The sequence below is a fragment of the Loxodonta africana genome, chromosome 9 (assembly GCF_030014295.1).
Source record: "Loxodonta africana isolate mLoxAfr1 chromosome 9, mLoxAfr1.hap2, whole genome shotgun sequence".
NCBI classification, from domain to species: domain Eukaryota; kingdom Metazoa; phylum Chordata; class Mammalia; order Proboscidea; family Elephantidae; genus Loxodonta; species Loxodonta africana.
The window spans coordinates 66,410,174-66,554,352 of record NC_087350.1 but is presented as its reverse complement, the minus strand read 5'-3'; the positions used below and the strand labels follow the sequence as shown (position 1 = coordinate 66,554,352).

The window sequence follows — 144,179 nt, the reverse complement described above, 5'->3', positions numbered from 1 at the left end:
CAGTATATCTTCACCATTATACCTCATGGTATTTTAACTCTGGCTCTGTGCCAGAACTTGGTAACAGTAGTAGTAACCGAAACAAATAATTAAATATCATAACTATATGCCAGAGGAGCCCTTGTGGCACAATGGTTAAGCACTTGGCTGCTAACCAAAAGGTTGGCGGTTCAAATCCACTCAGAGGCTGTTTGGGAGAAAGACCTGTCACTCTGCTCCCAGAAAGATTACAGCCAAGAAGACCCTATGGGGCAGTTCTACTCTGCCACATGGGGCCACTATGAGTTGGAAATCAACTTGATGACTCCTAATAACAACAACTATGTGCCAGACCTACCATACATAACACCTATGGTATGTGTTTTACCCCCAGACATGCTAAGGAAATCTACTACAAGAAGTGATATTTTCATATTATTATTTCAGGCAAAAGCACACTAATTTACAGGACACAATAGTTTCTATTCTGAGGATATCATATGGAATAAATTTGAATTGCATCTCATGATTGAGTTGGGTCAACAAACTTCTTTAGGTTGCAAGGGACCACCTATTTAAGTATCCAAAATAGTGTACTTCCCAATCTAAAAGTATCAATTAGTATATCTGTTAATATATCAATTAACAGATGCTTCTAAAGTGCTTAAAATTTTGATCTTTTCAGTAACTTTAAATATTTTGCTTGCAATGTTTCTGCATTTTCTCAATGGCTTCAACCCAGTCATAGGTCCATGTCATCACGTGTTGTGAATTAATGAGGTCTGAATTCGACAATATAAATACTCTAAAGGAGGTTGCAAATGTCTTTTATGCAATGTTTATGGTGCTGTCTAGTTGGAATAGAATTTTTCCCACTGAAATTAATGGGGTTTAAGAAATTTAATGGCCATTTACTTCATAACAGGGTTTTTAGGAATAAATTAATATCTTTAAGGAAAGGATCAGTGTATGTACATCCACAGGATTTAGGTATTATTATTATTATCAACATTTTAGAATAAGGAAACAAAAAAAATTAAGTTACTTGCCTCAGGTAATACAACCAGGATCCAAACACTCAGCGAAAATATCTGACTTTGTGATTTTACTTCCACAATTGTGACAGAGAGAGAGAGGGAGGACACAACCACCACAACAAAACCTGTTGCCGTCAAGTCGATTCCAATTCCTGGCGACTCTGGGTACCACAGAGCAGAACTGAGCTCCACAGGGTTTTCTTGGCTGTAACATCTACAGAACCAGATCACCAGGTCCTTCTTCCTCAGCGCCACTGGCTGGGCTCAAACTGCCAACCTTTAGGTAGGCAGCAGAGTGCAAGCCATTCACACTATCCAGGGACTCTGGTTTTATTTCCACAATTTCGACAGAGAGAACCCTGCCAATAAAAGGCAAAAGTACGGATTTTATTTAAAACTGTAAGATGACGGTGGATGACACAGCACTGCTTGGTGTCCTGTAGTCGAGGCGCCCAGTGCCAGCAGCTGGGCAGCCACAGTGAGATTATTTTGGCAGTTTAGGCAGTATCAGGAGATAGTTCCTTTGGCAGACCTGATGGCATTATTACAGCAAGCAATAGAAGCAGTGACAGTACTGAGGAACTTTCACAGCTGAGGTTTGGCAGGATGCCTTGTTGGAGGCGCTGGTGCAAGAAAGAAAGAAAATAGGAGATATGGGTATAGTAGAAGAGACTCATTTGTGAATTCAAGTGCAGGCCCCTCCCTGGGGAACTTCCAATGGCTATATAGATTTTGAAAAGGACCCGATGCCACATGAAGGGGTGAAGTTGAAAGCAGAAAATTTTGCTTACTTCTTGAAAAAATAGTTCTGCTTTTACCTCTCTAGTGGCATGGCCTTGAGAAAATATAGGATTCCTCTATAAAGGAGACACTTTATAGCTAGAAGGCAAAGGCAATGTAACCCATTTGGTCAGTTACATTTGCAAAATCAAGGGATCGGTTTACACAGTTATAGCTCATACTTGGCTTGCAATGTTCTATGAAGGCTGATTCCAGTTATCCTGATCCTGAGTCTGGTAGCCCTTTTACTAAAGCTATCTACAAATGATGGAAACTTAACAGGGCTCAAAGGAAAACTAATGTAGGATTGAGAAAGAATAATCCATGGGTTACACACCTGGTTTTTTTTTATGGATGGTTACTGAACCAGTCAGAGTGAATATCCAGCTTTACCTACTGCCTTGAGCTTTATGTGACCTGAGATAAAGTGTATATCTGATAAGCCTTGGTGGAGCCAACAAAGGGTGACCACAGAACTTTCCATATTCCAGTTTACACTTAATTCCTGTTAGGTAGAGAACAGGTGTGCCTCACTCCTGATGTTTATGTATGAACTCTATTTATACAGAGTTCCTGGTAATTTTTGACCCTTGTATCACTTCTTTCCAGAGGATAAGAATCACTTTAATCCAATTGATGAGTTTGGAAGGAGAATCTGGGCATATATTGCCCAGCACCCTTCCCATGTTTTTTTTTTTTTTTTCTATTTTAGGAGCAAACTTTCCTCCAGGGAGACAAGACAGACAAGCTCTTTCATGCTGTAACCTTAACAGGACCAGTTCCATATGGGAAGGCCTGAGTTGGTGCAAGGCTGCCTATAAGTGGGTGAGTGAATCTGCCTAATTCAGGGGCTATATATTAGTAAACTCACCTGTCCACACCTACCCAGCAATATCCTCTAACTACTTAGCTTAGTGGTAATAAAGGGTTAATCCGTCTATTGACACATCTAAATTTCTCAATTGGTCAGAAGTTGGTTAGAGCAGGAAAGTGCTATTGACTGGGCTCTTGGATCCCAATAACTTTCTTCTTTGCTTCTTAATCATGTGCTTTCTATAATACAAGATATTTTAGTTTTTGCAAAGTTGAATCTGTTGCTGTTTTTCTTTATTCCATACATTGATTTTATCCATAAAAAATCTTCCCCCATTCCAAGATCATTCAGATTTCACATTTTCATCCAACTATTACATAGTTTGAGTTTTTTTTTTAATATGCTATTTAAATCTGTGTGGAATTAACTCATGCATGTGATTAACTCTGTCCTATAGGGTCGCTATGAGTCGGAATCGACTTGACGGCACTGGGTTCTGGGTCTGGTTATGTGATAAAAAGTGAAGATTTCTTTTCCAAAGAGTTCAGAAAATGCCCTGGCATAAGTTTTAACAATAATCCTCTTTATTCACAAGATTGCAATGATAAGTTTATCATATACCAAATGTGTGCATGGGTGTGGATATGTGTGTGCCATTAGTATGTGTCAGGCCTCTGGGCTACCAATTAATATATTCTGCTGATTCTTCTGTTCATATTCTATTATTGTAATTACTAATGCTGCATAATATATGGAAACCCTGGTGGCATAGTGGCTAAGTGCTACGGCTGCTAACCAAAGGACATAATACATATTTTTTAATCAGGTAAGGAAAGTTCTACTTTGTGAGATCTGATTATGTGAGTCATGGTATAATAAATACCATTTTTCATCAATCAAGTTTGCAAGCAAAAGTTCAAATTAATTATCTACAATAAACTTATATTGTGGTATTTAAACATTGCTGGTATATGTGAGAAGTGAGAAGCCTGCTGCCTGTGAGTTGGGCCATGAAATGCGTTGTGAATTGTGTCACCAGCTGGCCTGTCGCATGACAGAGAATGGTCTCCACCAGTCACAAATTACATCTGTTTATGCCTCTATTTGTTAGACAATCTGGCACCAGGAACAGCTGAGAAGAAAGGTTTAGAAACAGCTTACTTGATTGATGTGTTTAGAGTTATCTCTAAATCCAAATAAAATGTTAAGTGCTATCAAGAAATCATAAATCAGCCCTTTCTCTCTTTCAGCCATAAGAAGGTCTTGCTAAAGCTTTTATGACACCCATTTGTGAAAGATGCAATTGGCTGGTATTCAAAAAGAGAATTTAGATCTGCTCGTATCACCCAACTAATTAGTTCACATTTTTAACCTGAGTCAGCCATGAGGTTGTTTGAATGGTATAGCAGGCCTAGCATTTAAGTCATGATGATGAAAATGATTGGAACCAGGGATTCAAACTGGTTCATTCTTGTGGTCAGAATGAACTGCTTCAAAGCCCTGGTCGGAACTAGGGTTTTCAATCAGGTGAGAGGAATATAACATCAAATAAGAATATGGAAGATTGTTGATACCTAGGAGTATGTTGGGAGAGCAGGTCTAATCCAGAATATTTGTTTATGGGTAGCAAGACACCAGTAAGGACTGGCATAAATAATACAGGGTAGCCGAGCACCAATCAGCCTGAGACCATCTTGGGGGAGATCCCAGCATTGAATCTTCATGGATTACGACTAGAAGTGTTCATACCTTTATTTGTCTCATTCCTTCTCTTGGCATTCATAGAGAAGTATGAGACAAAAGTTAATTAGGCATTCTCATAAAAAGACCAGACTTAATGGTCTGACTGAGACTAGAAGGACCCCGGTGGTTATGGCCCCCCCGACCCTCTGTTGGCCCAGGACAGGAATCATTCCCGAAGCCAACTCTTCAGACATGGATTGGACTGGACAGTGGGTTGGAGAGGGATGCTGGTGAGGAGTGAGCTTCTTGGATCAGGTGGACACTTGAGACTATGTTGGCATCTCCTGCCTGGAGGGGAGATGAGAGGGCAGAGGGGGTTAGAAGCTGGCGAAATGGACACGAAAAGAGAGAGTAGAGGGAGAAAGCGGACTGTCTTATTAGGGGGAGAGTAAATGGGAGTATGTAGCAAGGTGTATATAAGTTTTTGTGTGAGAGACTGACTTGATTTGTAAACTTTCACTTAAAGCACAATAAAAATTATTAAAAAAAAAGTTAATTAGGCAAGAAAAGAAATAGCGCATTTTCCCCACACCCCTGTGTTTTGGAGACATGTTTTCTGTGAGCACCACCCCTCTCTTTGCCCTAGTATATACATAGTTGTCAACTGTTCAGCTCAAAAGCTATAATCTTTGGGGAGTCTTCTCAGACTGCCCTCACCACTGCCTGACCCTAGTCAGAGGTAAGTGTCCATACTCTGCCCCCTCAGAGTGCTCTAATCATGCCTCTCGAACACTGATCACACTTTATCATAATTGTTGATGTATCCACTCATCTCCATAACCAGACTGTGAGTTCCCTGATAAAGACTTACCCATCGCTGTATCCCCAGGCTCAAGCTCAGTTCGTTGAATGAATGAACAGGTTCAGAGAAGAGATAGGAAAGATAAGAAGAAAAGTTTTCCTTAGAAATGCTAAGATTTTTAAAAACTGGTAACACTTAAGATTTCTCATGCTTTGTATAACCAATCTGGGAGGACAAATGTGAAAAATAAAGAAAGAACAGGATTACTGAGCTGATAACCAGAGTTGTTTCTGCTTTGTTAAAAGCATAGTGCATGTGTTAGAGGTTACTTGCTGTTTATAAGTGATTGCTAATAGCAAACAAAACAAAACAAAACAAAACAAAACAAAAAACCAACCCATCACCACTGAGTCGATTTCAACTCATAGCAATCTTGTAGGACAGGGTACAACTGCCCCATAGAGTTTCCAAAGCTGTAATCTTTATGGAAGTAGACTGCCACATCTTTCTCCCACAGAGCAGCTGGTGGGTTTGAACCGCCTACCTCTTGATTAGTAGCTGAGTGCTTAACCACTGTGCCACCAGGGTTCTAATAGCAAATAACTGTATAAGCCTATATTTTGATAACAGTTTCTATATTTCCCATTTTTTAATAATAAGTGCACTATTCTGCCTTAGTAGAGAAACTAATTGTTCACTATGAAAATGCTCCCCATTCGCATCACTATTCCTCAACAATATACAATCTTGTCTTTTATGACCTTCAGCGACACACTGCCTGAAGATACTTTAGACTTGAGTCAGCATTTCACATCTAACAAATGCCCAGTAAAGGACGCTTAGAATTCCAGTTGGACTGAATTTGCCCATTTTTTTCAGAGGGCACATAAATGAATAAATACAAGGAAATCCCCTCACGTTGCACACACACATATACACGCACGCATGCAATCCTAGGAGCAGCTGTGTTATATTATAAGTTGGAGGTCTTTTGTTAGTTCAGATGTTTCAGGTCTGCAAAGCCACTCTGGAGAAGAAATAAATATTATGAGTAAGTCTCGTTTCCATGCTTGTAGTGGGGAAACACTTACCAGCACAGTTTACTACAGTTTTATACTAAAACAATGTTGTAAAAGAATACCAGCATTACTCACTCAGCACATGACTGCTAAGACAAGATGGTGTCTGTTTTATTCCTTACATATTCAAAACATGATCCATTCAGACTCCCAGATGGACCTTCTTTTCAGTAAAACTAACCAGAATAAGCATGGATTGTGCCCTCACTAAATCTATCCTTTTTTTTTTTTTTTTTAAAGCATTCATCTTTTTTTCACTTTAGCAAATATTGTGTATTTAGAAAACTTCAAAAATGAGAGAGCTCAGATATAAGCAATTAAATTTCAAAAGGAAAGGCAGGTTGGAGTTGGGCAGGAACTCAACTTAGAATCAAGGTCATTCCGTTTGAGGATCTGGTCTTCTCGACTCAAGGTCTGAGGCTGACAGATTTGGTAACCAGAGGAGTATGTACTTGAGACTGATAATAAGAATGAATTTATGAATTTACCGAGAGAAAGAATTCTCATAGTAACCGAACTACTAAAAGTTTGCATGATCAGTGTCGAACTATATATGAAGCCAATTCATTATCAGAAGATGGCTTAGTGAACATGAAGTCAGAACAAGAGAACACAGTGATATTCATTTTTAGTGGCACTGGGCTACAATAGCCTGACATATTCCATCTCACTATAAGGTTTTGTCAAAGGGATTAGAAACACTGCCATGCTCTTCCCAAAGCCTGATACATTCCTTCCCCATTCTTCATTAACTTTTACTAATCCTTGTAATCTTAGCTTAATTGTCACTTTCTGATTTTTCCACATGAGAAAAGGCCCCCTGTTGTACACTGCAAAGGACTCTGTAATTTTCCTTTATAGCACTTACTTTAATTTTTACTTACATAGTTATTTGTTTATCTAAGTTCTGTCTCTATCTCTAGACTGAAAACTGCAGAAGAGCAGGCACCATGTTTGTTTTGAGCCCCAGTAGGTACTTAGCAACTAGCATAGTGCCTGGCATATCACAAGCACTTAGTATGTATTTGTTGCATGAACAAATGAATGTTCCTCCAGGGGCTGCACAGGGCAGTGGCTCTGTCTCTAAATAACTATGTGAACTTGAGAAAATTACAAAATGAGTTCCTTTATCTGTAAAATGAGGACTGTGGCAGTACCTGCCTCATAGGATTCTTATGAGGATTAAATAAGTTAATAGATGTAAAATGCTTGGAAGTGACTGGCACAGAGTAAGTACTCAAGACTTAGCTCTTAATATTATTACACAAAGGGTAATTGTAAGAAAACTGAAAGCCCTGATTGCTAAAACTCAAATTCCTTGGGACATTACTGCAATGGGTATGATTAATACTAACTTCTGAAGTTTTTTTTCTGAAGATCTCTGTTATTTATGTTCCATTGTTTAGCAGAATCATCGTTTTAATCAAAAGATTATGTGAATATATTAAAACAGGTTACACCCAAGCCTTTGAACCTTGGAATACCTTTTATTTTCTTTACACGATGTTTCATGTTTATGGTCTGATACATTATTCATATACTTCAGGGCTTAACTCCAACAGCAGCTGTATTGTTCTTATTTTTGAGTTCTTGGCAGAGACCTCTCTGTAACAATGAATTATGGACAAAAATATCCAAGATGGAAATCTTGTAAAATTTAGAAAACAAGAAAATAATGCAACTCTATAACAAAGGTAATAATTTTTGTGTTCACTTATTGTATTTTGTTCTAAGGGCTTTCCTGGTAAATACTGGGACAAAAGACCATAGTTATAATGTTTCAGGGCAAAACTTAAAGGTTCTTAGAAGCTTAGGCCCTGGTTCATTTATTCAAGATTTATTTCTTCAGCGCCTAATATGTGCCAGGAAGTATACTAGGGCTAGTCTATGAAGCTATGGGTTAGAACTAAAGAATGATTAAAGTAGGATTTGGTTACTTGACACATTTATATTTTGCTCATTGAACATTTTATAAATTATTTTTAAAATATTTGCCAGCTCTTATAGAATATGTATTTAAAAATATTACTATCTGTTACTTTCAATGATAAAATACTGGCAATGATAATGTGTAAGAGTGTATTGCTAAAGCAACTAAAGTGAGGGCAACCACTTTTTTTGCTCATATTATGTATACATGTGTCTGTCAGTTTTTCGTACTGTGGGGGCTTGCATGTTCCTGTGATGCTGGAAGCTATGCCACAGGTATTCAAATACCAGCAGGGTCTCCCATGGTGGACAGTTTTCAGCTGAGCTTCCAGACTAGGACAGACTAGGAAAAACGACTAAGCTGTCTACTTCTGAAAAGATTTTGCTAGTGAAAACCTTGTGAATAGTAGCAGAACATTGTTTGTTATAGTGCCAGAAGAGAGCACCTCAAGTTGGAAGACACTCAAAATGTGACCTGGGAAGGGCTGCCTCTTCAAAGTAGAGTCGACCTTAATGATGTGGATAGAAGGCATTTGACTGTGTAAATCATAGCAAATTATGGATAACATTACAAAGAATGGGAATTCCAGAGCACTTAATTGTGCTCATGAGTAACCTGTACATAGATCAAGAGGCAGTCGTTCAAACAGAACAAGGGATATTGAGTGGCTTAAAGTTAGGAAAGGTGCGTGTCAGGGTTGTATCCATTCATCATGCCTATTCGATCTGTATGGTGAGCAAATAATCCCAGAAGCCAGATTATATGAAGAAGAATGGGGGATCAGGATTGGAGGAAGATTTGTTAACAACCTGCCTTATGCAGATGACACGCCCTTGCTTGCTGAAAGTGAAGAGGACTTGAAGCACTTACTGATAAAATCAAAGACCACAGCCTTCGGTATGGATTACACCTCAACCTAAAGAAAACAAAAATCCTCATGACTGGACCAATAAGCAACATCATGATAAATGGGGAAAAGATTGAAGTTGTCAAGGATTTCATTTTACTTGGATCCACAAGCAACAGCCATGGAAGCAGCATCAAAAGATGCATTGCATTGGGCAAACTGCTACAAAAGACCTCTTTAAAGTGTTGAAAAGCAAAGATGTCACCTTGAGGACTAAGGTGTGCCTGACCCAAGCCATGGTGTTTTCAGTCACCTCCTATGCATGTGAAAGTTGGACATGAATAAAGAAGGCTGAAGAAACATTGACTTCTTTGGATTTTGGTGTTAGCAAAGAATATTGAACATACCATGGACTGCCAAAAGAATGAGCAAATCTGTCTCAGAAGAAGTACAGCCAGAATGCTCCTTAGAAGCAAGGATGGAGAGACTACATCACACATACTCTGAACATGTTATCAGGGAGAATCAGTCTCTGGAGAAGGACATCACGCTTGGTAAAGCAGGGGGTCAGTGGTTACGAACTATGGCTGCTAACCAAAAGGTCGGCAGTTTGAATCCACCAGCTGCTCCTTGGAAACTCTATGGGGCAGTTCTACTCTGAGTCGGAATCGACTCGACGTCAGTGGGTTTGGTTTTTGCTTTAATGTGCTCATGGGGATCATCAGTAATCAATGTTGGTGCTCCATTCTGATACCAGAATACATTTTAACACAGTGCTCTGTGCAGTCATCCTAGTTGCTACTCAAGGTATTTCCTATTTGCCTTTTCTTGCTCCATCATCTTATTGTCCTAAAGAATATAATATACTAACAAGATGGGATTTCAGATCAATGAAATGAATAAAAGATTGTTCAATAAATGGCACTGGAATAATTGATAATTTTTAACATGTCATATTTCTATTTTCCATCATATACTAAAATGTATGGATTGATGAAAAATTAAATGCAAAAGTAGTAAACTTTCAGGTAGGCTAGAGAGAATTTAGGTGAATATTATCTTTTCTTAGAATCCACAGAGCTTTTTTTTTTTTTCTTCAGCTCTTTAATCTCCTTTATTGCACACCATGGTTATATTATTAACTACTTTAATAGCCCCAACATTTAACTCCCTCATACCAGCTTTAAACATCTCTCATGCTCCTGCTTCACCTTTTTTTTTCTTTTTTAAAATAATTTTTATTGTGCTTTAAGTGAAAGTTACAAATCAAGTCAGTCTGTCCCATATAAGCTTATATACACCTTACTACATACTCCCATTTACTCTCCCCATAATGAGTCAGCCCACTCCCTTCTTCCAGTCTCTCCTTTCGTAACCGTTTTGCCAGTTTCTAACCCTCTCTACCCTCCCATCTCCCCTCCAGACAGGAGATGCCAATACAATCTCAAGTGTCCACCTGATACAAGTAGCTCACTCTTCATCCGCATCTCTCTCCAACCCATTGTCCAGTCCCTTCCACGTCTGATGAGTAGTCTTTGGGAATGGTCCCTGTCCCGAGCCAACAGAAGGTTTGGGGACCATGATCACCGGGATTCTTCTAGTCTCAGTCAGACCATTGAGTCTGGTCTTATGAGAATTTGGGGTCTGCATCCCACTGTTCTCCTGCTCCCCGGGGGTTCTCTGTTGTGCTCCCTGTCAGGGCAGTCATCGTTTGTGGCTGGGCACCATCTAGTTCTTCTGGTCTCAGGATGATGTAAGTCTGGTTCATGTGGCCCTTTCTGTCTCAGGCTCATAGTTACTGTGTGACCTTGGTGTTCTTCCTTCTTCTTTGATCCAGGTGGGTCGAGGCCAGTTGATGCATCTTAGATGGCCGCTTGTTAGCATTTAAGACCCCAGACGCCACAGTTCAAAGTGGGATGCAGAATGTTTTCATAATAGAGTTTATTATGCCAATTGACTTAGAAGTCCCCTTAAGCCATAGTCCCCAACCCCCCCACCCCCGCCCTTGCTCCGCTGACCTTCGAAGCATTCAGTTTATCCTGGGAACTTCTTTGCTTTTGGTCCAGTCCAGTTGAGCTGACCTTCCCTGTATTGAGTATGGTCCTTCCCTTCACCTAAAGTAGTTCTTATCTACTAACTAATCAGTAAATAACCCTCTCCCACCCTCCCTCCCTCCCCCCTCTCCTAACCACAAAAGAATGTGTTCTTCTCAGTTTATACTATTTCTCAAGAACTTATAATAGTGGTCTTATACAGTATTTGTCCTTCTGCATCTGACTAATTTCACTCAGCATAATGGCTTCCAGGTTCCTCCATGTTATGAAATGTTTCACAGATTCTTCACTGTTCTTTATCGATGCGTAGTATTCCATTATGTGAATATACCATAATTTATTTAACCATTCATCTGTTGATGGACACCTTGGTTGCTTCCAGCTTTTTGCTATTGTAAACAGTGCTGCAGTAAACATGGGTGTGCATATATCTGTTCGTGTAAAGGCTCTTATTTCTCTAGGTATATGCCGAGAAGTGGGATTTCTGGGTTGTATGGAAGTTCTATTTCTAACTTTTTAAGAAAACACCAGATAGATTTCCAAAGTGGTTGTACCATTTTATATTCCCACCAGCAGTGTATAAGAGTTCCAATCTCTCCGCAGCGCTCCAACATTTATTATTTTGTGTTTTTTGGGTTAATGCCAGCCTTGTTGGAGTGAGATGGAATCTCATCGTAGTTTTAATTTGCATTTCTCTAATGGCTAATGATCGAGAGCATTTTCTCATATGTCTGTTAGCTGCCTGAATATCTTCTTTAGTGAAGTGCGTGTTCATATCCTTTGCCCACTTTTTGATTGGGTTGTTTGTCTTTTTGTGGTTGAGTTTTAACAGAATCATATAAATTTTAGAGATCAGGCATTGGTCAGAGATGTCATAGCTGAAAATTTTTTCCCAATCTGTAGGTGTTCTTTTTACTCTTTTGGTGAAGTCTTTAGATGAGCATAGGTGTTTGTTTTTTAGGAGCTCCCAGTTATCTAGTTTCTTTTCATCATTTTTGGTAATGTTTTGTATTCTGTTTATGCCTTGTATTAGGGCTCCTAACGTTGTCCCTATTTTTTCTTCCATGATCTTTATCGTTTTAGTCTTTATGTTTAGGTCTTTGATCCACTTGGAGTTAGTTTTTGTGCATGGTGTGAGGTATGGGTCCTGTTTCATTTTTTTGTAACTGGATATCCAATTATGCCAGCACCATTTGTTAAAAAGACTATCTTTTCCCCAATTAACTGACTCTGGGCCTTTGTCAAATATCAGCTGCTCATACGTGGATGGATTTATATCTGCGTTCTCAATTCTGTTCCATTGGTCTATGTGCCTGTTGTTGTACCAGTACCAGGCTGTTTTGACTACTGTGGCTGTGTAGTATGTTCTAAAATCAAGTAGAGTGAGGCTTCCCACTTTCTTCTTCTTTTTCAGTAAGGCTTTACTTATCCGGGGCTTCTTTCCCTTCCATATGAAGTTGGTGATTTGTTTCTCCATCACTTTAAAAAATGTCATTGGAATTTAGATCGGAAGTGCATTGTATGTATAGATGGCTTTTGGTAGAATAGACATTTTTAGTATGTTAAGCCTTCCTATCCAGGAGCAAGGTATGTTTTTCCACTTATGTAGGTCCCTTTTAGTTTCTTGCACTAGTACTTTGTAGTTTTCTTTGTATAGGTCTTTTACATCTTTGGTAAGATCTATTCCTAAGTATTTTATCTTCTTGGGGGCTACTATGAATGGTATTGATTTGGTGATTTCCTCTTCGATGTTCTTTTTGTTGATGTAGAGGAATCCAAGTGATTTTTGTATGTTTATCTTGTAACCTGAGACTCTGCCGAACTCTTCTATTAGTTTCAGTAGTTTTCTGGAGGATTCCTTAGGGTTTTCTGTGTATAAGATTATGTCATCTGCAAATAGAGATAATTTTACTTCTTCCTTGGCAAACCGGACGCCCTTTATTTCTTTGTCTAGCCTAATTGCTCTAGCTAGGATCTCTAGCACAATGTTGAATAAGAGCGGTTATAAAGGGCATCCTTGTCTGGTTCCCGTTCTCAAGGGGAATGCTTTCAGGCTCTCTCCATTTAGAATGATGTCGGCTGTTGGCTTTTTATAGATGCCCTTTATTATGTTGAGGAATTTTCCTTCAATTCCTATTTTGCTGAGAGTTTTTATCATGAATGGGTGTTAGACTTTGTCAAATGCCTTTTCTGCATCAATTGATAAGATCATGTGGTTTTTGTCTTTTGTTTTATTTATATGGTGGATTACATTAATGGTTTTTCTAATATTAAACCAACCTTGCATAAAAAAAAATGCGTACCTGGTATAAATCCCACTTGGTCGTGGTGGGTTATTTTTTTTGATATGTTGTTGAATTCTATTGGCTAGAATGTATGTTCATGAGGGATATAGGTCTGTAATTTTCTTTTGTTGTGGTGTCTTTACCTGGTTTTGGTATCAGGGATATATGGTGTCTTCATGGAATGAGTTAGGTAATATTCCATCATTTTCTATGCTTTGAAATACCTTTAGTAGTAGTGGTGTTAACTCTTCTCTGAAAGTTTGCTAGAACTCTGCAGTGAAGCCATCCGGGCCAGGGCTTTTTCTTGTTGGGAGTTTTTTGATTACCTTTTCAATCTCTTTGTTTGTTACGGGTCTATTTAGTTGTTCTACTTCTGATTGTGTTAGTTTAGGTAGGTAGTGTTTTTCTAGGAATTCATCCATTTCTTCTAGGTTTGCAAATTTGTTAGAGTACAATTTTTTGTGATAATCTGATATGATTCTTTTAATTTCAGTTGGGTTTGTTGTGATATGGCCCATCTCATTTCTTATTCGGGTTATTTGTTTCCTTTCCTGTATTTCTTTAGTCAGTCTAGCCAATGGTTTATCAACTTTGTTAATTTTTTCAAAGAACCAGCTTTTGGCTTTGTTAATTCTTTCAATTGTTTTTCTGTCCTCTAATTCATTTAAGTTCAGCTCTGATTTTTATTGTTTGTTTTCTTCTGGTGCCCGATGGATTCTTTTGTTGCTCGCTTTCTATTTCTTCAAGGTATAGGGACAGTTCTCTGATTTTGGCTCTTTCTTCTTTTTGTATGTGTGCATTTATCGATATAAATTGACCTCTGAGCACTGCTTTTGCTGTGTCCCAGAGGTTTTGATAGGAAGTGTTTTCATTCTCGTTGCAGTCTATGAATTTCTGTATTGCCTCCTTAATGTCGTCTATAACCCAGTCTTTTTGAGCAGGGTATTGTTCATTTTCCAAGTATTTGATTTCTTTTCCCTGATTTTTCTGTTATTGATTTCCACTTTTATGGCCTTATGGTCTGAGAAGATGCTTTGTAATATTTCTATGTTTTGGATTCTGCAAAGGTTTGTTTTATGACCTAATATGTGATCTATTCTAGAGAATGTTCCATGTGCACTAGAAAAAAAAAGCATACTTTACAGCCGTTGTGTGGAGTGTTCTGTATAAGTCAGTGAGGTCAAGTTGGTTGATTGTAGCAATTAGGTCTTCTGTGTCTCCATTGAGCTTCTTACTGGAAGTCCTGTCCTTCTCCAAAAGTGGTGTGTTGAAGTCTCCTACTATAATTGTGGAGGTGTCTATCTCACTTTTCAGTTCTGTTAAAGTTTGTTTTATATATCTTGCAGCCCTGTCATTAAAAAAAAAAAAAATTGGATGCATATATATTTAATATGGTTATGTCCTCCTGATCAATTGTCCCTTTAATCATTATGTAGTGTCCTTCTTTATCCTTTGTGGTGGATTTAACTTTGAAGTCTATTTTGTCAGAAATTAATATTGCTACTCCTGCTCTTTTTTGCTTGTTGTTTGCTTGACATATTTTTTTCCATCCTTTGAGTTTTAGTTTGTTTGTGTCTCTAAGTCAAAGGTGTGTCTCTTGTAGGCAGCATATAGACAGATCGTGTTTCTTTATCCAGTCTGAGACTCTCTGTCTCTTTATTGGTGCCTTTAGTCCATTTACATTCAGTGTAATTATAGATTAGTACGTGTTTAGTGTTGTCATTTTGATGCCTTTTTGTGTGTGTTGTTGACAATTTCCTTTTCGCACTTTTTCGTGCTGAGACGTTTTTCTTTTTAAATTGTGTGTTCCTCATTTTCATAGTAGTCGAATTTATGTTTGGTGAGTCGTTATGTTTTTCTTAGTTTTTATTTTGAGTTATGGAATTGTTAGACCTCTTCCTGGTTACCTTAATATTTTTACCCTATTTTTCTAAGTAAAAACCTAACTTGTATCGTCCTATATCACCTTGTTTTCCTCTCCATATGGCAATTCTATGCCTCCTGTATTTAGTCCCTCTTTTTGATTATTGTGATCTTTTACATAATGACTTCAATGATTTCCTGTTTTGAGCATTTTTTTCTTTTTAAAATTAATCTTAATATGTTTTTGTGATTTCCTTATTTGAGTTGATATCAGGATGTTCTGTTCTGTGACCTTGTGTTGTGTTATTATCTGATGTTATTGAGTTTCTGACCAATTTCCTTTCATATTCTTGTAGCTTTGGTTTGGTTTTTGCAAATTCTCTAAGCTTGTGTTTATCTGTAAATGTTTTAATTTCACCTTCATATTTGAGAGAGAGTTTTGCTGGATAAATGATCCTTGGCTGGCAGCTTTTCTCCTTCAGTGCTCTATATATGTCATCCCATTGCCTTCTTGACTGCATGGTTTCTGCTGAGTAGTCTGAACTTATTGATTCTCCTTTGTAGGAGACCTTTCTTTTATCCCTGGCTGCTTTAAAAATTTTCTCTTTATCTTTGGTTTTGGCAAGTTTGATGATAATATGTCTTGGTGATTTTCTTTTTGGATCAATCTTATATGGGTTTCGATGAGCATCTTGGATAGATATCCTTTCGTGTTTCATGATGTCAGGGAAGTTTTCTGCCAACAGATCTTCAACTATTCTCTCTGTATTTTCTGTTGTCCCTTCTTGTTCTGGAACTCCAATCACACGCAAGTTATTCTTGATAGAGTCCCACATAATTCTTAGGCTTTCTTCATTTTTTAAAATTCTTTTATCTGATTTTTCTTCAGCTACATTGGTGTCAGTCAATTGCTTTATCCTCCAGCTCCCCGACTCTGCATTCCAGTTCCTTGATTCTGCTCCTCTGACTTCCTATTGACTTGTCTAATTCTGTAATTTTACTGTTAATCTTTTGAATTTCTGAATGCTGTCTCTCTGTGGATTCTTGTAGCTTATTAATTTTTCCACTATGTTCTTGAATAATCTTTTTGAGTTCTTCAACTGCTTTATCAGTGTGTTCCTTGGCTTTTTCTGTAGATTGCCTTATTTCATTTTTGAGGTCATCCCTGATGTCTTGAAGCATTCTGTAAATTAGTTTTTTATATTCTGCACCTGGCAATTCCAGGATTGTATCTTCATTTGGGAAAGATTTTGATTTTTTAATTTAGGGAGTTGTAGAAGCAATCATGGTCTGCTTCTTTATGTGGTTTGATATCGACTGTTGTCTCCGAGCAATCTATAAGATACTGTAATAATTTATTTTATATTTGCTCACTGAGTCTTATATTGTTTTGTTTTCTTTCAATATACGTAGATGGGCTACTAGATTGCGCTGTCTTGATTGTTGTAGCCTATAAATCACTTATGTCTTCTTACCAGCTGGTTTGGGCCATTACCAGAAATATAAACCTAAGAGTCCTTTCACTACTCTTGAGTAGAATCTGATTTTGGGTCACCAAGTGTGTGGGGTAGACTGTCACCTATTCCCTTAGAGGAGTAGTGGTGATAGTTGTGTGCACCAGATTCTAGTAGCAGCAGGGGGTCACATTCCAGTGGGGGCAGGATACTGACAGGCTTCCCCCAAGTGCCAGTGAGGTAGGTGTGTCTCTATTCCTAAAGCACTTTGGTGGGTGGGCTCTGCAGCTGTACCTTAGGCACCTCTACAGATTGGTAGTTGTTACTATCCTCAGACCCCTATGGCAGGAGGTTAGGTGGTTTGCGTGAAGCTTCAGCCCTCAGTTCCCTGTTGTGGGTCAGTGAGGGCTCTGTTAGTAGGTAGAGATATCAGACCTGGAAAGCTTGTCTTTCCAGTAATCCACTAAAACAATTACAGTCAGATCACTATCAGAATTGCCTTTGCATTGTAATAGCCACCTTGTTCCCTGTAGGGATGAAAGCCCAAGACTGTGGATCTCATATGCTTGGCTGGAGCTGGTTCTGTATTTTTAGTCCAATTTCGGGGAGTCAGGGAAGGATTCTTGGTCCCTGGGTTTTTTGTAGCTGCTTCTCTAAGGCCAGGAGATTGGGTTAGGAAAAGACAAAATGAAGAAACAAACAAACAAAAAACCGCAGAGCACTTTACTCTCTGGCCCAGGAAATTCCAATGTTAATGAAGCCGCCTGGGAAGGGGAGGGGAGGAATTAGATAGATAGAAGGGAGTAGCACCCAGGAATATAGACAACGTTACTTATGTTGCTTGGTGAGGACTGTTTTATTTGAGATTCCTGAGGGGCGTGTAGCCTGTGTGCGTTGACTGGGTTGAGATTGCCCCCGGGGCTCAGGCCTAGGTCTTGTGAATGTGCTGTCTCAGAAGTCATGGTCAGTTCCTCCGCTCCCGGTCCAAAGCCCAGCGCCACAGTTCCCTGGCTGGGATGCCACACTCCCAGCTCCAAAACCAGTCGCTGCCTCCTGGTGACTTCTCCTCCTGTTAGCAGTGTCGCTGCGTTGCCTGCGTGTACTGGCTGGGCTTCCCCCGAGGCCACTTCAGGGGGCTAGGGCTGCGACCTGTGTTTGCGCTGTCTCAGGATGCCATGCTCAGCTCCCCTGCACCCAGTCCAAAACCCGGCTCCACGGTTTTCTGACTGGGACGCTGGCTCCAGGCTCTGAAAACAATCACTGCTTCCCCGTGGTTGCTCATTCGTTCTCTTGTTAGCCCCGTTAGTGTGCAACCTGCTTGCTCTGGCTGAGTCTCTACAGAGGCTACCCCAGGGGGATAGGGGTTAGGGCTGTGTCCCATGCCTGCCCCACCTCAGCAAGCTGCCATCAGCCCCGCCACTCGGCACCAGGGAACTGCGAAGGCTCAAGGCTGTGGAGTGGGTTGCAGGTTCCAGAAGCAGTTGCTGGTTCAGGGCGCAGCTTTTTGCTCACCTGTCACTCAGGTCAACTCTTGAGATCTGTGTTTGATGGTCAGGGTTCGTAGATTGTCATGTATGTGATCTGATTCACTTGTTTTTCTGAGTTTTTGTTGCAAGAGGAATCTGAGGTAGCGTCTACCTAGTCAGCCATCTTGGCCCCGCCTCTCCAGGGAGCTTTTGAACCTAAAAGCAGGGGTTGGAGAAAAGGCGTAAGGAAAAATATGATAGGTTAGCTTTCATAAAAAGTAAAATCTTTTTTCAGTTATAAATGCAAATTGACAAATGAGGACTATGTTGGCATCATACATGATACTGAAAATTCTTAATATATAAAGATCTTACAAATTCAATAAAAGAAAGACAAATATCCAAGGGGAAAAATAGACTAAGAACAAATTCACATAATTTACAAAAGAAAAAATATTAGTGGCAAATACACATATTTAAAAAGGCTAAATTTCACACTAATAACAGTAACACAGGATACCTTTTTTTGCCTATAAAATTGTCATAGTTCAAAAATGATGTAGCTTTGATAGAGTGCGTGTTGGTAAATATATCTGGAAGGAAATTGAGAAACATATATCAAGGGCCTCATAAATATTCACATACTTTGGCTTGGTATTTCCATTTCTATATTTATTTGAAAGCAGTAATTAGAAAACCATACACAAAAAAAGAATAGATGAGATACTAATATTTTATTACTAATAGCTAGAAATTGAAATAACTAAAATGGGTGAATGATTACACAGATTATATATAAAATAAAATTCTTAATGATGGTAGAATGTACACAAAAACATATGCAGTGTGCTTTAAATTTATTTAACATATATTTTCTATGTATGGAATATGAAAGAAATTGAGAAATAAATTTACAAACATGATAATAATGTCTGTTTTCTTAGCCTTGACATTATCACTAAGTGATTGATCATTATTTTTGTTGTTCTTAGTATTTTAGGGATGTTTTCTATTTCTTTGATTTTTTTTACAATGAACAGCTATAATCAGAAAAAGATTTTTTGAAAGAAAATGTGAGAGAACAAAGAGTGCCTAAATATCACATCAGTTTATTGCAGTCCCAAATATTTCCTAATCCAGGGAGATACAATCAACAACTATCTCATCAAGATTTTGCCAGGAAAAAAAAATCTCAAAAATGTTATTTCACTCAGGAAGACAGAGAACTACAGAAAATTTCTCCTTGAGTACATACTGTAATAATTCATAAAGGCTTCTGTAAACCATAGCTCATATTCTCCGGAACTTTCCCCAGTCAGCACAACTCAGCCTGGACCCTGCCCTGGGTTAATTTAAAGCAACCTCTCTCTAGTTTGGCCTGTGGGCCACACGCCAAGGCTTTGAGAAAGGGTCAGAAGCATGGTTGGTTTGCCTATACTAATCCTGGTGATTACCAGGACACTACAAAAATAAGACTTATCTGTGGCTTTATATTTTTATTAAATCAAATCTCCTGAGAGCTTCAGGGTTATGCACAGACCACATTTATTAATCCTTGCATCAGCTCAAAAATATCACTGCAAAAATAGACTATGAATAAAACGACCACGTCATCCCCGATTCAGTTGTGCAGCATAATTTTCCTAGCTGTGTGTGTGAGCTGTTGGGCTGTTGAGGTGCTAAACTGAAGAATTCTCTGTCCCCGCTGTGGTATATTTTTCAGAACTGGAAGAGTCCTTGCCAGGCAGCCTTGACATTAGTATTACACACTTCCTGATCCCTTATTTACCCAGCATGGTCCCTGTAAGTGGACCGCACTATTTTAGATGATGCTAGAAGATGCCATTATTTAATTCCGTCATGTAAAGAAGCATTTCCATAACCTGTATGTTCAGCCAGCCATTATTGCCAGATAAGGGGACGAGAGGGCTGATTTTATTCGTTTTCGGATCTTTCAATTAGCTGGCAAGAAGGGCTAGTATTTTTGGGAAGCAATTTTCAAAGCTACTTAAAAAATGGTGTTAATAGTTCAATAATAGATTATGCTTTAGTTTTCTGAAATGATGATTCCATAAGTCAAATTAAATCAGACCAAAATTCGTCAGATGAAGAAATTCCGTAAGGACCCCATCGTGTGAAATTTCTGTAATTCTGTTTATGTGCTCACGTTAGCTCTTAAATCTGCAAGTATGAGCTTTTCTTGTCAAGGTTATTGGCAACCACCATGTGGCCAAATCAGGTGGACCCTTCCCATTCCTGAGCTCCCTCACCCTCTCAGCAACATCTGACCAAGCTGACCACTACTTCCATCTTGCCACAAGAGTGATATGCTTGGACTTCCTCCAGCTTTTCTGGAAATCATTTCTCACTCTCTTTTGCCTTGTTAACTTGCTCTTCTTCCTTAATACAGCCTCTAAAAGTTGGCATTACTAAAGGCTCCTTTGCCTCTCTTTTTGCTCCGTCTGTATTCTCCCACGATGATCTCTGCTGTTCCACTGTTAAATAGCATCAACACGTTGAAAATTCCCACATTCGTCCCCACGTCCAAACTTCTTTTCTGAGCTCCAGACGTTAATCTGACCTGCCTACTTGACATTTGAATTTTGATGTCCCATAGACACTTCAAGCTTAACATCCAAAATCAAAATCATGACTATGAATCTTTTTCTCCTCAAACTTTTTCTCTTATTCAATTTCCGGCATCTTAGTAAATGACACCACATCTCTCCAGTTATTCAGACCCAAAACCTGGGCATCATTTTTGATTCCCACTTCTGCCTCTTCAAGTCCTGTTGTCCTAACACCCCAGATGGAAGATGCAGTATTTTTATAACTTTTTTTTGGTTTTAATCTTAGAAGTGACATACCATCACTTCTGCCGCATCCTGTTCCTTAGCAGAGAGCCACTAAGTCCAGCCCACACTCAAGGAAAAGGTATTACACAAGGGCATTCCACATTGGGGGCCATCTTAGGGGCTACCCACCCCATACCACCACTGTAGGAGCAGGCTTGGTGAAGAGTGTTCTGATCTTTCTGAGGGTTCCAAGTCTTGTCAGGCACACCTCTCCTCGTATTGCCATATGGCCTAATGGAAGGAGTTGTCAGTGTTTCTTTTGGATTCCAGTGCCTGGCCCAGGGCCTAGCAATGATCTACTGAACTGAACTGAATTGAATTGTATGACTCTAAGCCATGGGAGAATATATAAACAGTACTGATGGCTGGGCCCAAACTGAGAAATAAAGCTCATAAGACAGGATGTTTCCTTTGGAGGTGATCTAGTTCAGTGCTTTCCAAACTTTTCCACAGTGCCCTAAAAACATATCTAATGTTTTTGAGGAATATGTGGAAGGAGTCTGGGACACTTCAGTTATTATAATGAAGAAGGAAGGGGACAGGCAGAGAGAAATACAGTTGGATTTGTCATCCTGGTAGAGACTTGGATGATGGTTTTCAGTCCATTCTGTGTCTCCCTAAAATATTTCAGGGAATTCTGGACAAGGTTTACCATTGAGGGAGGCAGCGGAGATGAGGATAGAGAAGGGAAGCTTGCAGAGCACTCAGATACCAATTTTATTAGAAGAGGAACCAAGGAAGGACATTTGCTTGCCATTGCCTCAGGTTTCTAAATGATAAAGGTCAAAACCCAGTGCCATCGAGTCGATTCCGACTCATAGAGACCCTATAGGATAGAGTAGAACTGCCCCATAGAGTTTCCAAGGAGCCCTGGCGGATTCGAACTGGCTACCCTTTGGTTAGCAGCCGTAGCACTTAACCACTAGACCACCAGGGTTTCCGATAAAGGTCAGGGAAGGCCCAAATAAAATGCATTCTTTTCTTGCTCACAGAATATGCCCATGAGCTCGGTAGATAACACAGATAACCCTCTTTATTTCTACCAAAAGCATCAACATCAAGCATCCAGCACTATGCAACTCCACTCCTTCTTTCTTCCCAGCATTATGTGCACCTCCCAAGCAATTATTTGGTGTAATATATGGAATACAAATAAAATTAATCTTTTTAGATAATTACCAGTTGACCTAATACAGTTTGTTGAGCAAGTCCTCTTTCTCTACTGATTTAAAATGCTATTTTTATCATTTATTCAATTTTCATTGATTTGTCTATTCATATTCTTGTATCATGCTATTTTAATTATTACAGCTTTAAAATATGTTTTAATATGTGCTAGGCAAATTATCTCTTGTAATGGTATTTTTTTCCCACAATTTTCTTTAATTATTTTTGCTTATTTAGTTTCTCTATATGCATTCTCAAATCAGCTTTCTAATTGCAAAAATGATATTGGGATTCAACTGGATTTATCTTAAGTGTGTAGACTACAGTCAGAGAGAAATGCAATAGTTCTGATAAAACTGTAGTTTGCCATTTTTCTTCTTCACAAACTGTACAAAACCCTGGAGAAGCTGAACTACAAATGAAATTCTTCTACAGGTAGTTCTCTGTTAGTGTCCAGATCTCTAGCTCTAAAAGAGAGTACAGTAATTAAGGCTATATGCATGGAGTTGATGTAAAATTGAGATATTCAGTAGTGATGGTGGTGGGAATATATTCTTCATTCTGACAAAACAAACACTAAAAACCTCTCCATAGCTTGCATACTTGTCCTATATCTTATGTACTGGTAGACCAAGGTAGACCAAGGTATCTGAGATGCTCATAATCAATGTTGGTGGCAGTAAGCTAAGTAAATAAAAGCCAGTAACTAAGTCTCCATGTCACAATATTGTGGGTGGTAAGGGCAATGGGTGTAACAGAAACAATATCAATTCAAAGGTGAGCTTCCTCAGGTTTCAAAGGTCAGTAATTCTTGACACTACCATCTCCTACTCCTGTAGGGCAGTCGTTGCCTCTTACATCTTCATAGTCAACAGGATAGTCTTGGGAATGGGGTTAAGTTTGAAGGTAGTCAGTCCTGAGGTTTTCTTTTTACTAGGCATCCAGGAGGTGGAAGGAGGGCTATGGCTTGGATGAAAACATTTTACAAATTATCTGGTCTTATAGAAGTTCAGGAATACCTAAGACATGCCTTCTGAGGGTAGTCACTCTTAATCTCAGAGAAGGAGGCATATTTTCCATGCCTTTTTAAGTTTATTAGACTTAATCCCACTAGAAGACTCTGCTCATTAGTAGGCATGCTGCACACACAGTGGGTCTCCATCTAAGTCAGGCTGCTTGCCAAATTTGTTCACACCACTTTGTAAAGAGCCTGTGTTGTGGCCTGAATCGTGTCCCCCAAGAATATGCGTAGTAAATTCTAACCCCTATACCTGTGAGGTAATCACATTTGGGAATAGGGTTTTATTTGTTATGTTAATGAGGCCATATCAGTGTAGAGTGTGTTTTAAGCCAATCACTTTTGAGATATAAAAAGAGTAGATTAGGCACAGAAGCCAGCACAAAGACAGGGGAAGATACATGCCATGTGGAGATCTCCAAGGAACCCCAGGAAGAACCCTAAAAAAAAAAAATTAGAGATGCTGATTCAAGGATTTTCTCCCAGAGCAAGCAGAGAAAGCCTTCCGCTAGGGCCAGGGTCCTCAATTGGGACCTCTAACCTCCTAAACTGTGAGATAACAAATTTCTGTTCATTAAAGCCACCCACCTGTGGTATTTCTGTTACAGCAGCACTAAGGAACTAAGACAAGCTGGATAACTCAACCAGATAAGGCAGGCCATGTGTCATAGGATCTTTGAAAGCATTTGTCTGCCCCCTTCTCCTTCCAGAGTTACCAGGTAACCAAGTTTGCTGTTTCCTTGATTTCTCAGTTGTACTCAACAGAGAAGATGGCAAAATCACCATTTATTTTTACTAGCCTAGATCGGCCCTTAAAATGCCTACCTGTGATATAAAGGTGTATATCTGCAGTATAAATGTAGTGGTTTGGAAAAACAGTTAAAAACCTCAGACTGAATCAGAAAGACTCAAATTAGAAAAACTTACTTTATTATTTACTAGCTACAGGACTTCGGGCATATTTTGTAACCTTTCAAAACCTTCATTTCCTTGTCTGCAAAATAGGTATTTACTGTTGCAAACAACAGAGAAAGACTCTGGTTAAGAGAAAACTAATTTATTGGAAGGATGTTGTGTAGCTTATGGAACTCTTGGGAACAATGGAGTGCCAGATAGGAACCAAAGGCCTCCAGGGGGCGAGAACTATAGCCAAGGTCTCTGCAGAGGAACAGCCTGGTCCAGGCAATGCAGCCCTCCTAACACAGCCACTGACATTGCTGTCACTGGATACTGGATACTGCTGAAGGCACCGTATGGCTGCATACTGATGTTGGCACCACTGCCACTGAACACTTGATGCCACCAGCATTAAAATGAATTCTAACTATACCCTTCTTTGCATCACTTGTTCCAGATTCAAAGTCTCAGCAAAGGCTTCTGATTTTCTGAGCTTAGGTCACTTACCCATATTTAGTTAGTAGAGTTCATAAGCGTATGTATTTGCTTTCCTTGGCTTTTGCATGGAGAACAGGGACCTGCCTTCTACCAAAACTCACACAAAAATAGGAAGAAGCTCAAATACTGAATTTTTTAAAAAGTCTACTATAGTGAATTATGCCTTTCTTGCATTAGCTGCTAAAAAATGGTGTTTTTATGATTAGTGTTTGGTCATAAAATAGCATTTGAATGGATAAATTTCTAGAAACACACTACCTACCTAAACTAACACAAACAGAGGTAGAACAACTAAATAAACCCATAACAAAAGAAGAGATTGAAAAGGTAATTAAGAAATTCCCAACCAAAAAAAAAGCCCTGGCCTGGACAGCTTCACTGCAGAGTTCTACCAAACTTTCAGGGAAGAGTTAACACCACAAATACTAAAGTTATTTCAGAGCATAGAAAAGGACAGAATACTACCAAACTCATTCTATGAAGCCACCATATCCCTGATACCAAAACCAGGTAAAGATGCCACAAAAAAAGAAAATTACAGACCTATATCCCTCATGAACTTAGATGCAATCCTCAATTCTACCCAATGGAATTCAACAACATATCAAAAAACTAATTCAACGTGACCAGGTGGGATTCAAACCAGGTATGCAGGGATGGTTCAACATTAGAAAAACAATTAAAGTAATCCATCATATAAATAAAACAAAAGACAAGAATCACATGATCTTATAAATTGATACAGAAAAGGCATTTGACAAAGTTCAACACCCATTCATGATAAAAACTCTCAGCAAAATAGGAATAGAAGGAAAATGCCTCAACATAATAAAGGGCATTTATACAAAGCCAACAGCCAACATCATCCTAAATGGAGAGAGTCTGAAAGCATTCCCCTTGAGATCGGGAACCAGACAAGGATGCCCTTTATCACCACTCTTATTCAACATTGTGCTGGAGGTCCTAGCCAGAGCATTTAGGCTAGATAAAGAAATAAAGGGCATCCAGATTGGTATCTCTATTTGCAGATGACATGATCTTATAGAAAGAGAACCCTAAAGAATCCTCAAGAAAACTACTGAAACTAATAGAAGAGTTGAGCAGAGTACCGGGATACAAGATAAACATACAAAAATCAGTTGGATTCCTCTACACCAACAAAAAGAACATCGAAGAGGAAATCACCAAATCAATACCATTTACAGTAGCCCCCAAGAAGATAAAATACTTAAGAATAAATCTTACTAGAGATGTAAAAGACCTATACAAAGAACGCTATAAGACAGTACTGCAAGAAACCAAAAGAGACCTACATAGGTGGAAAAACATACCTTGCTTATGGATAGGAAGACTTAACATTGTAAAAATGTCTATTCTGCCAAAAGCGATCTGCATTTAATGCAATTCCTATCCAAATCCAAAGACTTTAACAAAAGAGTAAAAAGATTACCTACAGATGGGGAAAAAGTTTTTAGCTATGACATTTCTGATCAGCTTCTGATCTCTAAAATCTACATGATACTGCAAAAACTCAATTACAAAAGGACAAATAACCCAATTAAAAAATGGGCAAAGGATATGGATAGGCACTGCACTAAAGAAGACATTCAGGTAGCTAACAGATACATGAGGAAATGCTCATGATCATTAGCCATTATAGAAATGCAATCAAAACTACAATGAGATTCCATCTCACTCTAACAAGGCTGGCATTAATCCAAAAACCACAAAATAATAAATGTTGGAGAGGTCGTGGAGAGACTGGAACACGTATACACTGCTGGTGGGAATGTAAAATGGTACAACCACTTTGGAAATCGATTTGGTGCTTCCTTAAGCTAGAAGTAGAGCTACCATACAATCCAGCAATCCCACTCCTTGGAATATATCCTAGAGAAATAAGAGCCTTTACACGGACTGATATATGCACACCCATGTTCATTACAGCACTGTTTACAATAGCAAAAAGATGGAAACAACCAAGGTGCCCATCAACGGATGAATGGATAAATAAATTATGGTATATTTGCACAACAGAATACTATGCATCGGAAAAGAACAATGAATCTGTGAAACATTTCATAACATGGAGGAATCTGGAAAGTATTATGCTGAGTGAAATTAGTTGCAAAACAACAACTATTGTATGAGACCACTATTATAAGAACTCGAGAAATGGTTTAGCAGAGAAGAAAATATTCTTTGATGGTTACAAGAGGGGGGAGGGAGAGAAAGAGAGAGGCATTCACTAATTAGATAGTAGACAAGAACTATTTTAGGTGAAGGGAAGGACAACACAATACAGGCGAGGTCAGCACAACTGGACTAAGCGAAAAGCAAAGAAGTTTCCTGAATAAACTAAACGCTTTGAAGGCCAGTGTAGTAGGGGCAGGGGCTTGGGGACCATGGTTTTAGGGCACACGTAGGTCAATTGGCGTAACAAAATCTATTAAGAAAACATTCTGCATCCCACTTTGGAGAGTGGTGTCTGGGGTCTTAAACGCTAGCAACTGGCCATCTAAGATGGCATCAATTGGTCTCAACCCACCTGGAGCAAAGGAGAATGAAGAACAGCAAAGATACAAGGTAACTATGAGCCCAAGAGACAGAAAGGGCCACATAAACCAGAGACTACATCAGCCTGAGACCAGAAGAACTAGGTGGTGCCCGGCCACAACAGATGACTGCCCTGACAGGGAACACAACAGAGAATCCCTAAGGGCACAGGAGAACAGTGCAATGCAGATGTCAAATTCTCTGAAAAAGACCTGACTTAATGGTCTGACTGAAACTAGATGGACCCTGGAGGTCATGGTCCCCAGACCTTCTGTTAGCCCAAGACAGAAACCATTCCCAAAGCCAACTCTTCAGACCGGGATTGGACTAGACTATGGGATAGAAAATGATACTGGTGAGGAGTGAGTCTTGGCCCAAGTAGACACAGGAGACTATGTGGGCAGCTCCTGTCTGAATGGGAGATGAGAGGGCAGAAGCGGTCAGAAGCTGGCCAAATGGACATGAAAATAGTGGAAAGAAGGAGTGTGCTGTCTCATTACGGGGAGAGCAACTGGGAGTTTATAAAAAAAAAAAAAAGGTGTATATAAATTTTTGTATGAAAGATTGAGTTGATTTATAAACTTTCACTTAAAGTACAATAAAAGAAAAAAAAAAGCATTTGTAGCTGTCACAATTTAACTACTTGAAAATCATCCTGGCAGCAGGATTAAGGGTCTGATGAGCATGTGGCAGTAGGTTGAGTCAATGTAGACAAAGCCCGATAGAATAACAGCGGCTCGGGCTCCACAGATTTCTCTAATAGGTGGCTGATGAAATTAGCATCCGAAAGCTTCTTTCCTCAGTTCTATTTAAGCCAAATGTAAGAACTTCAGGGACTTTGAACTGTAGCCATATTAGAATTTTCCGTAGGATTTTTAGATCTTGATACTGCCAGTGGCTCTCGATAAACCAGGAAGAAGTAGTGAATTAGGGAAGATGACTAAGAGATTAGAGGTTAATAGTTCTGCCTAAATTGGCCTATAAATTTGTTCCTGGGGAAGAAGTAAAACCAAAGTTGAGTAAAGCCCCAATAACACATTGGAATATTAAAGATGTTTATTAAAGAGGCAATCATGGTATGATAGAGAAACAGTGCTGTTAATCTTTGGGAGCAAGCAGCAAGGTGGGTGAAGATGTGACATTGTTAACTGAGCTGTTCCAGAAGTAATTGTTTTAAAGAATGGGGTATTGGCATGCCTTTCTTATCTGGTGTCTCATCGGAGATTCAGGAGACTAGGGCTCTTTAAAGAGGCCAGCTGGGGCGATCTTACATATGGCCTCCAGATGCTCTCTCCACCTTTCTCTCCCTCCTCTGTGTCTCTGGTAAGTAAGCTCTATGAACTCTATCAATGAGGCTCTTGCTCTCTAGTTTCCTGTAGGGTTTGTCCAGTAGGCGAGAACAGATCAGAAATGAAAGACATCCCCCTAGACTGGCTGAATTATTTGACCAGAGTTCTCAGTTTCTATTTGGAAGCTCCCTCGGGTCCTCAGTTGGTCCAGGCTGAAGTAATTTTTTTTTTTTTTTTGCCTCTCCCAGTCCTGGTTTAGAGATGGTAAAGAGTAACTGTTAGTGGCCCATAGGTTATGCACTAATTCTTACAGTTTCCGACATCTTGTATTGTTTTATATGTCCCTTTTTTCCATTTGAGTGAGCCATCTGTTTCCTTCTGGGACCCTGATAGTGGCCCAAGACACATAGGATATAGATTGATCCATTCCAGTACAACTTTTCCTTTTGGCAGTTCCTGCTAACATAATTTAAATACTCCATTTTCTACAACCTGTACTGAATTTTTCAGTCTGTAAATCTGGAATTCATCTTGACTTTATGACCAAGTCCTTCTGATTCCCCTTCCAGATTTGTCTTAAATTTATCCCTTCCTTTTCATCCACACGATCACTGCATTAATCTTCAGCCTCATTTTCCAGCATACACGATGACAATGGCCTCAGCTTCCCAAATGACAGATGTTGAATGGTTAGTTTTATTGTGGGGATTGGGGGAAGAAACGGTATTTGTTAGTGATACATTAGTCAAAGGATCAGCAGCCCAGGAGAGAGAATGAAATGTGATGCTAGGAAGTGAAGTGGCTGTATTGAGAACAGAGAGAGTCAATAAGCAGGTGATATCCCTGACAGGACATAGAAGGTAGCAAAATGGCCAGTGGGAGAAAGGACTCTAGAGGAAGTAATTCAAAGATGTGGGTGGGTTGAAGCCAGATTAGGAGTTTACTTTGAGAATGTCGTGGTAACCACAATCAATATCTGTCATTTGAGAACTTGTAAAATGCTGCAGGAAAAAAGATTACACATCCGGTGTTTTCTCTCTGTGTTATTGTGTGCCATAGAATCGATTCCAAGTCTTAGCAGCCCTATATGACAGAGTAGAACTGCTCCACAGACTTTCCTAGGCTGTAATCTTTATGGGAGCAGATCACCAGGTCTTTTCTCCCACAGAGCAGTCGGCGAGTTCAAACCACTGACTTTTGGGTTAGCAGCCAAACTCTCAATGATTGTGCTACCAGGGCTCCTCTCTCTCTATATTATGTGTTCAGTTATTTCAGAGAATATATATATACACATATGCATACATATATGCACACACCTAAAACATCTATTGCCGTTGAGTTGATTCTGACTCATAATGACCCTATAGGACAGGGTAGAACTATCCCATAGGGTTTCCAAGGAGCAGCTAATGGATTCGAACTGATGACCTTTTGGTTAGCAGCCAAGCTCTTAACCACTGCGCCACACACACACACACACACACACACACACACACAGATTTATGGCTAACGATCTCAACTGTGTGCTGTCTTGTTCTCCAGAGTAACTGTTTTAGAGATGACATTCTACTTTATGAAGACAATAGAAATCATTACACGAGGTTCAGTTAACTTTTGCCAATCTTCAGTTTATACCCCTTTGATTTCTCACCTCATTCCCCATCATTCTCTGAGGCTGCCTTTACCAAGGTCACAAATGACTTAGATGTTGCTAAATTGAATGCAAACCTTTCAGTTCTTTTTTACCTGACCTTGCAGTAGCACTCAACATAATTCTGGAAAACACTCTTTCTGGAAACACTCTCTTGCCTTCCTTTAACTTTTGTGATCCTCTACTTTCTTCGCGTTTTGTTTGTTTGGTTTGTTTTTCCCTTATATCTCTAGCTGCTCCTTGTCAAGCTCTTTTTCCAGCTCATTATCCCCTACTGACTTGTAAAGCCTGGGATGTTTCATGGCTCAGTTCTAGGTCCTTATCTCTGTCTATACTCTCCCTTTAAGTTATCTTATTCAATTTTATAGCTTCAATTACAATCTATATTCTCATGGCTTTCCATTGCTCTTAGAATGAAGCTCTAACTGAGACATATAAGACCCTGAATGAACTTCCTGCTTGTCTCTGTAGCTTTTTTCCTTTGTTTTCTATACAACAAAGACACTGACCTTTCATTTCCACTGTATTGCCTTGTTCATTCTTACCCCAGGACATTTCCACATTCTTCTGAAATGGTCCGTTACCATCCCTCCCCACCTTGGATATCTGACTCTTATTTCTCCCATAGGACTCGGCTGCAACATCGCTTCTTCAGAGTAGAATCCCTTGAGTCAGTAGACTAGATCTGGTTCACTTTTTGTGTGCTTTCACAAGTACAGTATATTTCTCCAGATTATAATTTAGTTAGTTATTTGTATAACTTTAAAATATTCACTCCTTCACCAGATATTATGCTCCATTGGTGTACATTGTTCATTATAACTGAATGTAATATAATTCAATATAAATTCAGTATCATTTATACATTCCTTCATTGAGCAAATATTTTCTTAAAGAGCCTCTCCCCAACTTTATAAGCTATAGGCCCCCACCTATATAATATCTACCCTAACATTTCATGGGAGATTTCATCTAATTTTTGAAAGTAGCTCCCCAGGTGTTTTCTGGAAAGGATAGTCCACGTGGCACTTCTGACCCACTGTCTGCTGACAAGTTAGAGAATTAGGTCATTGCCCTTTGTGGTAATTAGCAGGGGCTCCTTGCCAAGCTTCGCCAGATGTATGAGAGCAGGGTCCAGACCAAGAGCACTAACTTGGTGATATGCTGACTCCAGCAGGAATGGGGCTGGTCTTCTCAGCTGCTATGCAGCTAAATTCTGGTGTCTACTGCAAGATGTTGTTCAGAATGGTGCTACTTACCCTCTGAACCTACTTCTTAGGAGTTTTGGACAGTTTCTGAGATGCAGATGCAGAATACCAGAGGTGGGAAGGCAAGTTTAATTGGTGGCTGAGTGTATTTCATTCAAAGGGAGACTGGCCATCAGCCCTGTGTACTTTTCACATGCCCAGAAAAAAAAGCCAAATAGCTGGCTGGCACCCAGTCTCCACTTTCTGTGGCTGAGTGAATCTACTGTTGTAAGGAACAGACTTATTTGTATTGTAAGATGGAAGGCCATTTTGTATCCGGGTTCCAGGAATTGCTGCAAGGAAGTAATGGGCTGACAGCCTCCAGCTCCCACATCTTGGGAGCCGCTGTAGTGTTCCTGTGAAAGGCACACTCTTCCTGGGCTGCTTCTAGCTAATGACTGACTTATTTTGAACCACCACTTTCTCTCAAATTCTGGTTTAATTTTTCCCTCAGGAAATTTGTATAGCACTGCTGTCACCTTCAGATTCAGGATGTGATGGAATTCGAAATCCATGTGATGGATTCAGGATGTGATAGAAGATTTCCTGGTCTAGAGGGTACAGTTCTTGTTGGATTCAAAGTGGGCACCATCCATGTGTGTCCTATATTTTAAGGAAAAGGGAAAAGAGTATTGTTATGGATTCAATTGTGTTCCTCAAAACCATACAATGAAATTCTAAACCCTGCATATAACCCTGTTTGGAAATGGTGTCTTTGAAGATGTTGTCTGTAGGTTAATATGAGGTTATACTAGAGTAGGGTGGGTCCTAATCCTAAATGACTGGTGTCCTTATAAAAAAGAAGATGTACACAGAGAAAGAGAAACAAAGGAAGGATGCTATGTGACACTACAGCTGCAAGCCAAGGAATGCCTGCAGTAACTAGAAGCTAGGAGAGGGGCATGGGTCAGTTCCTTTCTCATAGCCCTCAGAAGGAATCAACATGGCTGATACCCTGATTTGGACTTCTAGCCTCCCGAACTCTGAGGCATCCTTAGGGCCATCCTAGGGAACCAATAGTTTGGAAAGTGCTCACTCACAAATTCTCCTCCTACAGGTTTAAATGAAGAGGTCCCTTGAGTGGCTCACCTTAAACTTCCTTTCATTGGTGACTGGTTCTCATCCTGACCTGACTTTTAGCTCACAGATTTGTAGCTACCCGGATTCTCAGGACACTGTGCTTTGCCTACTGCTACTAATGCGGATACTAGGTAGATGCACCGCTTATGCTACTGTGTCTAAATTTCCCACAAAATGGCATTCACACGATATTCTTAGAGCAGAAATCTGATCAGATCTATATCTTTTCTATTAAAATTATACTACTCAAGATTATTTTTATTTTAATTTAAGAAATCAAACGCATATTACTCATTAAAAAAAAGCATTTATTAACTTAAGTAACGAGAAGTCTAATAGATGAATCTGGCTTTAGAGAAAGTAGGATAAAATTGTTTATACATTATTTCTTGTGAATAGAGCATGAAGGCTTCCAACAGCCCTGCTTTACCTTGTACTCCAGGTAATTGAACTTCAGAATACATATACATGTATATATTAAATATTGTATATCACTTGTATACTTAAACAATCAATTAAGTAGGGTACTAAAGAATGAGTGTAACATGTTCCCATTTGAGTTAAAATGAACTACTTAATCATATATATGTTTTCATAAGAAAAAATTATTTCTGGAAGGATAAGTAACAACAAAAATGAGTAATAGTAGCAGCCTCAGGGAAGAACTCAGTGTCTAGGGGAAACAAGGTTACCTTTTCATGACATACCCTTTTATACTGTTTACTATGTTTTCTTTTTAAACCATGTGTATGAATTACATTAAAAAAATTTTTTTTTAAGTGGAGGTGGAGGGCTGTAGCTTTGCCATCATCACTGTGGTATACATGCATTAGTCAATACGGGATCACCATTCTCTTCCCAAGGTTGCCTCCTACTGGAAGAGCCAATGGACGAGACAGTCACATATATTTGGGAGCAGGAGCCTGCTATGGCCTCACGAAGTCTGTTAGGACAGTAAGAAGATTATTGCTTTCCAGGTGAAGTTCAGAAAGTTTGGGTGTTAGGCCATACTCTTTCTACCTGTTTTCTGTCTGCAAAGTTGGAGAGTCAAAGAAACAAATTCTGAAAGAACTCCTTGATGGAGTGATGGGGTTTTTCTTGGTTCCTCATGATTTTTAATAAACTTTATTTTTTTATTATTATAAGAAAAATGTGTTATCAGAATGAAAAATTTGGGAAATAAATATATTTAGAAAGAAAATATATTAATTTATATTTGTAAACATATCCACCAAATATCACAATAATAAGCATTTTGGTGCTTAGTAGTTTAGGGTATACACACACACACAGGCACATATATGTATACAATAAAACATACATATGTAATATATATAGTTACATGCAATAAAATATACATACTTAATATTCCCCTTAACTGTGATAGTAATATATACATGCTTTTGAAATTCCTTTTTTAAATTCACTGTTTGTATATCAAAATTATACATCAATATAGTTTTAAAAGTCAAATAATTTTATATAGCTTGTTATGAAAACCAAACCACCTATCTTCTTCTTTCCCCCATCTCTTATTCCTTACACCAATTTTAAATGTTCCTGCTTTTTTGTGTATTTATCTCTATGTTTCTAAATAAAATGCTTATATTACTATTCCTTGATTTTTAATAATAAAACATGCACTAAGAAAACGAAAGGTAGGGGGAAGGCGAATAGTGTGCTTATAAGCAGAACAAGCAGGGGGAGGCATGAAAAAGATAAATTATCTTCCATAGTAACCCAAACCAGATGCCTTTGAGTTGACTTGATTTATGGCAATCCCATGTGTGTCAGAGTAGAACTGTGATCTATAGGGTTTTCCATGGTTGATTTTTTGGAAGTAGATCGCCAACCCTTTCTTCCAAGGTGCCTCTGCATGGATTTGAACCTCTAACCTTCCTGTTAGCGGCTGAACATGGTAACCATTTGTACCACTTAGGGATGTCTTCCATAGTAGACCATACTAATGACTAAAACTAAAAAGTTAAGTAATAACCATATAAGCATATTGTTCAGAAAAATCAAGGTAAATACAAAAAGAATCATCTAAAAGAATTGAAGGTTTTTTGTTTGTTTTGCCTCTCGGTTTTTTTTTTTTTTTAACATATTACCAAACACTATTCTTGTTTTCAGCTCTTTTTGGAAACCCTGGTGGTGTAGTGGTTAAGAGCTGTGGCTGCTAGCCAAGAGGTTGGCAGTTCAAATCCACCAGTTGCTCTTTGGAAACTCTATGGGGCAGTTCTACTCTGCCCTGTAGCGTCGCTATGAATCAGAATCGACTCAATGGCAATGGGTTTTTTTTTTTTTTGGACCCCACTTCCAGAGGTAGTTTTTACCACCAAGTCCTCAGCCCTTCGAAAGTTCCGTGATGTGAATTGGGTTGTTTTTCATCTTTCTCCACTGTCAGCTCAGGTTTCAGCGTCATCAGTTCTGGGAGTCAGTTACCATTCATCCATATTCTTATTACCAATTGCCATCAAGTCGATTCCGATTCATAGCGACCCTATAGAACAGAGTAAACTGCCCCATAGAATTTCCAAGGAGCAGCTGGTGGATTCAAACTGCCAACCTTTTGGTTAGCAGGTGAGCTTTTAACCACAGTGCCATCAGGGCTCCTTGTTCTTATTATTATTGTAGTTATCTTGTCTACTGTTCTTTTAGTCTTTGTGAGTTTACAACATAAAAAATAAAATAAAAACCTCCTCATTGTAGTTTTGGTAGAGTTTCAGGAAGGACTAACATTCAAAGCACAATTTCCTCATCCTTATAATGGAAATAATTATTATTGTAAAAAATTATTTAATGACTTCCCATGCTATTATATATTTTTCTGCAACATTACTTTAAATAACTTTTTGATGTTCCATTATATAGATGTAATATTATGTATTTAATCTATCCCCTATTGTTAGACATTTTTGTTTCCAATTTTTGTGATGAAAAGGAACAATAAAATTAATATCCTTAAAGCTAAATTCCTGTAAGTAGACTCATGGGGCCAAAGAATGAGGGAAACACTAACAGAAGGAAAAAAAAAGTTATAAAAAATGTGGTCAGTGCAATGGTAGAGATATGCACAAAATATTATGAAAACCCAGAAAAGGCTGCCCTACCACAACTTGGGCGACACATGGGATATTGGCCTGAGAAGGCTCCCAGGAAGAGATGATGATCAAACTGAGAGAGATGTTAACTGGGTGGGGAAGCAGGGAATAGCATTCTGAGAAGAGGGAACAGCACGAGCATTTGGAGGCAAGAAAGCTGTAAACAGAACCACCACCTGCCGAATATTAAAACAAACAGCATGGATTGTAAAAGAAGAGGGTAATGAGGTAGGCAGAGACCAGCAAGACATCTTATGTTATATTAGGGAGATTTGAATATGTTTTTTGTGTAATAAGGCTTTTGATCAGGAAAAGCTATTTGAGAAGAGATTAAAGGCTAGGATAAGAGCTAGGAGGCTATTACCGTCATTCAGAGAAGATGAATGTCTGAAAAGGAGGGCAGGGTGGCATGATACTAGTTGGAATAACAGGAGAGGAAGAACTCAAGGAATATTTAGTTGATAAAATCTGTCAGAACTGGTAAAGTGTTGGATGGGGTGAGGTGAAAGAGGGGAGGAGTCAAGATTATATACACCCAGGTTTCTGGTTTGAGTAAAGAAGAGGTGATGGGCTGAATCAGAAGATTAGAAAACCTACACCTCAGGGGATATGGTGATGGTTGTAAAAAGCATCTGGTATTGTCCTTCTGCCACTGTCTTAAAAGGGATTCTAAAGGGATTTTCTATCCCTTGTTCCTCCAGCCCTACACTTGCGTTACTGGCCTAAGTAGATACTCACCAGCTGGCCGTGTCCATCATTACAGCCAAGTCTGAGAATTCCTGATTATACTTAGAGCCTGTGGAGCTGCTGACACAAACAGTCATTAGCAGACGTCTCTTTTGTAACAACTATGCTTTAAAATGTAAACTGTGGGGGCATTTTCCTTGCTTTGTCCAGAAGGAACTTTCTCCTGCCTGAGCCTGGATTAATCATGAGAGAGCTGGTCAACATTCCACTGGTACATATTCTGACTCTGGTTGCCTTCAGTGGGACTGAGAAACTCCCAAAAGGTTGGTTTGAGCCATCTCGTCTTCTTGCTGCCTTGTCAAATTTCGAAAGTGTGTGTGTGCTCTGACCACAACTGATTCAGACTATGGTGGGTGGGCTTGGGTTTTACTTGGTGAAGTAAAGGTGGGATGTATGGAGAGCAAGGAGACTGTATAAATAAGCAATTGGTTGATGGTGTCTTCTCTACCCGTATTTCCCCCCTTAAATTCTGCCATGAAGTGCCTGCAGAGCTCTCTTTTCTAGGGGAAACACTAGCAGGTAGGATACAAGTTATCGAGGTCAGTTTTGTTTATGTGTATGTCAAACTTCAGGGTGGTCTAAACTGATGATGAAAACCTTTTCACATCCGGTTTGCCGGGAATATAATCAACTCCCTTTCCAGACATCCAGAGTATTTGCTTCTGAACAACAACAAAAAAATTATTTTTGATTTTCAGTTTGGGTTTTACAAAACCCTTAATAAATATTTTTGTTTTTAAAAATCAGAGTGAGGGAAAAAGGCACACATTTGCTGACATAATTAAAGCTTAAGGACAATGGGTTCTCAATAACTTTGAGGCTGGAGTCATGATTTGACTTGGCAAGATATTGCAAAAGTTTTTTTCAGAGCCTGTGGAATGTACCGGAAATAACACCACCTCAGGGGAAAGGAAAGCAACTTAAGAAATTGACAAACACCTGTTGCGGTAGCAAGAATGTCCATAGTGATATGGTCTCTGGCCAGAGTATTATGAAACTGAGACCAGCATATTCCAAATTAGGATGAAAGATGAGAAAATATGTGATTTGCGAAGTGATCGAGGGCTTCATTGAAATCTTTTTCAACAAGGCCTCAGAAAGCAGATTGAATGGTGTCAACTGGGGTAAAGACTTTTCAAATTAAATGTATTTCAACAGAGTAAAAAGAATTCTGTTTTATGACACTGAAATTTTTCCTTTATTTTACTTTTACGAAGGACTGAAAAAATTTGAATTCGAAAGATAAGTATCTATATGTGGATGGGAAATATGTCTTTGGATTTTGTGGTTCACTAGAAATACTGGTGCCACAAGGTCAAAGCTCACATGCTAATAAGACATAGGCTTCTTTCCAAAAAATCTGATTTTATAGATTTCCGTTGTTTTGTTGCTTCTCTTTTCCCATTTTACGTGAGCCAAGTGGTACCTTCCAATGTGTTTAAAGGCCCAATTGCCAACTAATACTTTAACATATCTTCAGATGAAAAAGAATCTAGATCTCTTCAAACAGCTAATAATAGTCAGAAAGACTTAACGTTGGCTTCAGATTATTTTAATACTTCCTGATTTTACAACGGATGTCCGGTAAGGCAGCACCTGAATGTTCAGACTTATGGATTGTCAGAAGTCTTATTTGTGCTGTTCTAAACTATGCAGCTATAGATAAAATGTTGTGGTTAAGTACTAATATTTACTAACATTCAGTCTTATAAAGAGCACGATAATTAATTCCGATGGTTCTAAGTTCAGTCAGAATTTGGTGCACACATACAAAGAAACCTCTATGTGTGGAGGAGTCCTAATTTAACTTAAAGGAAATAAATCATTCCCAGTTTCTGAACTTTACAGATAAAACCCTTTATTCAAATGCATACTATCTATTTTGAAAACATCTGAATTTGGCAACATAAATATAACAAAGATTGTGTCATATATGCCAAACATTCTGGCTTTTAAATGAAATAATCAGGTTGTTAAGTACACTTTGTTTCTTACAGTTTATTTATTGTTATAATTAGGTTTTCAAATCAAAAAGTTAAAAGAACATTTTTGCCTAGTCTGCTGTATTTATTGTAAAGTCTAAATTAGTAAGGGTTTAACACCAACCTTAGCCAAAAACATCACGCCTAGGAAAGCAAACATTCGTTTATTACGTGCCACAGCTCTGAGAACAAACAGTGTTATGAAAACACAGCCATCCAAATTTTAAATGTTCAATTTCATGGAATACAGTGGTAGAAAATAACAAGAATATGCTATTATTTTAACATTATTGGAAGTGATGAAAATGTCCCATCCCCAGTGTCTCATAATTGTTTTCTCTCTTCTAGGCGGAAGGCAATTATAAAAAGAGCTTTCTAGATTGGCATACTTTTTCTAAGTCCTTTACCTTGCATTGAGCTATCTGTACACTAATTTAGTGCAAAATAAATTCACAAATTTAAAATAGTGCAAGAGTGTTCAGGTGATCTTTTTTAACCGTCTGTACTGCTTTCAAAATGAAATTAATAACTGATTTTGCAGAATTAATAGTTTATTGTTTTAGTTTTAGACTCAGTGTTCAAAGATCAGGAGAAAAGTCATTGTTTTTCTGAATCATTTCAACCAGTGATATTTTGAATAATGAGCTCCATGTCATAATCTCAAGGAGGAGAATTTTAAAATCCCCACGCATGAAAGTAGCCAACATTTTATGGAATGATTGGCCTTAAACACATACTTCAGTGACATTTAAGGCTTGACTGGGGAATATTAAGCATATTCTGGGGTGTTACATTCTGGAGGCAAATGGGAGTTAACGGAAGCGGCATTGGCTTTGTTTAATATGTACAAAAAGCTTCTGTCAAAACTTCATTTTTAAGATGACTCCATTTTCTACTACATCTAGAGCTTTCAGAGTCTAAGTGATTTATCTTTAGATATATTTGCATAACCTTCTCTTTTAATTTGTCTATATTCAGGGATAAGATTCACAGATTTGACATATGACTAAGTCAGTGCAGGCACAGCTGTCATTGAAACCCAGGATACCAAGTACTGGATGAATGTTTGATATTGATGTACAGTCAAAGAGCTGCTCGTTGCACATTTGGGGAAACACAATTGGTTTAAATATTATTGACCTTAAAGAACAGAAAGAGAAGAAATGTCCAGATTAATTTTTATCGTATAGTCCCAAAGATGAAGTGAGTGGCTTCTTAATGAAATGGGAAGTGAGATCGTTTGGGGAGGGTAACAGGTAAGGGGGAGTAGGGAACCTGAGGGGAGTGGTTCCATTCAGGAAGATTCGAGAAGGAGTGTAGCAGAGAATACAGAAGGATGACATGGACCATGCTGAGGACCCAGCTGGGGCTGGAGAGAGCAGCTTTGTGGTGACCCTGATCTGCACAGTTGTTTCGTTTCATCCAGCGATGCTATATGAGCATAGGGGTAGAGGGGACAGATGGTTGGATTAATTCAGGATTGGTGCTTTCCAGGGCCAGTGCAGCCAAGGGAGTAAGAGAATTGAGGTCATACAATTAACCAAAAGGTTGGTTAATGATGAAAGTGAAACAAGAACATTTAATACCTGGAAGAGAATGTAGAGATCAAGTTTCTTTTTCCCAGTCCCTGAGGATCCCTGGTGGCTCAGTGGTTAAGAGCTTGGGTGCTTAACCATAAGGCCGGCAGTCTAAATCCACCAGCTGCTCCTCGGAGACCCTATGGGGCAATTCTACTCTGTCCTATAGGTTCGTTATGAGTCGGAATTGACTTGACAGCAATGGGTAATGTGTTTCTGTGTGCCTTCCTCCTGTGAAAAATAAGAAATGCCTACCAGTGCTCAACATAAAAGGTTATGTACTATACTAAGGATCGTTAAATGATTGGTGTAATTATCACTTCCAGGTATCATGCACATTTTAAATGTTTCCCTAACATACAGTGTTTTAACCCAAAGGAATAATTCCAGGATAGGCAATTTCAGAAATTCTAACAGACTCAGCAGAACTACTACCTGCTTCTGCCAAGTCCTATCTCTGAAGGCAAAGTATGGGCTCTGTTGTGAAGAATTAATGACACAAGCATGAAGAAGCAACTATTGAGCATAATTACTAATGAACTGTACAAGCTACAGAGACATCATAATAAAAATTTTATTTCATTACACCCAGTGGAGCAATACTAACTAACTATCCTCTTTGGGGGCTTTGAAAAGTTTCCAACACCAGAAATGAAATGCTGAAAAAAAAAACAAAAAACTAGATTCGTGATGTTAGAGAAGCATGAATATGTTCCAAGTCCGAACGCCTAATTTTATGACAGAAAGGAGTGAATATACTTAGCTCCTTTATTTACTCTATCATTTGGTCAAATCAATCAGCAACTACTTAATCAGAAGTTTGTATACCAATGGCCACGTGCTAAACCAAAACCAAACCAAAAAACCCCTTGCTGTACAGTTGATTTCGACTCATAGCAATCCTATAGGACAGAGTAGAACTGCCCCATAGGGTTCCCAAGGAGTGGCTGGTGGATTTGAACTGCTGACCTTTTGATTAGCAGCTGAGCTCTTAACCACTGTGCCACCAGGGCTCCAGGCCATGTGCTATTCCTGTAAAATAGAAAGGAAGGGTAATATCAGGTCTTTCTCATCAAGCAGCTAGTATTCAAGTTGAGTTGCTCTTTGGGTCCAAAAAAATACTGTGGTCACTTTCATGTATTTGTTATTCATGTGGTCTTTGGAATGAGGGAAGAAATAGTGTCCTAGTTTAAATAGTCTCTGGCTGAGATGAAAGCTGGATAGTAGAATACAAGTAAATAAGAGACAGTCTGCTGAGTCGGCAAATATCATTAAATCCAACTATGTGATTGTATCAGTAAACATTTGAAAGAAGATTTGTTTGGAAAATTTTGGAATGAGGACAATGTGGACTTTACCAACTATATACTAACTATAGAAATTGACATTGATTTAAATTTTTCTTTTTTTCTGTGTGTCATCAGTACTATGCTGAAGACACAGTCTAGCTCAAAGAACTACGAACTTAAAATTTGCCTTGACTATTAAGTTCAACTCCACCACTTCTTACTTATATAATGTTAGACAAGTTATTTAACCATTTCTAGTGTCCGTTTTGTCATCTGCAAATGAGAATAATAATAGTGTCTATCTTTATGTTGGTTGTTAAAAATAAGTGAGATAATGAATGAAAACTATAATACATGGCACATAGCAGGTGTTTAATAAATTTTAGATGCTACTATTATTAAAAACAGAGTCCATCACCTAAGACTATCATGCCACAGAACATTATGGAAAGGTATTAATTTAATAAAGGTCTTAGTATAACCTCACATGTTTCTTCATTTCTAAGCTTGTCAAGACATTGTAAGATTTACTTCTTTGATCTTAACTGATCTCAACAGTCTGTGTGTCACCTCTTTGGAAAAATAATATTAAGTCTATTACCTCTATCACTTCTACATCTGTGTATTGACTAAGAAGAAACTAATGAATACTACTTACTTTTACTTTTAAAAATAATACATGGTTATTAAAGATTTGAAGGATTTTGGAAACATAAAATATATAAAAGTTTAAAATAGAAAAAAGTAACTCATACATCTGAGACTGTTAACATGGTGTAATTTCTGCCATTTTCCCCCATGTATCCTACAATAATGTGTTATAATAATAATGTCCATACAATTTTGCTGCCTACCATTTTTACCTAACAGTAAAGCATAAGGATATTCTATATTATCAATATGCTTCAAAATATAATTTGGTATCTAATATCCTGTTTCGATAGCAGTGCGTTGGTATATGTTTAACATCTACCTCTCTGAGAAAAAAGGCCCTGATTTGTAGCATTTGTTAATTTTTGCAGCATAAATACTTTAAACACAGCCGATTTCAAGCTACCGAAAACAAACACTGAACACTGAGTTGGGAAGAGATGCAGGCCTTTATGTACTATTTCTACTGTACAGATATTTAAGACGTACGTAACCATAAGAGCATAGATAGCAGTGAAAAGTAGTAAAATAATTAGGAAGTGATCAATTTTAAGCATGATTACTTTGTTTTTAATACAATTTATTTAATTATGAGTTTACGTAATTTAGGTGTTAGTAATGGCTATATTTAGCAATCATGTCACAAAATTCTGGAAAAATTGACAGTTAGGCCTTACAAACTGGTAAAAGCCAGCTCCAGCACACTACGGTTAGAAAGCAAAACTATACCTAATTCTTTTCTCCTTTTAGTACAATTGGTGCAATTTAGTACAATTAAGCGTTTGCATTCACTGAAAGTCATGTTTATAGCTCGCATATTTGAGATTATTTGAGTGGTTAAGTGACTTGATGGAGTTGCTGAGTGATGGAGCTGGGATTCAAATTCAAGTCCTGAGCTAGTTTGCCGCCCAAAGTATAGTTGCTTAACAGCCTTTCATTTTAAACAACGAAAGAATTCAACGTTATCAATTAACCTTTGGGGCCATCATTACCTGCACTCCACAAGCTGAGACTAATTTTGTTTTTGTTATCCTTTAATACCTATGCAATTAAAGAACTGATTGCTTATTTCAATCATTAATTACTTAGAAAAAATATACTCCTTTGCTTAAAGATTGATTTTCCTTCTTAAACTTTGTTTTCACTTACGAGTTTGTTTCCATTGCATTATCGTAGAAATTTAACATTCCTGTGGCATTCTAGTTTATTTATTGCTATAACCTTTTTTATTACATAGATAACACATACGTTATGTTAAAAACTCTAATACAGGAAAACAAAAAATATAAAATAGTATACATATAAGACTAGCACCTAGGGATACATTTAACATTTTGGTATTTATTCATTCTTCCATTATACACACACACACGTATCTACTCTTGTTTATATATAAGCATATATATGTATATATACATATGCATAATTTTCCTTACAAGTTTAGGAGCCTATCACTTGATAGAGAAAAAAGCATTTAGATCGAACCTTTTCAACTTCCTAATAGCAAATGGAAAACCCACCTATTTGCGCCTATCCTTTGCTCTTTCCCCCTAATTATGCTGCCAGAGGAATTTCTCCAATTTATGACCAGTCCCTCTACTTACTCTGAATCCCACATTTGTCTGCTTTCTCAGGGACCCGCTTCCCTCAAATATCTCCCCTTTCTCTCCTATCTTCAGCATTTTTCCTTTCTATTAGATCTTCCCATCAGCATTTCAGCACTGCTATATTCCTATATTCACCTTCAAGTGCTGCCCAGTTTCTTCCTTCCTTACCATAGCTAAACTCTCAAAAAGATGTCTGCCCTCCTACTTTCCATTTTCTTGATACCCAGTGACCTCTCGCCCACTGCAATCTGACTTCTACTATCTGACATCCACTGAGTCTGCGCACCAAGGACAACCGTGACCTCCTTGTCAGGAAACTCGGTGGGCACTGTTCAGCCCTTATTTTATTTGACTTGTTGGCAACATTTGACACTCTTGGCAGTATTTCTTTCCCTCCTTCTTGAAACACATGCTACTCTTGGACCCTGCCAACATACCGTGCTGGCTTTGCATACAACTAACTCTTTGGCTCTTCTTTCACATTCTCTTTTCTAAGCTCCTCTTCTCTTTCCTATTCCTTATAAATGTTCTTGTTTTCTTATTAATAGCTCCTTCAGGGCATCAATCTTCTTCCTTCTTCAGGCCTTTACTTATGCTATTTCCACTGCTTGGATCATTCTTTCCTCGCCTCTGCTCTAACCCAAATTTCAATCATCCTATATGTATGTGAGTGTATGTACGTATGTGGGTGTGTATGTAGTTGTCTTATTCCTATTGTTATTATTATCATGCTGAGTGGTTGAGTATAACTCCGAAAAACAGTCTTTATCATGTTAAAAAATACTATTATATCATACTTTACTAGCAGTATTTTTTTTTTAATCTAAAAAACCCATTTTCCTATAAGCTTTGGGCCCCACAAAACCTAAATCTTCCCCTCTTTGTTTATAATAAATTCTAAGACCTACCCTTCTGAGGGCCTTTTCTTTTGATTCTCAAAAACCTAGTGCAGAAGTAGAAACAAAATCCTCTATATAAGATCTTCCTTCCTTTTGGCAGTTTCTGCTCTGAGGAAATATAATTCCCAAGTAGGTATGTGGTGGCCTCTGACTACTTAGGAAGGTTAGTAAACAGCATTCCAGAATTTTCTCATTTGATTTCTCCTCTCATTTCAGCTCCTGTCATCACAACTCCTCTTGAAACGGTAGATGCCTTAGTGGAAGAGGTGGCTACATTCATGTGTGCAGTGGAATCCTATCCCCAGCCTGAGATTTCCTGGACCAGAAATAAAATTCTCATTAAGTAAGTATTCTGCCTTTTTCTGGTAAGAATTCCCACTGCTGCTTTATGGTATATCTCTGATATAAATGCAGCTGCAGCTTTTAGCAACATTGTGAAGAAAATTAAACTCTTTTCACCTTCTAGAATATAAAAATGCAGATGTCCTCATTTTATTAATGTAAGATCTGAAGTCTAATGAGGTTAAGAGAATATCGACATGGCGAAGTCAGGGCTGTTTCATGGATTCCAGGTGAGGACCTAGAGGAATCTTCACAGTAATTCGGAAACACGATGATACCCTAAGTCTGGGGGCGTATGTCCCAGGACATCCTGGGGTATTAATAGGAACAAACCTCATCTGCTGTACTTCTAATGTCCCAAAAAGGTGAGGTATGTTCTCTGGGAATCTGACCACTAGATCGCCATGACCCTTTCTTTTGAAAGGTAGAAGTGATTCCTGTTATATTTGAGTCAGTCTCTCAAACAGATAAATTTTCCATTTGGCAGGTAAAGACTATTTTATCATTTCCTCATTACAATAGTTAGCTGATAAAAAAAAATACTCTAAAAATCTGGAACAAAGTGAACCACTGGCTTCTTAGCAGACAATTTATCTTCCATTAGGATTACAGTCCTTAAACTAGGGTCAGTGAGTTTAGACGGGGAAAAAGTACATCTTTATGTTAATAATCTCTAACTGAAATTTAATGTTCTATTAAAAAAAAAAAAAGCCAAACCAGTTGCCATTAACTAAATTCCAACTCATGGCTACCCATGTGATTCAGAGTAGGACTGTTCTCTACAGGGTTTTCAAAGGCTGTGATCTGTCAGGAGTAGATCGCCAGGCCTTTGAGTGGATTTGAACTTCCAACATTTCAGTTAGTAGCTGAGTGCATTAACTCTTTGTGCCACCCAGGGACTCCTTTTTTTCTATTATGCATATTGTGATGTGAGAAATCACCATGTGCAATAACAGTAGCATTAAGTTCTCTACCAAGCAAACTATCCCAAAGGTCCTGGAATGAAAGCCACTTACCTATTTTTGAGTATATGTTACAGTAGCACCACACTTCTGGGTACCAAAAATTTATGCATTTCTTTTTGCTTTTATAACAAATGATGACAGATTTTTTGGCTTAAAACAACACAAATTCATGATCTTATAGTTCTGGAGGTCAGAAGTCTGAAATAGGTCTCTACCAGGGCTCCAAAATAGGCTGGTGATTTGAACTGCTGACTTTTTGGTTAGCAGCCAAGCTCTTAACCACTCGCCGCCACCAGGGCTCCAAAATATGTCTAAACCAAAAAACCAAACCCAGTGCTGTCGAGTCGATTCCGACTCATAGCGACCCTATAGGACAGAGTAGAACTGCCCCATAGAGGTTCCAAGGCGCACCTGGCGGATTCGAACTGCCGACCCATTGGTTAGCATCTGTAGCATTATGCCACCCAACTCTTTTGTTGATTACGCCACCAGAGTTTCCAAAATAGGTCTAGTAAGGCTAAAATCAAAGTGTCGGTGTGGCTATGTTTCTACTGGGGCCTCTAGGAGAAAATCCAATTTCTTGTCTTTTCTAGCTTCTAGAAGCTACCCATATTCCTTGGTTCCCGGCCCCTTTCCCCATCTTCCAATCCAGCAAATGCATCACTCCAACTTATGCTTCTGTGATCATATCTCTTTCTCTGAGTCTTCTGTTTCCTTCTTCTATCTTTTAAGGCTCTTAGGATTGCATTGGGCCCACCCAGATAATACAGAATAATCTATTTTAAAAGCCTTAATTTAATAACACCTGCAAAGTCCCTCTTACCAGGCAAGGTAACATATTTACAGGTTTTGGGGATTAAGATATGGATCTTTAAAAAAAAAAAAAACCTGTTGCCTTCAAGTTGATTCGACTCATAGGGACCCTATAGGATAGAGTAGAGCTGTCCCGTAGAGTTTCCAAGGAGTGCCTCGTGGATTTGAACTGCCGACATATTGGTTAACAGCCGTAGCACTTAATCACTAAGCCACCAGGGTTTCCATGGATCTTTGGGGGGGCTATTATTGTACCTACTGCATACATTTTGCGTAAAGAATCTTTATTTGGTTATAAAACCCATTCGTATATTGTCAAATTTCTCTTTTTTTTTTTATCCCAAGTCCCTTCTCAACAGACAGTTTGCATTTAATTAAATGAGATAAAATATGTAAAGTATACAGTTTGAAGCTGTTTTGCTTCCTGATGTATCCCAAGTAACTAAAACAATGCCTGGCATTTGTTAGGCACTCAATACGTATTTATTTAATGAATGAATGGCTAGTCCATTAATTGTTAATTACTACTTTAAGTGTTTAACCCTTTCTGCCAGTCACATTTATGTATGTTCATGTTCATTTTCTAGCAGTTACTTCCCAGTAATTATGGAGAGAAGACTCACATATCTTGGTTGCATTATGCTTTCCTAAACTAAGTAAAGTTTACGAGTTTACGTTTGGTTTTATCAGTAGACATTGTCTTTTGAAAACATTTTTGAAGGACTCTGTGATGCTTTGATTATTGGAGTCTAGGAAACATTAAAATATAATGTTAGTTTTATTCTACCAAATAATATTATTCTATTATTCAGAAGTCATTTGAGTTTCCTCTGAATCTGTATTCCATTTTCTCCATGGACAAGCCATCAGTTTGATCAATTAGTCATACCCAGGGAATCACAGATGAGGTCCTAATCTGCCCTTTTCCTCTGGAACCTGCAGGCTCTTTGATACTCGGTACAGCATTCGGGAGAATGGGCAGCTCCTCACCATCCTGAGCGTGGAAGACAGTGATGACGGCATTTACTGCTGCATAGCCAACAATGGCGTGGGAGGAGCTGCGGAGAGTTGTGGAGCTCTGCAAGTGAAGATGAGTGAGTGAGAAAGAGAAAAACCCCCAGATCCAGTGCCTTCGAGTCGATTCTGACTCATAGCGACCCTATAGGATAGAGTAGAACTGCCCCATAGAGTTTCCAAGGAGTGCCTGGCGGATTCAAACTTCCGACTTTTTGGTTAGCAGCCCTAGCACTTAACCTCTCATCTATGATTTTAACGTTGACTCAATACACTATGGACCAAGCACTAAACAGTGGCCCCCTCCTACCTGGAGGACCAGCAGCAAGAAAAGTTGAAGTCAAAACAAAACCTTGATACTCTGCTTTCTTGGAGATTTCTTTAACATTTTTTTCTATGTCATAAATTTGGTCTTCAGTATAAGCATTCTGTTATTTTGCCCTTCTATTGAGTATTTTTATCTTTAAACCCATATGTTTAATTTCTAAGAATTACTTCTATAACTTCTCCTTTTTCTCATAGCAAACTCTACTTATATGATGCAGTATTCACTCAGGTCTCTCTAAGGATATCGCTGATGAATTTTTTAAAACGACATTTTCTTCTGCTTTATTTCTGTTTCCTTGAAGATAAGTTTTTTTTTTTTTTAATTGTTCTTTAGATGAGGGTTGACAGAATAAACTAGCTTGTCATTAAACAATTAGTACACGTATTGTTTTGTGACAGTGGTTGCCAACCCAACGACATGTCAACACTCTCCTCTTTTCGACCTTGGGTTCCCCATTACCACCTTTCTTGTCCCCTCCTGCCTTCTCATCCTTGCCCCTGGGCTGGTGTGCCCATTTAGTCTGGTTTTGTTGCATGGGCCTGTCTAATCTTTGGTTGAAGGTTGAACCTCAGGAGTGACTTCATTACTTAGCTAAAAGGATTTCCAGGGCCATACTCTCGGGATTTCTCCAGTCTCTGTCAAGCCGTTAAGTCTAGTCTTTTTTATGAGTTACAATTTTTTTTTCTACATTTTTCTCCAGCTTTGTCCAGGATCCTCTATTGTGATTCCTGTCATAGCAGTTGGTGGTGGTAGCTGGGCACCGTCTAGTTGTGCTGGGCTTATGTCTAGTGGAGGCTGTAGCACTTGTGGACATTAATCATTTGGACTAATCTTTCCCTTGTGTCTTTGGTTTTCTTCATTCTCTCTTGCTTCCAAGGGGGTGAGACCAGTGGAGTCTCTTAGATGGTCGCTCACAAGCTTTTGGAAACCCTGGTGGCGTAGTGGTTAAGTGCTATGGCTGCTAACCAAAGGGTTGGCAGTTCGAATCCACCAGGTGCTCCTTGGAAACTCTATTGGGCAGTTCTACTTTGTCTTATAGGGTCACTATGAGTTGGAATCGACTCGACAGCACTGGTTTTTCTGGGTTCACAAGCTTTTAAGACCCCAGATGCTACTCACCATAGTCAAATGTAGAGCATTTTCTTTATAAACTATGTTATCCCAGTTGAGCTAGATATTCCTCAAGGCCATGGTCTCCACAGGCCTTGGCCCAGTAATTCAGTTCCTCAGGGAGTTTGGATGTGTCTATGGAGCTTCCATGACCTTGCCTTGGACAAGTTGCACTGGCTTCCCCAGTACTGCGTATTGTCTTACCCTTCACCAAAGTTACCACTTATCTACCGTCTATTAAGTGTTTTTCCATACCCACCCCTTCCCTCCCTCATAACCATCAAAGATTGTTTTTTTTGTGTGTGTAAACCTTTTCATGAGTTTTTATGTAGTGGTCTCATACAATATTTGATCTTTTGTGATTGACTTATTTCACTCAGCATAATACCATTCAGATTCATCCATGGGGAGATGCTTCACAGATTCATCATTGTTCTTCATCATTGTGTAGTACTCCATTGTGCGTAGGTACCATAGTTTGTTTATCCGTTCATCTTTTGATGGGCGTCTAGATTGTTTCCATCTTTTTGCTATTGTGAACAATGCTGCAGTGAACATGGCTGTGCATGTCTATTCGTGTGATGGCTCTTACTTCTCTAGGATATATTCCTAAGAATGGGATTGCTGGGTCATATGGTGTTTCTATTTCTACCTTTTTTAGGAAGCACCATATTGTTTTTCAAAATGGTTGTACCATTTTGCATTTCCACCAGCAGTGCATAAGAGTTCCAATCTCCCCGTATGCTCTCCGACATTTGTTATTTTCTGTTTTTTTGATTCGTGCCAGTAATGCTGGGGTGAGATGGTATCTCATAGTGGTTTTGACTTGCATTTCTCTAATGGCTAATGATCACAAGCATTTCCTCATGTACCCTCGTGTATCTCATGTCTCCTTTGGCGAAGTGTCTGTTCATATCCTTTGCCAATTTTTAATTGGATTATTTGTCTTTTTGTTGTAGAGGTGTTGGATTTTCCTGTATATTTTAGAGATTAGACGTTTATCGGATTTGTCATAGCCAAAATTTTTTCCCAGTCTGTAGGTTCTCTTTTTACTCTTTTGATGAGATCTTTTGATCAGCATAAGTGTTTAATTTTTAGAAGATCCCAGTTATCTAGCATATCTTCTGGAGTTTGTATGTTGTTAATTATGGTTTTTATCCTGTTAATGCCATGTATTAGGGCCTCTAGCATTGATCTTATTTTTCTTCTATATTCTTTATAGTTTTTGGTTTTATATTTAGGTCTTTGATCCATTTTGAATTAGTTTTTGTGTATGGTGTGAGGTATGGGTTCTGTTTCATTTTTTGCAGGTGGACATCCAGTTTTGCCAGCACCATTTGTTAAAAGACTGTCTTTTCCCCATTTGATGGATTTTGGGTCCTTGTCAAAGATCAGGTGACTGTAGGTGGATGAATTTACATCTGGGTTCTCAATTCTGTTCCATCGGTCAATGTATCTGTCGTTGTACCAGTACCAGGCTGTTTTGACTACCATAGCTGCATAGTAGGCTCTGAGATCAGGTAGTGCAAGTCTTCCTACTTTGTTATTCTTCTTCAGTAGTGCTTTACTTACCCGGAGTCTCTTTTCTTTCCACATAAAGTTAATGATTAGTTTTTCCATATTTTCAAAGAATGCTGTTCGTATTTGGAGTGGGATTGCTTTGTATTTGTAGATTGTTTTGGGAACAATTGTCATTTTCACAGTGCTGAATGTACCTATCCGTGAGCCTGGTATGTCTTCCCCTTTATGTAGTTCTCTTTTGGTTTCTTGCAATAGTGTTTTGTAATTTTCTTTGCATAGGTCTTTTACATCCCCAGTTAGATTTATTCCAAAGTACTTTATTTTTTTAGCGGCCATTATAAATGGTATTGTTTTCCTGATTTCCTTTTCATCATTCTCTTTCTTGCTGTATAGGGATCCAACGGATTTTTGTATGTTTATCTTATATCCTGTGACTCTGCTGAATCTTTCTATTAGTTCCAGTAGTTTTCTTGTGAAGTCTTTTGAGTTTTCTGTCTATAGTATCATCTCATCCACAAATAGGGAAAGTTTTTCTTCTTCCTTACCAATCTGAATGCCCTTTATTTCTTTTTCTTGCCTTATTGCTCTAGCTAGGACTTCCAGCACAATGTTAAATAGGAGTGGTGATAAAGGGCATTCTTGTCTCTTCAAGTTCTCAGGGGAAGTGTTTTCAGCCTCTCTCCCTTAAGAATGACATTGGCCATTGGTTTTATATATATAAAAAAAATAGATACCCTTTATTATGTTGAGGAATTTCCCTTCTACACTTATTTTATTTGAAAGTTTTTTTTCCAGGAATTGGTGTTGGACTTTGTCGAATGCCTTTTCTGCATCAATTGAGATGATCATGTGATTCTTTTATTTATGCAGTAGATTATTTTGATTGATTTCCTAATGTTGAACCATTCTTGCATACCTCGTTTGAATCCCACTTGGTATATTATTTTATTTTTTTAATATGGTGCGGAATTCTATTTGCTAGAATTTTGTTGAGAATTTTTGCATCTATATTCATGAGAGATATTCATCTGCAAATTTTTTTTTTTTTTTTTTTCCTGGTGTCTCTGCCTGGTTTTGGTATCAGGATTATGCTGACTTCATAGAATGCATTTGGAAGTATTTTTTCCTTTTCTGTGTTTTGAAATAGTCTGAGTAGTACTGGCGTAAGCTCTTCTTTGAATGTTTGGTAGAATTCTCCAATGAAGCAGTCTGGGTAAGTGCTTTTTGTCTTTTGGGAGTTTTTTTTTTTAACCTTTTTAATCTCTTCTGTTATTTGTCTGTTCTGATTTTTAACTTCAGTTTGTGTTAGTTTGGATAGGTACTGTGTTTCTAGAAATTTGTCCATTTCCTCTAGGTTTTCCAATTTGTTGGAGTATAGTTTTTCGTAATACCCTGTTATGATCCTTTTTATTTCAGTTGGGTCTGTTGTAATGCCCCCCATTTCATTTCTTATTTGAGTTATTTGCATCCTCTCCTGTTTTTCTTTTGTCAGTTTGGCCAATGGTTTTTTGATTTGTTTGATCCTTTCGAAGAGTCAACTTTTGGCTTTGTTGATTCTTTCTATTGTTTTTCTATTCTCTAATTCACTTATTTCTGCTCTAATCTTAATTATTTCCTTTCTTCTGCTTGCTGTGGGCTTCTCTGGTTGTTCTCTTTCTATTTGTTTGAGTTAGGTAGCTAATGTTTTGATTTTTTCCCTTTTTTCTTTTTTGATGTGTGCATCTATTACTGTAAATTGACCTCTGAGCACTACCTTGCTGTGACCCAAAGGTTTTGGCATGATGTGTTTTCATTCTCATTTGATTCTGGGAATTTTTTTTATTCCATCTCTGATTTCGTCTATTACCCACTGGTTTTTAAGCAGGGTGTTATTCAGTTTCCTTGTGATTGATTTTTTTTCCTTGCACTTCCTATTGTTAATTTCTACTTTGATGGTGTTGTGATCAGTGAAGATACTTTGTATTATCTCAAAGTTTTGGATTTCGTTGAGGGTTGCTTTGTGGCCTAAAATGTGGTCTATTCTCAAGAACGTTCCATGTGCATTGGAAAAGAATGTGTACTTTGCAGCTGTTGGGTATAGTGTTCCATATTTATCTATGAGGTCAAGTTCGCTGATTGTGGCCTCTAAATCTTCCGTATCTTTGTTGAATTTCTTTCTAGATGTTCTGTCCTTTACTGAGAGTGGTGTGTTGAAGTCTTCTACGATTATTGTGGAACTATCAATTTCTTTTTTCAGTGCTGTTAGAGTTTGTTTTATGTATTTTGGAACCTATCATTGGGTGTTTTTTTTTTTTTATATTTATTATGGTTATGTCTTCATGATGGATTTTCCCTTTAATCATTAGATAATGCTTTTCTTTGTCTTTTATGGTGGAATTTGCTTTAAAGTCTATTTTATCTGAGATTAGTATTGCTACTGTGGCTCTTTTTTGGTAGCTGTTTGCTTAATGCATTTTTTTTCCATCTTTGGTTTTTAATATATTTATGTCTTTGTTTCTAAGGTGTATCTCTTGTAGACAGCATATTGACGGGACCTGGTTTTTTTGTTTGTTTGTTTATTTTATCCATTCTGTCACTCTCTGTCTCTTTATGGGTGCATTTAGGCCCTTTACGGTCAGTGTAATATTGATAGGTGTTGAGTTTACTACTGTCATTTTGAGTGCTTTTTTTTTTTTTTTGTGGTGCTGACATTGTCTTTGTTCCTCTTACTCTCCTGTGCTGAATTCCTTTTGTTTGTGGATTTTTTTTTCATTCATTTTTGTGGGTTTTATGTTTACTGAGATTTTATGTTTTTCTTCTTTATTTTGATGAGTATGTTTGTTAACTTTCTTTGTGGTTACATTGAAATGTACCATTATCTTCCTAAGTTTGAACCAGTCTTCTATTACTTAGCATCACCTTGACTTCCTCTCCATTTGAAAGCTCTATACCTACACCGTTTATTCCCTCTTTTATTGTTCTGATGTAGTTGTCGTTTACAGATTAACCTCTCTGAGTCTGTGTTGTAAATCTTTTAGTTTTGTTTTATCCTTGAGAGTTCATTACCAAGGTTGATATCTGGCTGATGTGGTCTTGCTTCCTAGACTCAGGCTGTCATCTGATGTTGTTGGTTCTCTAACTGAAGGACTGCGTTTAATAATTCGTCAAAATTTGGTTTGATTTTTACTATTGCCTTAATTTCCATTTATCTGGAAATGCCCTGATTTCACCATCATATTTGAATGAGAGTTTTGCACGATACGTTATTCTTGTTTGGTAGTTTTTTTCTTTCAAGGTTTAATACCTGTCATCCCATTGCCTTCTTGCCTGCACAGTTTCTGCTGCATAGTCAGAGTCTTGTTGTTTCCCCTCTGTGTGTGACTTTTTGTTTTTCTTGAGCTGCTCTCAGTATTCTTTCTTTGTCTTTGGTTTTAGCACGTGTGATTATGATATGCCTTGGTGATTTTCTTTTGGGGTCTACTGTATACGGGGTTCTTTGAGATTCTTGGATGGTCAGCTTTTCATCTTTCATGACATTAAGGAAGTTTTCTGTCAACAGTTCTTCAATGATCATCTCCATGTTTTCCATTTTCTCCCCTTGTTCTGGAACTCTGGTCACTAGTAAATTTGTGCTTTTGATTGTATCCCACATTGTTCTCAGGGTTTCTTCATTTTTCTTTGTTCTTTTCTCTGATTTTTCCTCAAAGTGGTAGCATGTGTTTGTCTTCAATTTCACTGATCATGTCTTTCATTGTTCCAAACCTGCTCCTCAAATCTTCTATGACACTGTCCATTTCTGAAATCTTGTTTAAATTTTGGATTTCTAATTGCTGTTTTGGCATGATTTCTAGTTGTTTGTTTATTTTGACTTTTTGTTCCTGTATTATTTTCCTGAATTCTTTCATTTTTTCCCTGTCTTCCATGATTTTGCCTATTTTTTCCTAATTTTGTCTGCTTTTTCCTTCATCTCTTGAATAGCCCTGGGTAGTAGAGATTTGAATTCCTTATGAGGTAGTTCTAGTGCCTTTTCTACTACTGGAAAGTCTCCTGGTGTTTTATTTTGGATGCCTACTGGAACAATTCTGTCCTTTTTTTTTATGTTTTGATATTGTCTGCTGTTTTTGGAACATTCAGTAATTATTTTTGTCATTTATTAATTGCTTTTTGTTTTATTTGGTTATGTCTGAGCAGGTGGACTGGGCATTCTTTGTTTTTGCTCATCTGTGGACACAAATATTTCTTACAATCTTGACCAATAGGCAGGGCCAGTCACTCAGCTCTGGTGCAGCAGGACAGGTCCAGTGGAGGGAGAGAGGCTGGGATGGGTTATTTTCAGCACATACTGGGGCTGACAGGGTGGGGCCAGCTGTTAGTGCAAGCCAGGTTCCAGTAAACCGTGCCTGTGCCACTCTATGCTCAGTGCATGGTGCAGATAAGCAGGAGGGAGTGGGGAGGATGTGATGTGTGGACCTAAGTGGATGTGGGAAAGAAGAGAAACAGGAGAAAGAAACAGAAACAAACAAACAAAAAAAATAGTGCTGAGGGAGCCTACCATTGGAGTGGCACAGACCCAGAGAAGCTATGTGCTGGTGGCTTTCTAGCAAGTTGGTGTGGCACAGCTCATCAAGAAGTGACAGATACAGGACATATACCTACGTGGGTGGGAAAGAAAAGGAAGAAAGGGAGAGAGAGATAAGAAACTAGATTTTAAAAAAAGAGGGAGAGAAAGGCACATGCAGCCAGGTGGTCAGGAGAAAGGAAAGGAAGGAAGGTAGAAACAAGAAACTGAGGAAAAAAAAAAAAAAAAAGAAGAAAAACAAAATGCCTCAAGGGAGGCCACTGGAAGTGAGTCCTCAGCTGAGTGTCTCTGTACAGCCAATTAAGAAGGAGCAGAGATGGCACATGGTGCTAGGTGTTCAGGAGAAGGGTAAAGAAGGAAGGTAGTGAGAGACAAGAAACTAAGAAAAGAGGAGAAAAAAATGCCCGAGGGAGCCCACTTGTGTGGTGGTGTGGGCTGGGGAAGGGGCTCCCTAGCCAAGCGGCACTACACAGCCCATCAAGAAGAAGCAAAGATGATACATGGCAACAGGTATCCAGGAGAAAGGAAAGGAAGGGTGGTAAAGAGAGACAAGAAACCGAGAAAAGAAAAGAAGAGAAAAAATGCCCTCAGAGAGCCCTCTGCCGTGGCCAAGTGGACCAAGAAAGGGCCTCCCCAGCTGAGTGACACTGCACAGCCTGTCAAGAAGGAGCAGAGATGGCACACAGAGCCAGGTGTTTGAGAGAAAGGAAAGGAAGGAGATGAGAGAGAGAGATGAAACCAAAAGAAGCCAAAAAAAGCAACAACAGCAGCAAAGAAGTGGTACTAAAGGAGCTGGCTGGTGTGGATGGGGTGAATTCAAGAGGCAAGGAGCCAGTGTCTCCCTGGCCCACTGACCTATGCCCACCAGAAGACAGTGGAGGCTGAGCAGCAGGAAGAAGGGTGGGGGGTGGGAAAGTGTGTATTGCTGGTTACCAGGTGTTCTGTCTCCTGCTGAGAGCTCTGAGAAACTGCCTTCCTGTATTCCCTTGGCTGAGGGTTCCAGGATGGCAACACTGTGCCTAGTTAGCTGGTAGGGGACCTCTATTCCAGAGCTCTCCTTGCTCTCTGTTCTCTTGTCAGTTTCTTATTCCATTTAGTGGTTGGCTGAATTCTTTATCCCTTTGTTTGGTGCTTCAGCTTCTAGGAAAGACATTTGTCTCTGTTTTACTTAGTTTTACTGGTCTTTACTGTGGAGGGACCGCATGGTGCTTCTGTCTATAGCACCATGTTGGCTCTGCGCCCCCCCCCCACAAGATAAATTTTTATTTTATTTTGGTTCTTTTTTATTTTCATGATTTTTCTCAAAAGCCTGTTGATCTTTTATCATTTGATCATATGCATAAATGAAGTCCTAGATTAATTAGAATAGATAGCTAGTGGGGCTTTAAAGAAAGGCTGATTTGGGGGCCCTGTCAGTAAGTAGGTGGAGATGTACCCACAAGCAGGCTTTTCTTTCAGCACGTGAGGTAGTGAGAAAATCAAGTGAAGAAATTGGAATGCTCTTATTTGTTAAATAATGAAGGCTTGATTCTGAGAACAGAATGCATTGAAGTATTTCACTGTTTTGTGGTACTACCTTTCCTTTGAATGTTTCTCATATTCTCTCTGACACTAAATGGTCTTGATCTTGGTTCTCTCTTAAATTCTCTTCTCTTCTCTTCTCCACTCTTTTTAGGCGAGCTCACCCATTCAGGTGGATGTGATCATCTCAATTACTAAAATTTTGGAATGCTTCCATACCAGTTAGTAAAGAGCTGCTTCCAGGAGACCTTCAAGTTCTCCCTATTACTACTCCAACCTCTCTAACCCCTCCTCCAGTAGCTCCTTCCCCCAACTTCCTCATAATCTATCAACTGAGAGCTTAATGCTGGCACAGCAGGATAGTTCTAGCATCCTCCTTCAACAAGATAACCAGTATCCGTTCTGATTAGTCAGTGCTCATGGCTCCACCCAGAATCATGTTCCCCTAGAGTGGGGAATACATGACTTCTCATCAATACTCTACTCATTCCTATTTTGTTTATAATCAATTTCCCACAAATGATCTCTTCAGTCCTCTAACCCCACTCCACAGATGTCCAAGACACTTATTTCACTGAGAATATGGGAGATATTTGATTTAAACAAAGGTCTTCCACCTGAGACATTATCTGTGACTCAGACTTGACATACAGACTGAGTTCAGGAAACCCAAATGCAAGAAATGGGAAATACTTTCTTTGACTATGCCATAGGAATATCACCTCCTAACCTGAGCTTTTGCCAGTAGTCATATGACAAAACCATTTGCAATTGAGGCCAGCATGAAAGTGCATGTACTGTATTCATTGTTCATTGGAAAGAGAGCTGTGTGCTTTAGATAGTAGACGAGGTGACAAAGTTGATATTTTGCTATAATATGTTTTAAATCCTGTCTTGTATTTTTGCCATAATGTTGGGCCATACCAACGCTAAATGTTAATAAATGCTTGGATTGAAAACCAATAGGGCATGTAGTCTTTACAAATACCATTTACAACCATCAACCTCCCCTATCTCCCCTACACATATTACACAATTGAGGTGAAAGGAAAAAAATCCTTATTTCATGCTGTCCTCTACCAAAATAACAAGCTGACTGTGGTATGTGACCTGAAAGAAATAAAATGCTTCCATTTCTCAGTCACCTCTCCTGAGAAGAAAGTCCTCTGTTTTGTTGCTGTAATATAAGATTGCTAAGGAAAGAAATGTAGTTTAATTAATTTCAGAATGTTTCAAGTACGAATATAACTGGCATCCTGAACTTGTCAATTGTTCCATGTATTCTAAAAACCAAACCTGCTGCCGTCGAGTCGATTCCAACTCACACCGATCCTACAGGAAAGAATAGAACTTCCCCATAGGGTTTCCGAGGCTGTAATCTTTACAGAGTAGGCTGCCACATCCTTCTCTCATGGGGCAGCTCATAGGTTGGAATCACTGACTTTTCGGTTAGCAACCAAGCACTTAACCATTGCACCACCAGGGCTCCTTCCATCTATATGTTAGATTTAGAAGATTTTTCCTCTGAAAGCTTCATATTGAAGAATAAAAATTAGGTAGCAAGAAAATAGTTAGCTGGCATAAAGCTGTATCTTCTGAAAATAATTAAGATTATTTCACAACAGTGAAATTACCCGGGTATGCTTGGCAGAGTAGAGTTCCCCCAAAACTGGTATGAGAGAATTTCTTCTGATTATTCCTATAATAACATTTAGTTTATTTTCTAAGCAATAAATGTATCTCATCTTTAGTAATCAAATTTTGTTAAGATGGAAACTAAAGGCAAAGTAAGTCATAACTCTGAGAATTATGTAAAAAATATATAAAAATTTTGTTTTAAAATGTTTTCGTGTTTGTCAGTATGAATTAAATAATGTCGAAATTGTTAAGGTGACAGTTTATATTAATCAACATTTTACTAATTATTTTATAAAGTGACAAATGTTATGGGTAACTTCAAACACCAAATAAAACCCAAACCCTATGCCATCGTTCTGACTCATAGCAACCCTATAGGACAGAGTAAAACTGCCCCGTAGGATTTCCAAGGAGTGGATGGTGGATTCAAACTGCTGACCTTTTGTTAGCAGTCGAGTTCTTAACCACTGCACTGCCAGGTCTCCCAAATTCCTAATATATATCATAAATTTGTGGTTTGCAAAATAAGATTTTATTGAAACATAGGTAACAAAAACTTAAAAAAATATATTTCTATTTGATATCTGCTAAAATTTTGTCTTAGCATTTGGTGAATTTTATAATGTAATATTCCAAAGATTATTTTAAAATAGATATTTAGAATTAAATAGAAAATTAGAAACTCTAAGTTTGGTATGGTCACATTGCATTTTTAACTTTGAATTTTTATTTCCCTTTAGAACCAAAAATAACTCGCCCTCCCATAAATGTAAAAATAATAGAAGGATTAAAGGCAGTTCTGCCATGTACCACAATGGGCAATCCCAAACCATCAGTGTCATGGATCAAGGGAGATGCTGCTCTCAGGGTAAGTGATCATTATTATAAAAAATATACATAAAACATATTTTAAATATAGGTCCTTTCTAAACTCAGCTACACACTTACAAAATTGCAGTATAAATTTTTTTCATGGGCATTTTAACCATTCTTAAGTGTTCCCATTCCCATATATGCAAATTGTAAGGCACCCCAGTTGGGAATGGATGGGGGAAAAAAAAGAGAGAGATGAGAACTAACGAAGTGTTAGGGATGGAAAAGGAGGCAAAGCAAAAGCATAGCTAGAGTCTCTTTTATTTGTTAGTTGGTTGGTTGATTTGGACTTAATGTTTTTGTTTTTAACATCGAATCTTTGAGGCTTGGGGAAAAAAGATAGAAATAAAATTCGGGTTTTAGAACTGGCAGTTTCTGGGAGGATGGAGAGAAATGAGGTTTGGAAGAAAAGGTATGAGGGCGAACACTCTGGAGTAAAGCTAGAGCATGAAGACTCGGAACTGGTGAACAAACACCTTGGTATGTACCCTCCTCAGTTACTCAGAGTAGACACATTAAAAATTGATTTTCTCTGCTGATTTTATACTACCTTTGTATCTTATTCACAAATTTATTCATAAATTATTATACTGCATCATCATTGTCTCTTTCCATACTTATCACCTACTTACTGTGAACCCAATGAGGTCGCAGGCATTATGGTTTTCATCTTACTATGCCTAGCATATTCCATGCAGAATACATAGGCCTGAATATATGTTAATTAATTGAAAAAAGTTCAAAATGGACTACCTTTGTTTTATTGAGAATAAAGCAAATAATGTTAAAATGTTCTATGATTATGTAACTCTCTGGCCTTTTGTTATAAATATTGGATATATTTCTACAATGAAAACAAGAGTGGCTCTACGTATGCTACTGAATCTAGAGTCCAGAAAGAAAAAACAAATGTAATATTTTAACTTCAAAGTGACATCTTTATTATTGGTAGAATTTTCCAATTTTTCAAGGGACATGTATTCCCTTAAAGATACTGTAGAAGGTGTATAGTATAATATAGTAGTTAAAGCAGTGCATTCAATCAGACAGATTGGGTGTAATTTTTAGCAAGTCAAATAACTCTTGCCGACCTTATGTGACGAAAGAAAAAAAAAATAAATTACGTCTCATGGAGTCATTGTAAAGATTAATTTTGGTAATCTTGTACTATCTCATTTAACACTGTGTGTGATACATAATAAATAATCAATAAATGTTAAAATTATATCGATGATGATAACAATGATGATGATGACTTGCTAAATTATGGTAAAATGTGTCCTTGATTGAGCCACGATGTTTTAAAATTTATGTCCCTACTTCTGGCAGGAAAATTCCCGCATTGCAGTTCTTGAATCTGGGAGTTTGAGGATTCATAATGTGCAAAAGGAAGATGCAGGACATTATCGATGTTTGGCAAAAAACAGCCTTGGGACAGCATATTCCAAATTGGTGAAGCTGGAAGTTGAGGGTAAGTAACTATATTCCTCCCCATCACCATGTGAGAAAAGAGCCTCATATTTTTCCGTGAAGACTGTGTTTGAACTTTCAAACGCAGAGATGTGGGAAGTCCAGTTCCCTTAACTGTTCCAGCCATTGGGTCATGAGGTCAACACCGTGAGAATAGAAAAGAAATAATTAAGAGAGAGAGAAATTTTCGCTAATGTAATAAGTCACATAGAGTCCTGGTGGCACAGCAATTAAGAGCTCAGGCTGCTCACCAAAAGGTCGGCAGTTCAAATCTACCAGCCGATCCTTGGAAACTCTGTGGGGTAGTTCTACTCTGTCCTATAAGGTTGCTATGAGTAGGACTCAACTTGGTGGCAAGGGTTTTTACAGGTGGTGCAATGGTTAAACACTTAATTGCTAAACAAAAGTTCGTAGTTCAAACCCACCAGTTGCTCCGTAGGAGAAAGACCTGGGGATCTGCTCCCATAAAGATTACAGCTTAGGAAACCCTATTGGGCAGTTCTACTCTGTCACAGGGTGATTGTGAGTCTGAACCTACTCGATGGCACACAACCACAGGAACGACAACTGTACAAGACTTCCAGTAGCTCAAAAGTCCCTTTGAAGTGATGATTTAAATTAAATTGGAATGTTAGAAATTGAAGGGAATTTAGAGATCCTCTAGGAGAGTACTGGAGCACTGGTGGTGCAGTGGTTGGGAGCTATAGCTGCTAACCAAAAGGCTGGCAGTTTGAATCCACCAGCAGCTCACTGAAAACTAGATGGGGCAGTTCTACTCTGTCCTGTAGGGTTGCTATGAGCCGGAATCAACTCGATGGCAACAGGTTTGGTTTGTTGTTTATTTAATAGGTCACATATCATCTATTGTCCACAATCGGTAATTTGCACCAAAACAGACAAAATTTACTGTAACACTAAAGCAACAGGACACCATTTTAAAACTTCTTCCTTGGCTTGGACAATCCTCTCTTATTTATAAATTTGTAAACATTTTATTTTATTCAGCATATAGACTTTATGACTTTTGCAAAGATAAAAAATTTTTTAAAAAGTTATTTTATGTTTTTCAGATTGTGTTCTGTCACAAGAATTGAGAAAAATAAAACACTGACTAAAATATATAAGAAATAGTAGTTCTTTTCATTTTCTATACTGTTCTTTTAAAATAAAATAATTCAACTACTGGGAGTGAAAGACCTTCACTGAGAAATCAGAATCCAAGCAGGTGTAGGCATTCCATTCACTAGATGGTGGAATCCTTCTTGACCTAAAATTACACCTCATTTTGCTTAAAAATAGAAACTATTAGCACTCCTCTGCAAGTAGTAGAGTAAACTGAGTACAAAACTCTTCCCAGTCCTTCCTGTTACAAGCCTCAGAATTAACCTCTGTGTCTCTCAGTTTTCTCATCTGTAAAGTGGGATTTGTTGTGAGTACTTACTGAGGTAAGGTGTTGATAGTGTTTAGCAAAGTGTTGGCCCTTTGTAAACACCCAATAGATGTTGGTGATCAGAATTTTTTTTTTTTTATCACCAATTTTTCTGATTTTCTCTGATTGGTAAATAAGGTTGAACTATTAAAAAATATCGAAAATGTTAAAACATTAACAAGAAGCTTAGAGAGAAGAAAAAGGTGATTATGTAGGAGAGAGGGTAAATAGTCAAAGGAATGTGATGCTTCAGAATACAAAAGGGACGTATGCAAGGGACAAGTGGAATGATAAATCTTATTCAGAGGGTGACCACATGTTCCTATTTGCTCAGGACCGTTCTGGTTTACACCTGTTGCCCTGGAGTAATTATTAATAGAATCTCCCTTTTACTTTTAAAAGCATCCAGGCTTAGAAGATAAATTATATGGTCACCATACTTAGACAGGAAGAGGGAACTTCCTCTCCTAGGAAGAAAGGAAAAAAAAGGAATGTTTTCCAGTATAAATCCGTTCATAAGTTTGGTGGATGGCATTTGAGAAAGCTCTGCTCTGGAGGTCTCTATTCCCTCTAAGAAGTAGAAAGTAAGGCTATCTTCTGAAAGCACTTCTGTAATTGGAGGGGTAAGGTTTTAAAATAGCTGTGAGGAATGAGAGAGATGACTCACAAGGGAAACCAGGATTCCTGGGTAAGGTTATGGTTTTCATAGACAATGGGACCATGAATATGTAGCGATATCAATCTGCATGGTTGTAAGGTTTCTCCCTGCCCTTCCCCTACATGGTTCAGCAGTAAAGATATAAATTCAGAAAATGGAGAAAGCAAAAATCAAAGGCACGATATAACGGTTGAAGTTTTGCCTGGAAGGAAAATAAGGCAAAACAATACATATACATAAACTGATCAAACACACAAAAAGAGGGATTTGAAAAAGAAAAGTATATGAGGAAAATTATAGACAGACCTCATGAAGAACTGAATATGTTGTTGCTAAGTGTTGTGGAGTCAGTTCTGACTTAAAGCAATGCTACGTACAACAAAATGAAACATTGCCCAGTTCTGTACCACCCTCACAATCTTTCCTGTTTCAGCCAATTATTGCAGCCACTGTGTCAATCTATCTCACTGAGGGTCTTCCTCTCTTTCACTGACCGTCTACTTTACCAAGAATGATGTCCTTTTACAGGGACTATTTCCTCCTGAGAACATATCCAAAGTACGTGAGATGAAGTCTTGCCATCCTCGCTTCCAAGGAGCGCTCTGTCTGTACTTCTTCCAAGACAGATTTGTTCATTCTTCTGGCAGTCCGTAGTATCTTCCACATTCTTCACTAACACCGTAATTCAAATACGTCAGTTTTTCTTCGGTCTCCCTTATTCATTGTGCAGCTTTCACATACATATGTGGTGATGAAAATACCATGGCTTGGGTCAAGTGCACCTTAGTCCTCAAAGTGACATCTTTGCTTTTTAACGCTTCAAAGAGATCTTTTGCTGCAGATTTGCCCAATACAATACGTCATTTTCTTTCATGACCACCGCTTCCATGGGTGTTGATTGTGGATCCGAGTAAAATGAAATCCTTGACAACTTCAGTATTTTCTCAGATTATCATGATGTTGCTTTATTTGTCCAATTGTATATTTGTTTTCTTTATGTTGAGGTGTGTAGTCCATACTGAAGGCTGTTGTCTTTGATCTTCGTCAGTAAATTCTTCAAGTCCTCTTCACTTTCAGCAAGCAAGGTTGTGTCATCCGCATATCACAGGTTGTTAAGGAATCTTCCTCCAATCCTGATGCTCTGTTCTTTTTCATATAGTACAGCTTCTCAGATTATTTGCTCAGCATACAGATTGAATAGGTATGGTGAAAGGATACAACCCTAATACACATCTTTTCTGATTTTAAACCATGCAGTATTCCCTTGTTCTGTATGAACGACTGCCTCTTGATCTATGTACAGGTTCCTTATGACCACAATTAAGTGTTCTGGAATTCCCATTTTTAACAATGTTACACCTAATTTAGTTATGATCCACACAGTCCAGTATCTTTGCATGGTCAGTAGAACACAGGCAGACATCTTTCTAGTATTCTCTGCTTTCAGCCAAGATCCAGCTGACATGAGCAATGTTCCATATCCTCTTCTGAATCCGGCTTGAATTTCTGGCAGTTCTCTGTCAATATACTGCTGCAACCATTTTTGAATTATCTTCAGCATAATTTTACTTGTGTGTAATACTGATTCTGTTCGATAATTTCCATAGTTTGTTGAATCATCTTGCTTTGGAATGGGCATGAATATGGATCTCTTCCAGTCTGTTGGCCAGGTAGTTGTCTTCCAAATTTCTTAGCATAGACGAGTAAGCACTTACAGCATTGCATCTGTTTATTGAAACATCTCAGTTGGTATTCCAGCAGTTCCTGAAGCATTGTTTTTCGCCAGTGCCTCCGGTGCAGCTTGGACTTCTTCCTTCAATACCATCAGTTGTTATCATATGCTGCCTTTCGAAATGGTTGTACATTGACCAGTTCTTTTGGTGCAGTGACTCTGTATATTCCTTTGATCGTCTTCTGATGCTTCCTGTGTCATTCAATATTTTGCCCATAGACTCCTCAATATCACAACTCAAGGCTTGCATTTTTTCTTCAGTTCTTTCAGCTTGAGAAATGCCAAGTATGTTCTTCCCCTTTGGTTTTCTAACTCCAAGTCGTTGCTTATTTCATTCTAATACTTTACTTTGTCTTCTTGACCCACCCTTTGAAATCTTCTGTTCAGCTCTTTTACTTCATCATCTTCCAATTGCTTTATCTACTTTACGTTCAAGTGCAACTTTCAGAGTCTCTTCTGACATCTAGTTGGTCTATTCTTTCTTTCTTGTCTTTTTAACGAGCTTTTGCTTCCTTCATGTACGATGTCCTTGGTGCCATCCCACAACTCATCTGGTCTTCAGTCATTAGTGTTCAGTGTGTCAAATCTATTCTTGAGATGGTCTCTGAATTCAAGTGGCACATACTCAAGGTTGTCCTTTGGCTCTCATGGGCTTGTTTTATTTTTCTTGAACTTGAACTTGCATATGAGCAATTGTTGGTCTGTTCTGGAGTTGGCTCCTGGCCTTGTTCTGACTGATGATATTGAGCTTCTCCATCGCCTCTTTCCACAGATGTAGTCGGTTTCATTCCTGCATATACCGCCTGGCAAGGTCCATGTGTATAGTCACTGTTTATGTTGTACAAAAAAGGCATTTCCAATGACTAAGTCATTGGCCCTGTAAAATTCTATCATGCAATCTCTGGCGTTGTTTCTATCACCAAGGCCGTGTTTTCCAATGACTATTCCTTCTTCTTTGTTTCCAACTTTCACATTCCAATCACCAGTAATTATCAAGGCATGTTTGATCAAGTTCAGATTGCAGAAGTTGGTTAAAAAAAAAAAAAAACTCAGTATCTTCATCTTTGGCATTAGTCGTTGATGTGTAAATTTGAGTAATAGTCGTATTAACTGGCCATCCTTCTAGGCATATGGATATCCTATCACTGACAGCTTTATACTTCAGGATAGATGTTGAAATGTTCTTTTTGACAATGAATGTGATATCATTCCTCTTCAATTTGTCATTCCCGGCATAGTAGACTAAGATTGTATGATTCAAAATGGCCATTGCCAGTTCATTTCAGCTCACAAAGGCTATCTCTCTTCGAGTGTTCCTTTTTATTTTTGAAGGCTTCCAATTTTCTAATATTCATACTTTGTACATTCCATGTTCTGCTTATTAACGGGTGTTTGCTGCCGTTTCTTCTCATTTTGAGTCATGCCACATCAGTAAATGAAGGTCCAAAAAGCTTTACTCCGTCCACATCATTAAGATTGACTCTACTTTGAGGATACAGCTCTTCCCCAGTCGTAATTTGAGTGCCTTCCCACCTGAAGGGCTCACCTTCTGACACTATATCAGGCAATGATCAGCTGCTATTCATAAGTTTTTTACTGGTCAGTTTTTTCAGATGGAGACCACTAGGCCCACCTGACTGCTAGTCTGTCTTAGTCTGGAAGCTCAGCTGAAACCTGTCCACCATGGATGACCCTGATGGTATTTGAAATACCAATGGCATAGCTTCCAGCATCACAGCAACCCATAAGCTACCAAAGCATGACAAGCTGATTGATGAGTTGCAGTCCTCACAAAGAACTGGATGTAATTTCACAATTGAAAAATATAATGATTGAAATTAAAATTCAATTAATGAGTAATGGTAGATTACACAGAGTTAAAGAGAGAATTAGTACATTGGAAGTTAGCTGTTTAGAATTTAGAACTCAGTGCAGAGAGAAGAGATAGAAAAGATGAAATTGAATTTAAGATTAATGAAGGGTTACAGAAAGAGAGAATCCAAAAAATATGCAAGAGGCAATAGTTGAAAACATCATCACCGAGTACTTTCCAAAACTGGTAAAAGACAAATCTTCAAGTATGAGAAGGACATCAAGTCCTAATCAGTGAAAATAAAAGAGTAAATAAATAAATAATTTCATACCCAGACACATCATAATGAAACAACAAGGCCAAAGAGATTATCTTAAAATATTGAAGAGAAGACAGATTATTTATAAGGGTCCATAGTTAAAATGCCAACAATGGGGAGGAAGTAGGGAAACCAACACTTTCACACATTCTTATAATTTGATATAGCCTAGTGAATCCCCTTTTTAAAAAATACAAATCAAACAAAAATATTTGTGTATTTGTCTCAATAATTTAACTTCTAATTGTTTATGTGAAGGAATTATTTACACAAGTATATGTTCAAGGTTATTTATCACAAAGTTGTTTAAAATATTAGAGAGTCTACAAGAAATTAAATTTGCATCAATAAGAGACTGAATAAATACGTGGTGAAATTCCATGCAGTTATCAAAAAGAATGAGATTGATCTATATATATTGACTTCTAAAAATATCCACCATATATATGACTTGGACATGTTACTTCCCATCTCTGATCCTCAGTTTCTTCATCTCTAAAATAGGGATAAAAACAGGACCTACCTCTAAGAGTTGTTATGGTGCTTAAATGAATTAATGTAGGCACAGCGTAAACCCTATACAATTGTTGGCTTTTTAAATTATTTCATTTATTAACAAGTACTTGTCTAGTGCCTACCATGTGCTAGGCACTGTTCTAAGTGCTTTAGAAATGTTAACTCATTACAAATATCAATGCTTTCATAAGTGAAAAAGAAGGTTAAAGAACAGTATATATTGTATGTTACATATTAGAACACATATACAAAACTGTATATGTGTTCTAATATGTAACAATATATACTGTCACTATCTCTGGTATTGAATTACATTGGGGTTAACGTCTATTAGATGCTTTAAACAGCTCTATACTTTATTTTTATACTTTTCCAATATTTATAAAGAAACTTTTTTTTTTTTATACTTTATTTTTATACTTTTCCAATATTTATAAAGAAACCTTTAAATTAGGAAGAATGAATACATGTGTTTATGCTTCGGGAAAAAAATTTCTTCCAAATATTATACTATTTCAATAAAGTGACATGAATGTTTTTGTTCATTGCTTTGATGTGTTATTTTTGCAGTTTCGTCGCTTCACTCTTCTCTAGGACAAACTCAAGGGTAGGGAAAGTTTTACAGAGGCAATTTAATACTTTGCTATTAGGTTTTAACAATGTTTAGAGATTAGCTGAAGAATGGTGGAGGCATGGATCCTGATGAACAGAACCTGAAATATGCCATTTTCTTAGGGAAGGAAACAATCCATAGAGATAGTAAGCCTGGGGCATGCGAGAGAAAATAAATGGAGTCACCTAGGTGGAGTGGGAAGTGAAGGGGTTCAGAGAAAGGCAGCTGCTGGTGGCGCCTTTGACTCGTCTTTCACTCTTCAATCTTAAGTCTGAAATTTGATTCCTTAGTGACTTGGAGGATCCAATACTAAAATTGTTTCGATTCTGACTTCTTAAGGAGCATATTCCACCCTTGGCTGGGTATGATTGAGTTACAGGAGAAAGGGAAAAGCGTAATTAAGGTAAGATTTTTTTTTCTAGTAGAAAAGTGAAGGGACTACTAGGTAAGAACTGTGTAGACATACTGATTAGACATTGGCAGGGAAGTCTTAAATTCCATAGTCACCTGGAGTTGTCAATCCTTCAACTGTGGAGGCTATTCCTTTGGAAGAGTTAACCCCTGTCCCTGGTTCCTCTGTGACAATGGACTTTAAAATAGGTTTCATGGCAGGATGTGATCAGAGGACAGCCTTTTGTCGATTCTCACCAGAGAAATCTACGTATCATATGTCATAGACTGGAAGATGCTCATTTTTTACCGTATCTCAAATTGGGATGCATCTCACTCTCAGCAGTTTCTTCCAATCGCCACTGGTTAATTTTTAGTTTGCTATGTGTTTAACATTTTTGACATTGTATATATGTCTTATAGGTCTTAAAGGCAACCACATACGGTTTGTGGCTTTGCCCTCTAGTAAGATCATTTTTTAGTTGTCTCCAAAAGCTGAGAATTAATATACAATGACAAAACCAAGAGAAATAAATCATATTGTCTCATAAAGCTTTCTATATATTTAACTAGAAATATTCCTACTATGAGAAATCCTTTCTTTTAGTTAGTCCCACACAGAGGTGACAATATTGTTTTCTATAGGATGATTCTACAAAGCCTCTTTTTTTTTTTTAATTATATTTGCTGCGTATTAGTTTCATTAGGTTGAAAACTGAGATTAAGTGGCTTTAATGCAAGATAGAAGGAATTATTTTCTAAGTCAAGAGGAAGTCTTATCTGTTTCTCCAATGCGTTTCATGTTCTACTTAGGTATAGCGTGTATGGGAAGAATGTTCCACACTGTTACCCTTGTATATCTTGAAACAGACTTGTCCTGAGTACCTTTAAAGTTCAGGAAGACAGACACTCAGTGGTAGAGCTATAAGACAATGGAATGGGCTGACGAGTGGTCAGCGCTAGAGTTTTCAAGGAGAGGTTGCTATCTGTCGTGGAGACTTTGGTTGGGACAATGTCTGAAGGACAAAAATCTGATTTTACTTTCCTGTTCTTGACCAGATGTATATGCCCCATAGCAAAAAGTGTGTTTAATGAACACTACGTCAGAAACATTAAACAATTTTAACATGATAAAGTAATTCCTTTAGTTTTTATAGCTAGTCAGTCATTTTAATTTTTTCTTAATCATTGGAAAAGATCCATTTAACAATTTAAAAATATCTAATTTTCTTCCTTCATATTCTTTGACTTAACTATAATAAGATGATTTAGTTATTTGAGACTGGATTTGGGTCTTATTACATGTTGTGAATATTACCTTCAGAACAGTCCTGCTTGGTATATAGAAACTGGTTGGGTATACAATAATTGAGACTCAAAGTAGATGGGAGTTGGAAAGTATCAGGTCCCCACTGATTGCATTTTCTAATAGTATCTTGTTTACCACTGGGGCTGTAAGTGATTAAGGAAAAAGTTGGACAGAAGTGAAGCTGGAACCAAGGGAGGGCTATCAGTGAGCAATGTCCATTGGACAGTGGTGGCTTGGCATCAACACAAGGCTGCAAATGAGATCCAGGGAGGGTCAAGAAGCCGTGTCAAGAGAACAGAACCCTTCTAGATTGAGAGCTATCATAGGCTTCCGTAATGTTTAAACAACTCCTTGTTTCTACAGACCTTCAAAATGCAGTACTTTGTCTCAACCTGTGGGTGAGGCATTTTTGGGAGTTGAGAAGGAGGGTGAGCCATAAGGAAAATTCAGGTGGCCTCAGTGCACAAGCTCTCATCATGTCTGGGCTTCTCTGCAGCCTGAAAGGCTTCATCCCATAGTCGCAGGGCTAACAAGATCTGTCAAGCAACATTTTTTCTGAAGAGTTTGTGAAGACATATGCAGTATGGATGACAACTAATAGAATTCCAAAAGACCAGAACAAGTCATAATTGATGTCTGTAAATGGTACCCCAGAGGCAGGTGTCAATAGATCTAACTGTAAGAGATCCTCAGTGTTTTCAAACTGTTAGATTTCTAGTTCTCTCAGATGCCACTGGGGCCTGCCTACTCTCCTAGAGATCAAAGGCCCTTATTGGATCTAGGAAAGTGGAAGTGATCATGTCATTCTTGCGCCATATTTGATTGACTTTTTCCTTTGTTTATGCTGCAGCTCTTAACATGACAAATGCCACAGAGAGAGGTATTTAAAACCCTAATGTGTGCTGTGCTCTCAGTGATTGCAGTTTTAATAAAATTTGCAGTGGTCCTGTTCCCGGCATCAATTCTACTTGTTTGATGCCACTAACAGGTTTGATTTGCTGTCATGAGTAAATTGTGTAGTTAAAAACCAAACAACAAACAATCCTAAACCTGTGATAGCCCTGGTGGCTATCACTGGGCAAATTAAATCTGCATGATTTAATAGGGTGCATGCTCTAAAAGAAGGTTTGACCCACTGATTTTGACTTCAGGGGATATTGTGTTGCATTTTCACGTAAAAATTTCTGTGGGACTTGCAAGGAAAAATGATAAAATGGACCTTTAGTTGAGTTTCCCTTTAAAGTTGTGTAAGGAAAAGAAAAATTACATGGCAATTATAGCACTGAAAGGGTAATGCTTCAAGTTAAGGAACAGATCTTGTCAATTATGCTTTCTTAAATTTCAGTGTTAAAAAAATGTGCTTCAAAGATTGGTCTTGAATGGTTTAATTTTTGAGTGAAATATTGAGATTCTATTATTTAAAACAAAAAACCTATTGTGATTTAAAAGATGTATACTGTAATTGGAGTAAACTTTGAATTGCATTTTGCAGGTATTAAAATGAGATGCACAAGTTCAAATGTACATACACAAAAGGAAAAGTTCTTCCTCTTTAATGCATTCGTTCTTCCTCTTTAATGCATTCGTTCTCCCAGCAAAGATTCAGTGAACGATGTTCCCTAGGCACTGTGCGAGGCAGAGAAGGCCTTGCCTTCACTGGGCTTAATTTCAAAATGTAATTTATTTCGATTCGTGCAAAGATGTCATGGGAAGCTATTCGAATTCTATGGCAATATGGAATTTAAATAATTTTACATCCAGTTATTTCCTTCAGAAATTGAATATATGCTATGACTTTCAAATTTTGGTTAATATATTCATTTTCATGAATAATAAACTATGCAATGCATGATTCGTGGAGGGAACTTAATGTGTTGGTTAGTAATGTGAGCTCTAGACTCTCGAGAAAACTGCATGGGCTCGAGTCTAGAGTAAACTGAGTTCAAATACTAGCTTCACCCTTACTGCCTCTGTGACCTATAGCAGGTTACTTAATCTTCTTGTGGCTCAGCTTCCCTACCTGTGAATGGTGTTAATCATACTACCTACCTCATAAATTGTTAGAAGGATAATGTTAAATAATACGTTTAAAGCTCTTACAGCAGCACGTGGAAATGAGTAAGCACTCAAATAATAGTTATTAATATTACTTCTGGGATTATATAACTTCTGTGTAACAGAAACAATGATTTAAGGACTTCTGAAAATAATTACTACTCTTTATTCTTTGTATTATCTTTATCTTTGAGGTAGAAGCCATAAAGTTTCATGGCAAAAACTACATTTTTATTTAAAATTAAGTTTATTCTTATTAATTTTGGTTCTACCAGAAGAGTAATCATTGTAATCATGGTCTGGAATTTGCCCTAGAAATCAAATAGTTCAATCCCTTGTTTTTCAAGACAGGAAACTTGAGACCCAGAAAAATTGTTACTTTGCCCAAGTTAGCAGCAGAGCTTGATTCCTAGGCCAGGACTTCCTGCACTGTCCCATTTTTGATTCTCTTTCTTTTTCTGTATTTACTTTGGGTAGAGCAGTACTCTGGAGAGTTCTCATGCTTTAGAATCAGATAGACCCAGGTGTTAATCCTGACTCTGCCACTTACTAGTTATGTGAGGTTGGATTATTTTCTTAACCTTTGCAAACGTATTTCTTCATTTGCAAAATGGGGATGACATTACTTACAGCATGGAGTCCTTAAAATTGACCAAGATAGCATATAGACAACACCCTAAATGATAGCTCTCTGATAAATATTGGTTGTTTGTGTGTTGTTTTTATTGTTGTAAAGCTGGGTGACTTCTATCTAGAGAATACTGCTGGTTAGGCTTCTCAAATTTCATAAATAGGATGGCAACACTACCAACTGCTCATCTGGTTTCCAAAGAGCATAAATCTATCCTCAATCAGCAATGCTTTGTACAGCATTCTTGGTACTTGTTAGAGATTATAAGTTTGATTTGGTGCCACTGTGACAAATGATGTAGCGAAGTTTATCTAAGGAGCTCTGTGAAGACGTGTCTTTACTGCTAAACCGGAGTGAGGCTGTTTGGAGTCAGCCTATCCAAAAAGAATAGCACAACGTAAAAGTGGAGGCACCTTCATGTGTATCTTGAGCAGACATCACACTTTAATTTACGACAGAAATAGCCGTTAGCCAAGTATTTGTTGAAAATATTGATCATTCCATCACTCACTGCACCCTAAGTAAATCCCGGGTGAAGGAGTTTACTTTAAATTGCTTTAAAAATTTAGTGCCTGGGGGAACAAAAAATCTCCCCTGAGGAATTGGCGTTCTGTCTTCCTCCCAGTGGTGAGAACTGTGTACTTTATTTTCTTTTACTTTATTCATTCAGAAAACCTTGTTGGCGTAGTGGTTAAGTGCTATGGCTGCTAACCAAAAGATTGGCAGTTCAAATTCACCAGGCACTCCATGGAAACTCTATGGGGCAGTTCTACTCTGTCCTATAGGGGCGCTGTGAGTCAGAATTGACTTGATGGCAATGGGTTTGGGTTTGAGTTTTATTCATTCATTCATTTGCCCTAACTAGCAGAATGCAATTTGAAGTTTAATTATAGTAATCATTTCAGTAAACCAGCCAGAAGTTTCTTCCTAATATTTATATGTTGTTATTTCACTTAATTTATGGTCATATCATTGATTGTACTCACCTCAAAACATCTATGGAAAGAGATGGAAATGACTAAGTTGATAGATTAGTGGAACTTTTTCTCCAAGGTAGTGGTTCTCGAACATCTCAGGGTGCACCAGAAGTATCTGCAGATCTTATTAAAAGGTGTTAACACCAGGATACATACTCCAGAGATTCAGATTCGATTCAATAGGTCTGTGCTAGGGGCTTTTAACAACACCCCAAATGATTCCTATATGGTCGGTCTATGGATCACACTTTGAGAAACATTGACTTAAAGATTTTTTACCTGAAATTTCTTGATTCCAGGTGAATCTTAAAAATTTAATAAGCAAGTTAGCTTACCCATGGGGAGTAGTAGCACATAAAAGTAGGGGTAGTTCCAAATTTATTTGTCGAATGCTTACTATCTTCCATGTAATGCGATAACTCCTAAAGATAAAGAGTAAAATAAGACGTTCATTTCTTGAAAAAGTTTTCCAGTTTAGTGAGAAAGATAGACATGCTAACAACTAATTAAAGTATATTTGCAATGAGAGAAGTTGGAGCAAGGCACACACACAGCACAGAGCAGGTAGTGAGGGGTCAGGGAAAGCTTCAGAGAGGTGAGGTTCAACAGGGCTTTGATTAATGAATAGGAGTTCGTTGTACAGATTATGTCACAGTGAAGGAGGAAAAGAGAAAATGAAGAAAAAAATGCAGATTTGTCATGTAAGCATGCCTGACACTGACTCATAACCAGAGAGTAGAACATGCACTAAAGAATTGGGACAGCATCTATTAGTGGTGCTGTAAAAGCCAGAAGGCGCTGTGATTTGACTCAGAATGAGCTAACATGGAGATTATCTTCTCTTGTATCCTCTCCTGGACCTTACTCTTAAATGGGTAGATACCTTCCAATTCATCAGCTTGGGAACCTACGGTCTGGAAGTCTACGGCCCTGCTTGGGCATTTGGGTATCCCAGGGAGCTTAGACAACCCTGATACTCTGTTGTCACTTAAAATTATGGTTCTGGCTCCTGTTTCTTTTTCTAGCTAAAATTTCTGGTTAGCTAAAAAAAAAAAAAAAATTCTCGTCTTTAACAAACTTTAGCTTATTTGAGTGCTGTCAGAGTTCAGGTATCTTTCTTTTTATGAGGTTAGGTTAAAAAAAAGTTATTTAAAATAAACTAAGATTTTGGTTAATGTAACATGGTTATATTACATGTGAACATCAGCGGAAGTAGAATAAAGAGTATATGGAAACTATACTATTTTTGCAACTCTTCTACTAATCTTAAATCATTAAAAATAAAAAATTTAAAAGTTAACCAAGAAAGACTTTTCTCCTGGTAACTAACCAGTTTGGCGTTTCCTCCAATTAAAACCAGAAAATGATTTAAAAAAAGAATGAAAAAAGTAAATCAGAACTGAAGTCCAAAAGTGAATCAGAACTGATTCTATTGGCTTATGGATAAGCTCCTAATATATTTTCAGAAGTTGTTCTATTTACATGTAGGTCTGAAATTAAAAAAAAAAAAAATTAACCTTGCATGGTTCTTGTCTGATTTACTTGGTAAACACTTCTTGCTGGCAATCATTACTCACCATCCATATTTACAAGCTAGAAAAATGTTATTATTTCAGAGACCATTGAAATGTTCCCATCGTAAGCCACTTTAGAGAATCATGATGTCACTCACAGAGGAGTGCAGGCCTTATTTTGAGAACTCACGTTTTTGAGGGTGATGTGTAGGTTTTCTACAGGAGCTTGCATTATGATTCGGAGATGGAGCCACAGTGGATAAACTATCTCACACATTGCTCAGCTTCAAAGCAGACAGAGATGTACACAGTGATAGCACACCAGGATTGGGTTTCTTTGCTTTAGCAAAAACCAAACCCACTGCCATCAAGTCAATTCTGACTCACAGCGACCCTACCAAGAAGTCAGGAGAGATAAACCAGGTATACCTACTCCTCACATATCAACTGTCTCGTTATCCAATATTTTGCATTTACGACAATAGTGAAAAATCTACAATCCAACTATTTTGTGCATTAATGACATACATCTGGCAGTAACCCTTTCATGACCAGTGGAACATATAAGACCCACTTACATTTTCCTCCTCTTGTGTCCAAAAGGACATATGTGTCCCACATAATATTTTGTGATCTGATGTGGTCATCCTTCATTTTCATATAATGCTGATATTTGCATAACTACTTAGTCTTTGGAACCTAATCATGTTGATAAGTGAGGAGTGGGTGTATTTACATAGGTTTATCATTATTATTGCCAGGTTGTCTTTTAATGATTGGAAAATAAAAAAGAAGAATCTGTTCAGAAACAAAACACCACAGAACCTCAGTGTGATTATTTTCCAACCATCCCCTGGTCAATTTTGGTTGAGGGGAAATCCCGCAAAGCAACTGAAATGAGCTTTTTTGCTCTTTTGAGTTCCTGGGTGATAAGAACAGTTAATGCCCTCAGCTGCTAACCGAAAGGCTGGAGGTTCAAGTCCACCCAAAGGTTCCTCAAAAGAAGTGCCTGGTGGTATACTTCTGAAAAACCAGCCATTGAACACCCTTTGGAGCACAGTTCTACTCTGACACACTTGGGGTTGCCATGAGCCGGAATCAAAGGCTTTTTTTTTTTTCTTTGCAGCGTTTGTCTTCTAACAGGCATCTCCAACTGAGTAATTCTTAAAATATGACACTAAATGAAACAAATGCAGTCTATTTAAGAAAGAATCCAAATAACCTAATATAGATTAGCATACATGTTTTAATAATGGGGCCTAAAGAATGAATTTTTCTTTATACCGATTCCCTCCTCAGAGAATTCAATTGAGAAATGGAATTAGGCACATGATTTTAACACCTAGAAAAAAGGTACTTAAGATGATCAATATCTGGCATGCAGTCAGCTAAGGCAGATTGGAATTAAAATATAAAATAATAATAAATCTCCCTTTGATGTCATTTGGAGGAACAACTTTCATGAATCAGGAAGATACCCTAGAGATAGAAATAGCTCTGAAAAAGATTTTTAAAAAAGTTAGAAGATCAGTCTTTGAAATTAGCCTCCAGTTCTTTCTAGCTATAGATAAATTCTGTGTTAACTGGTCTATACAAATCATCTAACTTAATTTCCTCCACAATTCTATGAGCTGAGAGTTTATAACTACGTTTCCTGGATGAAGAAACTGAATCTCAGGGAACTAGCCTAAGATCACACAACTAGTAAGTGGTAGCAGGAAGATTCAAATCCAGATTTGCCTGCCTGAATTGTTGTAAGGGTTAAATGAGAGGGTGTCTTGTAAATGGTGAGGTATCGATCGTAAGTGAGGAATTGTATATAAATGTAAAGAAGTCATTCTATTAATATAATTTTGATTTCCCAATTTCTGAGTACATTCTTAGAAAAAGCCCTAGAAAAGTGTTCTTAGAATATAAGATGGCCAGAGATATCTTAAAGATAACTGACTCTGAGAAAAAATATAAAACCTTAATGAAATGGCACTAAAAAAATAAAGTAAAACAACCTTCAGTTCTTTTAAAAGATAAAAAAAAATGTGCTTCGTATAAATGGAATAATTTTCACATTTTCTTCTGGATATACACTTCTTAGTTTTTAGAAATTTGCATAAGTCATCTTAATCTTCAATGGTGTTATAAATATGAATTCTGACAAGTAGTGGAAATGATTTCACATCCCCAGGGAAGACCAAATTCAGAAAATTTATATTTTAAAAGTAAATTTAGAGGCAAGGACAACTCAAATCAAGAAGAATTTAGAATTTTCTCTTTTGAGAAGTTAGTTCGTGGCATTTATAAACTTTCTGTTTTTGTTTTTCTGTTTCAATAAATTTACACCATGCCAGAAAACTAAACTGCATTTGGATTGTAGACAAGAGCAGAAACAACAATTATTTTTCTCCTTTCTTTATGTTTGAAAGAAAAATGTGACCATTCTTTTCAAACGTTGGCTTTGCTGTCTAAAATAAGTCCTTTACTCTTCACAGTGGACAATCCCAACAAACTTTATTAGGCTTCCATTTGGCAAAATTCAGCATTATTCTTGTAGTTTTTCTGTTAACGTCCTGCTCTAATTCTATAAGTTTTAGCTTTATATATTTTGAGATTATATTGTTAAATGCATACATGTTCATTATTGTTGTGGCTTTTCTTTCTTGGGTTGTGTTTTTACCTTTGAGCAATGTTTCTCTGTTTCTAATAATGCCTTTTACTATAAATTCTGTTTTGTCTCATATTAATATTCTTACCACATTTTTCTTTTGTTTGGTAATTTTCCATCCCCCTTTTATTTATTTATTTATTCAAGCCTCCCACTGCCATTTTGAAAGCAAAATATAGCTAGATGTTACGTAGTCCATTCCAAAGTCTATGTTTCTAGTAGGCAAGTTTAGATCTTTGCAATTTATTCTAACTTATTTCTACTATTCTTTAAGCTTATTTCTACCGTCACATTTTCTGTTTACTTTGTTGTTTCTTTGTTTCCTGCTTCTTTTTAATTCTCTTTCTGCTTTCTAGTAAATTGATAACATTTTCTTTATTCTCTACCCCCACCCCACAAACATTTTGCTGATTTAGAAACTATAGATTAAAATTTTATATTTTGGAGATTATATTTACATGTTATATATAATATATAAAAAAAATATATACATATATAATATTATAATTCTAACAAAGTTTAAAACCACACAATATCTTCTCCAATCTTTTCTCATCCAAGGTAAGAATGTTGTCATTCCTTAGCTGATCACCTAATATCACCTCCCTCATCCCATGCCATCTTCCTTGGTATTGTCTAAAATTTAATTGATTTTTTAAAAAATTGAATTGTCTTATAGTTCATAGTTAAACAGTTCTACCAACATATACCACCAATTTTTGTACCCACCATTCCTTTTTATTATACTTTATTCTTCAGTTTTCAATTTTCTTATTTTTGAAATATATATATATATATTTTTTAAGTTCTTTCAGTGAAGATCTGTGGGTAGTAAACCTTCTTTGTCTTTGTATGTTTGTTAGTGTCACTATTTTAGCATGATAATTTAGGTAAGTTTTGAACTTGACAGATATTTTCCCTCATCATTGTCCTATGTCTTCTTGCATCTATCAATGAGAAGTTTTCTGTCATTCTAGATCTAATGATTTAGTAGATAATCTATCTCTTCCTTCAAGTAGCTTTTACACTTTTTACTTTTGGCAATGACTATTTTCACTATAAATTGTCATGTGTCTGTATTAGTGCTGTGTAACAAATTATCCAAAAACATAATGGCTTAAAAAAGAACAAACACTTAATACTTCATAATTTCTGTGAATCAGGAATCCAAGAGTGGCTTGGCTGGGCCTATCTCTAGATGGTTGTTGCATTCAAGATGTTTCCCAGGTCAAATGTGGCTTATTCACATGTTGGTGCAAGTTGATGCCGTGTGATGAAATCCTCATATCCTCTCTATGTGGTCTCTCCACAGGCTGCTTGAGTTTCCTCACAACATGGTGTCTTGCCTGCCTAGAGTGAATGATACAATAGAGAACAAGGAAGAATTAACTGTTTTTTTTTTTTTTTTTTAATGATCTAGCTCCAGAAGTTACCATAGCCACTTCTGCCACATTCTATTTGTTGGAAATGAGTCACTAAGTCCAGCCCACGTCCCAGGAGAGAAATTAGACTCCACTTTCAATAGGAACACTTGAAACATTTAAAACCACAACAGTGTCTACGTATTTCTATTAATCCTCCTATGTACTTGTTAACAAAGTAGTTTACGATCCTACTGCTCCTTGGAAACATCAGGCAATTTTCAAACACTTCTACAAAACACAGGTCCCCAGGTGTGCCTGACAAGAAATTTTGATTCAGTAACCTGAGTTGTATTGGCAGCATCTAATTGCTGTTGTTTTATTTTTTTTTTTTTAAGCTTCATAAGCGATTCTGATAAATTTCAAGTTTTAAAAACTACCACTTTAATGCATGTGGGGATTTATATATTTCTTCAAGTATGGAAAATCTCATCTATTATCTCTTCAATATTGCCTCTTTGCCCTTTCATCTTTTCTCTAACTGTCATATTCCTGTTAGACATACGTCAGAACCTATAAATCTGTTCTCCCCAACTTTCAGTTACTCTTTCACTTTTTTTTCATCGCTTTTCCTCTCTGGACTCAGGACAGTGTGGGTTCATAAGTACCATCTTCTAATTCACTAATTCTTCATTTGAATGTGTCAAATCTTGAGTTTATTGTGTGTGTGTACTTAATTTCCATTATTATGTTTTTAATTTATAACTTTTCTACTTTTTGTTTCATAATTATTTTTGTACTTCAATTCTGCCTATTTTTGTTTCATAATTTCTTGTTTTTTTTTAACAGATACTGCTGCTTTTTTTTTTTTTTTTTTAGAATCTTATACTTTCTTTTTTCCATAGCTTTATTTCCTACCAGAGCAAATTAATCTCCTAGTTACTGAATTTGTTGGCTTTCTTAGCATTCATTTTCCTAATGTGCTTTGAAATTATAATTTGTCAGTATAAGTTGAGTGGATTTTTCTTATTTCTAGTCTCTCTGAAATTATTTCTCCCTTCCCAATAATTTTTGAGGTTGCCTTTAGAAGACCCTGTAATTCCCTCATTCCATATAAGGTGTTAGAAAATGGAAGTTTAGGATCACCATTCTGCAGTGTTCTGCAGTTCATATGATATCCAGTTACTGAGAAAGCTGAAACCTTAAGACAAGTTCTGCTACAATACCATCACTGCTTCTTCCTCCTCCCCCTTTCACAGATAAGGAAGCCCCACTTCTGCCCTTTGGTTTCAAGCAGTGAGCCTCCTATCCCTGCCTCAGGTGGTTCACTGCTGGAGAAATCAAATTTTAGGCTCCTTTTCCCTGCTCAGAGAGCTGGAGTTATTTCTGTCCACTATCTTATATACTGAGATCTTCACCTTATGTCTGAACATAGCTTTGTCTTTGTAGGTAACAATAAAATTGTGTATTACCTGTTATTGCTATGTACTTGTTCTGGTTAGGTGGTTTTGAATTGAGAACCCATAATACCATCTTGATTAGTAGTCTTCATGCTAAAATTATTATATATATATAGTATGTAAATCTACCCAGTGGAATATGTAAGAAAATTTTTTAAAATGCATATTATTATTTGAAAGGATACATTAAAAGTAATGATATTAAAGATAATAATTATATCTACTTAGAAAGCCCAAGTATCAACTCCAATGCTATTTTAAGTAATATGGTAATTGAGTACTATTTATAACTAAAGCACACACATACCCCACACACATATTGATAGCTTTCCGATTTAGCAGAAATATCCTTTTAGAAATTAATGGTGTAGCTGGATTTCTAACCAGGTGGTCTAAATCCAGAGCCTGTTCTTGTAACTTTTATGCTAATATGCCATTACTTGACTTATTACTTACATTGACTTGGTCCTAATCATTGAGATAAGAAATGGGTTTGTGTACCTGGAAGTTCTCTGGAATGTCCATTCTCAAAGGAGCCCTTTCATACATTATCTCAAATTCTTTCTCTTCATGATTTCATTATTTGATTACTGCTCAAATCTTTCCAAAACGTCTCTTCAACATTCCCGAGGTGGAGCTAGCTAGATAGATCATTTTTGGCTTCACCTTTAAGTTCTTTTTACTTTATTTGTGTGCTTTTCTTCTCATGATAATTAAATTACCATAAAGAAGAAGTTCCAATGCCAAGGCAACAAAGATCAAAGAATGTTCGATTTCAGCCTTGGCTGAGACCTCAACTCTTCTTAGCCAAATTCCTATTATCTTCTTTGCTTCCCTCACTTTTGTGGTCAAAAGAATGTAAACTGTTCCACAGTTCTGCCAGTTTTCTCTTCTTGTTTTGTCTTTCTTTCTGCAAGGTCTACATGACCTATATGACTTTGATGTATTAACTATACTACTAACTGTATTACTCTTATTTCTAAAAAGTAACCTTGATGACTTTCCTTCCTCTTATATGACAGTGGATTTCCCCTCCAAATTTTCTCTCTAATCAACTAATACAATGAAATTGCTTAGGAAAATTTATTTTATCTTCCTTAGAATCAAATCACATTCACACACACAGACACACAGACACACACACACACACACACACACATTCACTTTCAAAACCTGGGAGATAGACCATAATAAGATCAAATATTTAAAAAAATGTAGGAAACTCATCATTTTCAACGTAATCAAAGAACTAATAGAATTACATGACCATAAAAAAATAAAACTAACAAAAATTTATATTCATGGGAATAGAACACTTAGAAAGAATTTTTCTGTATTTCAAATGTGTTGGACTTTCTTTTGTGTTAGTTTCTGTTCTGAACACCATAATATAAGAGGAACTGGTAAGCTCAAAAGCAATCAGGATGTGAACTTGGACTCAAGCTTGGAAACATGAAAATATTTGATGGATTTTTTTTTCTTTCTTGTCCAATAGGTAGAACTAGGAATTAGGTCATCCATTCCATGTAATATTATACAACCATAAAGTGTTTTTTTCCCCTCTTTTTTTTTTTTTTTAACATATATGCTTGTATATGCATAGATTAACCCTTTGAAAATATACCAAAAAACGAGTAACCGTGGTTGCTTCTGGGAAGGGGGACTTGATGTTTGGGATATGGAAAAAGAGACTGCTTTCTACTACATACAGTTTTGTACTTTTTGAATTTTACATCATGTTTCTGTATTTCCAATTCAAATACTAACTTTTAAATTTATATGTATTATTTGTTCTTTTTCTGAATTCCTAAAATTTTTTTTTTTTTTATCTACTAAGGAGCTTGTATTACTCCTATTATCTAAAAATGTTATTTTTTAAGAAGTGAAAACATTTTAAATAAAGGAGATAGGCTCAAAAAACAAATTAAATAAGTGAGGCTAGTGGGACATAAGGTACTAGGGAGTGATGAAACTATGGTTATCTAGAAAGCCCAAAGTCATTGAAACCAATTTTCCCGGACTAATCTGGCCGCCCAGGGACCATCATTTATTTCTGTGATACAGAGAATCTCTGCAGTATTCAAGAGCCCAGATGACCAATCCTAAGTGTGGAAGAAACTAATATTAATTCAATATCTATGCTCTACCAGGCATTATTAGGGATGTTGTGAAAAATGATTCTTTTGTCCAGAGGTACTTTCCACAGATAACCTCCAAATCTTTTAACCATGAAATATATGCAATTTACCAGCGTTAAGTGGTCTTTCACCTTGACGCTTAAAAAAAAAAACAAGAAATGTGCCATTGACTTGATTGGTAGAAATAGAGAAAATTCAGAGTAAATTCTAACTAGGAAATAATAAGTTCACTTAAAGAGGGTTTGATGTTATGTGTAAAAATAAGGCCTTCTCAGAACGATGCTTGGCTAGAGCTGGAGACCTGATGCATGAAAAACTGGGAGAGATTCCTGGCTGTGCCCCTGAGGCAAATCTCTGAGTCTCAGATTCCTTGTCTGGAAGATGGGCAGAATATTATTAATAATATTGAGATAATATCAATTCTCCTCAAACACAGACACAGTGAAGGTTAAGTGCCATAACGTATAAAGTGTATGCAGATATCTATAACTTGTGAGGAACTACGCAAATGTATTCTTACCTTTAAAAGGAGTTAACAATAATACTGTCATTTTGTACTATATTGCAGTTGATTGTCATTAATTCTAAGGGAGGTCTAAATTAATATAAACAAATAAGCTTTCAAGGAAAAACAAGAGTCTCATGTAGGGTTTACATCTGATATATTAAATATTTTAATTTGATTTTTTTGTAGTCTTCTCAAAATAATTCTAAATTCTCAATTCCTTACATTTAGACATGTTTACATCCCCCTTTGGGGCTTGCTTCCCCAGTAGTTTTCCAGAAGATATCAATTCGCTGTCCCTGCTTCTGAGCACTCTGGGTGTTGATACAGAAGAACAAATCTGTGTTGTTGAGAGGATCTATTCTGCAGAAACCCCCTAATCCTTTGTTTACCACAACACAAGTCTATTGCCATAGAAATGATAGCTGAGATCCCAGATTCAACATCACTGACTTCATAGCAGGGCCTCATAAGAGGAGAAGCCAAGCTGGGAGGGAGAATGCAATTTATCAGAATAGTAGGCAGACTGTTGCCTCTAAAGAAAGGGTAATTGTCAACATTCAAATAAAAATGCATGAGTGATCTATGTTGTTGCGTATGCTGTTTATATTTTCTGTATCGTGCTGCCTGACTAAAAAGTAATCATTTGAAATATTCTGTAACGTAATAGTTTGCTTTTATAAGATCAGTAATTTCCCTTGGCTGCATTTGTTTCTTGCTGAAAGAGAGAATAAGAAGATCCTAATTAACTTTGTTGCACATTTGATCTTTCTGTAGTCCAAGATTTTCCTTTTCATGATGTGTTGTTTTTGTTTTGTTTTGTTTCTATTAATAGAAGAAAGTGAACCTGAACAAGATGCTAAAGGTATTTTTTTTTTCTTTCTACCCTGCTTCTTTTTTTTTCTTTCTACCCTGCTTCTTTTAAATGTATTCTATTTGGTTTTATTCAATTGTTTATTTTTGCTGACCTTATAAACAACTTTAAACAGCATTATTTTGTTAGGAAGTATGTAACCATGTATGGAAAAAATTAAATCATAGCATTTAACAGAGTATTATTCGATGGGCTGCTTTATTATATAATATGCTTATTGGCCATTTCTATTTCTTAAGAAAATATTGAGTCAACAGAAAATGCTTTAACTTGGTGTCCTAAGCTCTGGAAGTACAAGTAAAATGGAATGAAATAAATCAACATGGGAGTATAAATCCCACACAGGTTGGAAGAGAAAGTTACCCTTTGACTAAAGACTTATTTTTCTTTTTTGGCTTACATTTTTTGAAGAAATATTAAAATGTCAAGAGCCTGCTTAGGTTTTATTTCAAGAGGGCAAGGAGTATTATGTAACTGATCCAAATCAAACCAAACCAAATTAAGTTAAATTCGTTTTAATTGTACACAGACATATATAATTAATGGAATATGTATAGATCACAGTGGCTGGAAATCCAATGTGCTTGGGAAACCCTACTGCAGAACAGGAGTTTTCCCTGCCTTTTTTCCTTCAAAGAAAGCATTTTTCATCCTACCCAAACTCTGTGCTCTTCTAACCCTGGTGGCGTAGTGGTTAAGAGTTCACTGCTAACCAAAAGGTGGGCAGTTCGAATCTACCAGATGCTCCTTAGAAACCCTATGGGGTAGTTCTCCTCTGTCCTGTAGGGTCACTAGGAGTCGGAATCAACTCAATGGCAACGGCTTTAACCTAACCTAAACTTTGATAGTTTGTGGGTTAAATTCACAAGTTCTCAAAGAACACAGTCTGACTCTGGATATAAACCTTTAAAACCAAAAATCCATTGCAATCGAGTGGATTCCAATTCCTAGTGACCCTATAGGACAGAGTAGAGTTGCCCCATGGGGTTTCCAAGAGAACCTTAGGCTGGTATTATTTAAAACAATGCTTCATTATCTTAGTATCTCAAATAGGGGGTCTGAGATATTTTTCTGTTTCTAAACATGAGGCTACTTATAATTAAATTCAGGTGAAATCATTCCACCTGGTCCTATGTGAGTTTTTTTCTTTCTAATTCATTCCTATCAGTAACTATTGGATTGAATAATGTAACCTAATATGCCCCATTAAGGGGAAGGTAGAAAATAATTATTCTTTTCAGAAGTAGACTGCCAAGTCCTTCTTCCTAGTCTGTCTTAGTCTGGAAGCTCAGCTGAAACCTGTCCACCATGGGTGACCCTGCTGGTATTTGAATACTGGTGGCATAGCTTCCAGCATCACAGCAACACACGAGCCCCCACAGTAAGACAAACTGACAGATGCTTGGGAGGAAGATCAGTCAATATGACTATTATTCAAATTCATACACTAACCACTAAGGCCAAAAATGAAGAAATTGAAGATTTTTACCAACTTCTGCAGTCTGAAATTGATTGAACATGGAATCAGGATTCACTGATAATTACCAGTGATAGAAATGTGAAAGTTGGAAACAAAGAAGAATCTGTAGTTGGAAAATAGGGCCTTGGTGATAGAAATGATGCTGGAGATCGCGTGATTCAATTTTGCAAGACCAACGACTTCTTCATTGTAAACACCTTTTTTCACCAACATAAACTGTGACTATACACATGGACCTTACCAGATGGAATACACAGGAATCAAATCTACTACGTCTGTGGAAACAGACGATGGAAAAGCTCAATATCATCAGTCAGAACAAGGCCAGGGGCCCACTGCAGATCAGACCATCAATTACTCATATGCAAGTTCAGGTAGAAACTGAAGAAAATTCGAACGAGTCCGTGAAAACCAAAGTAGTACCTTTAGTATATCCCACCTGTATTTAGAGACCATTTCAAGAATAGATCTGACGTGTTGAACACTAATTACAGAAGACCAGACGAGTTGTGGAATGACATTAAGGACATCATATCTGAAGAAAGTAAGAGATTATTAAAAAGAAGAGAAAGAAAGAAAAGACCTAAATGGATGTCAGAAGAGGCTCTGAAACTTGCTCTTGAACATCAAGCAGCTAAAGCAAAAAGAAAAAATGATGAAGTAAAAGAGTTGAACAGTAGATTTCAAAGAGCGGCTAAAAAAGACAAAGTAAAGTACTATGATGATATGGGCAAAGACCTGGAGATAGAAAACCAAAAGAAACGCTCAGCGTTTCTCAAGCTGAAAGAACTGAAGAAAAAATTCAAGCCTCGAGTTGCAATAACGAAGGGTTTTATGGGGAAAATATTAAACAACACAGGAAACATCAAAAGAAGGTGGAAGGAATACACAGAATCACTATACCAAAAAGAACTGCTCAACGTTCAACCATTTCAGGAGGTAACATATGATCAGGAACCATTGGTACTGAAGGAAGAAGTTCAAGCTGCACTGAAGGCATTGGTGAAAAACAAGGCTCTGGGAATTGATGGAATACCAACTGAGATGTTTCAACAAATGGATGCAGTGCTGGAAGTGCTCACTCATCTATGCCAAAAAATTTAGAAAGCAGCTACCTGGCCAACTGACTGGGAGAGATTCATATCTATGCCTATTCCCAAGAAAGGCGACCCAACAAAATGCAGAAATTATCAAACAATATCATTAATATCACATGCAAGTAAAATTGTGCTGAAGATCATTCAAAAGTAGCTGCAGCAGTATATTGACAGGGAACTGCCAGAAACTCAAGCTGGATTTAGAAGAGGACGTTGAACCAGGGATATCATTGCTGATGTCACATAGATCCTGGCTGAAAGCAGAGAATACCAGAAAGATGTTTACCCCTGTTTTATTGACTGTGCTAAGGCATTTGACTGTGTGGACCATAACGAATTATGCATTACATTGAGGAGAGTGAGTATTCTGGATCACTTAATTGTGCTCATGAGGAACCTGTACATGGATCAAGAGGCAGTCATTCAAACAGAACAAGGGGATGCTGCATGGTTTAAAGTCAGGAAAGGTGTGGGTCAGGGTTGTATCCTTTCACCATACCTATTCAATCCGTATGCTGAGCAAATACTCTGAGCGGGTGGACTATATGAAGAAGAACGGGGCATCAGGATTGGAGGAAGATTCATTAACAACCTGCATTGTGCAGATAACACAACTTTGCTGACTGAAAGTAAAAAGGTCTTGAAGCACTTACTGATGAAGATCAAAGACCACAGCCTTCAGTATGGGTTATACCTCAACATAAAGAAAATAAAAATCCTCACAATTGGACCAATAAGCAACATCATGATAAACAGAGAAAAGATTGAAGTCGGCAAGGATTTCATTTTACTTGGATCCACAGTCAACTCTAATGGAAGCAGCAGTCAAGAAATCAAAAGATGCATCGCATTGGACAAATCTGCTGCAAAAGACCTCTTTAAATTGCTGAAAAGCAGAGATGCCACCTTGAAAACTAAGATGCACCTGACCTAAGCCACGGTGTTTTCAGTCACCTCATATACATGCATCAGCCGGACAATGAATTAGGAAGACTGAAGAAGAATTAATGCCTTTGGATTGTGGTGTTGGTGAAGAATATTGAATATACCATGGACTGCCAAAAGAATGAACAAATCTGTCTTGGAAGAAGTTCAACCAGCATTCTCCTTAGAAGCAGGGATGGCAAGATTATGTCTCACATACTTCGAACATGTTATCAGGAGGGATCTGTTCCTGGAGGAGGACATCGTGCTTTGTAAAGTAGAGGGTCAGTGAAAAAGAGGAAGACCCTCAACGAGATGGATCAACCCAGTGGCTGCAACAATGGGTACAAGCAGAGCAATGGCTGTGAGGATGGCGAAGGACAGGGGAGTGTTTTGTTCTGTTGTGCATAGGGTTGCTATAAGTCGGAATCAACTCGATAGCACCTAACAACACAACAAGAAAATAATTTTAAAAAATTTAAAAAAGAGCAAGAGAAAATAAGATCTGTGAGAACTCATTTTGTACTTTGAAATAATTGCTCAGAAATAGAATTTATAAGAGATTTGCACAGGGGCCTATCTACAGAAAATAGTGACTATGACAATTCTAAATTGCTGAATGATCTCTCACAGTTGGCAATGGCCATTAGAAACTGCTCATTAGCACCCCTCCTCAGGTGGTGCCCAAGCATGTGCCCTACTTGCCATACCTTAGTTTACACCTCTGGCACTTATGTATTCCTTTGGTTCCTATTCCTTTGCCAAGAAAAGAGAGGTAGTTTATTTCAAGAAAAACTGCCAATTAATTTCAGGACTTGATTTACATCCTTTGCCCTTTGAGCTTTCCATCACACCAACTGTGCAACCCCAGAGTCAATATTGACTCTATCCCTTTAATATAAATTCAGATTACAGCGAAAACTGTAGGCATTTCTGAAGTTTAGGACTGAAACCTCTGCCAAAGACTTCTCCTCAAAACCTTGACTTTCTCCAGTTTTTAAATTTTTCAGTGTTGTTGTTGTTAGTTGTTGTCAAGTCGATTCCAACTCATGGAGACCCCATTTGTTACAGAGTAGAACTGCTCTGTAGGGTTTTCTTGGCTGTAATCTCTATAGAAGCAGATCACCAGGCCTTTTCTTCCCTGGTATCCCTGGGTGGGTTCTAACTGCCAACCTTTAGGTGAGCAGTTGAGTGTAAGCTGTTTATGCCACCTAGGACCTAATTTATGCTATTTCAATGGCAGTAGGATTATGCGCCCCCATTATATGTTTTTCTGGACCTGTGGGGTAGGACTCTAGAGTTTCCTTTTTCTCTACACTTGTTGTAGTCATTTTAGGTAGACCCAGCAGCATTTTTTTTTCTATTTTATTATTGTTATAAAATTTTTAATTTTACAAAAATGTTGACAGACTAATATAGTAAATTCCCATGCTCCCATTAGTTGACAGCAATAATTACCAACATTCTGCCATTTTTGTTTTCTCTATCCCTCTACTGTTTTATTGTTGCTGATTTAATTTTAAAGAAAGTTTCAAATATTAAATAATTCTATCCATAGAACATAAGAACATATTTTTTTAAACATAACCACATGACCATTTTCATTACCCCACCTCACCCTTAATGACATTTACTACAAGATCTCTTCAGTTTTTATCTGATTGTCTCAAAATATCTTTTAACATTTGATTTGTTGGCTAAGGATCCAAAAAAGATCCACACATTATATATGGCTAATGTGCTTCTGTGGTACGACGGCCTTTCTTACCACGGTCTTCTGACTCCCACTAAACAATTGGATGGGACTATTCAAATAAAGTGCTTGTGGCCCACCAAGGGGATTGGACAGCTAGTTAATAATGCAAGTACGGTGCATGGTACCCTTGTGGGGGTGGGGACATGCAAATAAGGGGCATGGAAACTTAACAAGGGGATTGGTCAGTTTTGCCATCCCTCTAGGCTTAAAATGAACTATCCCAGAGGTGGAACATAGGGAGCTCACTACTATGAAGAAAGAAGAGTGTCCTGGACTGAATTGTGTCTCCCCCCCCGCCCTCCTCCCCCGCAAAATATGTGTCAACTTGGTTAGGCCATGATTCCCAGCATTGTGTGGTTGTCCTCCATTTTGTGATTGTAATTTTATGTTAAAGAGGATTAGGGTGGGATTGTAACACCCTTACTAATGCCACATCCCTGATCCAATGTAAAGGGAGTTTCCCTGGAGTGTGGCCCGCACCACCTTCTATCTAACAAGAGATAAAAGGAAAGGGAAGCAAGCAGAGGATGGGGACCTCATACCACCAAGAAAGAAGCACTGGACGCACAGCGCATCCTTTGGACCTGGGGTTCCTGCACAAAGAAGCTACTAGTCCAGGGGAAGATTGACAGGAAGGACCTTCCTCCAGAGCCAACGGAAGGAGAAAGCCTTCCCCTGGAGCAGATGCCCTGAATTTGGACTTCTAGCCTACTAGACTGTGAGGAAATAGCATTCTCTTTGTTAAAGCCATCCACTTGTTGTATTTCTGTTACAGCAGCACTAGATATCTAAGCAAAGAGCTAGGAGTGGAGTGTGTCCTTTGGACTCGGGATCCCTGTACTGAGAATTTCCTAAACCCAGGAGACAGAGAGCTGTAACACCAGAGATGGCACAAGATGGTGAGAAGCAGCAGCAAGCAGGACAACAGCAGAACCAGAAAACTGGTAGGAGATGGCACAGTGGGCTTCCCAGCCAAGGGAGGAAGAAAACTGAGCACCTTCAGGCAGGAGGCTTGCTGGGAGAGTGGGGTGCCTCTGGGCACTTATCAGTAGAGATAAAGAGCTTTGTAACACTTGCACAAGCAGGGTAGAGGCCAAGAAGCCAAGAGGCCAAGGGGTTGAGTGGCTGAGGGACCAAAAGGCCAAGAGACTGAGGGCCAGAAAGAGGCCTGCCTATGGGCGTGGCTGAGAAGAAGTTGTCCTGATGGAAGAACTGTATCCTGAGTCATTTCTGATCCTGAATTGTAATCTGTTACTTCCCTAATAAACCCCATAATCATAAATATTATCTGTGAGTTCTGTGTGGCCATGGTGACAAATTATCAAGCCCAGTAGAGAAGTAGAAACTGCTGTGGGAGGGACGGCTGGTGTTAGAATTGGTAAAAAGGTTGCAGAGAGAAGGTACGTCTGAACTCTACCTCATAGAAATCAGTTTTGGGCTGATTATCTCCCTCCCTCATGAATTTAGAGGAGGTCGGATGCGTCTGTCACACCTTCATTTTTACAACCTCTTAAATCTCTTTTAATCTATAACTGTTTCGTCTTCCATTTTTGTTTTTTCCCTGATGCTATTTATTTGTTGAGGAAATAAAATAATTTGCTATGTTAAATTTTCTGTATTCTGGGTTTGGTTGAATTGCATCCCCATAATGTTGTTTATTGTGTTCCTTAATCCCTTATTTCCTATAAATTGGTGATTATAGCACAGGACTTTATTAAAAGGAGGGTGAATTTTGGTTATTTTGGGTCAGATTCAACTGCATTTTTAACATTTGATTCTGCTTTTTAAATTGATTCTTCTTCTTTTTTTTTTTTTTTTTTTTACCACAAATAAAACTTAAACAACGTTGCCTTGAATATAGTACTGTCCTGCTGTTTTGCTTTTTCTTTCTCTTGGCTTTTGGGCTCAACATTTGTATTTCTAACATACTCTTCAAGATTTCATCTCTTAGAGTTCTCAATAGCAAAAGATAGGAAGTTGAATTAGTTTGAATCTGAGAAAGCATCCAGTTTTCAAGCAAATCATATCTGCCTCTAAACCAACACCAAAAAGCCCAGGGCATGTGTATTCCGAGGTATTCTAGAATCAGATCAATTTCTCACACAGCTCTGGACTTTCTCTATCATCATCCTGTATATCTCCTTTCTAGGATATACTACCTTCCCTATATTTTCCTTTAGGTTCAAACCCCACAAATTCCATTTAACTAGAAGAACTAAGTTTTAAAGCACTGTGTTAACTGAGGCTTCATACTCTATTATAATGGATAATGAAAAAAGTTTCATAACTTTTTTTTTTTAAGAATACTGGATTTGATGTCAGAAAACTTAGAGACCAGATTTCTCACTCATCAGTATTGTTACCTTAGAAAAGCACCTGTCTTAGCTACCTAGTGCTGCTGTAACACAAATACCACAAATGGGTGAATTTAAAGAACAGAAATTTATTTTCTCAAAGCTTTGGAGGCTAAAAGTCCAAATAAGGGTCTCATTTGTGTTGATTCATTCCTTGTTGGTAGCCCTGGGAATTCCTTGGTTCCTCGGCATTCCTGGGGCCTCTCTGTGGAAAATTGTGCCTAGAGCAATTAGTGTTAAATTGCTGAATGATCTCTCAAAGCTGGCAGTGAAATGGTGCTGGCCAATAGAAACTACTCATTGGTGCCCCGCCTCAAGCGACACCCAGGGCACATGCTCTATCTGCTATGCCTTAGTTACACCTCTGGTTGTAAATGATCCTCACATGGCATCTGTCTTCCCTTGTGTGTGTGTCTGTGTCTATTCCGGTCTTTTTATAATTCAGAAGTGATTAGGTTTAAGATCCACCCTACGCTGGTGTGACCTCATTAAAATAACAAAAGAAAAACCCTCTTTCCAAACCAGATCACATTCACAGGTACAAGGGCCAGGAATTCAACACATATTTTGGAAGGACACAATTCAACCCATTAACGCACCTTCAAATAACTGAGCTTTAGTTAACACATCTGTAAAATGTGAAGGAGAAATCTAGTTCATCTCTGAAGTCTCTTTCAAGCATAATGATTCTGAGAGTCTAAATATCTTTAAATTTATTATACATTCTGAGCCTCAATCCCACTCTTTAGTTAAAGGCAAAATTCCTGCTCACATCAAAAGGACTTCCTCTTACTTATCAGTAGGGATTCAGCCTAAGAAAGGAATATAAATTACTCTTTGTCATGCCCACCCTTTACTTAAAATCTTTTTCTTTTTTGCCCAGTATGCTTATCTCAAACTTTTCATTCTCTGAAAAGTTTGAGAGGTTTTGCCTGTCCTGCCACTGGGGTACAGTTGAGGACATAAAGCATTAATTATCTCGTTCATTCAGCAATATACTATCATGTACTTACTTTGGTCAGGCACTCTTCTAGGCTGACTGTAACACTGGAAAAAAAAAAAGGGGCAAGTTTTTGGTTTCAGAGAACTCACTATCTAGCAGAGGGAAGCAGACAATAAACAAGTAAAAAATAAGTAATTTCAGATAGTGAGTGGTAAGTTCTGTAGAAACAATAAAATAGGATGAAGGAAAGTAAATGAGAGGAGGGATATACTTTATGCTGGGTGGTAAAGGAGGGTCTTTCTGAGGAAGTGTCACTTAAACCAGGACTTGAATGATACAAGGAAGCTGCCAAGTGAAGATCTGGGGGATGAACAGTCCAGGGGGATAAATAACAAGGGCAAGTTCCTAAGCTGGGAACAAGCCAGGCATGTCCTGGAGAAGTGAAAAATGTAGGGTCAAAGCATAAAGGGTTAAGAAGTATATGTGAGGGTTTGGAGTTTGGTATTATCCTTAAAACAGAGGTAAACACAGGAGTTTGATGTTGTTATCCTTTAAACAGTGCGAAACACGAGAGAACATGATCTGGTGTACATTTTTTGAAGACCACTCTAACTTGAATATTCCCTATAGGAGAGTCACTCATCACTTTTGTCTTCCTAACAGTTTTTGCCAGAATCCTGAGATCTCCTGAATCCCACAATGCCACGTTTGGTTCCTTTGTGACCCTGCGCTGTACAGCAACAGGAATCCCTGTCCCCACCATCACCTGGATTGAAAATGGAAACGCTGTGAGTGCTGCTTGTATGGGGACTTGTCCGGGGAAGACCCATTGATAGTGAATTTCAGGATAGACTATATATTTGAAGAGTTACCCTGACCTCTGTAATTGGCTCCTTCTGTACCTCCATTTTTTTTTGAAGACTTCCAATATCTTTTGTCCTTAAAACTACTGTCATAGAAATTGAAATCTGAGGGTTTGCTTCTGTCCTTGTGTCATGGGGAATAGTGACCCTGTGTCTTTGTATAAAATGGGAGTGTAAAAATACATTTCCACACAAGTAAAATAAATTTCACAAAACTCGTAAGTGAAACATTAGTTCACTGCTGGGGATTACTTTGATAAAAAATAATTTAGAATTAGAACCCACATCTCTCAGTCCAATATTCCATCCTTTTTCAAAAGTGGTAAAAATAACTAATATATCTTAAGTGATTACTATGAGTCAGATCCTACTCTAAGCACTGTAAATGTAATCATTCACTTATTCATTCTACCAATATGTATTGAGCGTCAATGGGGGTGGGAGGGAGAGGAAGTCATGTACTCTTCTATACCCTACAGAAGGTGTAGTAAACAAAGCAGCACAAAAAACAGGCAAAATTCCCCGTCCTCATAAAGCTTATGTTATGGTGGGAGAAGAAGATAGTAAAATAAAATGAATGTGTACATATGGGAATATATGTTGAATATGGACAGTGTTAAGTGTTAAGGAGAAAAACAAAGCAGGAAAAGGGCACAAAAAGTGTTACTTTAGCAGAAATATTCCATTTTCAATAGAGAGGTCAGGGAGATATTTGAGCAAAAGTCTGAAGGAGGTGAAGGAGGGGACCATGTAGACAACTGGGGAAAGAACAAGTGCAAAGTCTGTCAGATAAAAGTGTACATGGTGTGTTCGAGGAACAGCAAGGAGAATAGTGTGGGTGGAGGAGAGTGAACAAAGATGAAAGAAGTAAGGGGTGTAAGGGTTGTGGATCATATTGCCTATAACTTGGTGTTTTATTTTAGAGTGAGATGGGATGCCATGGTAGGTCTATTTGTATTATCTGTTTTCTCTGCTGGTTCTTGTGTATTGTGTTTTGTTTCCTTATGTACGTAATTATCTTTGCTCACCTGTTATTCATTGTATCAGAAAAAAAGTCAAGGGCTAGATGAGGGTATCTTTCTCCAAAGAGATGTTTGATTGCCTCTGTAAGGAACAAAGACTTAACCACTAGTCTGGGACCACCTTAAGCCAAGTCAAGGCTTGAAGCTCCTTGGATATCCTGGATAATTATAGCATGGGCTGCAATTCCTTTGTGTGTCATTTCACTCATAATTCACACTATCCCTGTTAACTAGTTTTTTAAGATCTTAGTTTAGTCTTTATCCTATTAGACTCTCTACCTTTATGGGCCCTGAGTTTTAATTTCTGTGGCCTCAGCCTTGAGGCCATCAAAAGGTAAGTACTGATTTTCTAGGATTAGAAAATCCTCTCAGGAAAAACAAAAGATTGTAAGTTTGTTACACCTGCTAAAAATATTTTCCAGCATTTTAAATTGTTTTCGGTATGCGGGTTGGTCTGAGTAACTAGTCTATCGATAGCTGAAACAGAATTCTATCATGCCTTATTATATAATATTAAATTTTGTAAATTTTAAAGCCTTGTCTGTTTCATGGTTTGTTTGCACTCAGTTCTGATACTCTTTGAGGTTAAGAAAATTTATTTTTATCCTTAGTGTTTTCAATATAAATAGATGTTGAAATTAATAAAAATGCTTTGTAATCAATTCTATAAAACTTTTGTTGAACATGTAATTCCTCACTTTTAAATTACAAATTTTTCCTTATGTTTAACCATTTTTTCACTCTTTGAACATGCTGGGTTTTTTGTTTTTTTTAATTATGTTGTTTCGATTCCCAATGGTTTTATTTAGTATATCATTGTACCTATATTCGAAAACAGGAATGGACTATAATTTTTATTTAGTGGGATAGCATGGTCAGTTTTCATTACCGATATTATGCCAGCTTTATAGAATCTATTGGCAAGTTTACATAATTTCCTTTGATGCAGAACATCGTAAATACTAAAACTTAGAAGTATTTTGTATTTACAGAGAGTCTCTTTACAGTTTCTTTTGGAATTTAGACTTTTTACCAAAATATGCCTTAATTTGTGTTTGCTTTAAATGGTCTGGCAAATAACTTGAGATGCAAATCTTCTTAAGTCCTGAACATTTTCCTCTATTACATCTTTACTTTTTGCTTCTCTCTTCGCTTCTCAATTTAAACTTCAATTCAATGGAATCCAATCTTTCTGTTCTTTTTGCTTAGCATATTTTCATTGGGGGACAGGAGGGAGCTCTACTTGATCTATCAATATTTTCTCAGGGTCTAATGCCCTACGTAAATATTCCCCACAAGAACCTACTACGGAAAATTTAATTCACAAGCTCTAGCCCAGAGGCTGAGTCCCTGGTTGGTACAAATAGTTAAAGCACTAGGCTGGTAACCAAAAGGTTAGAGGTTCAAGTTCACCCAGAGGTGCCATGGAAGAATGGCCTGGTGACCTACTTCTGAAAAATTAGCCATTGAAAACCCTATGTAGCATAGTTCTACTACAACCCACATGGGGTTGGCATGAGTTGGAATTAACTGGACAGCAACTCTTTAGCCCAGAAGCAGATACCTCAGCCTGGTGCTCTATGCATACATAATAGTTTCCCAACATCCTTCAACTACCCTGATTGTCTCAAAGTCCCTCCACCCTCCAAGTCATAGCCTTGCAGTCTGAGCTTTGGAATTTTCCATGACTATAGGAAAAAACGTGTCCATTCTCTTCTCAGGAAATCTCTTTCGTTGTTGTGGGTTTCAGCTACTTAGTTGATCATAATTTTTCTATCAATCCAATCCCATCTCTTTATATCTTCTGGAAATTGCTCAAAATTTCTGGTCCTTTGCTTATGACCCCCTTTTTGATTTCTATGGATTTATTTTTCCTAACTTTAGATTTCATTTATCTTTTGGGATTTCATGTAGAAAAAAAAAAAAAAAAACAGTTTCATGTAGCAGACATTACTCAAGCACTATCCTGCTGCGGGGGTTACAAGTCCTGTCATCAGCAGAGAACCTTATCATTTTGCCCCTTAATTTTTAAAAAGATCAGCAGGGATAACTAATTTATTGGTGATGTAATACAGGCAGTCCCCGGATTATGAGTGAGTTCCATTCCTAAGTATGTCTTTAAGTCAAATTTGTACATAAGCTGGAACAATTAGGTACAGCTCGTATCTAACATCAACTAGTCAAATGCTTGTCTTAGTATATACCATATAGTGTACCTTTCTATGCATAAAAAAATTAAGGAAACACTTCCAGACACACTGAAACATCTTTAACATAATAATACAGTGATAATAATGGTAATGTTTTGATATGCATGGCAAAGCAGCTCTGGTTTGTTATTATGTACCTCGAATTTTTAATATAATAGGCATTAAGAAAAAGGAGAGTTAAATGTGTGAGCTAAGATTATATAATCGTTGTAACTCAGCTGTTGAACAAGCAGGACTTGTGTGTAATACAACTGTATTTTTTACGTGCTCTGCCCTTTTAAATTTATTCAGCAGGGCTAGTTATTTTCCCACCATCGGGACCTATTTCAAGCAAGCTCTGTGATTTTATGGTTACTTTTAGGTGATTTTTAAATCACAGCCTCAATTTAGTTATTTTAAATGTCTTCTACTAAGTAATAGCCGAAGCCTATAGCTTCATTCAGAGGTGGCACCTTTCCTTCTGTCCATTTCTAGGAACTACTGCAAGTGTGCTGCCTGCCTTCCAGAAGAGGCTTATGATTGGCTTCTTAGCTTATGCTCACTCATTCTTCCTCTACTTGCTAGCTGCTCCTTAGGGCTCCTATAGAGTTGGTTGGGAAAAGAGGAGGAACAATAATAATCGGAGCAGAAAAGTTTTAATTTAACTGACACTCTCATAAGCTGGCTTTACACCCCCAAGCCTGGCTTGTATTTAAAATTGATTCTTTCCTTCATGGACACATTCATGATTTTTCAGAGATCAGGAACATTTCAGATGATACCAGTGATGCATTTTCTTCAGGCTGGTCACCTTCTTCTTAGCTCCCTATTTGTCAGTGGATGTGAAGCCTGTCTTTTGGGGTCCCAACAATCCCCCAAAAGGTCCCCTTGGGAGGATTTAAAATGACTCCAAATCAGCTCTTACATAAAACCTTTCACCCACCAACTCTGGGAGTCCAGACCATCCTACAGAGCTACAAGAGCTGCAAGGCAGCCCCACTTTGCTCTTCAGATTCTACCGGTGGGAATTAGATATCTCCTAATTGCGGGAACATATATTAACTCTCCAGGTAGTCCTATTGAGGGCCCATCTTCCTACCACAAGGAAATGGGGTGCATGCCCAACCTTGCTCTTTGGGTGAGGTAGGGATGTCTCACAATACAGCTAAACAACCCACACCTTGATTAGTCAGCTAACTGACTGTCAGCTACTTTCATTTTTCATCTCCTCCAGGATAGTCTCTCCAACGTTTTGGTATCTTGGTTGCAGTGCCCATATATCATCATATTACAACATAGAATAGTAGCAAAGGAGTATTCCTAAGTGGTGTTTTGTTCAAGCATCACAACAGGAAAATGGAGGAATTTATTGGTTGATTGTCAGGCAGTACCTTAGGAATAATTCAAATGATATTAAGCACAATTTCTACCTAGTCTGCAGCACATTCCTTCATGGTCTTGAACTGTTGCATTGCATCAGGACTGTCTCTTCTCCTGGATGAACAACCAAGATCCCCGTAATGCTTTTTCATAGCATCTTTCTCAGTCCTAAGTGGTTTTTATTACTCTCCTTTAAACCATTCTGAAGTTTCCTTATCTAAATTCAGTAACATCAACTAAAACTAGACCAAATGCTCTGGAAAGCAAAACAAAATGAAAAACACATCAACCTTAATCAGGGACTTAACTTGTCATCATTTAGTGCTTGGCATATCGTAGTCTACAGAATTTTGCTGCATGAAAGAAGGGTAACCTCAAGGCACTTCTACATAATAAGTTGATTTGTACACTTTTTTGCTTTAAATAAAGATAAACAACATAAAACTTCAGAAAGGCAGAAAAGAGGAAGGCTTAGAAAACTAGGAGTGAAGTTGCTGCCTAGCCCCTTATCCAAAGGATTCTCCAAAAGGTAATGTCGTTGTTAGTTACCATTGAGTCAATTCTGACTCATGTGTGTTAGAGTAGAACTGTGCTCCATAGGGTATTCGAGGCTGTGACCTTTTGGAAGCAGATTGCCAGGCCTGTCTTCGAAGGCACCTCTGGGTGAGTTCAAATCATCAATCTTTCAGCTAGTAGTCAAGCACTTAACGATTTGTGCCACCCAGGGACTCCACCAAAAGGTAATGGTCTGCTCTATATTTGTACCCCACCCTACCCTTGCCTCTGCAATGCAGTGTGTCCTAGGTGGACCAATGGGCTATACGCCTGAAAGAGAGCACAGGAAAGGGAAGACGGAGAGGAAAGAGAAGTGTGTGGAAAACAAAATGTGTTAGTGTGTGAAATTTTGATGGATGCTGTAAAACAGAAAAAAATTGCCAAATTCTTTGGCTACCCCAACTAATAAATAATGCCTTATTATAAGAACACTCCCCAAGGCTTATAATTCATTTATTATTGTTTTCACTATTATTTTTATTAGAGATTTTTTCCTCTTCTAATACTTGATCAAAACCATTCTTTTCTCTTATTTTGTTATTAAAATTCATTTATATTATTTAATTTTCTGTCCTACAAAGCCACGTAGCAATAATGACAACATCCCTTTAAAACTGTCATGAATAAACAAATTCATGATACTTAATAAACTTGTAACTTGAGGTATGGGAGAATGAGAATTAAATGGGGGAGTTAGGAGACTTAAGTCTTAAATGCATCTCTTCAGCTGATGTGATTTTGGGGGAGTCAATTCACTTCTGAAACATTGCTTTTCTCATGTGTATAATGTCAGAGATATTGAGGTAGCTAAAAAAGATGAACTCTAATATGACTTCAGGGCTAACGCTCTCTAAATTTGTTAAGTTACAATAAACCAGTAAGACCTGTAGTCTCTCTTCTTTTTAAGCTTCCTATCTAATTAAATTTCAAGTGTCATTTAAAATTTGAATCCTATTTGGCAATGTATTTTTTGGTTATTCTGTGGAAGCTGATGTAGTTGTCTTAAGTCTCTCGGGATGGTACAAAGAAGTGCCCTAAAAAAAAAAAGAAGTTCACTAAGAAATTTGAGAGACTGAGAATATCATTTTAGCAACTACCTTATTCTGTGAAAGCAGTAATAAAGAAAAGGGGAAGACACGCTCTAAAAAAAAAACTGAGTGTTTTCAAAAGGCTCATATGAGTTTACAACTGAACAATATATGATTGTTCTCTGTTGGCGCTCAGTAGTAATAAAGGACCAGGATCACTTGAGTTAGATTTGGTCTCGCTGAGTAGACCCCAACTTAATCATTCAAGATGTGACTCACAAAAAAGTAGTAGGTGAAATAGATCCATTGCGTCAGGTTCTAAATCAAGACTAAAACTAATGATGACTGTCCTCCAGGAAGGAAGGAAAAGCACATCCACAGTCCCCCTGGTCAGACAGCGTGTTGCTCTTACAGCTCTGTTTCATTCTTGGTAATACTACCCAAGCCCAAAATGAAATTGAGATGACTTTACCCACACTGACGCAAATCACAGGAAATGGGGAGAAATTTCAGGCGTTTAATGTAAAAGCACCAAACCAGAAAGTCCATTGAGGAGAACATGGAAGAGTGCACAGCCCTACTAACATTATTTTTGGTGGATTGAATGAAAAGAAATGCAGAGCCAGGAGATACTTGGCACAGAATAAAACAGGGTTTGAATTGTGGTTCTTCGCTAACTACAATGTTCCAAAAAAACCAAATCAGTTGCCGCCAAGTCGATTCTGACTCATGGCGACCCCATGTGTGTCAGAGTAGGACTGTGCTCCACAGGGGTTTCAATGGGTAATTTTTTGGCAGTAGATTGCCAGGCCTTTCTTCTGAGGCTCCTCTGGGTAGACTCAAACCTCCAACCTTTGGGTTAGCAGCCGAGCACCTTAACTATTTGCACTGCCCTCGTACCCCAGTTGTAATGGTATGGGTAACTCTAAAAGATGTGAATGCCCCTCTTCTCTGTGAACATTCCCGTAAACACACGCTGAGCAGTTAGAGCCAAAAAGCAGGAGAAAGACAAGCAGCCCACCTGAGAGTAATGAAGAAATATCTTGCTTTCTTCCTATGGAGGCATCTTTATTTTTCATAGGTATTTGTACTGCCAGATGAACTTCTGAGTGAGTGGTAATATTCCTTTTATTTTACAACACTAGAAATAGTAGCTTGGTGTGAATAAAGTAGATATTACTTTTTCAAAGAATTTTTATGCAGATTTATTTAAAGTTGTACCAATGGTATCTCTATTATTTTGACATTCAAAAAACAAAAGAAAAATTGCGCCTCTCCCTTGCTTTACCAATAAGGATAGTTATTAAAATACCTTAAAAGTTGAATAATTTTATTACAAGAATTTTATAATATCAATAGCCAAATCATCTATGTTGATGATTGGGTTTTTGAATGTTCTTAAGGGGTGGATCACCTATATTTTACACATATTTTGTAGGAAGTATTTTTGGTGAGAAGTGCTTAAGCTTTGGAATCATGTTACTAAAAAAAAAAAACCCATGTTACTAGCTGTGTAAAATTGGGCAAGTTGACAAAGTTCTCAGTGCCTCAGTTTTCTCATCAGTAAAATGGGGAATACTAATGGTTTGGGGAAGTATTTAGTTAGACAATTTGAGTAAAGCACATTGTCTTGTACATTGTAAAAAAAGACTAAATAGTGTCAATAGTTGTCCTGCAGTTGTAATTGTTACCATCTGTTTTTCAGGGTAAGGTGCTTAAGCCTATGCCTAGCTCATAAGTTGTGTTTTGATGTTTGTTGGTTGGTTGTTTTTTTGAAATACTAATATTGTTTTGGAGCCCTGGTGGTGCTATGGTTAGGAGCTTGGCTGCTAACCAAAGGTCAGCAGTTCAAATCCACCAGCCACCCCTCAGAAACCATATGGGACAGTTCTACTCTGTCCTATAGGGTGGCTATGAGTTGAAATCAAGTTGACTGCAATGGGTTTGGTTTTGGTTTTAATTTGGCCAAACAAAGAGATCTTTTGCCAAGGGATATATGGACTATTAGTAATAGATATGAATATTCACATCTCCCGAACTGAAGACTGAAATGATGCCCTCTCAGAATTTTTCTACCTGTCAACATGCTTAGAAAGATGACAACCATATCACATGTGCTAAATGCACCACCATCCAATCTTTTGTTCCTTATTTAGGTATTATACTGGAAGTATTTGGAGAACAAGTTCTTCAGTTTCTTTTAGTCTATTTTATTTCCACATAAAGATAGATTACATTAAAAGGCAAAAGTTTCAGAGAAGCTGTGAAAGCAAAAGAATGCTAGGGTGGACTACACAAACGGTCTCCTCACCAAATAAAGAAAACTTCATCCTATAAACTCTGGGACCCTCAACATGACAGTCTCTAGCTTCAGAGAGAAGGAAGGGACTGCCTGAAAAACTAAAGCTGAATTGTAATCAATTTCTTGTTCTAACTCCTCCAGAGGCAGGAAGCTACCATTTCCTTATGTAAATAATTGAAGAAGTTAAAGTCTGAACAGTGCCTGGAACATAACTGGCATACAGCAAATACTAGTTCCCTACTCCCTTAACCTTAGGAAACCTTTGGCTTTGCTCTTATGTATTATTAGTTACCATCAAGTCAGACCTGACTCATGGTGACTCCACATACAACAGAAAAAATGTTGCTCAGTCCTATACCATCTTTTTTTTTTTTTTAAATTGTGCTTTACGTGAAAGTATAAAGCAAATTAGTTTTTCATTAAACAGTTAATATACAAATTGTTTTGTGACATTGGTTGCCAACCCTACCATGTGTCAACAACGTCCCCTTCTCCACCCCAGATTCTTTGTTTCTGTTCATCCAGTTTTCCTGTCCCTTCCTGCCTTCTTGTTTTTGCTTTTGGGATGGTGTATCCATTAGTCTCATATACGTGATTGAACTATGAAGCAAGTTCCTCCCATGTGTTATTGTTGGTCCTATAGACCTGTCTAATAATTGGATGAAGGGTGAGTCCTACACCATCTTCATGATAGTTGGTATGCTTGAGTCCATCGTTACCGCCACTGTGTATTTTAAGTGCCTTCTAGTTTTTCTAGTTTTTTTAGTCTAGGGGGCTCATCTTCCAGCACGGTATGAGACAGTATTCTGCCAGCACGGTATGAGACAGTATTCTGTTGTGATCCATAAGGTTTTCACTGGCTAATTTTCAGAAGTAGATTGCCAGAATTTTCTTCCTAGCCTGCCTTAGTCTGGAAACTCTGCTAAAATCTGTCTATGACCTTGCTGGTATTTGAAATACTAGTGGCATAATCTTCCAACATCGTAGCAACATGCAAGCCATCGCAGTACAACAAACTGACCAACAGGTGGTGGCTATGGCAGAGTACCTCATTATACTGAGTTAAAATCTGCCTTGCTGTTGCTTATACTCACTGATCCTAAATGTACTTCTGAGACAAACTCAGAATAAGTTGAATTCTTTTTAAATATATAATCCTTTTTTCATGTATTTGAAGACAGCGGTCTAGTGCCCATCTGTGTCTTCCCTTTTTCTAATTAAATGCCTCTAGTTCTTTCCATTTTTTCCCATTTATTCAAGTATATTTTAGGTCTGCAAAAACCTGACCATTCTCTTTTGAATTCCATAGATATTGCTTTTGTACTGTCTATAATGCATTGCCCAAAACTGAGCCCAACACTCCAGGTATAGCCTAAACAACATAGACTGATTTGAGATTATCATTTTCCTTGATCCTGTATGTATTCAGAAACTTAAAGCCATCCACATTTTATTGGCATTATCATGCTATTGATTTCTGTTAATCTACCCCAACACATTATTACCCCAAATTTTCTTGATCTGATCTGTTACTAAGACCCATTTCTCTCATCCAGAGTTTTAAATTTTGTTTTTGAACTCAGAAAGGCACATTAATATTAATTAGGCCTTACCTGTCCAAAGTGGGCCATTGTTGGTCCTTTTAGAATGTTTTGGAAGAAAAGTGTAACTCAAAGCTTAGCTGCAAAGGGGATCTCAACATTAAAAAAGGAGAAAAAAAGTTTTATTTAGGGGTACTAGTCCTTAAAAGAATTATTTTCTTTTCTAAAATGTATTAAAAAAAGGGGGGGGGCAGAAAATTGTCAGCTTTTTATTTAAAAAATAAGGCTGACAAAATATTTACATACGTCAAGTTTTATGTGGAATAGTTCAGCAGCCAGGTTCGAAGAGGCCATTTACAGCTATGCTAATCAGAAACGATATGTGAATTTCTCTTAGTCTGTTATCCTTTTTCTGTGATGTATAGACCAAACACTGTTGCAACTCCCTGAACATGACCCTGCAGGGCCACAGGTTATTCCCAGGTACTGGTACTTCTTTACAAGACAGAAAAATTGTGACCAGAATGCCTTTCAGAAGCCTTTTTCTGCTAAGGTCAAATCAAGATGAAGTTACCAGATTATCCATACCTTGGCACAGATTCCCTCAAGAAGCATTTATTAAATCCATTGTCTGTTGTTGTTTTGTGCCATCAAGTCCATTCTAACTTATGGCGACCCTATATAGCAGAGTAGAACTGGTCTGTAGGGTTTCCTAGGCTGTAATCTTTTGGGAGCCGATCGCCAGGTGTTCCAAGAAGCTGCTAGTGGGCTCAAACTGCTGACCTTTCAGTTAACGGCAAAGCCCTTAACCACTGTGCTACCAGGGCTCCTGGTATTAAACGCATTAAAAAAAATTAGTGAAACATAAAAAATATCCCACGATTCTGAGCTACTTTGCCTTCTTCAAAGAGTCTTTCCGTACTTTATCTCAGGTGGGAATTATGATGCCTGTTTGATACAGCTCCTGTTCTACTGCCTCTTTCTGAGATCACTATCTCAGAACCACAGAAAGCCACACACAAAGCAGAGAGCTGTTTATACAGCTCTTTCAGGTCAGGTGACTGATAGAAAACAGCGTATTTACTGTAAATAAAAAAAAAAAAACCAGATAACCCAGTGGCGTCCATAGAGTCACCTCAATTAAGTACTCTGTTTTGCCTAGGGACACCTTGGCAAAAACTCACCGTAATAATCTGTTTGATCTCTCAAACCCTCGGGGCAAAAGATCAAAATGGAGGGCAGAGGGGTTGTTTTTATTTTTAGGTCATCAAAAATACTAAGTGGTTGGTCAGGATGATCCATGAAGAAAGAAAAACAAATTCAAACTATGACTAACAAGGCCTGCTGTGCATGAGTCACAAACTGAAGCAAGCATCGGCCTCTGGAAGCAGGAGGAAAACGCATTTAGGAGCCACATCATAATCAAGTCATGAGCCCAGTGACTTGTGGGTCTGTTCAGGGAACTATTTCAACACCTGGATGAAGTCCAGGAGAAGAGCGCTCACGCAGCACAAACGTCTCTTCTCTTTCCGACCAGAGGTATTTTCAGTGACCTTGGGGAGGTGTTTAGGAATGACTTTTTTAGGTGTGAACATGAAAGTGTGGGAGGTAGGCAGCATTTAGGGGATTACTTGTTTCTAAATTGTCTCCAAGGCATTATACAGGCCCCCTTCTTGAAGGAGGAGGACAACTTTGCAATGGAGGAAAGTAACTTTTCTACAGATTTCACTTATATAAACTGGGAAGGGATTGCATTTATAAACAAAATATATTCCTAGCATAAAGCATGGATTGAGCATAGATGTTTAGGGTCTTTGGCTTTTTTCTTATTTTTGTTTTGTATTAAAATTCAGGAAGAATTTTATTGTCCTTTTGGTTTAACTTGGACACTCAAGTCTATAAGAAGTTGCACTTCTGACAAGTATGATCATCAGAAATTCAGTTCAAATTTCCCAACTGAGTGTATGTCTCATAAAGATGTTTTCCTCTCTGCTTTCTCAATTTCTCATAGAGTCCAGATTGCGTATCTAGAGAAATGCCACAATATTTGATTTGACCTGGGAAGTTTCCCAGTTAAGGTAAATTGATGCTTACCTAAGCCAGTTTTTATCATAAAGATTGATACTAGTAGCAAAGGTAGAGAATACAAAGAAGCTAATTGGATAAGCTTTACTGCCTAATTGCTACAGAGTGTTCTTGGTATCGGAAACCCTGGTGGCATAGTGGTTAAGTGCTATGGCTGCGAACCAAAGGATCAGCAGTTCAAATCTACCAGGCGCTCCTTGGAAACTCTATGGGGCAGTTCTACTCTGTTTTATAGGGTCGCTATGAGTTGGAATTGACTCAATGGCACTGGGTTTGGTTTGGTTTTGGTTTGGTCCTTGTTATCAGGGACAGCCAACTAACTACCTGGCAGCAGTAGGAAGAAAGCTTGTCTCACCTGAGGGCTTCGCTTCCCCTTCCCTTCCCTTCACCTTAAGCAAAACAGTAAAATAACTGGCTCCAATTTCTCGTTCCCAACCTTATTCCTTACTACTGGATAGAGGGATCTTTTTCGAGGCAACCAAAAGAAGGCCACAGAAGTACCAGATATCTCTAGTTCTACAGGATAAGGCCAAGGGCTACCATAGGTTGATTCCTTGATTGTCATTTCACTCAAAATTCCCTCAAATTGGCATGATTTTTCCTTATATAATCAGTGATAATTAAAGAAAAATTATTGAGAAGATAGTATAGTGCTCAAGAAAATAATGAAAAAAAGATTCAACATTAAAAAAAAAAAAAACTCACCACATTGGCAATGACATTTAAGTGAGGCTTGTATTTTGTTCATGGTTGGTTGATTTGTTGAGGTTATTGTTGTTACTAAAATGCCTGGGCAGTGCAAACAGTTAACTTGCTTGGCTGTTAACTGAAAGGGTGGAGGTTCCAGTCCACCCAGAGGCCCCTCAGAAGAAAGGTCTGGTGATCTACTTCTGAAAAATCAGCCATTGAAAACCCTACAGAGCACAGTTCTCCTCTAAGACATAAGGGGTTGTCATAAGTTGGAATTCACTGATGGCAACTTTTTCTTCTTCTTATTGTTGTTACTATTTTTGTTTCCTAATGACACTTCATTTGTTTTCTCTTCTAGGACTAGGAAAGGCAGTACAACATAATAATTAAAGGCATAGGCTTTGGTGGGAAACCGTGGTGGCGTAGTGGTTAAGTGCTACGGCTGCTAACTAAAAGGTGGGCAGTTTGACTCCACAAGGCACTCCTTGGAAACTCTATGGGGCAGTTCTACTATGTCCTGTAGGGTTGCTGGGTCAGAATTGACTCGACAGCAGTGGGTTTTTTTTTTTTAAACAATTTTTATTGTGCTTTAAGTGAAAGTTTACAAATCAAGCCAGTCTGTCCCATATAGGCTTATATACACCTTACTACATACTCCCATTTACTCTCCCCGTAATGAGTCAGCCCACTCCCTTCTTCCAGTCTCTCCTTTCGTGACCGTTTTGCCAGTTTCTAACCCTCTCTACCCTCCCATCTCCCCTCCAGACAGGAGATGCCAATACAATCTCAAGTGTCCACCTGATACAAGTAGCTCATCCTTCATCAGCATCTCTCTCCAACCCATTGTCCAGTCCCTTCCATGTCTGACGAGTAGTCTTTGGGAATGGTTCCTGTTGGCAATGGGTTTTTGAGTTTAGTTTAGGCTTTGGTGTCAGATGAGTTCAAATTCTAACTCTGCAACATAATAGAATGTGCTAGGCAGCTATCTTTACCACAGTTGGCATGCTGATGACTAAGAAGTAAGCACTCATATAAATTAACCTGTCAATTATGTGCTAATATTGTACTGAAACCCAAGCTCTTCAAGGATATTTGACTTTCTGGTTTAAGTAGTACAGCATTATCTATGTCAAGCCTTAAAGACAGACTTGGCTTCACAACTGTTTTGTAACCATCCGTCTGATATGCATTTATGGAGAACTGAACAGGAATGATGAAAATAGGCCCAGAAGTCTGCAACCTCTCATACTTTACCATCCCTATCGTCAGGACTCAGAGGTCACATCTTGGAGGATCTATACCGTGTATCTTTCATGCCATGCATTAGTTATCTATTGCTGTATCACAAACCGCCCCAAAGCTTAGCTTAAAACAACAACCATTTATTAATGCTCCCAAGCCTGTGAGTCAACTGAGTGGTTTTGGTGATTTGGGCCAAGCTTTCCTGACTTGGGCTGGTCTAAGTACTGTGACTGGCAGATTGAGTGGATGCTGGTTGGCCTAGGCCTCACTCATATGTCTGGTAGTTGTTTCTGGCTCCCAGCTGGGGCATTGGAGATAACTGGGCCACGTGTATCTCATCCTTCAGCAGGCTAGCTCTGGCTTGTTCACAGGAGGTCACAGGTTCCAAGAGCAGGATGAAAGCAAGCCCCAATGGGTAAGAATTTTTCAAGTCTCTGTGTCATTCCAAAACATGTCACAAGGGCAATCCAGACTCAAGGAGTGGAGGATATGTAAAGTCACATTGCAAGGGCATGGACAGAGGGAAGGAAAAACCTGCAGCAAATTTTGCAATCTACCACATGCCTTTTGATCATAATCCTAATGCTTTTCCCTTTAAGTCTGCTGGTGGAATATATTGGGCAATTCTTGACCTAATTCTATCTTCTGTTTTCCCCTACTCCACCAGGTTTCTTCTGGGTCCATTCAAGAAAGCGTGAAAGATCGAGTGATTGACTCAAGATTGCAGCTGTTTATCACCAAGCCAGGACTCTACACGTGCATAGCTACCAATAAGCATGGAGAGAAATTCAGCACTGCAAAGGCTGCAGCCACCATCAGTATAGCAGGTGGGATGGCCCTTTATGTTTTCACTGCTCCGGGGAGGAGGACATTTGGCACTATTCCACAATATCTTGCATTGGGGAAAATCTCCTTTTTCTTCTGACACTTACTTCAGTTCCTTTTGTGCTATTTTCACCTCCATGAGGACACTCCAGAGGTCAACGATATTGATTTTGGCTGATTTGTTGCCTCAAAGCCTAAATTCTCAAACACTTCCCTGAGCTAGGGAAACAGATTCCAGAAGCTCATTTCTCTCTCCCTCTTTCGGTTAAGCAAACTTTCCAAGCTCAAAGAGTAAGTTGGCAGGTATTTAACATGGCTGTGCCAATTTCTGCTTGGCTCTTTCCTGAGGGCATTTTTACCTAAGAACATGTGATCTACCTTTGTGGTTTTTCTCTTTTCTGTTTCATGCAAGTGACAGTAGGACTTCCAGGTGTTTTCAAGGAAAAGGACTGACTCACAGATTTCTAGGATATTTGTGTTGAGTTATAAAGGTTAATTTTTTTAATTTAAATGACTCAAAGGCTTCTGAGAACATTTATGGAATTCTTAGAGATGGAAGGAAACCCTGGTGGCATAATGGTTAACAGCTACGTCTGCTAACCAAAAGGCCGGCAGTTCAAATCCACCAGGTGCTCCTTAGAAACGCTATGGGGCAGTTCTACTCTGTTCTTTAGGGTTGCTATGAGTCGGGATTGACTCAACAGCAACAGGTTTGGTTTTTTTTGATTCAGAGATGGAAATAATTCCTTGTATCATGAAATGCCACGTGTGTTTCATTCATAGTGTGCCTAACCCTATATATCAATAATAAAATATTGAAATAAATTTTGTATGTATATATGTATGTATGTGTGTACACACACACACACACACAGTGCACATTTATATATGAATACTCAAATGTCCAAGAACATGAACTGATCTAATCTAGTTTAACCTACACCCCCACTGGGCAGAAGAGAAAAATTGTTGCTAATCTTTAGTTCCTCAGCCTCTTCATCTTAAAAGAGTCTCATTTCAGGTAATTATTCAGTCATTCAAAGATAATTTCTTGGCCTGGGGTTTTTCTTTCCAGTTGGAAGGCATAGGCCGGAACTCCACTTTAGTGTGGTAACCTTCAGAGTCTACTCAACATAAGAAAAAAAAAGATAGTTGTGAGGGCGGTGCTATGACCAGTAAGGAGAGAAATCCAGTCAAGTGAGCATATCTACCCTAAACAAAGGCAGGTACCTCCCAGACCATGATCTCTGGGACACAGAAAGGACTGCAGTGGGTGATGGCCATCATACCGGACACAGCAACATCACACCTTCATCCCTATCCTAGCACAAATGAGAATCTGGTCCAACTCCATTAATAAAAGAAATATGCCAACAGAGGAAGGTATTTCCCTAAAAGAAAAATGATATCTCCTGGTGGCAGACAGACATAAAAGTGTGAGACAGGAATCATAAGAAAGCAGTGTCACAGGGTGCAGGAAGAGGAGGTCTTAGACATCAATGTTGGGAATAGACCAGACTGAGGGTAGGAGCAATCAGCAATGACAACCTTGGTATCTCAGGGAAAGTGCCAGGGAGTAGGGATTTTGGGAGCAATGCACGCATTATCACGTTGGAACCCTGGTGGCACAGTGGTTAAGTGCTGTGGCTGTGGTTCAAATCCACCTTCTGCTCCTTGGAAACCCAGTGGGGCAGTTCTACTCTGTCCTATAATGTTGCCATGAGTTGGAATCGACTTGCCGGCAACAGGTTTGTTTTCTGGGTTAGCAGAGAGGACTTGAAATCTGCTGTAGCAGCAGAGCTGAATGCAGATGGGAGCAGTGACCTCAGCAGGGGCAATGGCTACACAGACTGGAACCAGCAATTACTTAAGTTTAGTCAACTGGCCTGGCAACAACAATGGTATTGAATGTATTACTAACACATGTATATATTACTAAGGGCCTGAAAGTGAGGTTTAAAACCACTCAGGACCACTAACACATCATCAAGGAACTTGAGTGGAGTCAGAAGCAGGCAGCATAAGGAAGAGTTTAACATGTAACTTACACCTGGTACCTTGCTTTTTCCAGAGAAGCCCAAGCAACACTTACGTCTGCCCATATACAGAATCACAGAATTGCACAATGTCAGGGGTAAAGAAGTAAGTGATGTTAGTCAAAAACTGTAAGAACAAAAAAAAGGGGGGTGGATTAAAAAAGTCTGAAGTGGATATGATAGTTCAGAAACATGTCTATTAGTCAGAAAATTGCTGTATGTCTAGTGTTTGATTTTCCTGCTCTAATTCATAAAAAGCCACAAGACCCTTTTGTTCAATCCTGGATCTGTTTTTCCGGCTGGGTCTCACTGACTATTAGGTGGCCTGTAGCTCCCCCACTTTTTCCGAAGACTCTCCAGGCGTATCTACCGAGGGTGTCTCATGAGGGCAAATGAGTATGACCTGTTAACCCCCAAGCTACATCTGCCATTTTTCCTTTTCTCTTGGACCTGTTCTTTTCAGCTAAACCTCCTAGATGCCTAGGTTTATCCCTCTGCCATCGCCAAGGAAACTACTTCCCATTCCTGGGGTGTTCCCTGGACTGATAATCCAGGGAAGTGAGGCCACTCTGGTGGAAAAGGGATCTTTGGAGCCACTTGCACTCAGGATCATTTCAAAGAAGCATGGTCTTCCAGTCCCTAGATGTCCCAGAACTTGGGTGTGGCATCTGCTTTCTGCATTCCTGCTTTCCGCCCATCTACTGTTTGGTCTCCAATGAGGCTTTCCAGAGGTCCAGAGCTTCCAGTCAGACATGGCACTGCCCCCTGCCTTTCTGGCAGCGTTTCCTTGCCCCAAACTCTCTTCCACATCTCAGCCATTCTTATCCTCCCCTAGCATTCTGTAGTTATAGCCCCGTTGTCACATTCCTTGTGTTTCACTTTGAAGCTTTTGTTCCATCTGTTTATTTACTCATCCCAGCAGGAAAACTAGAAATGGAAAAAATCTGTCTAGTACTTGGAATTACGTCTAATGATATTTCTAGTGTTTGAAAGACAATAGAAAATAAAGATCAGCCTTTATTTTCCTGAAACCCTTCCATGTTGCATTCCCAAATCCTTATGCATTGTTTGAGAAATGGGATATACTCTTTTCTGACTTATTTACTTTTGCCGCTAGTCATCAAAAGGAGTCAGAAAAACTTTTGGAACCTCTCACTATGAACCAGGAAGTTGTATTTCCCCTCCAGTCACAACCCTGAAAGGCTCAAGTTGCCAAGTATTTGGCAAGATGCCTTCTCTTTGTCATCAGAACCCTCAGCCCTGTGGCAGAGACCAGCATGACAGCGCACGATCCCTGTAATGAGCATGGTCCCAGAACAGCCAGAGACCATCAAAATAGACACAGAAAAGGCCATCAAAATAGACAAATACATATTTGTATTTCCCATTCTCAATGGAGCTGATAGATTGATCTTTCACGAAAGCCAATATGGCCCAAAGTTCTGTCTGTACTGATCCAGCCTCAGAGTAGAAGATTGTGGTCACGTCCCTCTTCTAATATAAGCTGCTCCCCATTCTACCAACAGCTCCACCTTTTACAATAGTCCTTCTATGGCCTGACCTCAGGGTCTGGGGGTTCTGGTCACTAAATGAAAACTCAAATGAATATATGTAGCTTAATCAAAAATGGGCAGTAGGGAGAAATCCGATGTGGTAGTATTGGACCCCTCTTTTCCCTCTCCCACCCCAGGGACCACATAGTTTATTTTCCATATTTCAAAAGAGTTGATATTTCATACATTTACAGGAAAAATAAATTTTGACATATGCTTCCTAACTGATACAGATGATTGAATGGATACCATGTTTCATGCTCTTGCTGACGTCTGATAGTCACCCCCTACCAAGTGTTGGAGACAGTTTGAGACATGTGGTGACATCACAGGAGCACAAGATCCCTTTACCAGGTAGCGAGTGTTGTTGTAAACAAAACAGACACCCTCCCTCGGCATTACATGGTGGTTTTATCTGGTTTTAAACTGATGAAAGGTTTTTTGTTTTTGTTCTTACTTTTTTTTTTTTTTTTTTGATAAAAAGGAAAAGAATAAATGAGTAACAGCCAGTAGCCACACTAAATTGCTTCCAGCTGTTCTGCAGTTAGGCATAAAAGGCAAATGTTCCTTGCACAACCAGGCAGTTTTTTCTATCAGAGTAGCTATATGTTTCAGAAGACAGTCAATGCTTTACTGACTTTTCCAGATAATTCCGAGGGTACCACAAATATTGGTGACTGCTGGAAATTTTCAGAATAAAGAAAAAAAAAAACAATTTTGAGAGAAAAGCACTTGTTTATAACTGTAAGATTCTTAGATCCCTTCTTCCCCATCTCCTTGAAAAAAAGAATGTTTAACTGGAGAAATTTCTGTAAGAAGCTCATGGAAGGCCAGTGAATTAGGGATCCCCTGATGCACTTAACATTCTGGGGATTACCACGCATCCTTAACTCCACTTTTCTTTGCTTCCTCGTGCTTGAAAGAGACGTCCATTTAAGCTTATTTTCTCTTCTCAAGTACTGTGGCTGGATTCTCTTTGGCATTGGTTCATCTTCACGCTACTGAATCCCCCTTTTACATCTTAAATTGAAGATTCTGTTATATGTTCATCCTTGGTCCCTTCAAATTTCAATAGGTGTTCTGCTTAATTGCTCTTACAACCTGCCTTTACTTCTCCAAATTATTCTTCTCCATTTTCTCTGGAAGAATTTCCAAAATCTCCCTTCCATCTGTTCTGTCTGCACAGTGGCAGAATTACCATGAAGTTTGGGGAAGGTAGGTACCCTTTTCCCTAGTGTTCAGCAGTGATGTAGAATTTTGTTCATCCTATTTCATATTCTTTGGTCATTTTAATTGGTATCTAAAATGAACATGTATCCCAGTTCAGGATTTTTGAGAAGGCAAAGGATCTCTGTGGGCCTTTCCTCCAGTTCATAGCCACTGAAATTTAAATTCTACCTTAAATTTATAATTAATTTGTGGGCAGCATTGGCAATATCTCTTAGATGATCAAAATGGCAATCCTACAGCCCAAGCTGCTTATCTCAACAAATGAGAGGGAATCTACTAGATTTTCTTTTCCAGAATAGAAATAGCTTTCAAGTCTACAATATCGATTTTACTATTGTCCAGAAACATTGAGTCAATTCCAACTGATAGCAACCCTAGCACAGCATTAGTAAGTATGGGGCTTTTTCCAGTGTGGGACCTTGGTGGCTAACAGTGGGCAATTCTGTCTGGGCTGATGATGCCCATGCTTGACTCACCATGAAAAATGATATCTGTGTAAAGAATCCAGTTTCTGGAGAGACTCAGCATTTTCTTGATCTCCTTCTTCAAATCTGCCATGTTGCAAATCTTGGGCACCTCTTGACATTTCCTGCATAGTCACCATGAGGTCTTGTTGGTTTTCATTTTGGAACATAGTCAGGAAAATATCACAAAGAAATCCAGCCTTTGTAATTGCTAGAAGGAGGTGAACCTCTATCTCTCGGCCCAGTGACCCATATGAGGAGGGGGAAAATTTTTGGAGCTCATTATTGGCAAAAGCCCTAGTCTGTATCAAAGGTTTAAAAGAAAGAGTCCATTGTGGGTTGCAGAGTAACTTTGAATGACTCACAAATTAAATTAAATCGGACCAGAGACGTAACAGATCTGAGATTGCATATGTAACCAATGTACTGAACAGTCTAAACTTGATGTGCACAAAGGAAAAAAAATGGTCGTATTTTTCTTCACTCACTGGGTATTTAGGGGATTATGCTTTTTGAATCTCCTTGTCTCGTTTACAAATTCTTAAGCAGATTCCATAATTTCAATGTTTAGAGATTAAAAACCACAATGTAATCTAGTTTAAAACTTTAGTCTCTTATCTAATTTAAATCACGTCTGCTTCACTCTACGCACTGCCCACCAGTTCCAGACACTTGGAGAGAGCAGTTCTACTCTGCACACTTCGGATTGCCGTGAGTCGGAATGGATGGCAACTAATAACACAACCGCCTTAAATTAGTACAGGACATGCCAGGACTCACCAGATACTTGGAGAATAGAGACAACTTGGTCTGCTGCTGTTATGTACCTACCTTCTCCTCCTCCTCTTCTCTAGTTTCTCTGGGATGTTGAAGGGAAGGAGGATTTACAGGGAAGGCGGCAAACGTCTTTTCCTTAATAGGAGCTATCTTAGTCTTTTCTCTGTTGATGTGTTGTTGCGACTCTGACTAATAACAATGTGCTATTACAAAGTTCTCGACTCAAAGGCAGTAGGTTTGGTTCTTTTGGTTATTACAAAGTTCATTCTCATTGCTAGTGCTTCATGTGTATGAATTCATTTAATCCTCATCAACCCACTGAGGTGGGCACTTTTATTATCCCTGTTTTACAGATGAAGGAGCTAAACCACACAAGAGGTGCCCAAGCTCACACAGCTAAGTAATGGCAGAGCCAGTATTTAAGCCCAGCAGGCTCCAGAGTCCAGGCTTTTAACACTGATTTATTATTAAGGCCTCTGTGTTCAGGCATCTAAATCCTGGCTCTCTCACAGGACATATGAGTTCTCTGGCAAGTCCTTCAGAGGCTTCTACATGGCACATTTTCCTGATATAAGAGAACCTGTACTGGTTTCATCTCTCATCACTCCAAAACTACATCTCAGTCCTTGTTGGGGTATCTTACTATTGGGGTGTTTTTGCTTGGTGACCAGTCCTCTTGGTAACGTGGCTACCTTCCACAGTGTCCAGTTGACTCATGGGAAACCCATAGGTCCTGCTGCTCCAAATGGTGGGGAGCTCCAATGCCAGGTCCTCTCTCTCTGCCCTGCTGTCTCTCTCCAGTTATCTCCCCTCCCTGCCCCTACCTGCTCAGATAAACACAGTGAGAAGAATATCAGACACCTGGCACAGCCACATGTATGACTGGACAGTAACGTACTTGAAATGCTGCTCTCCCTTCTTGTTGCCAACACCCTCTTTTGGCTGGGATGAGCATGGAAAATGCTCTCCTTTTTTCCCTTGGAAAAGCCAAAGTACTCCTCCCACAACTAGCCAACAATTTAGGACTTCTATTTTTTCTCTGTAATCTTCTGCTTATACACACTGGAGCCAGGTTTGGGGTAGGGGTGAGGGAAAGAGGGTATAATTCAAGCTGGGTTGATAATTGGGAGTAGTAGGGTCAGTTGAAAATCACTTTGTAATAATCTCGAACTCAAGTGTTTGTGATTCTCTTTAGAATACTATGTTATTAAAAATCCCCTTTCCTCAGCACTGGGTCTCTTTTCTAATTCTTTAAAAAAAAAAAAAACCACTGCCACCAAGTCGATTCTAACTCATAGCAACCCGATAGGACAGAATAGAACTTCCCTGCAGAGTTTCCAAGGAGCGCCTGGAGGATTCGAACTGCCAGCCTTTTGGTTAGCAGCCGTAGCACTTAACCACCACGCCACCAGGGTTTCCTTTCTAATTCTTAGACAATAGAAAAAAGCTCTATGAGACATTTTGTAATCTATATATACACATATATTGTTCAAGGATGAGGAGATCTAGGCAAATAACTCATTTCTGTTCTTCTTAGTTGTACTGAGATAACCTTCCACCTTTATTTGAAGGCTGAGAACCAAAGCTGGTTACAGGGCCTACTTATCAGAGCAAAGGATGAGGTGATTGTGCCCTTCTGGACTTTCCAATGAAAAACGTCAAGATCTGTGTGTGTTTTTACCTTTCCTACAATCATTTTCCTTAGCTATTGAGGGCATGCCAAGTACTGGTGAAAAAGTAAAATAAATATAAGGTCCATCCTGCAAGTGGTTGGAACAAAAATACCAGCCTTTCCCTGGGCTGAATACAGTACATTTATCATAGACTAGCTGACCCAAAATCAGTTCATCTAAGACCAGTTTGCCTAAGCCCAGTGTATCTAATTTTAGTTAGCCTAATGACTCAGACACCTAAAGTTTAAGGTTCAGAATGAAAAATGAAACCTTTTCTAAACAATATGGCTATTTCTGACCTATGTTTGTATTGCTAAAAATTACTTAGTGATATTTTAGATGATAGGATTGTTATGGATATTTGTGGGTGTCTTTTCCTAATTTTGAACATTTACAGGGCTCTTTAGACAATTTGCCAAAACAACAATTACTTTATACTTTTGTGTTTCCACTAAAAATATTCAGTAGAACAGAATGTATTCCCTTAAAAAATTATGGATTTTCTTATCGCCTTTTGATTATTTTTGCCTCCTCCTTGCTGTTTTCCTTTATAGGTGCCCCTGACCTACGCATATATGTGTGTACGTATGGGTGTAAGTTTTCGTTAAGCAAATCAGCATTCTCGGAATCCATTTCTGTTTAGTGAGGTATTCGTATTTTCATAAAATGAAGTAAAACAAATGGGTCCCTCTTTTGATGCCCATTCCATGTTATTTATCAAGATAACTAATTTATAAAGTCTTAAAACAAAAAGTGATATATCGCTTCCAAATGAATTTATCATAAGAAACACAAAATTTTGAAAAAGATTTCTGGAAATGGCACCTAAGTGTGAATATGTAAATAAGTAAATAGCAGATATTACTGCTTCTTCCTTCCTGCCAAAACCTGATAAATTTCCATTCCTTATGAAGTGAGGAGTTTGGTTTCTAAGCCTCCTTACAGTCCACAAACAGTCCACAAAGATTTTAAAAAGTTACACACTCAAGGTTACAAACCCCTTGCAGTCAACAAACCCTGTAAAGTTAAAAAGGAATAACTAGCATTTGTGGGAGCTCATAAGGCTGTGCAACAAGATGAACCCCAGTGTGGACCTTGGACTTGAGTTAATAACAATGTATCACTATTCGTTCCTCCACGGTAACAAATAACACCACACAAAAGCAAGGTGTTAGTTGATTGGAGAAGTGTGTGCAAGGGAAGCTGGAGGATGTATTTTCTGTACAATTTTTTTTCTTTTTTTGGTAAACCTAAAACTGCTGTAAACATAAAGCTTACTTAAAAATTTTTTTTTTAAAAAAAGAATGATAAGAAATACAGAATCACTGCATTTCAAGATTAACTCTTTTTCGAAGAAATTCACTTAAAAATCCTTAAAATTGCCAAAAGAAAACACCTGAATGGATCTATAGTCTTCAAAAGGAGCTAGACATCAGCATGACGGGAAATTCTAAAATGGCAAATTAGTTTCAGACAAAACATATAGCTTACCTTTCACTTTTATAATGGGAATAAGATGGCAGGGAGGAAGTAACTCACAAAGAATGTGGTAGAAGAGTGTGACGTTTTCAACAGAGAACCTCTGAGGGAGCAGGAGAGGAGTGGGATGCAGACCCCAAATTCTCATAAAAAGACCAGATTTAATGGTCTGACAGAGACTAGAAGGACCCCTGGTAGTCAAGATCCCCAGACCTGCTGTTAGCCCAAGACAGGAACCATTCCCAAAGCCAACTCTTCAGACAGGGATTGGACTGGACTATGGGATAGAAAATAATACTTGCGAAGAATGAGCTTCTTGGATCAAGTAAACACATGAGACTATGTTGGCATCTCCTATCTGGAGGGGAGATGAGAGGGCAGAGGGGATTAGAAGCTGGGGGAATGGTCACAAAAAGAGAGTGTGGAGGGAAAGAGTATGCTGTCTCATTAGGGTGAGAGCAATTAGGAGTATATAAAACCAAACCAAACCCAGTGCCATCGAGTCGATTCTGACTCATAGCGACCCTATCGGACAGGGTAGAACTGCCCCATAGACTTTCCAAGGAGTGCCTGGCGGATTCGAACTGCTGACCTTCTGGTTAGCAGCCATAGCACTTAACCACTATTCTACCAGGGTTTCCAGGAGTATATAGGAAGGTGTATAGAAGTTTTTGTGTGAGAGACTGACTTGATTTGTAAGCTTTCACTTAAAGCACAATAAATTTTTTTTTAAAAAAAGAGTGTGAAGTTTTAAACTTCCCATACTAAAAAAGGAGATGTAATTCAGAACTGCTAGTCACGTCATACCCTTCCAAGGTCTCATATGCCTCGGGAGATCTGAGTGTGGCCATTCATGCTGGGAGCCACACGACTCGCCACAGGACAGGCACAGTCCACTGAGCATCCTGAGCCTCTGTGGGCATACCCTTCTACATAATTCAAGAAGCCCAGGGGAAAATGAAAATGTGGATCCCTTTGTTTAATGATTATTATGATTTTCAATATGGTGACAAACCAGTTGCCATCGATTCAACGCCAACTAATGGCAATCCCCTGGGTGTCAGTAGAACTGTGCTCCATGGGGTTTGCAATGATTGATTTTTTGGAAGTAGATCCCCAAGCCTTTCTTCTGAGGCACGTCTGGGTGGTCTCATACATCCAAACTATCATGTTAACCATTTGCACCATCCAGGGACTCCAGGATGGTGAACAAAACAACAAACCTGCTGTCGTTGAGTCGATTCTGACTCATGGCAACCCCAGCAGAGCATTAAGGAGCATGGGGTTCTTCAGAGCACAGGACCTTGGTGGATAACAGAGGGAAATTCTACTTGGTAATGCTGCCTGGGCCGATGACGCCCATGCTTGACTCAGTTTGAAAATGATATCCATGTAAAGAAATACCCAGTTTCTGAAGAGACTCAGCATTTTCTTTATCTCCTTCTCAAAATCTGCCCATTAATGCAGCATCTAGCCTCCTAGTCAAAAGCAGGGAATTTTTCAGAAACTTAGAGATTCGAAGTATTAAATCAAAACTATCTCCTCCAACCCATAAGATGAAAATGTACTAACTCTCTTTTCTTTTCCCCTTTAATTTCATTCTCTGTGGGAACTTCCTTTCCTGTTAATAGAGTGGAGGTAAGATGTTACTATACCAATGCTTTGTTCTGTTTTTTGTTTAACATGCTACTTATTAAGTGTCTACTAATTGTTGAGCTCTGTAGTATTTTAGAAACTAATTTTTAATCCTTTGAATACTCTTGCAAGATGATGAGGACAGCGAACATCAAGATAGATAACACCTATTGAACACTTATTATGTATCAGGCACTGTGCTAGGAGATTTACATGCCTTAATTAAATTTATCCTTTGAAAAAAATCTAAAATAGGTATTATTATTATTATCCTTATTTACAGAAAAGAAACTAAAAGAAGAGTTTCTTTGAACTAGAGAGTACAAGTGACTTATACAGCTAGTAAATGACAGAGTTGAAACTGGAACTCAGCACTGACCACCAGACACTCTCTCATAGCCATATCCTGTATATAAGATAGCATCACCTTGTAATATATCATTTTTCAATTTAGTGTTTTATTTGCAGTACATTATTAAAATTGACTTTCATAAAAACTCTAGGAAGTATGATAACTATTTTTCTCTAATTTTATAGATGAAGAAACTGAGTTGCGAATGATTAATCAACAGTACGAGTAATGATAAAAGCAACTAAGTTTTATGGTTTGTTTATGAGTACCACTTTTCTTATTTTAATATTTCCACCGGGGATTAGTGCTGGAACTGTCATTATCCCCATTTTGCATACAAGGAGCGTGATGCACCAAGGGGGGCCAGGGCTGCGTAACAAACCACACAGCTTTAATCAGAGTTCAGGCAGAAGAACTCAAGAACCCAGATTCATAACTACTACACTAAGTGCCTTGGGAACCTTGGTGCATAGTGGTTAAGTGCTATGACTGCTAACCAAAAATGTCGGCAGTTCGAATCCACCAGGTGCTCTTTGGAAACTCTATGGGGTAGTTCTACTCTGTCCTATAGGGTCACTATGAGTTGGAATCGACTCAACAGCAACGGGTTTTTTTTTTTTTTTTTTTTAAGTGCCTTATTCAGCTAGCATAGTAACTGGAGGTTTAAGAACCCAGCCGTTGATTGAGTCTAACTCTTTGGAGTGAAATAATTCATTGCACAGGAAAATTTGGTTTATTTTCAATCTTGTCACAGTTCATATTGCTTTGATACATTCATTTGCTCAATGAATAGTTATTGAGACTTTTTAGTATTATGTGGCTGTCCCAGTTCTAAGAGACAGAGTCTTGACCCTTAAGGACTCCACAGTGAAGCAGAACATCACTGAGGTGATGTATGGCTAAATGCAGTAGACGTTAATTAAAATACAGACCACCAACAGAAGAGATCCACCTTTCATTCACACACTGTTCAGCTCACCTGCCCTCCTTGTATGCCTGACATTTTTTAACTACCTACTCTATGTAGTTGCCAACCACTTAACCATTTGCATCCCCTAGGGACTAGGCAGTGGCTGTATAAGGGAAGATGTCTGTTCTAGATGAGAGGTAGAGGCTATCAGATGTGCCACCTGGAGGGAGAGAAAGAAAGGAACATGTGGAGTTTCCACTGGAGAAGTGATGTGTCATAACCCAACACGCCACAGCTGGTCATCTGGACATGCCTTTGGATAAAGTATTATGTGTTCAAAGGGAGTAGGCATCTCCCTCATAGAAACTGGAAGATAATATTTAAAAATACTGAACGTGACTGATACATTTTAAAGTGGAGGGGGAAAGAGTAAACGGTGTAGTGTAAAAAGAATAAAAGGTCTATTGAAATCCTTTCAATGTTCTCTTTTACCAAGGAGAATTATCTGTTATAAAAGAAGTTAAAAGGGGGACTGGGGAATCAAGTATTCATTGTTGCCTCTACAAAGATAAACTTTACAAAAAGGCAGATCAGCCAGGCTTAGTTTGTTGGGAGGGGAGGGACAGACTGGCTCCATCTCTGATATTAGCTAACATTTTTAGAAGATAGTTCGGCAGATCATTCCAAACTAACCAGCAAGCTGTGAGCAGATCCCTATGACCTTTGCCCCACTGTTGGAACGAGCAACACGACCAGCCGCTTTGAGTGTTACTACGTTGGCCATTCCAGGAACTGCACACAGAGAAGCACAACTTTAGCTGGACATGGATGGGTCTCATCACTTTCAAAAGACAGCAGAAGACAGCAAAGAATTCTGGAAATTCTTTGCATGCATCTCGTTCCCCAGTTCTTGCTGTGAATTCCTTTTTTTTTTTTTCTTTAAGTGATAGGTTTAGGAGGTTGAAAAACAAAATGGCCATCTGCTTCCCTGCCTCACCTCTAAAATTTGATCACAGAGTAAAAATTGAGGTTTACAAGTCTGCAAAAGAGGAGAGAAAAAGAAAAAGGAAGTCATTTAAGCACTGAAACTGTGACCAAGCAGTCTGGTTTTAATTTTTGTTTTGTTTTTTTCTCCCTGTATATCCCTCACCTTGTAGAGCTAAAATTCAAGCACAGATATGCCACCAAAGCCAACTCCTTAATGCTGCCATGAGCAACATGGAGACATTGAAAACTAGTAATAACCATTATTGTTGTTAGTTAGTTAGTATTTTTAAAAATTATTATAAAACATTTCGTGTTTGTGTGGCTTTTCCCAGCATGGAAAAGGTTTTCACAGGCTTAGTGGTCTTAAGGCTAGTAGGTGGAAAAAACAAAATTAAATTATTTTAAGTTAAAAATTAGTTTCATTTCTATTCAAACATTATTCTGCTAAACTTTCAGATTTTTATTTTATATTTATATAGCTAGCACTCAGACATAAATGAAAATTCAACACTCTTAAGCAGCACTGAAGTTGTTCCAAAGATTTTTCTAGGGGTTTTATTAGGAGAAGCAGGATGAATCTAGAAAGAAGGATTGATTGTTAGTTGATGATTAATGTCGCTGTCTCTGAGGCTGTTTTTGTTCATTTTCTCTTTTGTTTACATTTTCATAGTTTTCATTTTTTGCTTGCATAATTACAGGAAAAATCATATATATTTTTAAAATTAAAAAATACTGATGGAAAATGAGGACTCTCATGACAGCAGAGCCTAGCTAAGTAATTGCCATCTTAGAGACATTGGGTAAAATATTCAACTCCTAAGTGTTGCAGTTTTTTTCTAAGTGACAAAGGTCATACCAGCTCTTATCCAGCCTGTCTAATTACTGAGAAGTTCTATTAATATGTGGGACTATCTTGTAAACTAGGCTCAACTATTATTATTCAATTTCTTAAAACACAGCATTCTTACTTCTAATTTTCTTCGTCGTCGTTGGGTGCCATCATGTTGATTTTCGACTCACAGTGACCCCATGTGACAGAGTAGAACTACCCCATGGGGTTTTCTAGGCTGTAATTTTTATTAAAACACATCCCCAGGTTTTCTACCATGGAGTGACTGGGTGGGTTCAAACCACCAACCTTTCAGTTAGCAGCCGAGTGCTTAACTGTTGCATCACCAGAGCTCCTTCTGACTTTCCTAGTGTCATCATAAAGTGGATTCCCTAAGAGGCTGGGTTGTAGGCTATTTCTATGTGTGTTTTCTCACCCTTACCTTGCCCAGGTTTTCATGGGAGTCTTGTTTTTCATATTCTAGTCCTTCATTTTAAAAATCCTCAACGAACTACAAGTGATACAGTAAAAATGATGTTGGCTAGTCAGTGAAAGGCTAGTATGAAATAGAGGAAAATTCTATATTACAAAAGATTATTTTAAACTATAGTTGCATTTCATGGAAGTTAATTGTTTTTCTAGAATTAGTGGTATCTAATGGATTTTCTGTAAAGGTTAGACAATGATGATTTATAATTAAAATATCATTTTTTCAAATTCTAATGGGGCCTCTTAACATCTTGAAGTTTCCACAAATTTCTGTTTAATTCTCTTACTTTAAAATCCTTTACATAAAGATAATGAAATGTTAAATTCCAACAGTTGTACAAATCTAAATGAGAACACACCTTAATGTGAGTTTTCCACCATTGTTAATGACATAGATTGGATGGAAGGTATAAGAATATATTGAGATCCTCACAGTGCCTACACATAATAAGCGCTCAATAAATATCAATGATGAGGATATGAGTTATTATTATAATTCCAGCATTCCATTAAAAGGACAAATGGATAAGCACTAGAAGATGAGAAAAGAGAAAGCCAGCATCTTTTTCTACTGTCCCTATTGTCCTCTTCAGTTGTTGTAGCAGATAAGCTTTTAATCTTATTTTTGTGCTAGCACTATAGAGTTAATCATCTTTTCCCACATTTAATTACAGCATTAACATGTAATACTCTAAGTTCAGAATAATTACTTCTATCACTTTATAGGTTAGGGCATTGGGGCTCTCAGTGACCAGGTGACTTTCCCCAGGACATGTGATAAGACCATAGAAAAGCTCAGGTGTCAGCTCCTCTGAGAGCCATATCCTCCCCGTGTGTCTTTCTTTGTATTCTTTAATGGAATGCTTGAAAGGTGTGTGAGAGCATGAATCTGAGTATGGAAGGCATCCCAAAGGTGTAAGTGTTCTGCAAAATTCAGGTATTTAACTACTGTAACACATAAATAAACATGCTGTATATAAAGCTGGGAGCTTTTTGGATCAGAGTAATTATTATCATGCTCAGTCACTTGTTATGACATGATGAATATATGTTTAGATGTACTTATTGCTATGTCAGCTTATTTGCAAGAAGAGTGTAAGATGGCTTAGCTAAGAGTAGTCACATTCCACTTATAATGTAAATAATAAACATATCCAAATCTATTCGGTCCTTGATAGTTTCCAAAACTTTTCACATCCATGATCATATTTGGTTCTCTTAATAGCCCTCTGGGGTAGCTAGAGATGATATAATTGCAGCTGGAAATAAAGACAATATTCAAATGTAACATTTCTACCAGTTTACTAGTAGAGTTTTCTCCTATTTCGGTGATGCAGGTGTGGAAACTGAAAAGAAAAAAAGCAGAGTGAATGCCAAGAAATGGCATGTGATTGGGAATGTTGTTCATTGCTTCTTTCAGTAAACCACAGAAAGATAACAAAGGTTACTGCGCCCAGTACAGAGGGGAGGTGTGTAATGCCATCCTAGCCAAAGATGCTCTTGTTTTCTTCAACACTTCCTACACTGACCCTGAAGAGGCCCAAGAGCTACTGGTCCATACCAGCTGGAATGAACTGAAAGAAGTGAGCCCACTCTGCCGGCCAGCTGCTGAGGCTCTGCTGTGTAACCACATCTTCCAAGACTGCAATCCTGGAGCAGTACCTACTCCTAAGCCTATCTGCAGGTAAATAAATAAATGGACAAATTCTGTATGTCTGTCTGCAAACAGGCAGAGTTTTCAAAAGAAGGAAGTGTCGTGCAATAGTAAAGGCAAAGGCTGGCTTTTGTCCAAAAGAGGAGGTACTGTGATTAGACAAAATCCCTACCATCTAAATTGCGGATGATACCCTTTATAATACAAGGGCTCTGAGTTTCTAGAAAATATCATAAAACATACAGTATTCTTGTTATTAGTCACTTGATTGTCATAGTCATAAATATCCCTGTTTTCTACCAAATAAAAAAGGAAATCTTAATATGGACCTCATTAGCAAGACAAAATTAAAAGCCAAGAGAAAATAAAGACATTTCAATGATTTCAGCATTATCTGTCAATAAATATGAACTTATGATTAGCATTTCAGAATATTATTTTAAAGTAAGTACATTCCATCTACCCCCATGCATCTGTCATTTTGTCAAACTGTGAGGGCTTGCGTGTTGCTGTGATGCTGGAAGCTATGCCACCAGTATTCAAATACCAGCAGGGTTACCATGGTGAACAGGTTTCAGATGAGCTTTCAGATTAAGACAGACTAGGAAGAAGAACCTGGCTGTCTACTTCTGAAAAGAAGTAGCCAGTGAAATTCTTATGAATAGCAGCAGAACATTGTCTGATATAGTGCTGGAAGATGAGCCCCTCAGGTTGGAAGGCAGTTAAAGTACAACTGGGGAAGAGCTGCTTCCTCAAAGCAGAGGTGACCTTAATGACATGCATGGAGTCAAGTGTTTGGGACCTTCATTTGCTGATGTGGCACAACTCAAAATGAGAAGAAACAGTGGCAAACATTCATTAATAATCAAAACCTGGAATGTACGAAGTATGAATCTAGGAAAATTGGAAATCCTCAAAAATGAAATGGAATGCATAAACATCGATATCCTAGGCATTAGTGAGCTGAAATGGAATGGTATTGGCCATTTTGAATTGGACAATCATATGGTCTACTTTGCTGGGAAGGACAACTTGAAGAGGAATGGCATTGCATTCATTCTCAAAAAAGAACATTTCAAGATCTGTCCTGAAGTACAATGCTGTCAGTGATAGTATAATACCCATATGCATACAAGAAAGACCAGTTAATATGACTATTTTTCAAATTTACGCCCCAACCACTAACGCCAAAGAGGAAGAAATTGAAGATTTTTACCAACTTCTGCAGTCTGAAATTGATCGAACATGCAATCAGGGTGCATTGATAATTACTGGTGATTGGAATGCAGAAGCTGGAAATGAAGACGGATTGGTGGTTGGAAAATACAGCCTAGATGACAGCAATGATGTCAGAGATCACATGACAGAATTTTGCAAGACCAATGACTTCTTCATTGCAAATACTTTTTTCCACCAACATGAACAGCAAGTATACACGTGGACCCCTCTAGATGGAATACACAGGAATCAAATCAACTACATCTGTGGAAAGAGATGATGGAAAAGCTCAATATCATCAGTCAGAACAAGGCCAGGGGCCAACTGCAGAACAGACCATCAATTGCTCATAACCAAGTTCAAGTTGAGACTGAAGAAAATTAGAACAAGTCCATGACAGCCAAAGTACGACCTTGAGTATATCCCACCTGAATTTAGAGACCATTTCAAGAACAGATTTGATGCATTGAACACTAATGACTGAACACTAGAGAATTGTGGAATGACATCAAGGACATCATACATGAAGAAAGCAAGAGGTCATTAAAAAGACATGAAAGAAAGAAATAACCAAAACGGATGTCAGAAGAGTCTGAAACTTGCTCTTGAAGGTCAAGTAGCTAAAGTGAAAGGAAGAAACAATGAAGTCAAAGAGCTGAACAGAAGATTTCAAAGGATGGCTTGAGAAGACAAAGTAAAGTATTATCCTGACATTTGCAAAGACCTGGAGATAGAAAACCAAGAGGGAAGAACATGCTTGGCATTTCTCAAGCTGAAAGAACTGAAGAAAAGATTCAAGCCTCCAATTGCAATACCGAAGGAGTCTACATGGAAAATATTAAATGACACACGAAGCATCAAAAGAAGAAGGAAGGAATACACTAAGTCACTATACCAAAAAGAATTGATCAATGTTCAACCATTTCAGGAGGTAGCATATGATCAGGAACTGATGATATGGAAGGAAGAAGTCCAACCTGCACTGAAAGCACTGGTGAAAAACGAGGCTCCAGGAATTGATGGAATACCAATTGAGATGTTTCAACAAACGGATGCAGTGCTGGAAGTGCTCACTCGTCTATGCCAAGAAATTTGGAAGACAGCCACCTGGCCAATTGACTGGAAGAGATCCATATTTATGCCTATTCCCAAGAAAAGTGATCCAGCAGAATGAGGAAATTATCAAACACTATCATTAATGTCACACACAACTAAAATTTTGCTAAAGGTCATTCAAAAGCTGCTGCAGCAGTATATCAGCAGGAAACTGCCAGAAATTCAAGCCGGATTCAGTAGAAGACATGAAACAAGGGGTATCATTGCTGATGTCAGATAGATCCTGGTTGAAAGCAGAGAATATCAGAAAGATGTTTAGCTGTGTTTTATTGACTATGCTAAGGCATTCGACTGTATGGATCATAACAAATTATGGGTAACATTGCAAAGAATGGGAATTCCAGAACATTTAATTGTGCTCATGAGGAACTTGTATATAGATCACGAGGCAGTCGTTCAAACAGTTCAAGGGGATACTGCATGGTTTAAAGTCAGGAAGGGTGTGCGTCAGGGCTGTATCCTTACACCATACTTATTCAATCTGTATGCTGAGCAAATAATCTGAGAAGCTGGACTATATGAAGAAGAACGGGGCATCAGGATTGGAAGAAGACTCATTAACAACCTGCGTTATGCAGATGACACAACCTTGCTTGCTGAAAGTGAGGAGACTTGAAGCACTTACTGATGAGGATCAAAGACCACAGCGTTCAGTATAGATTACACCTCAAAATAAAGAAAACAAAAATCCTCACCACTGGACCAACAAGCAACTTCATGATAAACAGAGAAAAGATTAAAATTGTCAAGGATTTCATTTTACTTGGATTCGCAATCGATATCCATGGAAGCACATTCAGGAAAACAAAAGACACATTGCATTGGCCCTATCTGCTGCAAAAGACCTCTTTAAAGTGTTGAAAAGCAAAGATACCACCTTGAAGACTCATGTGCGCCCACCCCAAGCCATGGTGCTTTCAGTCGCCTCATATGCATGTGAAAGCTGGATGATGAGTAAGGAAACCCAAAGAAGAATTGATGCCTTTGAACTGTGGTGTTGGAGAGGAATATTGAATATACTTTGGATTGCCAAAAAGAACCAACAAATCTATCTTGGAAGAAGTTCAACCAGAATGCTCCTTGGAAGCAAGGATGAAGAGACTATGTCTCACATACTTTGGACATATTATCAGAAGAGATCAGTCCCTGGAGGACATCATGCTTGGTAAAGCAGAGGGTCAGGGAAAAAGTGGAAGACGTTCAACGAAATGGATTTGCACAGTGGTTGCAACAGTGGGCTTAAGCATAACAAAGATTGTGAGGACAGTGCAGGACCGGGCAGTGTTTCATTTTGTTGTACATAGGGTCACTATGAGTCGGAATTGACTTGATGGCACCTAACAACAACAATAACACATTCCATCGAATATTCTAATCTAAGAACTGATATTCTTACTTCATTGATTTTGGAGAAATAGGTTGTGGTTAAATATTACCTTAAAACCCCCATTTAAAAAAAAATATTGAAATTCATAAATCCTTGTTCAATAGAATTATCTTTGCCTTTAAAAAAAAATTTTTTTTTTTTTCATTTACTTCTTATGGTAGAAAACACAGCAATCAATCTGACTTTTGAGCCAAATAGAACAAAGTTCAAATACTGGCACTGCTTTCTAAATGTATGATCTTGGCTAGATTTCATTTTCCTTATCTGCAAAATAGAGTTGAGTGTATTAAAGACACCAATGGAATATATTAGAAACAATAAATGTTGTTCTTCCTAAGTTTTCTTTTGAAGAAAGCACAAAAGAAAAAAATGCCAATATAGCACATGTTGATATCCATTGACATAAAACCAGGGACTATTTACATATTGAAATAATTTTAAGTTACTGTCTGTTTAGCAAAAAAGGACTACATTGAGATCATTAAAATGGAGTGTTCTATTCCTCAACTTACTGCAGAATTTGAGGGTTTGGAGTCACTGAAAAAACAATGTGATTTGTTGTTTCTTCACCTACATTGTGTTGTGATCAGAAATGACATCTAAAAATCTTTCAATGGACTCTAGAATTGAGGGAATAAGAAAGGGAAGGAGGAGGAGAGAAAAACTAAAACTATTGCCGAGAAGAGGATGGCGAAGAAAATAGGCAGGAGGCGGAAAAATTCGTCACACTGGAGGTTAGGAAATTCTGATTCTCTTTCAACTGCCCTTGTGGTTTTTTGAAGAAATAGTGTCTCTGTCAGCTGCTATTCCTTTAGCTTAGATTTCTATTTCTTGGGTTCCTTTTTGGATTCTCCAAAATTGTTTATTTGAGATATTGCTCAATAATGACAATCCTTTAACTGGAAAGAAACAGGTATCTAATAAACAAAAGGTATGACCAGCAAAAGAATGTGAAGACAGATTCTGTCAGGCTGTCATTTTCACTACTAATATAATTTGTGGTGGTCACTAAAATGGTCATTATGCTTAGACAGTGATACTCGGGTGCTAAACTAGTCCTGATGTCCTGGAATCAGCTCAACATTATGGACACTTGTTTGAGATGAATTATAATTGGGTTAGAAATATGTTTTCCACTTTTTGGGGAGTGACATTCATTGTGGTTTTATAATAACAAAACCTACAGGGGTCCATTGTATAAAAAACAGAATGTTCCAAAAAAAATCACAAAGAGAAAAATAAAAATCTTAACTTTGCTTGGCAATTTTAGGTCTCTTGTTCGAATTTTCTGTTGATAGTCTTCATGCATTTTTCACTAAGTTATTGAGAGTAGGCCTATTTAAGTTAGCATAATTTTACTGAATCCTCCATACTTGGTTTTTTAAACTTTATTTGGAATTCTATTTTTAACATTATTTTTAGTTTTTACACTTGATTTGTACCTCAGAAGAAAAAGCCTAGTGATCTGCTTCATTAATGTCACAGCCAAGAAAACCCTATGGATCAGTTCTACTCTGTAACACACAGGATTATAATGAATCAGAATTGACTCAATGGCAACTAAGACTAACAACAACTTTGGATTTTACAGTCATTGTTGTTAGGAGCCCTCAAGTTGATTTTCAACTCATAGCGACCCCATGTGACAAGGAACAACAGAGTATGTACTATGATGATGTTTTGAAAATATAAAATGTAGGTTCCACCACAAATTTGGCTTTAACATCCCATGATTCATCAATTTGTTCTCCATACAAATTTTTAGAGAGTACTGCATGGCAGTAAAGGAGCTCTTCTGTGCAAAAGAATGGCTGGCGATAGAAGAAAAGACCCACAGAGGACTCTACAGATCTGGGATGAATCTGCTTTCCATGCCAGAATGCAGCAAGTTTCCCAGCATGCACTGGGATCCCATGGCCTGTACCAGACTGCCATATTTAGGTAACAGAGAGTTTTCCCAAGACTTTGAAGGTTAAGAGGAATTTACTATTTGGAAGAAACTTAAGCTTAATGTTCCTAATGCTAACATTTCTAATTTTTTTTTGTTTAAATCCTGCCTTCTTAGACACCTAATAGCAGAATCCTAATGCTATCCTAATTGCACTGGTTAGCACAAGGATTTTATTTCCTTTGTTCTAAAATAAATTACAGAGCCCTTTTGACTGCTGCTTGAGATCTTACCTTATTTCACAGGGGTCTTACAAGAGCTTATAACATTTTATGGAGTGTGCGATAAAATAGCTAAGGACATCCCATATTTTGTCATGGGAGTGAAATAAAGGAATAAATTCTCTTTCTTAGTCAGTGAAGCAGATTTTTAAGCATGTAAAAATAAGCCACATGTTTGAAAATGCTGACTTCCCAAAACAGAATCACTGCATGTTGTTTAATGAATATCACTGGTAAGGAACTGTGTTGTTATCCCTAACAGCTGGTTTAATTTCAAAGACCGCAATCCTTTCACATTTGAATGCAAAGAATGTTTTCCAGTTGTATATTAAAGAGCTGAAAGAGGACTTGAATTTCTTAGCACTCTCACACAAAATATATGCAATATCTGGATGCTCACTTAAAACAAATTTTTATCCTTTCCCCCTCAGATTTTATAAAAGGAAACCTAACAAGTAAGTAATTTTGTTTGTGCCCTTGGAACCTTATGTGTATGTAACTGGATTCATGCATGCGTATTTACACTCATACTTCATGATATCCAGAACAGAATGTACCATCTCGTCTCAGGCCTTCCACCACACTCATCCTAGGTAGAACATGAGGGAAAACTGTTGGATGTCTCAGCTTATAGCTTCTACTTAGGCCACGGAAGGCACAATATGTAGTGAACAATGTTACAGTTAATATCTCCCACCTCAAGTTTATTCATCTATGTTATCCCTGATATGTCTATAAAATAAATCAAATTTAAAATGTCATCTTTTGATTTTTGCATTCATGATTTTTAATCATCTAATTATTTATAGATTAAAAACAAATATTTATTTCTTTACTGAGCCAGTCATGGTCTTCAGTTGTGACAACAAAGCTTTATTTTGGAAGATAGTTTCTTTACACAGCTAATTTCCAGTAATAAAATTAATAGTGTCAAATCAAATGGTTTTAAAAAGGTCCATGAAAGCCTTTAGGAAAGAATTCGAGAAGATTGCTTGAAAAGAATGTCCTAGAAACTGACTTGTATCAGATGGTGCTTTAAGCTACCAGAAGGTAGAAATCTTCAGAATGAAATTAGAAAAGTTCTTTCATGTCAGTTAACTTCCTCCGAGCTGAATGTTCTAAGGCCTAAATCATACTCACTTCCTGTGATACATATTCCAGGCCTAATCTCCTTTGCACTTGGCTAAATGCCTTGACTATTAAAGAGGACTTGATTTTACCAGCTCATTTCAAGGACTAAGACTTAAAGTATTAAAAGAACATTACTGTTTCCAATTGAATCACTCAGTTATTAAAAAAAATAGCAATTATGGAAAACCCTAAAAATATATTATTCTTGAAGCCTGTCAAATTGTTATTCACAAGTTGAAGGAATGAAAAAGAAATGTTTTATTTCATTGTCATATGAGCGCCAAAGTTTACTTTGATTGGGTTTTTAACTGTTCACTCACTCATCCATTCAGATGTTCATTGAATGCTTACTACTGAGGGCTTGTACATTAGACAGTAACAACACTTTTTTAAAAATCACATTTATGCCTTTTACACTCATTCTGAATAAAAATATCAGTAGCGCAAATAAACTGATTTCTTAGTCTTCAAAAAAATGTTTTATGAAATCTTTGGTACAGGTAAGATAATGAACTCCAAATATTGTAAACTGATCATTTTATCTGAGAACATGTCCCAGGACACATGTCTTAAGACAGTATTCTCTGAAAATGTAATCACACCTTCATCTGGATATTGCTACTCATCCTTTACGTTTAACTTAAACTTACTTACTCTAGAAAACCTATCCAGTGTGCCTAAAGCTGGAGATCATGCTGTGCCTGGGTGTTCCCAGAGCAACCTGTTCTTACCACTCTTATAACACTTCTTATATTTTATTGTAATTATCTGTTTACTAGTTTGTTTCTCAGATAAGTACTTAAATGCAGACTTGTCATGTTACCACAGTATTCCTGATATCTAACCATTAGTAGAATTTAATGAATACATTACTGTATGGATGAGTGAGTGAATAAAACTACCCTTGAAGTTCAAAGGAAAAAGAGAGACAAAATTATGAGAGAAAAGGTAAAAAGAATGAGAATATCCAAAGAGATAATTGATGTAGCTCTAGAGAAAACAAAAGCAAATAGATCAAAAGCAATAATCAAGAAATAACAAAACAAAGCTATCCTGAAAGGAATAAATACTTAAATTCAGAGAACAAAATTATTATTTAGACCATGTCAATTCTTGCATTTTAAAATAAATTCTACTTAGTCATAACAGATTATTTTCTTAGTATGTCATTATATTTTCCAATATTCTTAGGAAAATCATCTTTATATTTATCAGTGGGATTAGACTACTAATTTTAGAAATTGCATTATGTTCACTCACATGTCATATATAGTATGAACTGCTCTGTAAAATCCAGATACAAAAATAGTCACTTCTCCTTGTCTTTATATAATTGCTCCTACATTGTTATTAGCAGGAAGCTCAGCTCTCTAATTTAAGCACCCCTCCCCACCCACCTTGGATTGATTAAGAAACCTAGTCCAAACCTTAGTCCAAAGAGAGTCAGACCGGCTTTCCAACCAGCCTCAGAGGGAATTTGGAAATCTGATTCTCTGTTAATGCTTGTTGAGACATGCTGTCATTGGTCCTGCATGGATGTTCTACTGCTGTGCTGATGTTCTTCCGGTTCCAGGTGACTACTTGAGCCACAGTGGTGACCAAGTCAGCCTTCACAGGCTTCAAAACTATTTGCTTAGCAACTGGCATAATCCTTGGGTCTACTCCTGGACTAAGAAGTCAGATATGGGCACTCCAATGTAATCTCTGCTCTTACAAGAGTCCTATTTCAAAAGGCTTTAGGCATCCACTGAGATAAAAGTTTTTCTTTTGACTTTGGATGTGATGTGTTATATTAATATATTTTCTTATTCAATATTCTCTTACTATAAGATTACAGTCAATTTGCTAGTATTTCATTTAGAATTTTTTAAAAATGTGTGTTCTGTAGTCTGTGTATGCAGTTTTCTTTTGTTCTAATTTTGTCAGGTTGTGATATTAGTATTATAACAGCACCCTAAAAAAGTCTGAAAGATTTTTTGTTTTATTGGAATATATCTTAAAATATGGAAATTTTATCTCTTCTAAGATTGAAAGAATGTATTCATAATTCTATAATGACTTTTAAAACTAATTTCCTGCTTATTAGTATATTTGGGCTTTCTAATTCTTTAAATTTGGTGATTAGTATGTTCCTATATTTTTCTTATGATTTTAAATATATAAGTGCATAATTATATATTATCTCTTTTTTATTGACCTTTGAATCTGTTGTCAGAACTCTTTTCTCATTCTGATATTGTATGTTTGTGTCTTTCTTATTTTTAAAAAGAATAAAATTCCACTGGTTAGACTGCTTTAAAAATATAAAGAACAACTATTGACCTGTTTTTGAATTCTGTCATCCGTTGGTTGTGTATTCTAACATATTAATTTCTACTTGTATACGGCTGTTACTTTAACACTTATTTTCATCTGCTCTCTGTAGTTATTGTTTCTTTTCCAAAGTCTTGAATTAAATGTTTAGAAATAGATAAAGCTATGAGTTTATCATTGACCACAGTTTTGGCCAAATCTCATATGCACTATTAGGAAGTTATTTTCTAATCTGTAACTATGGTTAATTTTTATTCTTTGATCAAAGTTATTATATTTTTCCTTTTTCTTTTAATGCCCTATTGAGTTTTATTTAATCTATTGTTACTTCTGTTATGACATTTTAATCAAAAAGTCCATCTGATAATTTCTGCTTTTTAAATTTGTTGAGAATTATGGCCTGGCATAAGATCATTTCTGTCAGTAACCCACAAATATTTGAAAAGAATGTTTATTCTTCCTTATTAGGTACAAAGTTAATTTATAGCTATTAAAACATTATTGTCAATTATGTTATTAAAGTAATCAATAGCTGTTTTTATCTTTACTCAACCTATGAAGAGGATTTAAAATATAATTGCAGTGAAACTGTAACTAGATCAAAGCAGTAGGCAAAAATTTTCTTAGGTGAAGGGAAGGGCAACACATAACACAGGCATAGTCAATACAGCTGGACTAAACCAAAAGCAAAGAAGTTTCCTGAATAGAACCAAATGCTTCAAAGGCCAGAGTAGCAGGGATGGGGGTTTGGGGACCATGGTTTCAGGGGACATCTAGATCAATTGACATAACAAAATGTATTAAGAAAACGTTCTGCATTCCACTTTGGTAAGAGGCATTTGGGGTCTTAAACACTAGCAAGTGGCCATCTAAGATGCATCAATTGGTCTCAACCTACTTGGAGCAAAGGAGAATGAAGAACACCAAAGACACAAGGTAAATATGAGCCCAAGAGACAGAAAGGGCCACATAAACCAGAGACTCCATCACCCTGAGACCAACAGAACTAGATGATGCCCAGCTACCACTGATCACTGCCCTACAGGGAACACAACAGAGAATCCCTGATGGAGCAGGAGATCAGTGGGATGCAGATCTTAAATTCTTGTGAAAAAACCAGGCTTAATGGTCTGACTGAGACTGGAGGGACCCTAATGGTCATGGTCCCAGACCCTTTGGTAGCCCAAGAGTGGAACCATTTCCAAAACCAACTCTATATACAGGGATTGGCCTGGACTATAAGATAGACAGTGATGCTGGTGAGAAGTGAACTTCGTGGCTCAAGTAGACACATGAGACTATATGGGCAACTCCTGGCTGGTGGCGAGATGAGAAGGAAGAGCGGGACAGGAGCTGGTTGAATGGACACAGGGAATACAAGGTAGAGAGGAGGAATGTGCTGGACCATTAAGGGGAGAGAAGCTGGGAGTGTACAGCAGGGTGTGTATGGCTTTTTGTATGAGAGACTGACTTGATTTGTAAACTTTCACCTAAAGCACAATAAATAAATTTAAAAATAATAATTGCAGTGAAACCTGTGATAGCCGGAACTCAGCAGGACTGCCTTGTTTTTCCAGGTCTCGAAAGTTTTCCACCTTTGACAGGGTATGGTCTTAGCACTTTTCTACCACTCGTTTTAGTGGAAAATATTTGAATTGCCTTTTCTGAAAGTTTCTGCCTTACACAGGCTCTGGATTTCAAAGGTTTTGCTGTAATAAGGTTATTTTAATAGATATACAATTGACTTTGTACCCTACAGACAGTATGAGTATGGTCTCTTTTGGTTTCCAACAGTAATGCAGGTTTTAGCTTGTTTTTATATTGCATTGGCCATTTTAATAGGTGTTTGACAGGAGCTTAGTTTTTAGATAAACTAACTTTTCTGTTCATTTGTGTTCTAATACTTTCTTTATCCCCTTCCATTATTTTTATCCTGCTTGTAAATCAAAAGTAAATATGTATAAAAGTTCAGCTCTAGTCAACCCTAGCCTGCAGTACCATCACATAATGTATTTTGTTTGATAATTTAGTATTTTTTATGACTATTGTCAGGTCATAAACAACATGGTGCAGTGTAAAGTACGCTAGCCCAGGATTTGCACTTTTCTTGGGAAAAATACTTCTTTTCTCTGAGTCTCATCTTTAATGAATCCCTATGATTCTTTGAGCTGGACTGACCTACAATTGGGCCTCACTGGATTCTTACAATTAGACTTTAAGGATCTATAGCCAGGGAGAACCTGATACATAAACACGCATCCTTAAAAATTAAATTTAGTTTACAGATTGCTTGTATAGAAAAAAATATTTCCTGAAGGTTTCCGAATGAGTGAAAAGAATTATCATTGTTTTCTTACAGCATTCCCACCAATGCCATCCTCAAAGCCAAGTGTGGACATTCCAAATTTGCCCTCCTCCTCCTCTTCCTCCTTCTCTGTCTCACCCACATACTCCATGACTGTAATAATTTCCATCATGTCCAGCTTCGCAATATTTGTGCTTCTCACCATAACTACTCTTTATTGCTGCCGAAGACGAAAACAATGGAAAAATAAGAAAAGGTACGGTTCTAATCTAGGCTTGTCTCAGGTAGCAATATTTTTAAACCTACATGCCAAATGTTGGAATTGGGGGTGGGAGGAGGAATATATGTAACATTGCCAGTCTCTTAATGGCATTCATTGCTCTGCTTTAAAATCAAGCCCCCACCCCATGACCTTTCAAAATGTTGGTGACCTTTTGTATAGAGTCACATGCCGTAAAGTTAGCTTTCACATCAGGGAAAATCTAAAAGTAATTTGAAAAAAAAAAGCTATCCCTCCCCTCCCCCTTTCCTAATCACCCCCACTGCCACTGCTAATGTGGACAGTGACAAAATTCCTGAGAAAATGTGCCTTTGACTCTAAACCAAAGAACATATTTTATTGCTCTAAAACTGCAGGACTTTTGACGGCCTTAGTACAATTTATTTCATTTACTCCTAAATGACAAATCTCCTAAAACCTGAGTACAAAGCTCTTACCTGATCCTGAGCTCACTATTGATCTTACCTGCAGAGAATCAGCAGCTGTAACTCTCACCACTCTTCCTTCCGAGCTCTTGCTAGACAGACTTCATCCCAACCCCATGTACCAGAGGATGCCACTCCTTCTGAATCCCAAATTGTTCAGCCTGGAGTACCCAAGGAATAACATTGAATATGTGAGAGATATTGGAGAGGGAGCGTTTGGAAGGGTTTTTCAAGCAAGGTAAAGTTATTTATGTAAAAAAAAAAAAAATACTCCTTTGAAATGTGTCTGCACAGAAAAAAATAATCTTTAATGGTTACAAGGGAGGGGAGAGATGGGGAGGGGAAATCACTAACTACATAGTAGACAAGTGTTAACTTTGGCGAAGGGAAAGACAACACACAATACAGGGGAAGTCAGCACAACCTGACCAAGGCAAAGACATAGAAGCTCCTTAGGCACATCCAAACACCCTGAGAGACTGAGTTACTGGGGCTGAGGGCTGGGGACCACGGTCTTGGCGGACATCTAGGTCAACTGGTATAACAAAGTTCATAAAGAAAATGTTCTACATCCAGCTTTGGTGAGTAGCATCTGGGGTCTTAAAAGCTCGCCAGTGGCCATCTAAGATATATCTACTGGTCCATCCTATCCGGAACAAAGGAGAAGAAAACCAAAGACATAAAGGAAATATTAGTCCACGGGACTAATGGACCACTACTACCATAACCTCCACCAGCCTGAACCCAGAACAAGATGGTGCCCAGCTACCACCACCAACCACTCTGATAGGGATGCCAAAAGAGGGTTCCGGGGCAGAACAGGAGAAAAATGTAGAACAAAATTCAAATTCACCAAAAAAAAAAAAAAACGTACTGGTCTGAAAGATACTGGAAGGACCCCTGAGACCATGGCCCTCAGATGCCCTTTTAACTCAGAACGAAAGCCACTCAAAGTTCACCCTTCAGCCAAAGATTAGACAGGTCTATAAAACAAACAATAACACACGTGAGGAACGTACTTCTTAGTTCAATCATGTACATGAGACCAAAAGGGCAATACCTGCTCAAAAGCAATGATGAGAAGGCAGGAAAAATGGACAGACGGACATGGTAAATTGGGAGTAGAAGGGAAGAACGTTGACATATCACAGGGATGGCAACCAATGTTGCAAAACAATTTGAGTGTAAATTGACATATCACAGGGATGGCAACCAATGTTGCAAAACAATTTGAGTGTAAATTGTTGAATGAGAAACTAATTTGCTCTGTAAAATTTCACCTAAAGCACAATAAAAAAATAAAGAAAAAAATACGTTGTATCTGAAAAGATATCAGATCATTACCTTGATGTACAAATACCACGTGTAATAGTTATTTCAAATTAATTAATTCACACCATTAACCTGCTTTGTATTGTGTACTATACTTTGAATCTTAATAATTTTCCCTCTTTTCTGGGAAGTAGGTTTGCATATATGGAGAAAAAATATTTTAATGCATTTAACAGAAACAAGTTATGAGCCATTAGTAGTAGTTCAATCATATTTCCTTTTTGGTGAAAATTTCAAGTCATACATTTTTAATCATAATTTCTTGCTTTGTTTTCAGTAAACAATTCTCAGATTTACTCCTCTTCCATTTCCTATTGCAACATTCTCCACTTCATCTAAAGTTTGCTTTGAATAGTGCTTTGATTTAAGAACTCGGAGCCTGACATGTGTAGATGCGAAATAGATGCTCATAAATGGTAAAACAGAAAAAGGAAAACAGTGCTCCGAAAATGTGGGAAAACAATGACCTTAAGAAAGGACCATGTATTAGAGCTAACACTAGACAGAACAGCAACTTTGTTTGAATTAGAAGAAAATGTCTTCTCTGCTTAGTTGCAGCTCCACAGAGCTCAACAGGGCCCAAAGAATGTGCGCTGGGTCTTAATCACCAAATGCCGTTCTGGACTAGCGCCCTTGTATAGGACACAATCTTACCCTCACTTATGGTGCCACTTGTATGGAGTTACTAAATTAAAAAAAGAAAAAACATCGCGCACATATTTTTACCAAGAACTAAACATATGCAAGGCATGATTTTCGGCTCTATGGGGAATATACAGATGAATAAATTATAGACCCTGCTTTTAAGGAATTAAATTCTGGCCAGGCATGAAGGGGTTAGCATGATGATAATCCCATTGGATCTGTGCGCTTTAGAATTCCTGTAACTTATAAATAATGCACATGTCAAACTTAATCTATGTTAAAAATAATCCCAGTGATTTTTACTACTTGGATACTATTGTTGGCACCTTTCTTTGATTCTGTGGCTCTGGGAAAGGCTGCGTGAGTGGTCAGTATGTATAAATGTGCGTTTGCAAAACCTTCCTAATCGTTGGTTTCTTTCTAAACACATTTGTGTCTCAGGGCTCCAGGCTTACTTCCCTATGAACCTTACACGATGGTGGCAGTGAAGATGCTCAAAGAAGAAGCCTCAGCAGACATGCAAGCTGACTTTCAGAGGGAAGCAGCCCTCATGGCAGAATTTGATAACCCAAACATCGTGAAACTCTTAGGTATGAAAATATAAGAAAGGGTGTTCATTTGATCAGAAAACAGTTTTTCCTCCTTTATATGTTCTAATTTTTCTTCCTTTACACTTCAGAATAGATCAGTTTCTTTACTTATGTTTCTCTTTTGATTCTGGAGCATAGAGATGACCGGGGTTTCCCAAGCTTAGCTCCTTCACCAAGGGCCTAACACCACCCATTCTATCCCATGATTTGTAGAACAATGCTTAATTAATAATCCCTTTTTAAACTCCACACTTCAATTTTTCTTTCTCTTTGCTGCCTTTACTGAGAAAACTGAATCCCTCTTATCACATTTTCTTTATTGTGGTGAAAAAGTACACAACAAAACATACTCCATCTCAATAAGTTCTACATGTACAATTATAGTGACATTGATTACATTCTTTAAGTTGTGCACTATTCTCACTATCCTTTTCCAAATTATCCCACCACCATTAACATAAACTTAATGCCCCCTAAGCATAAACTAGCCCCCTTTCAGCCACTCTTCCACCCTGTTAACCACTAATAATTTTTGGTGTCATATATTTGCTTATTTCACCCAGTATGATGTTTTCTAGGTTCATTAATGTTGTGCATGTATCAGGACTCCATTTCTCTTTATGGCCAAGTAGTATTCCATTATGGGTATATACCACAATTTGTTTATCCATTCATCTGTTGATGGACATTTTGGTTGTTTTCATCTGTTTGCTGTTGCGAAAAGTGCTGCAATGAACACTGATGTACAGGTTTACATTTGTGTTCCTTTCACTTCTAGGATTGGAATTGCTGGGTCATGTTCTATGTTCAACTTTTTAAGAAACTGCCAAACTGTCTTCCACAGTGGTTGTAACATTTTACATTCCCATCAGCAATGGAAAGGGTTCCAGTTTCTCCACAACCTTGCCAACACCTCTTGTTTTCCGTTTTTTTGATCATTACCATTCTAATGTGGATGAAGTAGTATTTCATTGTGCCTTTGATTTGCATCTCCCTAACCAAAAGGTGGAAACCCTGGTGGCATAGTGGTTAAGAGCTGTGGCTGCTAACCAAAAGTTCTGCAGTTCAAATCCACCAGACAGTCCTTGGAAACCCTATGGGGCAGTTCTACCCTGTCTGTGTTATAGGGTCACCATGAGTTGGAATTGATTCAACTGCAATGGATTTTTTTGTTGGTTTGTTTTAACCAAAAGGTTGGCAGTTTCAATCCACCAGCCACTCCTTGGAAACTCTATGGGGTAGTTCTACTCTGTCCTATAGGGTCCCTATGAGTCAGAATCAATTTGATGGCAATGGGTTTGGTTTGGTTTTTGGTTTAACTGCTAGTGAGGGAGCCCTGGTGGCACAGTGGTTAAGAACTCGGCTGCAACCAAAAGGTTGGCAGTTGGAATCTGCCAGCTGCTCGTTGGAAACCCTGTGGAGCAGTTCTACTCTCTTACTCTGTCCTGTAGGATCGCTATGAGTCAGTACCAATTCAAGAGCAATGGGTTTGGTTTTGGAGCCCTGGTGGCATAGTTGTTAGGCATTTGGCTACCAACCAAAAGGCCTGCAGTTCGAATCCACCATCTGCTCCTTGGAAACCCTATGGGGCAGTTCTACTCTATGCTATAGGGTCACTATGAGTTGGAATTGACTCGATGGCAATGGGTTTTGGTTAACTGCTAGTGACATTGAGTATCTTCTTATGTGATCACACTGGTTTTGAGATGACTCTCTTAACATCTACTGGGTATAGAAAATGATTCTAGAGCTTGAGAGAGATAGCCTTTTATAATGATCTGCAATGAGCATCAAACTAAATATTTTCCTGCTGAGGAATAATTTTTATTGTTTCTTAAAATGTTGAGACTGAAGCCGTGTATAAACCAAACCGAACCCAGTGCTGTTGAGTCGATTCTGACTCATAGCAACCCTATAGGACAGAGTAGAACTGCCCTATAGGGCTTCCCCAACCTTTTGGTTAGCAGCCGTAGCCCTTAACCACTATGCCACTACGGTTTCCTGTATAGGTATTTGCAATTTTATAATATCCTAGATTCCTGAGACTGAATTGCATTCGAACTATATAATTTGCAAGTTTATGATGTCTGTGGTAGCATGTTTATACATCACTACTAAGAGTTTTCTCTCATTTTTATTGCCCAACAAAAGCTGAGATTTATATGACCATTTGTTAAATCTATATCTAAAATCCTATCAATGTCCCATAAACACAGGGTCTCTTTTTAATTCAACTATACATAAGCAGTAATCTTTCCTTACATGATTCCACTGTTCTCACAGTTTCTTGGAACTTAATAGCATTTTTAAAAGATGGCAAAAGGGGAAGGAAGATTGGGAAAATCCATAAAATTTATTTCCAATAAAAGAAATCTGCTTTGATTCATGCATTAGGAATATCAGGCACTTACTGAAAAGGGTTGTATTTTAAAAACCAATTACGTGGTATTGCAATCCTAGTGTATAATGGCTTTACAATCATAAATGTCGAGAAGTAGGTAAAAATGTAGAGATCTGAAGACTTTTAGACAAGGAAGAGGCATGAAAGATTGCAGACTCTCACCCACTGTTCTGGCAGTTGAGAAAATAGTAGAACAACAAGGTAAGATAATTTATTGAAGACGTAATACTTAAGACATGGCTTGCAGTAAGTCTGAGTTTTTCTTATATCCATCTATCCATCCATCCATCAGTCCATCCAACATATATTGAAATTCTATAATGAACCATGTGTAGTACTAGCCTTGAGGTTACAAAGGTCAATAAAACACAGTCCTTCTCTCAAGGAGTTTATTCTGCTTTAAAGTCCCAACTAAGAGTTAGGTTAGAATTATTAGGAGATATAAAACATTTAGAGCTCTTAAAGAAGGGATTATATAAATATGCATATAATTGTTTATATAAAAAAGACATATATATATATATACTTGTTAATAATCATCATAGAGTAGAAAGTTTTCATATAATATTTTCTGTAACAGGGAGTATAGCATTTCATTAAATAACTTCAGTTCAAGAAGATTTTTTTTCCCCCTCAGAGAAATGTATTCTCATTTTTTTGCTTTTTCTCTAGTACATATAAATATGCTGATTGCTAAAGTCCCTAGAATTAAAAACTAACCCCCAAACAGTAAGCCAAGATAACAGTATTCCTTATTTCTCTTCCTTTTGAACTTCTAATTTTTTCCAATTGCCGAAAAAAAGTAGTAGACCTAATAATCCCTTCGTATTCCAAGTTCTCCAGTTTCTCTCTCATATATAGAAGATTTTAAGATTTGAAAAAGCCTTTCTGGAATTAAATCTAAGGCTCTATTTATATTAACATTTTTCCTTTCAAAAATGAGCATCATAAAACTTAAATTTCAAAATGTTTCATCTAAGAATCTTGGGTTTTTTTTGTGGATTTGTTTGTTTGTTTGCTATCCTTTCCAAACTTCATATGACATCCTTCTAATTATCATTCTTCAGAGAAGTAAGCCAAAACACAGAGCAATTGCATTACATACCTAAAACAAACATCCGTTCATAAATTCATTCACCAAACATTTATTAAGCACCTCCTCTGCCAGACACATGGTAGGTGTGGGGAAGAAGACATAATCTCTAATTGCAAAGTGATAAAATACTGGGGTGAAACTTACAAAGAAATAGATGATTAAAATATAGGGTGGTAGGTACTACGTTAAAGGATGATAGAAGGAAAATCTGATACTGGAATGTTCTGGAGCTAAGACATCCTAGCCAAAAACCAAACCCATTGACAGCAAGTCAATTCCAACTCATAGCAACCCTATAGAAGGGGTAATAATTAAATGGAATCTTAAAAGGTAAATAGGAGATGGTCAAAGACATGGGATCAAGGCTTGTCTATGACACTGTCAACAAAAAACCAGGGCCCCATATTTTCTGATCTGACCATTTGCTTTTGGTGTACTTCTTCAATTGTGTTGTGGAATCCCTTTGTGGTGCAAATGATTGACATGCTTGGCTGCTAACCCAAAAGTTGGTGGTTCTAGTCCACCCAGAGGTGCCTCTGAAGAAAAGGCTTGGGGATCTACTTCCAAACAATTAGCCCCTGAAAACCCTATGGAGCAGAGTCGCCATGAGTCAGAATTGACTCCCACTGGTAAGGGTTTTGGCTTTCCATTGTGTCAGTTGAGAAACCCATCCTGACGGTGGACATTGTTTTGGTTCCAGGTGTGTGTGCTGTCGGGAAGCCTATGTGCCTACTCTTTGAATATATGGCCTATGGCGACCTCAACGAGTTCCTCCGCAGCATGTCTCCTCACACCGTGTGCACCCTCAGCCACAGCGACTTGTCTGTAGCGCAGGTCTCCAGCCCCCGGCCCCCGCCTCTCTCCTGTGCTGAGCAGCTCTGCATCGCCAGGCAGGTGGCTTCTGGCATGGCTTACCTGTCAGAGCGCAAGTTTGTCCACAGGGACTTAGCCACCCGGAACTGCCTCGTGGGTGAGAACATGGTGGTGAAAATTGCTGACTTCGGCCTCTCCAGGAATATCTACTCAGCCGACTACTACAAAGCTAATGAAAACGATGCTATCCCTATCCGTTGGATGCCACCCGAGTCCATTTTCTATAACCGCTACACCACAGAGTCTGATGTGTGGGCCTATGGTGTGGTCTTGTGGGAGATCTTCTCCTACGGCCTGCAGCCCTATTACGGGATGGCCCACGAGGAGGTCATTTACTATGTGAGAGACGGCAACATCCTCTCCTGCCCTGAGAACTGCCCACTGGAGCTGTACAATCTAATGCGTCTGTGTTGGAGCAAGCTGCCTGCGGACAGACCCAGTTTCACCAGTATCCATCGAATTCTGGAACGCATGTGTGAGAGGGCAGAAGGAACTGTGGGTGTCTGAGGTTGAAGTGTTCAAATAAGACGTTGCAATCTCCTCTCAGACTCTGTGAGCCAGAGGAATTCAAAACCAGAGGCCCAAGAAGACCCAGATAGGAAAGAATAACAGCAGACATGAATAGCGTATTGCTTGTTTCCCAGGAAAAACAAAGGCAGTTCAGGACTCATATAGCAGATGGACCGATGGCAAATACAGGCTAAGAAATGTGTCAGATACCAAGAGATAAGTACTCTCCCTCTTGGGGAATGTTTGTATTACCTATTGTTCAAGAAAGGATGTCATCTGTTCAGTTCCTGAATTACCAGGCAGCAGAGTAGGGCTCTGCTGTATTACATTTTAATATGAAATGTGATACAAAATTTCATTTTTAATAAATTTAGATCCTGTCCAGTATGAAAGTAATATATCTTCAAGTAAAAAATTTAGGTGAAGTACAGAAAACCAGAAAGAAGAAAAAAACCACCCATTGTCTCACCACCTCAAGAAAGGTGTTAGTTTTTTGTTGCATTTCTTTCATGTATTTAACGCATAGCTTTATATTTGTTATATTCTACAGAGTTGTGGTTACACTTTATCGATGGTGTTTTTAAGGAATAAAATGGCAAACCAGCAAGGCTATATTCTTTTTGTGATTTCCAGTTCCCTCTTCTGTCTTTGTGCCCCTTCCCCTTTAGGAGTTTTTCCTTTTGTACATTTATCATGAGCTTAATTTTTTTTTTTTTTTTAGTTTTCTTATTTCTCCAGTTTTTCTGGGAAG

At 38.0% G+C, this 144,179-nt stretch overlaps 1 protein-coding gene across 1 annotated transcript; it reads left to right on the top strand.

The window, feature by feature from the left end:
- Positions 1–35,584: 35,584 nt before the first annotated feature.
- Positions 35,585–143,958, top strand: MUSK (muscle associated receptor tyrosine kinase). The gene is made up of 15 exons (XM_003407531.4): positions 35,585–36,445; positions 44,404–44,530; positions 47,250–47,401; positions 58,738–58,865; positions 60,200–60,341; positions 92,511–92,635; positions 107,412–107,571; positions 118,413–118,419; positions 123,404–123,667; positions 129,124–129,299; positions 129,959–129,982; positions 135,331–135,532; positions 136,028–136,219; positions 138,400–138,548; positions 142,746–143,958. The coding sequence occupies exons 1-15, from the start codon at positions 36,367–36,369 to the stop codon at positions 143,423–143,425; spliced, it is 2,607 nt and encodes an 868-aa protein (XP_003407579.1). The 5' UTR covers positions 35,585–36,366; the 3' UTR covers positions 143,426–143,958.
- Positions 143,959–144,179: the final 221 nt, after the last annotated feature.

Excerpts from the sequence above, each read along its gene's own strand:
- MUSK (XM_003407531.4), top strand. The coding sequence starts at position 36,367 with ATGAGAGAGCTGGTCAACATTCCACTGGTACATATTCTGACTCTGGTT. Across the intron at positions 123,668-129,123 it reads ACTCCTAAGCCTATCTGCAG|AGAGTACTGCATGGCAGTAA; the intron begins GTAAATAAATAA and ends ACAAATTTTTAG. Across the intron at positions 129,983-135,330 it reads TATAAAAGGAAACCTAACAA|CATTCCCACCAATGCCATCC; the intron begins GTAAGTAATTTT and ends GTTTTCTTACAG.